Here is a 144179-nt window from a genome sequence, read left to right on the forward strand (position 1 = left end):
ATGGAAATAATGGAAGACAGAGGGAGAGAAAAAGAGAGAGGACAGAGACAGAGAGAGAGAGAGAGAGATGTATAGGAACACCTGCCCTCTGGGCTTAGTATATGCTTGCATAGGTCACAGTTTGACTTCAGGAATGTGATGGGAATAACAGCCATAACTTCTTTGGCATAAGATTAGGGTAGCTGCTTAATAAAGCATCAGGCAATTGACGGGTAGCTAGCAGCCTCTCCAGGGCCCTGTGGTGAGCAGTATATACAGTTTGTGCATAATGGTGCACATATCTTGCAGTAGATAACCAATGGCAATAAAAGGGTGGCACTGTGTCAGTGAATGCAAGAAGATCTCGGGGCAGTGTAGGCAAGGAAAGGAGAAAACTTGGATAGCACAGCCCTGAACATGGATGGCCCATTTCTGCATTGAAGGTAAAGCGATTGTTGAAGAAAAACTCATGCCAATCACAACGATATTTTTTGAGGAAAAAAAATACATGCATGACGTGTGAAATCCCAAGGAACAAACAAGGGTCCTGAATTAACATTTTCCAAAAGGGTACAAAATTTACATGACGTAATCAGGATAATGAAATACAATTTCCAGCCCTCAGCCATTCACAGTAACAAACTCAGACATCACTGTGTGATTTTTCATTTTAAAGAAGAATCGACACAGGATATCAATGAAAGGAATATTTTGCTTATGATAAAAATCTTTCTAAATAAATAGCCTTTATGTACAACAAGTAGAAAAACCATAAAAAACTGTTGTTAATTTGTAACTTGGATTGGCAGGCATTCTTTTTTTAATAGCATCTGTCTCTAAACTGAGCTTTCTAATTTCAGATAATCCTCATTAGCACCCTCCCCAGAGGAAACTCTTTGAATAGAGTCATTATTTTTTCCATATGTTTTCACCTTACAAATCTTCATAAAACCAACAAATCACGCTCTTTCCTATTCTCCACCCTTAGCTTCTGTCTCCCTCTACGCACCATGCTGACCTCTGTGCTGATCTGATTTTATTAAACTACAGACTCTTTCATGAGATGAAGAAAAATGCATAAGGAGAAGATGTACATTTTTCCTACCTCTAAACTCACCTCGTCATATGGGAGCATCAACAGATTAGAATGGCTATCATCAAAAAAATGAAATGTAACCAGTGTTAGCAAGGATGTGGAGAAAAGGGAACCCTTGCATACTGCACTACTGGTGGGAATGTAAATTCATGCAGCCATTATGGGAAAAATAGAGTTATCATATGATCCAGCAATTCTACCTCTAGGTATGTGTCCAACAGAACTGAAATCAGTATGTTGAAGAGATATCTGCATGCTCATGTACATTGCAGCATCATTCACAATAGCTGAGATATAGAAACAAAGTATCCATCGATGGATGAGTAGATAAAGAAAATGTGGTGTATGTACACCATGGAATATTATTCAACCTCAAAAAGGGGGGAAATCCTGTCCTTTGCAACAGCATGGATGAACCTGGGGGACATTATGCGAAGTAAAATAAGTCAAGCACAAAAAGACAAATAGTCCTAGATCTCACTTATAAATGGAATCTTAAAAAGTCAAACTCGTGAAGTAGAGCTTAGAATAGTGGTTACTGGGGCTGGAGTGACGGGGCTGGGGATGGGGAGGGTGGATGGAGAAAGGAAAGGCATTGGTTAAAGGATACAACGTTTCAATTAGATAAGAGGAATAAATTTTCATAATGGAGTGATATGGTGACTATCACATTGTACCCCATAAGTATGTAGGATTACTATTTGATAATTAAAAGTAAATAAATGTGAAAGGACTATGGAGAAGATGAGAACACTGTTTCGGTGAGAACACACAATGACTAGCAAGTGCCTTTATTAGGATCTACAGAAAAAGAAAATCACTCGCAAAACATCTCATCAGATTTTTATAGATACCCTAGTTTCTACTTACTTTTGCTTTAAAGGAAACAAATCTCTCCAAGTATTTGAGAGTTTAAATAAATTTGGTCTTCTTTTGGAGATGTTTTTTCCCTCTGTAGTCATAGTTTCTATTATGGAAAGATTAATTAAGTAGTTCTTATTATAAGATTATTGGTGTCTTATATATATATTATATATATATATAAGTCTTATTATTGGTGATAATAAGACTCTTAATTTTGGAATGAAACATGGTTATGATGTCTTTGTAAAATCAGTTTTAACTGGAGACCATGATTGCTGTTGTCAGAGCTATTTAGTTGGCCTGTGTCATAGTATAATAGTTATGATCATTTTATATAATTCTTTCTTGTTCTTCCAAGGCTAATTTCAAGTTGCTTTGTATCTCTGACAGCATATCGATTAATTTTCTTTAGCATCATAGTTAATCAATAAATGTTTGTTAATTGACATTGGCTTATGAATGTATCTATTAGTAATATTTCATTACTTTCTTGACTGCTTATTATTGTACTTGGCATTGTACTAGGTGCTTAAGGCATTGTACTAGATGTTTAAGATTTACAATTTCATTAAGAATCTCATAACCTAGCTAAGAAGGAGAGGGAATTAAATAAAATAATTAAAAATTACTGCTTCAGCTCTATGAGCCAGCATTGTGATGTACTTAATAGATATTACATCATCCTGCCAATATCCACATGAGGGGAGGTGGGAGGTGTATTATTCAGAACCAAAAGGGAGGAAACCGAGGCTCAGGGAGTTCACGTAATAGGCCGAATGCCACACAGCGAGTAAGAAGAGTTTCTGGGAATTCAACTCGGGTCTGCATTCCCCACAGTCTCTAAAGTATGCTGCTGAAGGAAGTCCACCAGTAACCTACAAACTAGAGAGAAATGAAGGAGAAATGAACTTCTCCAGAGTTGGGATTATGGAAGAGACACCATTTGAGAGCAGTCTAGATTGAAGAGTTTAGTAGAGGTTTATCAAACATTCTTGGTCCCACAGCAGAGTGTGTTTGAGAAGCCACAACTCAGTTTCATACATGGACATGTGAACAGAAAGGCCTGCAGGATCTGGCGATAAAGATTCTTACCCGATGTGCTATGATGTTTGTACTTCATCCTCCGGGCTGTGTAGAGTCGCCAGTGAGCAATGTAATCAGACGGTGTTTTGAAAATGTGTTAAAAAATGAATCAGTGTGGACAGGCAGCTGGACAGGGGCCAGTGTAGTGGCTAAGATTCATTTTAAGAGGACATCAGGGTGTGATCAAGGTGTGAAACAAAGTGGAACCAATTGATAGGGAGAGTGGATGATAATACAAAAAAGATTTTAAAATAGAGTTATGGAACTGAATGGATGATCAGCCGAGTGGGAGTGTGAAAAGGTAGAGGTGTGCTCTTAGTTTCTGACTTGGGCATCTCAGCATGATGTAAAGTCATTACTCTAAAGATGGAAGAGAGAAGAAAATGCTAATTTATCACAGACACTATCACATCTTGAGCCTCATTAAGAGGCTCTGACAACTGATAGATCACCTTCTTTGTAGTGTGTTCAGCATGAAGCTTAGCTTGGTATGCACTTTAGAAAGTATTTGTGATTCTTCATTATATATATTAGGCTGAGGTTAGGAAGAAATTTAAACATGGTTATTGAATTCTGGTTCATAAATCCATTCACTTGCCTATAAGCAACTTGGATTGTAGGAAGCGCCATAGCAACCTGGGAATAGAATGATGTGATAGCGTATGCCAAGGGAGCCTAATCAGTCACCTTTCTGCCTACTTCCTTGTCTCTGTGTACCAAACATTGATAAATAGAAATGAAGATCCAATTGGAGCAAAATGTTAGTATCATTAATGATAAAACTCGATTAAGAATGCAAGGCAAAATCCTGTCTCTCTTCTTCTAAAGCCTTGGAACCAGCAGCATCTCAGATTGCCTTCTCCATTGCTGAGGGGGAAGCACGACTCTGACTTCAGCCAGCTTGTTGCCAGGCAACCCAGGGAGAGCTGCAGGAATCAGCCAGCAGGATGCCCTGCTTGGCTCTCTTCAGAACACAGTGTACATTGATTTAATATCAAGGACACGCTTCACTCTCAGCCAAAAATGCATTCTCTGATCTATTTCTCATCACAAATTGTCTAGTCATGGCATTCAATATAGCCCCAAAGAAAAAACTGTAAAACGAACATTCACAAGCGTTAAAATATGCCAAATAATATAATGCCAACAAAATTAAACTGCACACAAATATCAATTCTGAATATGAATTTTTCTTATTAAATTTTCAGAAAGAAATTAAAATACAAATATGAAATATCCTTTTGTTGTATATTAAAGTCCAAAGAATGACAAGTCTGACATTTCTCCCTCCACAATTTTATATTCATGTTACTCTAAGGCTGAGTGCCTTATCTGAGGCCAGAGGTCCTTCTTCTGTGGCTAACCTCTGGGCTTTCTCTTGATGAAATAGGGTGAGGCTCCTTTTAGTACTTCCAAATTTGAATGCTCCAACTAGGAGGCTGTTTGTTAGTTTCTGCTTTTCCAAGTGGAAATATATGAATTTCGCAATACCAACCCAGTACCTAAAATAGTAAAAACCAAAAAAAAAATCCTAGTAACATTTCAAGCTTCAAGCAAAATAACATTCCCAGGACCCGGTATATGGTATAATTTCAACCAACTGCTACTGCAAAAATTATATGAGAGAACTAGTGGTCTGGAAGTTAGGAGTGTAAACAGAGACAATGTGAGAGAAAGGAGAAAAATCCTGATGTCATCCTGTCAGGGTGTGCAGGTTGCCTGGAACCCATAAACAGTGAGTCTGGATTTAGAATTCAACTGCCAGTAATATCTTATTGAGAGATTCATGTGCTATTAGCCTGCCATATCCTGGGAAATAATTTGCCAATAGATACTTCTTTCTCTCTTTGGTAAAGAAATGTCAGGTATTCCTGTTTTCATGAAATATTTAGAAATTTACAGTGGTGACACCATAGTCTCCAAGTTTTACTTAAGGCTCTCTTCTTCCCTTAATGTAAGTTTCTTAAAGGTAGGGCCCATGTTAGTTTTATTCACCTCTGTACCTGAAGATCCTAACTATTGCACGGAGTATGCCAACAAATAAGTGCTGAATAACAACACGCAGTTCAGTATATGCTTAACCTATTAATTTCCATTCCTTTTGAGCCTTGTGTTTCTGACACACCAAGTATAAATGAAGGACAGTTATTCTAACTCATCTTATAATCAGGGGACCCTACATTTATAACTCTGCAAGCCATGTTTATGGTTTTGCATTCTCTCCAGACAAAATCTCCTTCATTCTACAGAGGTGATTTGCTCTACATTCGGTTGTATCACAGGCTCCTCAGTGCCCATCCCTTACAAATGTCCAAAAACCGTGTAGGGGTCTGCCATTTAACTCATTGCCCACGTAAGTGGGTTTTAGACAAAGTTATTTCATATCATGTGCTGAAGGTGATAATTTACAGAAAACCATAAAGGTTTATTAAGATTTCAATGGACAAAGAAATCACGTTTTTAAAGTGTTCTGGGCCGGGCGTGGTGGCTCATGCCTGTAATCCCAGCACTTTGGGAGACCGAAGTGGGCGGATCACAAGGTCAGGAGATCCAGACCATCCTGGCCAACATGGTGAAACCCTGTCTCGCGCCTGTAGTCACAGCTACTTGGGAAGCTGAGGCAGGAGAATAGCATGAACCGGGGAGGCAGAGCTTGCAGTGAGCTGAGATTGCGCCACTGCACTCCAGCCTGGGCGACAGAGTGAGACTCCATCAAAAAAAAAAAAAAAAGTGTTCTATTCCCAGTGCACTTGACTTAGGCCTTTTGATTAGTATAGAGTGCAAGACAATTATATTTTGTAGAAACTGTGAAATTTTTAAACAACTTTGGATGATGTAAAAGTATAGATAGAAATAAAGTCCTGATTGAGATGGACGATGGAATTCTTGATGTGATTTCCCAAGAACTCTGGGAAACAGGTTCATTTTCTAATTCTGCAGTACCTAACTCAGAAATGTTTTCATAGCAAGTGCTATAGACCACAGAGACTGAAAGCAGTGGTTTAGGACTTTGTCACGATCTGAGTTTACTGTGCACCCTATTCTATAATCATATTGTGTACTTGTATAATGCTGAGATTAATGAGGTATAACTGCTCCTGGCTGAGGTAGTTGGCAACACATACATAAAGGAATAGTCAAGCCTTATATTCTAATGTACACTCTGAAGGGAGTGAATGGTGTTTCCAGAGGCTCTAATGTAAACTTATTCATTCCTTTATTCTCATGAACAGCCCTGTGTTCAATGGTGAGATTTGGGTCCAGGGAACTTGCATCTCCTGTCTTCAAAAATGTTGGTGATCTGTCTATAATATATTATGATCATGTCTCTTCTTAAAACAAATAGATCCTGTTATTTGTTTGAATGCCGTTATTGCCTAGTATTTAATATTTAATGTTTACAACTGGTGAGTGCCAAGCAAGTGAAAGAGGAATTTTTTTATTTGTTGGCTGGTTTACAAAGGCTTCCTAACACCCCTCCCTCCCAGGCTTCCCATATGCCATTTCTTCCTCTGTCTATATTTCCATTTTTCCAACGACGTAAGTGATTTTACAGTTATGAGACAGCCATATGGAATCACAGAATTAGTATTTCAGAGTTGGAAGGTAACTTAAAAGTCATCTAGTTTAGTGGAAGGATCTCCCTTTAATATTTTTTTACATCTTCTCTCTTAAAAGGGGATGTTTCTCCTCCAATGAGAGATAATGTCCTAGTGTAATCACCTTTTCCCATGATTCCAGCTGACAGAGCAAAAAGATTGGTATCGCATGCTTTATTCAGTTAGTTACAGTGGCATTTTGATACAAATAGAGGGAGCGATAAAGATCTTCTTTATAGTAGAAAACCAATTACCTAATGTGGTAAGAATAATTAATTTGGAAAGTTATTATTTGGCAATTATAACAAGAATCAATTCAGACAAGAATCATCTATGGATGCTAAAACTAGCAGGTAAAATTGAGAAGTAATAGGATATGTACATAATTGCAAAGTTTCTATCCCTCCAAAAAATCACTATTAATTAGGAAGGTAAAATAATAATTTTATGGTTGAGTAGTTTGACAGACACTACCTTAACCAAATGATCAAAATTAACCTCACTACTAATGGAACAAATTCACAGCAAGTACCTCCTGATATAATATACTAGAAAGAACACAGTATCATTTCGGAGTTGGTTCTGTCAAAAATGCATTACATATGTAACAAACCTGCATGTTGTGTACATGTACCCTAGAACAGGAAGTATAATAATAATAATAATAATAATAATAATAATAATAAAATAGAATAAAGGAAGAACTGGCAAAAAAAAAAAAAAAAAAAAAAAAAAAAAGCACATTACCCGAATCTAATCAGGAGAAAACATTAGACAAACTTAAACTGATATATGTTCTACAAAGTACGCATCCTAAAATATTCAAAAACAATGATGTCCTGGAATACAAAGGACTCAGGAACTCTTCCAGATTAAAAAAAAAAGATAAATAACATTATGCAATATATAATCCTGGACATTTTGTGCTATAAAGAACATTATTAGAATAATTGGGAAAAGCTAAAGAATACCTGTAGATTGGATGATAGTATTGTATCCATATTCATTTCCTGGTTTTGATAACTATATTATAGTTATATAAGGGGACACCCTTTGTTTTAGGAAATACACTTTAATTAAGATACGGGGAAAAGGACCACATGATTGCAACTCGTTCAGAATAAAATGTACACACACACACACACACACACACACAATATTGGAGGGGCAGAGAGAGAAGGAGAAAGAGAAGAAATAAAACAAATACAATATGCTGATAACATTGGGAATCTGAGTAACAAATATATGTGGACTTTATATTACTTTTTCAACTTTTCTGTAAGTCTGAAATTGTTTAAATCTTTAAAAGTCAATTTGATGAAACTTCCAGGAATGCTTTTTTCAGAACAGAAGAACTAGAAATTATTTCTTTTGTGTCAAAATTAAAAAAAAAAAACTTTCAATGTTTTATATTAGAAGAAATAAACATTCTGATTCAATAAAGTTACCTTCTTACAATAAAATATTTATTTTTATTTAGTATATTTATTGCTGTTATAACTTGTGCAAAGATTAATTAAACTTATGTTGCATCAAGGTTATCCATAAATTTCTCACTTGGCATTATAAGTTTGTGAAGTAAAATGAGAACTGAACTGAAAATCAGAAGACCCGGATTCTACTTGTGGTTCTTTGATTAACTAAAGAAATTTCTGAATCCAGGTGCTTAGCCTGTAAACCAGACCCTGGGATGAAAAGTGAAGTAACTGGAGAGAAGAGCTGGATGACATTTTGATGTTCATTAGAGGAAACTGTCAGGGAAAAATTCAAAGAGATTTTCTAAACCATTGTAACTTTACAAGTGATTATTATTTTTTAGTATTGCCATCTGTTTCTTTGTAGTGACAAGTGCTGACATGCTTAAAACAGAAGTGTGCGTGCGTGCACATGTGCATGTTAAAAGACAGAAGAGTGGAGGTTGTGAAGCATATGGCTGTTTCAGCACTTCCCTGCCAAAAAGAGAAGGCCAGGAAAGAAAACATGGACATTGAAGATAGGAGTGACTCTTATGTGTCTCGGTTAACAGAACATTTAAAATTACAACAGCCTTGCTGTAATGGATAGTTATCACCTGTTTCGATGTTTATATTAGAGAGATAAAGGGAAATAAAGCCATTATTTACATTTTATCTTTTAATGTGTGACATGTTTAATATTACAATCCAATTATTACTTATCTGGAAGGAACATCAGTGTTACAAAGACTTCTTGAAATTGAATTAGTGTCTATTTTATTTCTAGATAGAGTCACTGACTACCTGATTGCTTGTGAGGTACACTTATGGTTAACTCATCTTAGAGACTGTTATATAGCACATCACAAGTCACCGGCCACCAATGTGCCTTCACTGGAGCTCATTTAATATCTTTTAATAACTCACTGCATGCTCAGTGTGATGGCTTATAGTTTCCACTTGGAGAGCTGATGTTCAATCGCCTGCGTTGATAGGAATTGAAGGTAAGAGAAGGAAGATAATCATTCCATCATGAAGTACTATTTGAGCTCTAAATAAGCTTGCTTTCTATCTCCCTTATTCTTTCTTTCTTTCTTTCTTCCCTCTACCCTGCGTCCCCCTCCTTCCCTCCTTCCTTCCTTTCTTCCTTCCCTCCTCCCTTTCTTCCCTCCTTCCCTCCTTCCTTCCTTCCTTCCTTCCTTCCTTTCTTTCTTTCTTTCTTTCTTTCTTTCTTTCTTTCTTTCTTTCTTTCTTTCTCTCTCTCTCTTTCTTTCTTTTCTTTCTTTCCTCCCTCCACACTGCGTCCCCCTCCTTCCTTCCTTTCTTCCCTCCTTTCTTCCTTCCTTTCTTCCCTCCTTTTTTCCTTCCTTCTTCCTTCCTTTCTTCCCTCCTTCCTTCCTTTCTTCTTTCTTTCTTTCTTTCTTTCTTTCTTTCTTTCTTTCTTTCTTTCTTTCTTTCTTTCCTTCCTCTTTCTCTCTCTCTGTCTCTCTCTCTCTCCCCCTCCCTTCCTTCCTTCCTCCCTCCCTCCTTCCATCTTTCTTTTTGTCTGCTTCTTTACAAAAAGGACTTAATATAGCTTAAAAGAAAAGGCAGACAACTTGGAAGTAAAATATAAAAGGAAACAGAAAACAAAATCAGGAAAAGAGAAACAAGAATACATTCATTATAAAATGTAACATTATTTCCATAAGCAAAATTTACCTACTTTTTCCCAGCATTATGGAACACAGAGATTAGAAGAAGAAAAATAAACTATATAGGCTGTATTACGAGAAAAAAAGAAATGTGCTTTTTCTCAGGTGTACAAATTTATTATTGTTACCTGGATTTCAATGGAAATTCTAACATGGGCTTTCTATGACAGACATAGAAATACATCTACATTCCTTTTTAAATTAAATTAAATTAAAATAAATTTTTTTTTAGGAAAAAATGTACACATAGCTCTCCAGGGATTTAATAATACAAGGAAAATATATAGATTCCAAAGGAATCTGTATGCTAGAAAAATCCTGAAGTCGCACAAGACTGAATACTAGAAGGATTACCTTAAACAGTACTTAAGTTACTTTGAGTTTTAATATTGATTGGCAGAAAACTAAAGATTATAATCTGTAGTAAAGTAGGATTTTCTGATTTCTTTTCTTTCATTCTCCCCTTCTTTTATATATATATATATATATATATTTATTTATATATATGCACTTTTAACTGGGACTATGATAGGAGAAAGCAAATGTGTTCTCTTAACTCTTTCAAAGGTTTAAAGAACAAAGAAATGTTTGAGGTGAAGGTGTGTGTCCATGGTGTTAACAGAATCCTTACCACAAAAGAATTGAGCCCATGTGGGTTGCAGTGAGCTACTGTTGCACCACTGTGATCCAGACTGGGTTACAGAGCAAGACCCTGACAAAAAAGAAAGGAAGGAAGGAAGGAAGGAAGGAAGGAAGGAAGGAAGGAAGGAAGGAAGAAGGAAGGAAGGAAGGAAGGAAGGAAGAAGGAAGGAAGGAAGGAAGGAAGGAAGGAAGGAAGGAAGGAAGGAAGGAAGGAAGGGAGAAAGAAAGGAAGGAAGGAAGGAAGGAAGGAAGGAAGGAAGGAAGGAAGGAAGGAAGGGAGAAAGAAAGGAAGGAAGGAAGGAAGCCAAGGAAGGAAGGAAGGAAGGAGGGAAGGAAGGAAAAGAAAGAAAGCGAAAGAAGAAAGAAAGAGAGAGAGAGAGAAAGAAAGAAAGAAAGAGAAAGAAAGAAAGAAAGAAAGAAAGAAAGAAAGAAAGAAAGAAAGAAAGAAAGAAAAAGAAAGAGAGAGAGAGAGAAAGAAAGAAAGATGTGCAATGTCTGCTAAATTACTCTATTAAATATATTTAATTCTAGGCTGGGCTTAGTGGCTCATGCCTGTAATCCCAGTACTTTGGAAGGCCGAGGCGGGCAGATCATTTGAAGCCAGGAGTTTGAGACGGTGAAACCCCGGCCCTACTAAAAATACAAAAATTAGCCGGGTGTGGTCCCCCGCTACTCAGGAAGATGAGGCAGGAGAATCGCTTGAGCCCAGGAGGCGGAGGTTGCAGTGAGCCAAGATCACACAACTGCACTCCAGCCTGGAGTGCGGTAGTTACACATTATTTCTTATTCCTATCTTTAAGCCCTCCAAAAGTAAAAAATAATAATAATAATAATTCTAAAGTATAGGGAAATATACCAACAGGCATATATTTTAAAACAACGAGGTTGAGTAGTAGATTGATTCAGAGTACATTTCATTTCAACATGCCTTGGCGGCAGTAGATGGGAAATATCCTTAGGGAATGGAGAATCAAACTTTAAAATGTAATCAAAATCTTAAATCCGGCAAAGCTTTAAATTGTCTCATTTATTTCCCAGAGCAAAGCTTTTCTTGGGAAATACATTCCTCAGGGCTGATTTTACATCCTTATTCCTAAGGCTATAGATTAGTGGATTCAACATTGGGGTTACCAGATTATTCAATATCTGAATTATGGCACCAAGCAAGGCACTGGGATTGGGTTGTAGATAGTTAACGATGACTGGCCCATAAGCACAAAGGATTGCAGTGAGGTGGGCGCTGCAGGTGGAGAAGGCTCGCTGCCTGCCCCCTGCTGAGCGGATTTTTGATATGGAAATCCCAATGCAAGTATAGGAAACAAGGATGAGAAAAAAGCAAATGAGAGCCAAAAGACCAACATTTGTAAAACCTACCCTCTGGGCTAAGGATGTGTCCTTACAGGCTAGCGGTAACACTGCAGGAATATCACAGAAGTAATAGCCCACCTTGTCAGAACCACAGTAAGGTAACTGGAAGGTGAGGGAGGTTAGGATGGTGGCATGGACACAGCCACTCATCCAGGTCCCTGTGGCCAATGTAAAGCACACCCTGTGGTTCATAATGACCATGTATCTCAAAGGAAAACATATGGCAACAAAGCGGTCACAGGCCATCACTGTGTAGAGGAAACACTCTGTACAGCCTAGGAAATGGTAGAAGAAAAGCTGGGACACGCAGCCCGCATATGAGATAGCACGGCTGTTCCCCGAAAGGCCGAGCAGCATCTTGGGAATAGTTGTCGAAGAGAAACCCAGGTCAAAGATGGAGAGGTTTCCCAAGAAAAAATACATAGGAGTGTGAAGCCGAGTGGAGGAGACGATAGCTGTAAGGATAAGCACATTTCCCAAGAGGGTGCAGAAATAAAAGGAGGAGAACAGGAATAAAAGGGCTGTCTCTAGGCCCTCTGTCTCGGGGATTCCCAGAAGGATGAATTCAGTCACCATTGTGTGATTTCTCATTCCTAGGGAGGAATCAACTCTTGGGTGTCTGTGAAAAGAAATATGTGGTTAAATTTAAAATGCATGTAAATTACCTGTGTTTAGATCAATGAAATGGAAAAGAAGTAAGAGGTCTAGATAGTCACAGAGGAATGCTTCCTGGTAGAATCATCTTGATCTGCCTGCTTTGCTCAGTACTGGATATCATTCTGCAGTGGTTTCTTTTCCTGTTTGTAACTTTTTATTTTCACAGATTTAAGAGGTACAAGCGCATTTTTGTTACATGGATATATTTTGTTACATGGATATATTGCCAAGTACTGAAGTCTGGGTTTATAGCACACCCTTCACCCAAATGGTGTACATCGCACCCGATAGGTAATTTTTCTTCCCTCACCACCCCCTCCCACCCAAATCAACTTTTAGAGTTATTCCACTCTGTACGTCCACATGTGCCCATTGTTTAGCTCCCACTTATAAGTGAGAAGACTGCAGTGCAGTTTCTAATTGCAGATGCCTCTCATTTAATAATTTCACCAAGAAGCCTTGCACGACTAGTCTCGTAGCTGCCATTCTTCATATTTACCATTAAATAGCATAAATTATACATGCTCTAAAAGGACAAATGTAAATACTTAATGTCTTTATAACAAACAAGGTCTCATCCAAATTTCGTATATTCATCTAAAACAATTTGCTTACAGTAACTCTCCAAAAGTTATTTATAATTCCGTAAGACGTACACAAAATGTAGAGTAACTTTCCCTCATTGTCTCCCTGGCCATGAGGGTCAACAGTGAGAAATTATTCAAAAGAAGGATCTCAGATAGCTCTTAATGAACAGCAAATTACAATCACAAGTTCCTTATCCTCTGCAGTCACCTGAATTCAGTGCACATGAGTAACCGATAGACTTCATTTCTGTCTCCAAAGTCTGTAACTGTCTAACCAGACCCAAGTTAAGCCACATGCTAAATTTGTGGCAGCAGAAGGTACAGGGGTAGCAGTAGTAAAGACTCCTTTCCTTTCCCAGTTTCCTACTTTAAAAAAAGCGAATATATTTTTCTACTTGTTTTAATTTTTTTCGGCAGTGAGATCTACAGATTATAGATCAACTCATATATTCTGTTACCTAGGATGATTCCCTTTCTCTCTCTCTCTCTCTTTTTTTCCTGGAGATTGTGAAGGGAGAAAGAGAGTGAAAGCCAAGATAAAAAGTGAAGGACAAAACGTGTGCACTTACGTGGGAAACAGGGAACATAATTGTCTGCTGCTTGTGAGTGTTGTCCTTCCTTTCCTTCCCCAGCAGAAGGAAGAAGTTTGTGCCGAAATCCCAATCAGCCTAGAGTCTACAAGTAGGTGATTTGAATTGCTTTACTTTTCAACCACTTTCAAATAGAATGCCACAAATCTAAATATGCATCAGCTGCCTTACAGTAATTTCCTGTCTAACTCTAGGAACTGCAATCATTCCTCAATACAGCACATTTTAAATAACCTTGGTCTTCCCTGGGGTATTAATCCCTCAACTCAGGGAACTTTTTGAGCAAGGGAGCAATTAACTACTTGGTATAATTACACCTTAGAAATGAATGAGAGAAGAGAAGAGAGAAAGGGAGAGAGAAAGAGAGAGAGCCTGATTAGTATCATTTCCTTTGTAAAATATACTTCTGTGGAAGAATATTTTTAAACATTCCTTTGACACATATATCACACATATTTATTGTGTGTTTTTATATTTACTGTGTTTCATGTGTGCATACTTTTTTAATAAATAAATTATACCTTATTTTCCTACCTAGTATTGACAGAATTGACTATTGTGAGCAACAGTAACTGGGGTAGCTTAGAGAACTAAAGAAACTAATGGAAAACTAGGCCCAGGAAGGGTGGGAAGTAGGGCAGATGGAGGGACCTTAGCTGTTAGAATTCATGGAGCAGCCTCAGGGCATCGCCATCAGCTGGTTCCGCCTCAGCTACCTTTGCTTCTGTGTGCCTCACCCCAAGATTGGACTCTGACTTCCTTGGCTGAGTCACATGCCGATCTCTGTGAGCAGGGTACAGGCTAAACAGTGAGATGGAGATGGGCAGTTCTCCAGCAGGGAGTGAAAGGGGTTATTGCTAGAAGAAATGCAGCTGGAAATCATCATTCTCTGCAAACTATTGCAAGAACAGAAAACCAAACACCGTATGTTCTCACTCATAGGTGGGAATTGAACAATGAGATCACTTGGACACAGGAAGGGGAAAATCACACACCGGGGCCTATTGTGGGGAGGGGGGAGGGGGGAGGGATAGCATTAAGAGATATACCTAATGTAAATGACAAGTTAATGGGTACAGCACACCAACATGGCACATGTACACATATGTAACAAACCTGTACGTTGTACACATGTACCCTAGAACTTAAAGTATAATTAAAAAAAAACACCCTAAAAAAAAAGAAAGACAGAAGAAATATGCTGGGAGTTCAAAAATAATGTTAAGCTAGCACTTGAAGTATCTGTCCTTATACTTCCTGACATCTATTAAAGCTTCCGAGTTAAATACCTTCAATACGCATCTGAGAGATTGAATGGCAAAAAAAAAGTTAGGGTAAGTTTTCTAGGGGGGTGTGGAAAGCCAAATGTTTATTCTAAAGTTTCGACAAATTTGCTGTATTATGCATAGCTGCATGAAGATCTGAGACAGATGCCCATTTACATCCACAAACTAATTGTGTGGCTTGAAGAAAATTACCTAACATCCCTAAATCTCATTTCATCTTCTGTAAAATGATCTCACAGAACTCATATGTAGATTACAGTAGATAATACATAAAAAGCAATTACACAGTGCCTGGTAAGGAGTAAGGACTCAATTAATGGTAACTTATGATTATTACTCTAGGCAGATCTTCTGAAAAGCTACCTTTGACTACATTTCTCAAACTCTCTCCCCACACCAAGTGGAGGTATAAAATATAAAGAAACAGTGATTTGGGAGGGTTCAACTAAAGTAGATGTAGTTATAGGAAAAAGGAGATAACTAATAAATCACAGAATGTGCGAAAACTGCATAAGCAACCTTTAAAAAAAAATGTGGGCCAAGTGTGGTGGCTCATGCCTGTAAGCCCAGTACTTTGAAAGACCAATACGGGAGGATCCCTTTAGCCCAGGAGTTTGAGACCAGCCTGGGGGCAACATAATGAGATCTCATTTCTAAAAGAAATTTCAAAAATTGGCTGGGTGTTGGGTGTATACCTGTAGTCCCAGCTACTCTGGAGGCTGAGTGGGGAGGATCTCTTGAGCACGGAAGTCCAGGCTATAGTGAACCATGATTGCACCACTGCACTCCAGCCTGGGTAACAGAGCAAGATTCTGTCTCAGAAAAAGAAAATTATGGTAAAATACACAAAGCATAAAATTTAACGTCTTAACCATTTTGAAATATATGGTACAGTAATGCTAAGTATATTTCCATTGATGATCAACTGTTTACATCGTTGCCCAACTAATCTCCTGGACTTTTTCATCTTGCAGAACTGAAACTCTATAACCATTAAACAACTTCTCCATTTCCTTCCAACATCAGTGGCTCCTGGGAACCAACATTCTATTTTCTTTTTCCATGAATGTGACTATTCTGGATACCTCATATTACTGGATTTATACAGTCTTTTTGTGACTCGCTTATTTCACTTAGCATAATGTCATAACGTCAACATTGAGGCTCATCCATGTTGTGGCATGTGTCAGAACTTCCTTTCTTTCTAAGTCTGAATAATATTTTGTTGTCTGTATATACCACATTTAGTGTATCCATTCATTGAGTGAATACCGGGTTGCTTTCAGCCCTTGCCTATTGTGATTAACGCTGCTAGGAATGTGGGTATTCAAATGTGTCTTCAAGATCCTGCTTTTATTTCTTTTGTATATATACCAAGAGCTGGAATTGCTGGATCATATGGTAATTCTATTTTTACTAGTTTAAAAAAATACAATACTGTTTTTCATACCAGCTGCACCATTTTACGTTCTCATCATTAGTGTACAAGGGTTCCAGTTTCTGACATCATAGCCAAAGCTTATTACTATGGCAATTTAAAAAATAGTAGCCATCCTTATTGAAGTGATATGTCATTGTGGTTTTATTTTGCATTTCCTTCGTGCTTAGTGGTATTGAACATCTTTCCATATGCTTATTTGCCGTTTGTGTATCTTCTTTGGATAAATGTCTATTTAAGTCCCTTACCCATTTTTCAATCAGGAGATTTGGTTTTGCTGCTGTAGTTGTTAATGAGGTAAGATTTTAAAAAGTGATTGTGTGTGTGTGTCTGTGTGTGTTTATATATGTGTGCACTTCTGTTTCAAATAAAATCTCATGTTGCGTGCTTTTAGATCCAGGAAAGATTTAAATGGTTAGTGTTTGTTTTCAGTGCCAGTCATTGCAACATTAATTTAGAAAAAGCCAAAAAGTTGGTCATTCAGATTTTGTTTTTTATATATAATCAATTTTACCTAAACATGAATGTATATTTAAATTCAGACATAATATTATTCCGTATCTTAATTATTTCACACATATTCCTCTACATCAATAAATATATAATTGCATCATAATTTGAATGGGTAAAGAGGTATCCATTCATTCATTCAACAAACCTACACTGGAAGCTTACTATGTCACTGGGCTATGTCTTATGGATACAGTGATGAGCAAGACACACATAATCTCTACTTTTATGGAACTTTACATTGTCTAGAAAACAAATCTATTATGGAAGTATCAGTGTGTTGAATATCTGTCCCTAAACACTAGTCAGGCTTTACCAGATATCATGACATGTAGATTCTTCTACAAATATCCTGCATTAGTAGAACAGCAAACTAACACTAAGGTTATTTGAATCCAGCATATTGTCTCTGACAGGCATCCCCAATGTGTGGGAGTAAGATGCTGTGGCATCTTGGATTTTTGCCAATCAAGTTAGGAGGAGCCCTAGAATCCTCCTAGTGCACAAAACCATTTAACTATGCTTGAAGGAGCTTCACTTTATCATTTTATCCTTTTAGCTTCATGCTATTTGTAAAGTAAGCATTTTTATTAGAGATTTTTACTTGTTTTTGTTTACTGATTTCAAATAGGAAGGGAACTTTGGAGACTACAAATGGAATAGAAGAACTACAAATAACTAAAATGTCATGGAAACTAGGAGCTGGCGTGTCTGTGGGATCCCCAGTTAATAGTACCCGTTCTTTCACTTTAGATTCTGAGGAAATTGAGAAACAGTTATCAACTCCTGTCTTGTTGGAAGTTAAGTTACAAAATGTAACTTGCTGGGAGAATCAAATGAGCATGCTAATTAAGCCCCATAATTAGAACATCTTCTCTTCAACAACACTGGATGGAAAGACTTTCCCCTTGCTTTTACACTAAAGAGTATTTTGATATATTGGCAGTGCGGTGCAATAGGAAAACGATGACACAGCAGGACTTAAGAGGACTTGTGTCTAGGGCTGGCTTTAGCATAACTAGATGTAGTACACAAGGAAGACACTTATTGCTGTATCTCAGTGCCACCATCTACAGGTGGGAACAATTGGTAATAGAATAGAGTAAGTGGAGATAATAATCAAGTCAAATCAGTCATCCTTCAGTATCCTCAGGAGATTGGTTTTAGGACCCCCATAAATACCACAATCCAAATATGCTCATGTCCCTTATTTAAAATGGTGTAGTATTTGCATATAACCTATGCACATCCTCCTGTATACCTTAAATCATCTCTAGATTACTTGTAATACTTAGAACAATGCCTACCACCATTTCATGCACATGAATTCAATGTAGTACTCACATGAGGCAAATTCAAGTTTTGCTTTTTGGAACTTTGTAAAATTTATTTTCTGAATATTTTTGAATCGCAGTGGTTGAATTCACAAAGGCAGAACCCATGAATATTGAGGGCTGACTGTATATAGACGTAACCTCTGTCAGTACTTATTTTACCAGTTATTTATCGAACAACTTATTTGTATCATGAGAGAAGTAATTAGGATGAGTAAATTGCCATGCAGGTCACTTAGGGTAGCTATGTGGTACAGGAATCTATAGCAGGGATGTGATTTGGAGTTAACTGGAGCTGAGTTTGAGGTCTGATTTGATGCTTAATGTGTAACATTGGGTTCACTATTTGAAGACTTTAATCCTCAAAACTCTTTTCTACGTTACGTAAAATCTACATTTTAGGGGTGAAGATTTAATAAGATGATGTATGTGAAATGCTCATCACAATGCCCAGAAGACAGACCATGCTCTATGAATGTTAGCTAACCTCCTTCTTCGCAAGATGGAAGAACTGAAATGCTTATACACAGAAAAAAAGGAACAATTACATTTTAATTGGAGCAAAAAAATAAGGTAAAATTGAATGTTGATTTATACAGAGAGGAACTATTGAAGGGTACTTCTTGGACTGCTACAGATCCTCTCTGTCCTCAACCAGGAAGAGTTGGCTACCCATTATAGAGACAAGAAATCTGTCTCCAAGTGCTTGCTATGCCCTTTGGATTCCTTATCCAGAATTAAGAGACAAAGAATAATGTTAATTATAACATTTATTCCCAATAATATCTCATAATTTATTCACAGACAGTAAGTAAAACATTTCGGAATACTCTTTTCAGGGACCTTTTCACTTCCTTGTTCCTTAAGGAATAGATTAACGAGTTCAGCATGGGTGAGACAATATTATTTAATATTTGCACCATGGCACCAAGCAAGGGGTTGGGTGTGGACTTCAGATAGATGATGATTACAGGTCCATAGGCACAGAGGATTGCAATGAGGTGAGCACTGCAGGTGGAGAAGGCTTTCTGCCTGCCCTCTGCTGAACGGATTCTCAATATGGCAATCCCGATGCGAGTATAGCAGACACAGACACTGATCAAAAGTGTTAAAGCCAGAAAGCCAACATTTATGGAACCCACCCTCTGGGCCAGGGCACTGTCAGTGCAAGCCAGGGGTAAAACAGCAGGAATGTCACAGAAGAAGTAGTCCACCTGATTGGGGCCACAGTAGGACAACTGAAAGGTAAAGGAGGTCAGAATGGTGGCGTGAAGACAACCCACCAACCCGGCTACCACGACCAGGCTGACACAGACTCCAGGCTTCATGATGAGCATATATCTCAGTGGGTGACATATGGCAACAAAGCGATCATAGGACATTACAGAATAGAGGCAGCCTTCAGCAGAACCCAATAAGTGATAGAAGTAGAGCTGTGAAGCACATCCCTTGTAAGAAATGACTGGGCTCTGGCCAGAGAGATACAATAGCATCTTGGGACATGTTACAGATGGGAACAATATGTCAAAAATAGACAAGAGTCCCAAGAAGAAATACATAGGCGTGTGAAGGGTAGAGGAAGAAACAATGGCTACAAGGATGAGTAAGTTTCCAAGTAGGTTGAAGAGGTAGATGAATGAGAAGACAGCACAGAGTACAGCCTCCAGTCCCTCTGTCTGAGGTATTCCCCGTAGAATGAACTCATTCAGCAATGTGTGATTCCTCATGTTCATGGAAGGGTAGTCTGGGTTTTCACAAAATATGTGAAAATATGAATGTGGAGGCAGATTGGGATAAATACAATACCAATACATTCATTGGTACCAATTTTTGTTTAAACATTAAGTTGATGTTGAAATTAAGAATTAGAGATTCTTCCGCAGACATTTAGGGATTAGTAAAGCATGCGTATGTTTCATATGTTGAGATATATTTGTTTGTGATTATAGACAGCAAACAAAATGAAACATTAATATGGTGAAATGTTGGGTGGGCTAAGAGAACAGAGAACATAATTAATATCCGAACTAATGATACAATAATGAATGCCCTAAAAAGACCAACTCGTAAGTCAGATCCTCCTGATTCCTCTTCACAATATTTCTGCAGTTACTCGAAGATGTGATCAGATGCCCTAATTATTCACCAAAAGTCAATTTTGTCATTGACATATCTAATAAGAATGATGGACTGAGATACAATGCAATGAGCATTAAGATTTGGATTGTGTTAATATCATTCTAATTATAGATAAACTTTTTAGTTTTTTAGTTTTGGCACGTTCTTATTTGGAAATATTCATTTGTCTGAAAAGACACTAACAGTGACTAATTTTGTTGTTACTCTGGGGTTTTAAATTGCTTAGAGATTAGCAGCTGAGATGTATTATCATATCCTAGTTTTAGGTTTGAATGAAGTCACATCATGTATAAAGATGCAGATATGTAATATTTCATCTTTGCTAACAAATGGAATTTTTGAATCCTTAGAATAATGAAACTAAAATATTTCAATTCTGAAGCTTTTTGTGTGTTTTTGTCTTTTAAAATTTTTTTATTATTTTGTTGTGTAAGAGCACTTAACATGAGAAGTACTCTCTTATCAGATTTTCAGTATAGAATACAATACAATATTATTATTAACAATACAGGGACAATATTGTACAACAGATCTCTAGACTCATCTTGCATTACTAAAACTTTAGAGCCATTGATTAGTAGCTCTCCATTTCCCTCTCTTCCCTGCCCACGACAACCATCATTTTGCTCACTGCTTCTATGAATTTGACTGTTTTATTTTAAGGGAAAGAGGTAACTGTATATGCTGAGAACATGTAACTGCCGCTGGGGTATGACAATGCTTGAATATAAAGGCTCTTGTGCATCATCCAAGAAGGATGTTTTCGTTTTCAGTTTTTACTTCTTTGATATATTTATTTTTGATATTCCCAAATATGAAAACTAATAATTGCCCTTATCTCTCCTTACAATTCCTGGTCAATTTCTCTGATCCTCTTTATAAGTATTGATTGATTATTATTATTGATTGATAATTTTAGCCTCTAAAATATGGAAGTGGTAAGATAGATGAATATAATCCATATATACACAAGAAATACTGAAGGAATTGGGTTCAGGTTCTGTCAGACTGCCAGATCCCTGAGAGTAGTGGCTATAATTTGTCATTGAATCTGCAGCATGTATCACAGTGCTTCTGAATAGGTGGAATTTAAATATTTGTTAGAGGAATGAATGAATGAAAAGTCGGAAATGAATTTATGGATATTATCTGACTGTGAGTTCTGTGAAGAGACCATGTTTATTCTTGCTCATCATTGTATCACTAGGATTTAAGAAATAGCAGCACCCAACAAGTGTGTTTATTTCGATCAAATTTTTGAATTCTCTAGAATTATTCCTTTGGTCCTTCGACTATTTCAAGTCTTTTTTCTTAACCCCAGCCAACAATGGTTGTAGTCAGCCTACTTTAGGCTTCAGATACCATGCCTAGTAAAAGGAATTTAGATATTCATTGAAATATAGAGTACCTAATTGCTGAGCTAGGAGAGAGAGGATGAGCTTTGAATATCTTCAAAATTGCTGTAACTCATAATTACCTCTTGCTGGAGGAGAGTTAAGGAAGGCAAATGGACCTTTCTGAAGAGAAGGAAAAGAACAAAATTATGATTAGTGGAAAGTTCTGTCACAGCAACAACTAAAGAATGTGAAAAGGAATTATTGTAAAAAATATCTTAAATAGGACAAAATTATTCACACAACCTTAGGTACCAGATTTAGATCATATGTCTTAGATCATGTGATAATCAAATCTGGAAAAGTGTTATCACAAGATCTTAATGAAACTGATGTACTCTATTATTGTCTTAAGGCATCAAGTCTATAGAGATTCTGTTTATTGTATTGAGTTCTTTGAATTTTGGGGTCCTTTGGGGTTTCTTGTTGGGGGAAAGCTACTATTCTTCATTCTCCCCAGTATCCCACCTCCCCACCCCAGGATCCTTTCGTCTGCTTCCTCTGGGGGATCATCTGGACCTGAAATGAGTTTGTATGTTTGCCTTAGTTGTTGAAGAACAAGTTCATGGCCATTGGGTGGCCTCCAAGATCTGGATTAGTCATCTCTTCACATAGGTATCTTGGGAGGTTTCTGAACAATTTCAGTTAGGCTCAATGAACAGAGGGCAAATAGAGTTAACTGCTGTGTAGTTATTTTAACATATGCCTAGAAAAAGAGGTTTAATAACTTAGTACAGAAAAGTGGAGTGTACTATGTGACTTTTAAACTAAGAAAATGTAGGGGATAAATGGCAAAAGTAGTTAGATGTTGGAAATCAAGATCAAGTGAATGGGAAAATATTGCCAAAATGTGGGATGTTATTATATTGTGCTTGGTACATAGTGAGTATCCACTAATGTTTGTTTTTGATGAACTGAGATAATACTTACCTCACACAATTGTGTAAGGATTACATATGATGATATTCCTGACATAACCTTGAAAAAGATAGAGAATTCCATTGTTCTCTGCTTGGATGGGAAGAGCCAATAAGGCAATGTGGATAAGGAAACACAAGATTTTAAGCCAGGCAGATTTTATTTAACATCTAGGCTCTTACTTACTAATTCTGTGACTCTGCTGTGCCTTCAATTTGCTTATCTTTAAAATAAGGATAGTATTACATTCTAAGGGTTGTTTGGTAGACTAAATGGGATGATGTAATATAAGGCACCTAATAGGGTGTCTGATATATTTCAGACGCCCAGCCACTTATATTCAGTCCTTTACTCTGACAAGCGTAAAAACACTCTTGTAATGTATTGACTTAATATCAGCGTGACTATAGCTAATGCTAACTAGCTCACACTTCGGGGAAGTGTTTAGAAAATACCCCTGAGCACTGATGGAGGTTCTCCTCTGAGTTGTATTGAGGTGCAAAAATAATATATGTGATAGAGGAGACTGGAAACCCTGACTTAAGTGCCTCCTTCATCCTCCACACCCCACAAGCAAGAATCCCTCCCAATCGTTCAAAAATGAATTATGCTGATACGTGGTATCAGTGATAGACAAAGTGAAATGTGAGTTATTCAGCTGTTGACTCGAAAGCAGTATAATATAAACATGATTTTCTGTAAGATAAAAATTTAAAGAAAAGGAGATCTATGACAAATAGCTGATGAAAACAATACCATTTCAGGTTGAGATTTTATTAACCATGACTTTTTAAAAATTCTGTCCTCATAAATTCAAATATTATTTTAAAAAATTTTAAACATTTAAGTTCCTCACCATTTCTAGACCCACAACCTGACAGGTTCACAGGCATCAAAGAAATGAGGAACTGAGAATGATAACTTTAATAGTAATTTAGGGTTGCAACCATAGTAGAAATAGATACAGCTTTCCTAGAAGATTCTATTCAAATCTAAACATGTGTCTAGAAAAGAGACGTCATAGAATATTGAAAAGAACTTAAATCAGAGATTTAAAGATTCAAGTTCAAGTTCTGCTATTTGGTGGTGTGACTATGATGGACCAGTAATTTATTTTCTCTGAGCCTCGGTTTTCCATCTTTACAGAAGCAGAAAGTATTCCTTGCACCAGTAGCCTAAACCTTAACTAGGCAGCTAAAAATTGCCATTCAAACTAGGACACTTTAAGAGCAAAAGGGAGCATGATTAATAACTAAGGCACGGCAGTAAGGGTAAAATAGGACAGTTCTTTGTGTTTCACCAATCTATATTTTGACATCTACACTATACTTGTGCTTCTTGAATATGTGGAATGTTCTTATCATTGTGCTTGGTGTATAGTAAGTATCCACTACATGTTTTTATTAACTGAGATATTTATCTTACAGAATCGCTGTAAAGATTAAACATGGTGACGTTCATGAAAGAGTTTCATACCTAATAAGATGTTATATAATAGTTCATTATTATTATATTTCCTGTGGGGAGTCCACATAATATATATAAATAATGAATATGTAATATTCATTATTATTATGTTTACTATGGAGAGTCCCATGCTAAAAAAGATTGGAAAACTCTTTAGGACGGGACTCCCCATAGTAAATATAATAATAATGAAGATGATAGTCAGTGTCTTAAGCCTGAATTAGATCACTAGGAGAGATTGGTGTAGTCAAGACAAAATAGTACTGGAGGCCAAACTTTGAGAAATACTACATTTTAGGAAAAGGAGAAGAAAAGGGAGTCACTTAAGAAGAAATGTACATATTCTTCAGAGAATTCGGAAGAGAACCAGGAGAATGACTATTTTATACATATATATTTGTCTGCTGAAGGTTATTTATTTTCTCCATGTCAAGGAATATATCCAACAAAATTTTAATTCTGAGCAACTGTGTGGTGCTTGGAATGTGATAGATGCTGAATTCATTAGTAACAACAAAAAGAAACGAATCAAGAAATGCATTCCTAAATGCTGTATGAGAAGGTGCATGGAGGAAAAGACCCTGGCTGCCATATAGAATAAGAAAGAAGCCCTTCACGGTGATTTCTTCCAACAGTTCTTGCTACTCAGGTCTCTGGAGTGAGGAAAACAAGTAACAATTAAGGAAGTTGAGGAGAAACTCTGAATACTTACATAGTCGCAAGGATCACGACCAGCTCAATTACGGAACACAAATGTTTTTAACCCTTCTTTTATCTTCAGTTTCTTCTATAGATTATGGGGCTCTTCATCCCGAACATCTCTTTTCTCAGTGTGCCAAGGAGTTGGATTTGAGTTCTCTAGTTGCAGATCCCAAATGGCTTTTTATTTTTCGTTCAGAAGATATTATACATCTGATGGCAACCTTATTGCCTATGATGACTTCCTCAGAGTTAGTGAAAGTGAAAATATCTCCTACCTTTCTGGAATTTTAAAAAGTCTCATAGTCCCTTGGAGCCTCATCTATGATCTATCCTGAGACAGGAAGCAGGAGCCCTCTGAGCACAGGGATCAATTAAATGTCAGATATTGGAAGAGTTTAGAGTTAGAATGTAGGATGCAGTAATCACGATACCCTTTAAAGGAATTGGGAATCAAAGAGCTGAGGATCTCTCCTGACCACCCTATTTTTCTGGTTTGGGTAGATATTTCATCAGTCTCTTTTGTTCTGTGTAGACCTCAGGGATTTGGCCTGCCAAATCTGTCATTTTCCCAGTTTCTACCCATCCCTATACCTCTTATGGCTGTGGAAGAAATAATAACATAATGAATAGAATACCCACTTTGGAGCTAGAAGGTTCTGAGTGCGAAGAACAAGTTTGTTTCTCATTAGCTATATGTCCTTAAGCAGGTACACAGTGCTCTTTGAGCCTTAACATTGTGTTGTGTAAAATAGAGTTATGATGATATTTCACAGGGCGATTGTGAGTGTTTAGGTAATGCTTGTAAACTTCCTGACACACTGTGCACCCATGACATTTATTATTTCTTGAAATTGGATAAACAAAGATTTCTCACCTCTTTAATTTCATTGTTAGAATCCTTCCTTTTGTTTTTCCCCCGCTTGCTCTTTTCCTCTTTTTCTTCCCAATTTTAAGATGAGGGATTTTTAAAAACAACGTTTGGTGGTTTTGTTCTGTTTGTTTTAACGATGAGTAATTAAAACCAAAGTTGGTGAGGAGAAAAAACTACCAAACCAAAACTAAGCTAATATTGCCAGATTTAGAAAAAGTGTAAGAAATTTCAGAATCCTTTTCATGACAATAGCCTCTTCTATGTGGAAATCTAAATGGCATATAGTTTTCTAGTTTCTCAAAATTCAGCTGGCCAACCCAACAAAAGGAAAGTGGAACTAACATTTAGAGAATGCCTACTTGTGGCAAATGCCTTAAAACTCTTCTTGCATTTCATGATTACAACAGACATATACACTAGGCATTATCAGTTCATTTTACAAATGATGACTTGAACTCACAGTAGTTAAATTGCTTTCTCATGATTATACAACTATTAAGTACTAGAGGTAGGAATTAAGCCCCAGACTGAATCTGAAGCTCACAGACTCAATTCTGTGACAGAACCAAGTTGATCCTGATAAATTAGAACCTGGTTTCTTGTTTTCTCTACAATTTTCCGAACCTCTGGTCATCCAAGCCCTCATAGATTTTTTTTTTTTTTTTTTTTTTTTTTTGAGACGGGCCCTCATAGATTTTTACAAGCCATCATAGATTTTTAGACCCTTGAGCTGCATCCTGCCTATCCCCTTTGGCATTTATTTATGCTTTGGGTTTGTCAGGAGCATATTTGCTTGTGATCAATGAAAATTGCTTCTCTTAAGCAATGGTCACCATTATCCAAGAAATTTCTGACAAACAACTAAGTGATTTGTGATGACCCGGCTTTATTCCTGTCTGTAATTAATGTAATTTGACATACTATGTAAAATAATTAGCACTGGTTTCAAGTAGGAACTCAATATATAGTACTATACATATTTCTAAAGCCACCCTACCTATCCATTCATTTATAAGTTTCTGCTGAGCCCAGGTTGTATGTGATATCTTCAAACACGAAATTTCCAAGTTATCCATGATCTTATGAAAATTATACCTATTATTATAATTGTTATCACCAATATGTAATAAATGCTTATAAGATTTGTGCACATGTCTGAGCATTTGTTATTTGACCTTTTGAAATCTATTGTCCAATATCAATAGTAGATTGCAATTACAAGGCCTAAGCGTATATTCAACCACTGGAATTTATATGTATTTATTAATTAATCAAATAACTTCATGCATTTTAAAAACTTATTTTCTTAAAGGTTTACAATTTTAAGAGCACATAAATGGCTCAGGTTTGATAAGAACAGCAGGAAGTTTTAGATGAATTGCTATGGAAACATCAGAGGAGAGACAACAAGCAGAACCGTACACTTAAAACTCTCCGTGATGATAAAGATATAGAACATCGAAGAAAGAGAATAACAGAAATGAGACAATGAGCAAAACAGTTTATTGAAAGCCTGTTCTGAACCAGAACAGAGTGTCATAGAGTGCCAAGAACTCTATGACAGCCTTTTTATTTCAGGAAGGGAAATGGCTCTTAGAAGAAGTAAAGAAAAATAAATAGCAAACTATGATAAACATAATCAACACACACCAGCATAATTCAGGACACATGTGTTACAGTGGTGGGTGCTAAAGTAAATTGAATATTGTTCTCATAATATACAGATTTCTATTTCCATTATAAGCAAATGTGCTTTTCATATTCCGGAGAAGACAGTTTCCTTAAAAGCCTACTTTTTAATTAATCATAATCAAATGTATTAGGGTAGGATAAGGACCCAAAGAGCTGTAATAAACCATGGAGAAATTCATTACTTTATCCTGTAAAATTCTGTGATGATACGGTGACTTGCTCTATGAGAGTGTCAGGGACTCAGGATCTTTCTATCTTGTTGCTTCTCCAGTTTTAGGGGAAATACTCTAGGCTTTATGGTCTAGTCTTTATGGTTCAAGCTGGCTCAGGATATACCTGCATTCACACCAGTGAGCAGGAAGAGGGTAAAGTGAATGGGAGGCCATCCTCTTTTCTTTGAAAGGGCATGACATGGTGTTGCAATTATTTCTTGTACCCTATTGGCCAGAGCTTAGTTACAAGGCCATACCAGCTTTAAGGGAGGCTGGGCAATGTTTTCATTCTGAATGGTCAAAGACATTGTGAAACTTGGGGTTCCTATTAGTATGAAAAAGAAGGTGAGACTCAATCTTGAGGGATGCCTGGCAACACTAAGGCACAAGGACAGACTTTTAAGTGAAGATACCTCATCTATGTCGGTTTAATTGTGTATATTGTGCTCGGTTACGGGAATTTTCACATAGTTGTCTTTTCAACAACCAGCATCTTCTGTGTGTTTCCTGATTCAGTGCCCCCTAACCATGTTGCTTGCCTGGTCTGTGGCAGACTTTTAGTGCTAAGCTCTAAGCCCAGCAGGATCAGATGATGAACTCTGCCCACGTTTCCAGCTCCTCCCTTTTGTTGCTCAGATGTTTCAGTCAATGGAAGGAAGGCACAGTCACAAGGAACAATACCAGACATTATTTCTCTCCAGAGAAAAGGATAATTTCCTCTCATAATTAGTTCAGTACATCTAAAAAACATAGTTGTAGGGCCCAGTACTGATAAAATAGAATTTGTGCTTATGTTATGCTTTACTATATATGCATATATTACATGCATGTAACTGTATATACATGTGTGGTGTACATACATACACATATATACATCTATGCATGCACATGCATGTATATAAATGCGGGTGTGTGTATATATATATATATATATAAAACTTTTATGGCCACTAAGATTCATTAGATCTCAAAAAAACAATCAGTGGAGGTATGTCATTATCCCCATGTTTCAGACGAGAGAACAAATAACTTGGGGAAAGTAACATATCCACAAAAAATACACCACAGAGACCAAAATCAAGCTGTGTTTTCCATATGTATCATGTATTCTTTCCCTATAGATTCTCTTGTTATGCCCAGACCGTTTATTCCCCGAAGAAGACCACCAGAGTCCAGAGTCAAAGCTAAGCAGCAAGGATCTTTATTACAGGTTCGAACCCGGAACTCCCACTCACTCTCGGCATGAGAGGGTCCAGAGAGAGAGAGAGTTCCCTCCCAGAGTTTTACACAGTATTATATAGTCTAAGAAAAGTGGTCATTGAATCACTATACAGATCAGATGTATGATTGGCTGGTATTTAAACAAGGCGATTTGGCTAGTTATGATTGGTTCCCGCCATTTTGGGTATTTTAGTTCAACATTTGAGACAGAAGAGCAGTTTCTACACAAAGGCAGTTAATCATATTGCATCAGGTTGCACAACCAGTTTATGGCAGCAGGGGTTTATCTTACTTAAACATGTCTTGTGACTTAATCCCCAGGAAGAAAACAGGTACTTATAGAACTTTCAAAAGCTCTGGTACGTGCAGAGATAAGAAAGCAGAAGCAGAACAAAGGGTGTAACCATAAGGAGCAAGGGGGTAGGTAAGTCTTTGTGTTTTTGTGTCCTTTCATTTCCCCCTCTCATAAGTAACTGGATGTCCAATCTTGGATTTTCAGAGTTTTATAACGTAGTCTCACCTTCTGGGTGCAGGAGAGGCTGGTGATGGCTACAGAGGACCATTAGTTGGATGGTAAATTGGAGTATTGCACCTGGAGTGGGGGCAGTCTGCACTAGCTAGCAGTTTGCCCGCCTGGGGGGTTTCCCCGGGGTGAGTTTTGTTCTCATAGAGCCAGAACCTCCAGACATAGGGATTAGACGGCGCAGTAGTGAGGAGAGTCAGGTGCATAAGGCATAAAAGCATAGGTAAGCTAGACATGGTTACGGCTATGGGGATGACGGTGCAGGGTTAGCTTTAAGGAATTAAACTTTCTTAGCTTTGTCTACAGTCCATGTAACCAGTGCTCCAGATGGCCCGAGAAGGTCGGATGTTGGGTCTACTGGTTTGACGTGTGTGTAGTGGATCCACGAAGCGATGCCTTCTACCTTGAGAGCAGTGGGAGTAGTCAGGAGTACTTGCAGTGGTCCTTTCCACCTGGGTTGAAGAGTTTCTTGCCGGTGGCGCTTGACTAGGACCCAGTCTCCCGGCTGGTACGGATGTGGCGTCGGCGGAGGTCCTGCTTCGTACAGTTCTCGTAGTCTGGGCCAAATTTCCTGGTGAATTTTCTGTGAGGCTTGTAAGAAGAACAAGAGCTCAGAGACATTTTCAGTTTCAGGTTTGAGTAAGTCATCTTTTAGACTGGGGACCAGGGGTGAGGGTCTGCCATACATGATTTCATATGGTGTGAGGCCCAGTCTGTAAGGGGTAGTTCGGGCCCGAAACAGAGCGTAGGGGAGAAGTACTACCCAATTAGCGCCAGTCTCCATGGTCAACTTAGTTAAGGTCTCCTTTAGAGTCCGATTCATCCTTTCTACCTGTCCTGAGCTTTGGGGCCTATAAGCACAATGTAATTTCCAATTTGCCCCAAGAATGGAAGCCAAATCCTGACTTACCTTAGCAACGAAGGCTGGTCCATTGTCTGACCCTATCTGGACGGGAAAGCCATACCTGGGGAGGATTTCTTCCAAAATTTTCTTTGCTACAACCTGAGCAGTTTCTCTCTTAGTTGGGAACGCTTCTGTCCATCCTGAAAAAGTATCTACAAAGACAGGTAAGTACTGATACCCACATTTTCCAGGCTTTATTTCAGTAAAGTCTATTTCCCAATAGATGCCAGGCCTAGTTCCTCTACACCTAATTCCTGCAGCGGTCTGGGTTTGGGGACAAGCATTGTTCAGTTGGCAGGCTCTGCAATTTGTTGTGACATCGCTGGCCAGTTCAGCTATGCGCCTGATTCTGAACTTGGCGTGCCTGATTAAGTCTATCATTCGCCGGGCACCCAGGTGAGTTGTGCGGTGGATGTGTTCCAACACCTGCCGTCCTAATTTCTCTGGCAGAATGGTTTGGTCATTTATATCAGTCCACCACCCATTTTTAACCTGTTTTAGGGGAAGCGTGTCCATCCATTCGCGATCCTGTTCGGTATAGTCGGGAAAACATGGCAAATTTCGCGAGCCAGGATCGGGGAGCTGGAGTGCGAGGAGCTGACTGGGAGCTTTTGCTACACTCCTTGCGGTTTGGTCGGCTAAGAAGTTGCCTCGAGCAATTGGCGTAGTTGGTTTCTGATGCCCAGGGCAATGTACGATAGCCAATTTCTTTTGTTTCCACAAAGCAGTTAATAGAGCTAGGATCTCTTGCTTGTTTTTTATTTCTTTGCCTTCGGCTGTTAATAGTCCCCTCTCTCTGTAGATGGCCCCATGTATGTGCGCAGTAGCAAAAGCATAGCGGCTATCCGTGTATACTGTTAGTTTTTTCTCTGCCCCTAGGGTGAGGGCCTGTGTGAGTGCTATCAGTTCGGCTCTTTGGGCCGATGTCCCTGGAGGCAAGGGTTCCGCCCAGATTACCTCAGTCTCTGACGTTACAGCCGCTCCTGCATACCGCTGGCCTTGGTGGACGTAGCTGCTGCCATCAGTGAACCAGATGAGTTCTGTGTCGGGGAGCGGACGATCTTGCAGGTCCTCTCGCACCTATGCACCTGAGCCAGTATCTCAGTGCACTCATGGGACGGGGCGTCCAAGTCTGGATTTGGCAGCAGTGAAGCAGGGTTTAAAGAGGTTGGGGGCAGAAAAGTTATTCTGAGGGGGTTTAACAGCAGTCCTTGATAGTGGGTGAGCCGGGCGTTACTCATCCATCGGTCTGGTGGCTGCCGGAGGACGCCTTCAATGGCATGCGGGGTTATAACGCACAACTCTTGCCCCATGATAAGTTTATCAGTGTCTCGGACCATTAGGGCGGTCGCCGCGATTATCCGCAGGCAGGGTGGCCAGCCAGCAGCCACTGAATCTAATTTTTTTGACAAATAGGCAACTGGCCTCTGCCAGGGGCCTAGGTATTGTGTTAACATGGCTTTTGCAACACCCTTACTTTCATCCACGTATAAGTGGAAGGGCTTGGAGACATCAGGGAGCCCCAGCGTGGGGGCTGATAACAAGGCAGTTTTGATTTGTTGAAAGGCCAGCTCAGCCTCCTCCGTCCAATTGAAGGGCTGCCGTTCCTTTGTTGCCTGGTATAGGGGCTTGGCTAACTCAGCAAATCCGGGTATCCATAACCTACAGAACCCTGCCGACCCCAGGAATTCTCTCACTTGCCGTGTCGACTGGGGTCTAGGGATGCATAGGACTGTTTCCTTTCGGGCTTTGGTTAGCCAGCGTTGCCCCCCTTTTAATAGGTACCCCAGATAAGTTACCTCCGACTTGCAGATCTGAGCCTTTGTTGCTGAGGCTAGGTAGCCTAGCTCCCCCAGAGTCTTTAAGAGGTCCTCAGTCCCTTGAACACAAGTTTCGGGGACCTGGCCGCTATTAAGAGATCATCAACATACTGCAAAAGAGTTATTTCAGGGTGTTGCCACCGGTACTCACCCAGATCTTCATGAAGGGCTTCATCGAACAGGGTTGGCGAGTTTTTGAACCCTTGTGGCAGCCTGGTCCATGTTAGCTGACCGTTGATGCCCCTCTCAGGATCTGGCCATTGAAATGCAAAGAGTTCTTGACTTTTGGGAGCCAGAGGAAGGCTGAAGAAAGCATCTTTTAGATCAAGAATGGTATACCACTGTTTTTCAGGATGTAAGGCACTCAGAAGGGTGTATGGATTGGGCACAGTGGGATGTATGTCTATGACCCTTTTATTAACTTCTCTTAAATCTTGTACTGGCCTGTAGTCCGTACTGTTGGGTTTACGGACAGGTAACAGTGGAATATTCCAGGATGAGTGACAAGCCCGTAGGACTCCCTGGTCTAGGAGTCGGCGGATATGGGGTGTAATTCCTTTTCTTGCCTCCAGGGACATAGGATATTGCCGAACCCGAACCGGGTCCGTCCCTGGCTTAACTTCCACAAATATGGCAGGTCGATGTTTAGCTAGCCCCAAGCCCCCAGTTTCTGCCCACGCTTCAGGGAAACGCTGGAGCCAAGAGTCAATTTCCTGATCAGGAGGCTTTTGCTCTTGATGGAGTCTGTATTCATCTTCTAAGGTGACAGTCAGGATAGATATTGGCCTGTTTTGGGAATCAGTTATCTTGGGCCCTTCTGGCTCAAAGTGGATTTGGGCCCCCATCTTTGTCAGCAAGTCCCTCCCTAGTAGAGGGCAGGGGCTCTCTGGGATGACTAGGAAGGAATGGGAGACTTTTCCCCTTCCTAAGTCTACAGTCCTCTGGGTAGTCCAGGGGTATTTTTTGATGCCTGTGGCCCCGTGCACCCAGGATGTTTTCTTAGACATTTTTCCAATTGGTTTGGTTAGGACTGAGCGTTCCGCCCCAGTATCGACCAAGAAGCGAACTGGGGACCCCTCCACTTGCAAAGTTACCGTGGGTTCGGGGAGGGGGTCCGAACCCCGTCCTCCCTAGTCAGAGTCCTGGGTAACGAGTACGGAGGTAGGGTTAGCTGGTCCCTGTTTCTTTGGGCAGTCTTTAATCCAGTGACCACGTTCCTTGCAATAAGCACACTGATCCTTTTCTAATCCTTGCCTAGAGCCTTGCTTTTTCTGCTTCCTGCTTTGGCCATTCCCTGCCTGGGGGAAAGCTGCTACTAAGACTTTAGTCATTTCTTTGGTTGCCTTGAACTGTTTTTCTTCTGGAGTATCCCTATTATTATAAACTCGCTGGGCTATCTGAAGGAGGTCCTGAATCTGCTTTCCCTCTAAACCCTCTAATTTCTGGAGTTTTCTTTTAATATCTGGTGCTGCCTGGTTTACAAAGGACATTACTACCGCTGCCTGATTTTCCGGTGCTTCCGGGTCCATAGGGGTAAACTGTCTGAAGGCTTCCATTAACCTCTCTAAACATACAGTGGGGCTTTCTGTCTTACCTTGTAACACAGAATATACTTTAGCCAAATTGGTGGGCTTGCGAGCTGCAGCCCGGAGACCCGCCATTAGAGTCTGGCGATAAATGAGCAGTCGTCCCCTACCTTCTGCCGTGTTGTAGTCCCATCTGGGCCGGGTCAAAGGAAAAGCCGCGTTAATGAGGTCAGGATTTGCAGTTGGCTGGCCGTCATCTCCTGGAACCAACTTTCTGGCCTCAACTTGGATTCTTTCCCGCTCCTCTGTTGTGAACAGGATTCGGAGGAGCTGTTGACAGTCATCCCAGGTCGGCTTAGTAATAATAGAGAGACAGAAAGTTCCTTCGGAGGGCCACCCTACGCCGAAAGAGGGCCACTCCGAACGGCAGAAAGTAACTAGCTTTCCCTTCTTTAGTTCTACGCTTAAGTTACGTCCCCGAGCCTTCACATCTTTGAAATTAGTAACAAGGAGTGAGAGCGGCGTGCTCTGGTTGTTGCCCATCTTTGGACTGCTCCTACAAAGAGAAGGAGGGACGAAAATGAGTGTGAAGCAGAGGGGAGAGGGGAGTATCCGACAGGTCCGGTCCTGGAAGGGAAAGAAAAGGTTTTATATTTCGTTTTGGACTTACACTTAACACTAAACAATAATGGACAGACAGTGATAAACGATGAGCTTTCGCGAGCGCGTGTCGGACTTCCGACCTGAGTCAGACAGGGCAACCAAGGATGGAGGCCCCCAGATGGGCACTGGGGGACGTCTCCCACCAGTCCCGAGTGGCTGTCTTTTAGCACGTCCGCCAAGACCGTGCCACTTACAGAACAGACCAATACAGATTACAGATTACGGATTTCACGAAATTTCAGGGAGACAGACAGAGACAAAGACAGAGACAGTGACAAAGCCGGCTTACCTACAGATTAAGATCCATTGACTTGGGGGCCTGGTGGGCTTGGAGGAAATCCCGGATGAGCCCCCATTTGTTATGCCCAGACCATTTATTCCCCGAAGAAGACCACCAGAGTCCAGAGTCAAAGCTAAGCAGCAAGGATCTTTATTACAGGTTCGAACCCGGAACTCCCACTCACTCTCGGCATGAGAGGGTCCAGAGAGAGAGAGAGTTCCCTCCCAGAGTTTTACACAGTATTATATAGTCTAAGAAAAGTGGTCATTGAATCACTATACAGATCAGATGTATGATTGGCTGGTATTTAAACAAGGCGATTTGGCTAGTTATGATTGGTTCCCGCCATTTTGGGTATTTTAGTTCAACATTTGAGACAGAAGAGCAGTTTCTACACAAAGGCAGTTAATCATATTGCGTCAGGTTGCACAACCAGTTTATGGCAGCAGGGGTTTATCCTACTTAAACATGTCTTGTGACTTAACCCCCGGGAAGAAAACAGGTACTTACAGAACTTTCAAAAGCTCTGGTACGTGCAGAGATAAGAAAGCAGAAGCAGAACAAAGGGTGTAACCATAGGGAGCAAGGGGGTAGGTAAGTCTTTGTGTTTTTGTGTCCTTTCACTCTACAGCAATATGACACTGTAAGTCCCAGATTTAATAGGTTGTTTTGAAATAGAGAAGCCATGGGGACCTTGATAACTTGTAATGTCCTTTCGCCAGGTAAATGAGCACAGACATTCTCAGTTACTTACATTGTTAACCCAAACATTTGGTTTCAGGATCCCATAAGTGACCCATGACAGGAAGACTAGGGATTCCCTGGCTAGAGCTTCTCTCATTAGAGCAGATGTGTGTGCCTTGCACTATCTCCTTATCTTTCCCTGTGCTGTAGGAAAGGTGCAACTTGGGGAAAAATGACTCACATTAGAGATAAGGTGTCAATGATATAATGTCCATAAAGTTTTGATTAACAGGGCCCAGGACACAGTAAGTAAGCCCTTGGCAATTAAGCTTTTACAGAAATATGCAGTTTTTCATGTCATTGTTGATGTTGTTCCTGTTGCAGCATTTCCCTTTCTCTCTTTGCCCGTTCTCTGATTGTTCCTTAGCAAAGAGCAAATAAAAAAAGCAAACGTTCCAAAGTCGAAGACTTTTCCTTTGATACAAACAAGCAAAAGTTCTATTATTTGTTTAATAATTTTCCGTTGATCCCTTAGTCTTGAAGTCCCTACTTTATAAACGGTCCCTAGAAAGGGGCGGTTCTTTCCGGAAATTGTGACCGCAGCTGTTTTCACTCCGCTGTGACTCAGAGCACTCCGGATTGCAGGAGAAAAAGGTAGGGGACCAAGCTGTCGGTGCAGGGCCTGGCTCCATCCCCTGCGCTGGAAGACTGAGAGCCGCGCATTCTAGCTCCCTTTCCCCAGTGCCCAAATTTGTAGGGGCTCCTTGAGCTGCACGCCCCACGGGTGGAGGATTTCATCCTGATGTATGAACCCCAGGAAGGTTTCCTGCAAGTTTGGTAGTTTAGGGAAATCTTTTGGAGGCTGAAGGAGGGATTTAGGCATCTCCTAATCTGAAGGCCCTTCTTCCTACTTTCCTTCTCTTTTACTTTACTTTTTCACCCCCTTTCTTTCTTTGATATACACAGTTGATGTTTTCTGAATTTCAAGGTAGTGTAAGCTGAGGAAATGAGGCTGTAAGCCTCCATCTACTCCACTCAACTGCAGCCTCTAAGCCCTTCTATACAGAAATGTAAGAGACTGACGCAGTCCCTTCTGTAAATACGTGGACATTGGAAATCTGGGACTGGAATGGAAAGGTTAAATCAATCTCTGATTTTATCCAAGCCCCACTTCTTACCCCAAATCTCCTTCTTGTCTGGTTCCGGGTTCCCCACTTCAACCCCTGCCACAGGTCGCAGGGGTGTGTGTGGCCGGTGGTGCCACCCAGCTGGGCTCCCTCCCTTCTAGCTGCCGAGCAGCCCCTGCTGGGACTGCATTCCCGAAGCAGCTACCTGGCTAGGCCGGAAGACTTGTATTCTCCCAGCTGCCTCAGATTCATGGCTTTCAGCTTGGTGACCGGTCTCTACCTAGGCCTTGCAAGTTGCCTTTCTGAAGTGCCACCCTGAAAGACAGAACTAATTCTGACCCAAACTAATTTTGTTTGTACTCGGAAGAGTGGGGGCAAGGGTGCAGAATAGCAAGTTTTCCTCAACGGAGGATTTTTTTCTGAGCTTAGAATCAGGAAGTGAAGGCTATTTCCTTGTAGGGGACACCCTCTGCGTCTCTCTCTTTTACTCAAGCCACCGTTGGTGAGTATTGCCCAGCCTGAGAGCTTCTCTTTCAGCTGTTTCACTCCTGTGTGAGTCTCCTGCTTTAGGCTGTCTGCTTAATGAGTTATTAGAAATTCTTCCCTCCCCCAGCCCAGCCTGTTCTACCAGAGAACTTGCCCAGGTCAGAGGTCTGCGGAGAAGCCCTTTTCCGAGCATCCTCTCCTCTCCTCACACCTGCCGGTGTCCTCTGCATTGCTGTCAAATTGTGAGTCATTTTGCCACACTCAGTTTTTATCCAATTTCTCAAAATAACAGATATGGAATGAAAAGCCTGATTTACTGGTGCTGTTTAGTTGGGGTGCCAATGTAGGCTATGTGCATATATAATATTTATATATATTAGAATATCTTGGATGGATACAAACAAATATACTCGTATCTTTTAATTTTGAATCCCAAAGAAAAGCCACAAGGTAAATGGCCTGTGGCAGGAGTCCATCTTGGATCCCACAGCTTCTCGCATGTCGCACACCCCTGAATGCCATGATCCAAAGTGAAGAGCGGCAGAGGTTTATTGATTAACAGTTACAACAATAATAGGGACAATAGTGATGTCTGTCATCATTGAATAAATGCCTCCTATGGGCCATGTGCTATTCTAGGGACTTCACATGTATTAATTTATATATGATGTGTGGATATGATGCTACTCATTTTAGAAAGAAAATACTGAGACTCAGAGGGGTTAGTGACACCTATTCCATATGCCTAAGGAGTGGTGAATTAAACACACTTTTGAGAAAGTGGAATTGGTATTTGAAACAGCCTCAGGGTGTTTCAGAGATTTCCTGTTTAGTAGATACCAGTGAATCTTATACCTTCCCCACCTAGAACTGCCATTTAAAAGGAGCCTTTTGATGGAAATTCTTTGTCTCCTTTTTTTAAAGGTTCCAACTTCCTAACTCCAACATTAACCCTTTGACTGTATTCTTATGCCAGAGAAAAGCACATAAAGTACTGGTGTTTGAACAGATAACTTCCAACATGCCTCCCTGTTTGCGATATGTCTTTTCTGCAGAAATCTTGCATCACCATGGTGCACTTCTATGGCCTACTCACCCTCCAACGGGAGCCAGGTAAGCTTACTTTGTGACTCTTACTTGCCATTGAATCTTCGGCACGTAGCACAAGGCTTGATCTACAAGGAGGCATCCTACTGAAGCTTGATGAACTTGAATTCTGGTCTATCTCCAGTGCCACTGAAGAGTATCTCTGTGAGCGTGTCCATTTATGAGTTTGTGGCTGATGTGTCTGCAACTTTGAAATATGAGAACGCAGAGAAAGTTCCTTTGGAGGCCGTCTTTCTGTTCCCCATGGATGAAGACTCTGCTGTTTACAGCTTTGAGGCCTTGGTGGATGGGAAGAAAATTGTAGCAGAATTACAAGACAAGATGAAGGTAGTAGAGATTACCTCCTCCCTTCTTATTACATTACCTCCTCCCTTCTTATTTCCTTAATGCATACTCTTTATGATCTCTACTAAATATACTTTCACAAAACATGCTGATGTTGAAAGCTCTTTCTTCCACTCTTTTCTAACCGCCATTTTTCTAAAATCATTTGGGGAGAAAAATCAATCAGAGGCATTCAAAGTATAGCTGTAATTAGACAAGACCAATCACAGTCACTCTGCACTACTCGTCTCTTTTTCAGCCATGTCACCTTGGATGTTCCCTTTCTTTCCCATCCCTTGCCCTGTTCTTCTCAGGCCCGCACCAACTACGAGAAAGCCATCTCCCAGGGCCACCAGGCCTTCTTATTGGAGGAGGACAGCAGCTCCAGGGATGTCTTCTCTTGCAATGTGGGTAACCTCCAACCTGGGTCAAAGGCAGCAGTCACCCTGAAGTATGTGCAGGAGCTGCCTCTGGAAACAGATGGGGCTCTGCGCTTTGTCCTCCCAGCTGTCCTGAATCCTAGATACCAGTTCTCTGGTGAGTATCTCTCCCCTTTGAATACTAGTGGTGGGTGACATAAATGGGGAAATTTTCTTAAGGAGTGTCGTAAAAAGTGTTGGCAAGGAAAACAGAGCTAGGTCACTTTTTATAGGGTCGTCGAAGGACAGTTGCCTTAATGTGAAGACTCCTATAGTCCCTGTGGAGGACCTGCCCTACACACTCAGCATGGTCGCCACCATAGATTCCAAGCATGGCATTGAGAAGGTCCAATCCAACTGCGCCTTGAGTCCCACTGAGTACCTAGGAGAGGACAAGACTTCCGCTCAGGTAGTTAATGAGAGAATACTGCTATTGTCAGTTCCTCTGTTGCTTAAGTCTTGACTTGGTCCCCACCCAGTTCTTCCCAAATGGTAACCCAGAGGGGGTCCCACATGCTCCTTCCATATCCTCATTTAATCTGCAGAGCCTTCTCTCCAGCCTCACCTCTGTTCCTGGTCATGTCTCTCATGGAGGAGGACTGTAGCCCTGACCTCAGCCCCAAGTAGCAAGCAGTGATGATTCTAATGTGGCTCCTTTACCTGTCCGCGACTCAGGTTTCCCTGGCTGCTGGACACAAGTGTGATCGGGACGTGGAACTCCTGATTTACTACAGTGAGGTGCATACCCCCAGCGTGGTTTTGGAGATGGGGATGCCTAAAATGAAGCCAGGTATTTTCTTTCTTCCTTTGTAGTAATCCTCTAACGGGCACCTCCCTGTCTTGGAATTACTGTCAAATTACTCTCTTTTCTTTCCCTCCCTCCAGTGGTGGTTAATACGTGTGAAAACTGAAATAGTTTACACTATGTCATGCCAAAATGGTTAGGTTTAAAGCCTGTCATGTGATATGTCTTGTAGGCAAATTTAAGTAGATCAGTAGATAATTGGGCAAAAGCCAGGAACAGATAATTTACAAGAGAAAACACGGCCAGTTTATAAACATGTGGCAATGATCAGTATTGACAGAAATCCAAATAATCATGTGACATTTTCACCTTTCAAATTATCAACGATTTCCAAATCTGATGCCTCATGCTTTAAAAGGTGGGATGAATTAACCTTTTGAGGATAAATTTGGCCATCTGTGTTAAATAAATGTCAACTTTCATAATTTTGCTTTTAGAAATCTTGCCTAAGGAAATAAATCTAGATATAAGTAAAAATAGGCACTGAGATGTCCCCCACCATTTTAATAATATCAAGTATTAGTAAGCAATCAAAATGTCTCTTAGTGGCTAAATTTACTATGCTAGGTGTACTTCATGAGTTATTATGCAGCTCCTAAAATAATGTACACTGACAGGTTGAAGTAATTGGAAAAATGACCTCCAAAGAATGTTAAGTAAAAGAAAAGTAAGTTATAGACAGATTACCACTATAAAATAATCTGTGCTTTAGGAAAAACATTTTAAAACACAGGAAGAACGCAAGCAGTAATTGTGATTCGATTGACTAAGTTTAGTTCTTAATTTCTTTTTTATCTAATAAATAATTTTTATTGATTAATTCATCACAGCTACATGCAATCTCAACTGAAGTTTTTTTTCTCTTTTTTTTTTGAGATAAAATATACATAACAAAATTGACCATTTTAACTATTTTTAAGTGTACAATTCTGTGGTCTTCAGGACATTCACTTTGTACAACCATCACCACCCTTCATCTCCAAAACTTTTTGTTTTGCCCCAGCTTTTTAATTCCTAAGACTAAGTTTAGCTTCTTAATAACTTTAGTTTCTTGTTTTCTTTTAATGTTTCTTGCTTTTGAAATTTTCCTTTATGTATACACACTCTTTCTTGGAATTTAAATTGGTATAACCCATGTCAGTTTGCTGTGTTCTTGGGGGCTTCCTGGGCTGCCATGCTCCTAGGTTTCAATGACGCAGGATTGGAGTGCTATTGCGACTTCTGAAGCATTTACACATGGTGAAATGGACATGTGCTTGGTGACAATCATATTCAAAGTGGGACGACTTGAGTTAGGCTCTTGCTTTTATAATTATAACTGTTATCAAGAAAATACCCTGTAGTTGTTTTTCTGCAGAGTACCCTACTCTCTCATTGTTAATGTTTGCTTCCAAAGTAGCTTCATACTTGAGCTCACAAATTGAACTTTTTAGTTTTCCCTCACTTGTTCAACCACTCTTCCTCAGGGCCAGCTCTCCATGCTAAGGTCATTCAAGGGGCTCCCAGTTTCCACCAGATTTGCTGTAACCAGCTCCTCTTCCATGAAGCTCCATGCTCTGTCTTTGTACATTAGTGTTCTGCTTTTTCCTTTCCTTACGGTGACTGTTTCCTTGGGTGTCCATGAAATACTCCCACAACAGTGACCTACTTGTCAGTTAAGATTATTTTAAAGGACTGTCTTCACCAGAGAAAGTTCCATGACGTTGGATCTCAAAAGGTAAGCATTGAGATCTCAGTCTCTGTTTTTCTAAGAAGTTCCCTTGGTCCCTATGCAGATTTTCTCATCTAGTCCCCATGACCAGTTCTGAAGGCCAAGGGGGGACATCAGGGACAGTCTTTACAGTCTTGTGAATCCCTTCCAGGAGGACTGCTCAAGTTTTGCTTTCCAGGTCATATATTTAGTCAAAACGACTTGCTGTTCTCATCCACACAAGGAAGCAAATGACAACTTTAAGCGGCAGCTTGGCTCACTAAAACCATTTAGAGTTCTGCCAAATGAAACCTACAGCTATATGACAAAAACACAGTATGTTATTTTTTTACAAACTTAGAACAGATGTACTTACGATATTAAGAACATAATGTCTTTCTAAAATTAAATTTATAATTTAATTTAAAAAGTGTGTAAAAATACAATTTAGAAATAATTTAATAATAGTTATTATGGGTTTAATCTGAGTTGAGCCCTAAACTGAGTTCCTTAAGTATATTATATTACTTAACTCTTAAAATCAAGCTTGTTCAACTCAGAGTCTGGGGGCCGCATGGGGCCCAGGACAGCTTCGAATGCAGTCCAACACAGATCTGTAAACTTCCTTAAAACATTATGAAATTATTTTGTGATTTTTTTTTTTAAGCTCATCAGCTATTGTTAGTGTTAGTGTATTTTATGTGCGGCCCAAGACAATTCTTCTTCTTCTTATATGGCCCAGGGAAGCCAAAAGATTGGATACCCCCTGCTTAAAATAATCTTGACGTAGGTGGTACTACCTTGGTTTTTCAGAGGAAGACATGAGGCTAGAGGAAGACATGAGGCTAGCAAGCAGAGGAGCTGAAGTTTGAAATGCCTCATTTGAAAACAAAGAAGCTGAGACTCATGGAGGTGAAAATAATTTGAGCCAGGCTAAAACTATAGTAGATAATCCACATACAACGCTTACAATTCATCTGGCATTGTTGTAAACAGGTTAAATATGTTACCCCATATCATACTCATGCCACCCTTTCTGACTCCTCAGTATAGCACCAGCTCCATTTAAACCAGCTGTCTCTGAGAATGGAAATGAACCTTGCTCACCAAAAAAGCGCCTCCTCTGTCATATATCCAGACATCTGGATTGCATAAATGTTATTTTTGAACCAGTGTCCTATCATATATTTGATGGGCAGCACCCATCTTATTCAGAAGCCAGTTTGGTGATTGACATATCCTATGGGAAAGAAATTAAACTGAGCCACATTCTCTTGTCATACCAATTCCCGGGTCTACTGGAGAATATAAACCTATGATCCTGGAACCACTTTGTAAAAACGGGATAATGGAATTTAATTATATAGCCTCTTATATTTTCTGTAAAGTTGGAGTTAACCCAGCCATTCTCATTGCATCACTATCTCAACACTAGCATTTCAGTTCCTGTATCAGCCCTCACTTGCTTCTAAAAATAGTCACAGCTATGGCTTTGACAATGTGGCCAGATAGACTGGGCTCCTGTGGTCACCCCCACACCATTGTTTGGATGATGCTCATAGAATCCAACACGTATCTCAGTGTTTCCCTTTCTTCTGGGGACTATCAGCGAGTTATTCATAGCCAAAGCAGACAGACTCACCTCAGTGGGTATAATACTTATACTCTCAACTCTTGTAAATTGTCAACCGAAAAATTGTCCATGTGAGTATCACTTTTTTCAAAGCTGTAATTAAAGACTTAAGGCCCATGTGATACATTTCCTGTTTATTTGATTTGGAGAAAAGGTTTGATTCTGTAGATAAACTTGTCTGATTCTTTTGGCAAATGCTGGAACTTTTTAACCTAATGTGTTTCATTCATTTGCCTAGCTGCCAGGAAACTAGTAATCAGTGATAATGTTTTAACTATTGCTTGTATCTACTAACTTTTATCCTCTTTCTTCTTGTTCGTATCTGTTCTGCTTTTGTCTGTCTTATATATTTATAACTCACCTCGACCCCATTGCAAGCAGTTATGGTATACGAATCATCACAGTGTTTTAGATTTCAGTTTTCTTAGCTCTTAATTGAATTCACTACCATTGATTCTTAGGTACTAGGATTCTTGAGTTCCTTTTTGTCTTACAATGGCTTTATCCTTTCTGAACAGGTCGTTTGATGGGAGATCCATCCGCAATGGTGAGTTTCTATCCAAATATCCCGGAAGATCAACCATCAAATACCTGTGGAGAGTTTGTCTTCCTCATGGACCGCTCGGGAAGTATGCAGAGCCCCATGAGTAGCCAGGATATATTTCAGCTGCGCATCCAGGCAGCCAAGGTAAAGCTTCTTTCCTCTTCTGGGTCACATGCTCAAGTGAGGATGAATCTGAGGGGTTAAATTAGGGTCTATCTGGAGCCTGAGACAGCAGCATGACGACCCTGAGGTTAGCTTTGGAATGTAAGAAGGCACAAGGTGGGTGATGGCCTACCTCCTCCAGAGTCGATTGGCAGGGCCCGTGTGTTTTGACGAGCCTCTCTCGCTCTGTCTCCTCATGCTCTCTTACCTTCAGGAAACACTGATTTTGCTGCTGAAGAGTTTACCTATGGGCTGTTATTTCAACATCTATGGATTTGGCTCCTCCTATGAGGCATACTTTCCGTAAGTTTCTGGAAAGACAATAGGGAGTACAAAATGAGACTTTAAAGAAAGCGACTAAATTATTAAAGGGGTCACTGCGGAGTTGACTTTGGCATTGGGGGTTTCAGATAAGACTGTCTTTTCATGCGGGTTTCTCAATTCAATTCAGGGACTCTATATTGGGCAAAGTTAAGTAGCCCTCATGTAACTGGGTGTGTTTGTTTTTCTCAGGAAGAGTGTGAAGTACACTCAGCAAACAATGGAGGAGGCTCTGGGGAGAGTTAAGCTTATGCAGGCCGACCTAGGGGGCACTGAAATCTTGGCACCACTCCAGAACATTTACAGGGGACCCTCCATCCCAGGCCACCCCCTACAGGTAAGAAGTGGAACAGAGCTCACAGAAGAGACTGCAAGTGTGAAATCCCTAAGAATCTATGCCCCTGAGCTTCATGCAGTATGTTGAAATATGGTTTGTAATTCACAGTCTTCTATCATATAGTAAATAGAAAAAAAAAGATGATGCATTTTTCCTCTTCCTTAACTCCATGCGATGGACACTGGAAGGCCTTTTATGGAGTGCCACAATAACTTAGATGCAGCTAGGAGGGGAGATGCTAAAAATTCCCTGGGTTCTGAACAGAACATGTGTGAATGTGGTGCTAGCGACTGAAACATTAGGGATTTCATGCCTCTTTGAAGAGGTACCAGAGCCTCTGCAATGAAATAGGTGGATTTTTCAAGGGCAAATTCTGGTTTCTTAAAATGAACTTGACAAAGACCTGATGAACATTTTCTTTCTTTGTACAGCTTTTTGTCTTTACAGATGGAGAAGTTACAGACACATTTAGTGTAATTAAAGAAGTTAGGATCAACAGACAGAAACACAGGTATGAAGAAAATGTGATTTCTGGGTAATTGGAGCTAAGTAGTGGCATACAGACTGTAGTGCCACATGATGCCACTGTTGACATTCCTTAAGGAGGACCAAATGATTTCAGAATTTCGTTTTAGCATCTGAACATTTATTTCTCCCTATAAAAAGTAAACACAGTTTTCCAAATAACATCAACAACACAGCAAAACCATTGTTTCTTATTCTTTCTAAACTACAATGGACACGAGAATTGAATAGTAAGATGTTAATTTTTTTTTTACTATAAACATTTTTAGGGAAGTAAAACATGCAGAAAACTACAAAAATTATAAGTATACAACTGGATAAATTATCACAGTGAACGCACTGTGTCATCGCCACATAGGTAAAACCTGGAATGGTAGTAGGCCTCTCCATCTGTACCCTTTTCCATCATGTCCTATTCCCTGTCACTACACACTAAAACTTTCCTGACTTACAACATCATGGGTTATTTGTGCTTGTTTTTGAGTGAAAATAAATGAGTTATACAATATGTTTTTGTTTCTGTGTATATTGTTTCTTTTCTTTCAGCAATATGTTGAGAAATTCATATATACTTTAAGTATAGCCATAGTTAATTTTCACTGATGTATAGTATTCCATAAACTGACTATACCATAATTTATCTATTGATTTTAATGCTGTAGGACTTTGATTTGGCTGTTAAAAATGATGCTGCTATGAACAGTTTTGTATTCTTGTACATTATTGTTTTGCACACGTGTGTATATGCATACATACATATTTATATACGTAGATTTTTCTCTGAGTAGACAAGAGTTGTGGAGTTTCTAGGGAACGCCAAACATTTTTCCAAATGGTTGTACTGATTTAATTCTTTATTGTAGGAGTGTTCCAATCGCCTCATTTCCTATCCAAAACATGATATTGTCTTTAAATTTTAGTTTTGTGTGTGTGTCGTGGTGTCTTATTATGGTTTTAATTTACATTTTCCTGCCGATGAATGAAGTTTAGCACTACTTCATATTTGTTCACCAGTTGTATCTCTTCTTTCGTGATGTGTTTTCAAGTCTTTTTCCTGTTACTTATTTATTCCTATTAGGTTGATTTTCTTATTGATCTATAGTTCATTCTGTAGTCTGGATACAAGCTCTCTGTTGATTGTATGTTCTAGAAATACTCTGTAGTTTGCGCTTAGCTTCAAAATGTATTCAAGTAATAGTTGTTAATTTTAATGTAGTTCGATACTTTCTAGTCTTTTCCCTTATGGTTAGTGTTTTCTGTGTCCTGCTAAAAAGTCTCCCTATCCAAGGTTTTGTATTTTTGTAATGTGGATATCAAATTGACCCTATTCCATTTGTGGAAATGTTGGTCCTTTCCTCACTAATGCACAGTGTCATCTCTGTCATCAATAAGCATGTATGCACGTGTACATTGTTTCTGGATCCTCTGTTCCATTGCATTGGTCTATTCATCTAGATGTGTGCTAGAACTACACCATATAAATTAGTACAGGTTCATGATAAATCTTGATTTCTAATAGTGATAAGCCCTCAGTTTTGTTCATTTCATAACCAAGACCGTCTTGGTTACACTTGACTGTTAGTATTTGTATTTTAGCATTAGCTTGTCAGTTTTTACCAGAAAAGGAAACCTATTGGTATATGGGCCAGAATTGCATTGACTAGATCTATTTAAGCAGTATTGACTATTTACTATATTGAGCATTCCAATCTATTTACATAGTATATCCTTTCATTTACTTTGGTCTCTGATTTCTCGAAGTGTTTGTTTCCAACATTTTATTAAGAAACCTTAAACATATAGAGGTGTTGCAAAAATAGAACAATGGAGAACAATGGCATGGGCTGGCCGCAGTGATTCGTGCCTGTAATCCCAGCACTTTGGGAGGCCAAGGCGGGCAGACCACGAGGTCAGGAGTTTGAGACCAGCCTGGCCAACATGGTGAAACCCTATCTCTACTAAAAATACAAAAATTAGCCAGGGCATGGTAGTGTGTGCCTGTAATCCCAGCTACTCAGGAGGCTGAAGCGGGAGAATTGCTTGAACCCAGGAGATGGCAGTTGCAGTGAGCTGAGATCACACCACTGCACTCCAGCCTGGGTGACAGAGCGAGACTCCATCTTGGAAAAAAAAAAAAGGTACAATGGACACCATATACCCTTCACCCCGGTCTACCAGTTGTCAACCTTTTACCACATTTGTTTCAGCTATGTTTTTTGTCTATACATACATACCTATGATAAAATATGACTTATAAATTATGCACAGGAGGAGATTAACAATAACTAATAATAAAATGAACAGTTAAGTAAAATAAAGGTCACTTGAGCATAAGTACTGCGATACCACATGTATCTGTCTGTTACCTGAGACTGCTACTAAGTGACTAACGGTCATATAGACAGCATGGAGACACCGCACATAGAGGATTCATGTCCAGGGTGGCATTGGGCAGCATGGCACAAGATTTCATCATGTGACTCAGAATAGGATGCAATTTAAAATGTATGAATTGTCTGTTTTTGGAATGTTTTATTTAATATGCTTGGACTGCAGTGGACCGCAGGTAACTAAAACTATAGAATATAAAACTGCAGATAAGGGAAGCCTTCTGTACACACAGAATCTCTCTGTAATATTTTATAATTCTCTGTGTAGAGGGCTTCATGCATTTTTTTATTAAATTGTTTCCCTAGGTGTTTGATGCTATTTTAAATAGTATTTTTTAATAATTTTATTTCCTGGTTGTTTATTTCTATTTAGAAATGAATTTCTATAGCTTGTTTTACCTTGACTTGTATTTAATGATGTTAATTAATTTAGATATTAATTAAATTATATTTTAACTTAAGAGTCTGCAAATATAATATATTTGCAGGCTCTTTTAGATATTCCATGAAGAATCACATTTGCAAAAAATATCAGTTTTATTTTTCTTATTTTTAAAAATTTTCTCTTTTTCTTATTTTTAAAAAATTTTTTCTTCCCTTCTGGATTAGCCTGGAGAGAACCTCTAGTAGAAATCTGAATCAAAATGATCATATCCTTATTTCATTTTGGACTTCAACGGGAACATTTCAACTTTGCACAATTAAGTATGGTGTTTGCCGTAAGGGTTTTTTTTTTTTTTTTTTTTGTAGTTATCCTTTCTACAATTAAGGAAATTCCCTTTTATTTCTGTTTTGAGGGTTCTTTTCTCTCTTTTCTTTCTTTTGTTTTGAATAATGAATGATCGTTGGATTTCATCAAATGTATTTTATGCATCTGTTTAGATGAATGTATGATTTTATCCTTTCTTCTTTTAAAGTCTGAATTCTAATGATAATTCTTAAATGTTAGACCAACCTTGAATTTCTGGAATAAACCCAAAATAGTTGTGATATATTAATCTCTTTCATATATTTTTTGATTCCTTTGGATAATACATTTTTTAGGATTTTGAATCTATTTTCATGGGAAATATTGACATATATTGTCTTATCTTGTCAGGTTTTGATATCAATTTTATGTTAGTATCATAAAATGAGCTGTGAAGGTTGCCTTTTTTCCTTGCTCCAAAAGATTTTCTTTCATAACTATTTATTATGATTTGCCAGCAAAGCTCTCTTGGCCTGGATATTTGTTTGAGAAAGTATTTGTTTTGAACTATTCATGTTTTATGTGTTATTTTTTATAAAAGTTTGTATATTTTACTGAACTTATTTGCATTAAATTGTCTATTATATTGCCTAATAATATTATTAAATTTTGTAGAATATGTAGTGATATTACCTTTTCTTTTCTAATGTTGGTTATTTGTGCCTTTTCTATTAATATTTCTTTCCTTGCACTAGATATTTATCAGTTTTAATAATAATTTCAAAACACCAGCACCTTTATGTTTGTTAGTACTTTCTATCATTTAAGTGTTTTCTATTTCATTAATATCTACTCCTATCTATCTTTATTATTTTCTTTCTTATACATTCCTTGGGTTTATTGGCCATCCTTTTTTAACATCTTGAGAAAGACATTTGATAGTTGAGTTTTAGACTTTCTTTTCTAATTGCATATTCAGAGCCATAGATCTAAGCACATCTGTAGCTGAATTTTAAATGTGGATATGCCATTTGCCATTTTCATCCACTTAAGAATATTTTCCAATTATCATTATGATTTTTAAGCTTGTATAATTCACAAGTACAGTGCCTAATTTCCCAATATTTTAGGATTTTCTATTTTTGTTAGTTGTCAAATAAAAAATTGTAGAAATTAGATGATCCTCTAGATGACATCTTCCCTCTGAGAGGATCCATTCTTTTCATTCTTTGCTTCTGAATGGTCACTGCATAGACTGGGAACAGATCATCTTAATCCAGTGAGGGTCTGATGAACTTCAGTCATGGTGATGGCTGGTCTATTTCAGATTCACCTCTACCTCTGGGATGTAGTCCTTTAGGGTTGTATCCTCAATTCTTAGGTGTTTATAAGAACACCTTTGCTATGAAAAGCGCAAATTGCTATTTTGTTCCTTTCGCCTGCGTGTAACCGCTTGGGTTTTAAGTCATCTGTCTTTGTACTTGGCACTTGCTTAGAAGGGTCAAGGAACATCAGATGCTGGGCTCATTTCTCTTGGCTTTTCTCCTCTCCCAGGTCTTGGCCCATAGATTTTTATCTTGGTAGACCTTTGATGTTTTCAAACAAATTGTTGTAAATATTGTATAGAGCTTTCCTAGTTCTCTGCTGGCCTGAAACAATTTACAGTGGCATTACTGTGAGCAGAACTTTCCTAGGGTGTTATATTTTAAGTCAGAAGTCATTGATTTAAGTTACAGTTCTTCTACTTGCCTGCAGAAGATAAATCAACTAATCTCTCTATGCCTTAGTTTCCTCACATGAAAATTAGGATCCTAATAGTACTCACTTTACAGATTTATTGTTATGGTTAAAAGAGTATATTTAGGGAAAGTATTAGAAACTGGGCTAGACAAAAAGAAAGTGCTATATAAACTTTTGCTATTATTGTAATATTTTGATTTTTATTATCATCCACATGTAGCACTGTCGTGAGTTCTAGTCAGTCATCAATTTTTTGTTTGATTGTTTAGAGATAGGGTCTGTCACTTTGTTGCCTAGGCTGCTCTTGAACTCTTGGCACTGGCCTCCCAAATTGTGAGCCACCACACCCAGCCAAAATTGTTTAGTTTTGATTTTATACAAAAGACCTTAAAAAAATAACAGCACTTTATAACATAGGCTACAATTCAAAGATCATGTTAGAAATGTACAGGTTGTGATATGAAGATGCTGTCAGGTCGTAGTATTTAGGAAGTCTCGTTACAGGTAGGTCCAGTTAGAAGTCTGTTCCTGAGTCTTACAAGTGTAGAGCATTGATCCTAATGCTGATGCCACTAGACTTGGAGATGATGACTCACACTAATCTAAGAGAGACTGATACATAAACCAAAATTGCAGGGCATTAATTTGCAATGAAAACTCTGTCTGACATGCCTTCCAAAAGCACCTGTGCTAGTACTACCAATATATTCTTTGTTTATATATAATTCTATTTGGGAAATCACATTATGTTTAAGAAGTTACTTGGTGCACATGGACTAAGGCAGGGCAAGAACTCTCCAGTTAGAAGAGCAGGAGGCACACTTCCTTTCCCTAAGAATGATCTTGCTAGGGGAGATACGGTACCAGCACATCATTAGGTAGGAACTGGTATTAGTTTCTATCTTTCTGTTAGTTTGCCAGGGGGATCTTGCAGTAAGGTAGGTCAGTGCTCCAGTGACGTTGCTATCATTTAGTAGTTACATGATCTTGGAAAGATTTCTTAAACTTTCTGGGCCTCAGTTTCTTATCTGCAAAGTGAAGCAGAAGCCTGCTTTTTAGGGGTTTTGTGATGATTAAATTGAATCATTGATTTAAGGCATTTTTATACCTCCTAAAATATAGAATATACTCAGTACACGGTAGCTATTATACTTTTGGTCAAGAAAGTAGACTATTTCCTTATGTATTTTTGGCCATATGTATTAATTTTATATGTTTACTCTTTAATGGTTGTGTCTAACCTCTGTCCTTTTACAATTGCAGGTGTTTCTCATTTGGTATCGGAGAAGGTGCCTCCACCAGCCTAATAAAAGGTATTGCCCGGGCATCAGGCGGCACCTCAGAATTTATCACAGGCAAAGACAGGATGCAGTCCAAGGTGAGGGACAGACTGGCTGTGTCTGTCCGGAGGTGGCAATCCAGACCAAAGTGGAATGGGGTGGGGGACACTGTGCAAGGGCAGGGGTAGCAACTTTCCTCCAGGATACCTGTTCCTATATCCCCAAGGCCTTAGGCTGTATACTTCGTCGGGCTACTTTTGGCCTCATGTAATAGAAGCCCACTGTAGTATCTGGAAATATGACATCCGGTCCCAATAGCTGCAAGCTCAGAGACAAGATGCTGAAAGGGATCGGGGCCTTTGCATTTAAGACCAGACATGGACAAACTAAGAGCTTTGACTGTCATTCATGACCAAGATTCTAAGTCTGCGCTTTAGAACTTCCTTTTGTACTACACGCATCCTGCATGCAAACTATACAAAGAAAAGGAGAAGGAATAATCGTGATATATCTAATGGATTGGAAGAGGGAGTAAATTGCTATTCCATTTCATCTTTCTGCACAAGGAGAAGACCCCTCTGGTGGTATTTCTAAGCTCCTCTTTCCCAGTTGGTGCCACCTGTTATCTAATCTCCTTCTCCAAGGGTCTCATTACTCAAACGTTTTCTTTATTTACATTTATGGTACTAAATATTTCAGCTTTGGCTTATTCGTATGTAAAGCTTCTTCATATATAAAGCCCATCTCCTGGAATAGTATTGAGGAGTAGGCATGACATGTATTATATTGTATCATATCTGATACATAAATAAATGTTCAGTTAATGGTAGCTGCCATTGTCCATATCATTTGTGTTTATTCTGTTCTCTTCCCTCCATTAGGCTCTCAGGACTCTGAAACGCTCTCTGCAGCCTGTGGTAGAGGATGTCTCTCTGAGCTGGCATTTGCCTCCTGGTCTGTCTGCTAAAATGCTTTCCCCAGAACAGACCGTCATCTTTAGGGGTCAGAGATTAATCATCTATGCCCAACTGACCGGGAGGATGCCAGTGAGTTCCCATACTTGTTTGTTCCTCTAGTCACAGAGCTACCACACTGACCATTTCACTAAAGCTGGTAGGTGGATTTCAATCTCAGCCAGAGATGGCAGTTGCCAAGTAGAGCTAGCCTACTTCCCTCCCATCGTTTCAGGTCTCTAGTTTCCTAGGCTACCTGATTCTTCATCAGATATTTTAATACATTGTTTTGGGTACCTGCCCCTGTTCTGATCCTTCCATGGATGATCTCTTTCTTCCATCATTTCTACTCATCTCTAATTTGCAGGCAGCAGAGACAACAGGAAAAGTATGCCTCAAATACACACTCCAGGGCAAGACTTTTGAGGATAAAGCGACATTTCCTCTACAACCCAAGCCTGATGTCAAGTGAGAATTCAGTTTTCCCTCCCTCCCTTCCTTCCTTCCTTCCTTCCTTCCTTCCTTCCTTCCTTCCTTCCTTCCTTCCTTCCTTCCTTCCTTCCTTCCTTTCCTCCCTCTCTCCCTCCCTCCTTCCTTCCTTCTTTCCTCTGCCATCTTTGGGGATTAGATTTCTTCTCTTAATTTTGGGCTTCATTGTAATTGTTTTCCTACAATCATTTTTTATTTCTAAACCACCCAAGTCTTATCTCTCCCCTTAACTGACTTTATCTTAACTCTTCTATTCCTAACTTTTAGGAGTCCTGAGAAACTGGTATATGGGTGTCTTTCCCTACATTTCAGTACTTTTTAATTTTTTCCTTTTAGCTTCACCATTCACCGCCTTGCTGCCAAGTCCTTGCTCCAGACCAAGGACATGGGCCTCAGGGAGACTCCAGCAAGTGATAAAAAAGATGCATTGAACCTCAGCCTTGAGTCTGGTATCATAAGCTCCTTCACAGCTTTCATTGCTATCAATAAGGAGCTCAACAAGCCAGTTCAGGGGCCTCTGGCTCATAGGGACATCCCAAGGCCAATGCTGCTGCGTGCTTCTACCCCACTGACGATAGGATGCCAATCAGGTAATGAGTTTTATTCTATTCAGACTCGTATAGAATAAAAGGTTCTGACTATCTGAGCACATTATTTAAAGGAAAAGGCTGTGAAATGTTCTTAAGTTGCTTTGTTTTCCTTCTACCTCCACATTTAGGATTTCTGGTTAGTGTTAAACTTTTCTGTCCCAGGGAATTAGAATGCATCACATTGGCAAGGAGATTTAAAATAATCCAAGAGAAAACAAAAAAACAAACATTAAAATGTAGAAAGTGCAGGTAAACACTGAGTAACCAAACTGCCTAATCTGTGTGTCTTCTTTTGAGAAATGTCTATTCAAGTCTTTTGTCCATTTTTAAATAAGATTATTTGCTTTCTTGGTTTTGAGTTTTATATATGTAGATATCTTTTTTATTGAGATATAATTCAAATATCATACAATTCACCCATTTAAAATGTAGAATACAATGTGTTTTAGTATGTTCACAGAGTTGTGTAACTGTTGATTGCCACAATCAATTTTAGAGCATTTTGATCACCAACAAATAAACTTCATAACTATTAACAGACATTTCCCATTTCTCTCCCTGACCCCACCTATCTTCTCCTCCACTCCCCTCCCCACCAGTCCCAGTAATCACTTACCTACTTTCTATCTCTATATATTTGCCTATCCTGTCTTTATATATTTGTTCTGGACTTATTTTCTTTCTTTGTTTTTGAGACAGGGTCTTGCTCTGTTGCCCAGGCTGGAGTGCAGTGGCACAATCATGGCTTACTGGCTTACTGTTGCTATGGCTTACTGTAGCCTCAACCTCCCAGGCTCAAGCAATCCTCCCACCTCAGCCTCCTGAGTGGCTGGGACTACCATGCCACCATGCCCAGCTAATTTTTTGTATTTTTTGTAGAGATGGGGTTTTGCCATTTTACCCAGGCTATGGCTGGCTTATTTCACTGAATATAATGTTCTCCAAGTTCATCTATGTTGTTGCAAATAACAGAATTTTGTTCTTTGTTATGGCTGAATAATGTGACGTTGTGTATATATAGTACATGTTCATCATTCATTCATCCACTGATGGATACCTAGGTTGATTCCATGACTTGACTGTTGTGAATAGTGCTGATATCTCTTTGATATTACTGATTTCCTTTCTTTTGGCTGTATATCCAGCCGTGGGATTGCTGGATCATATAGTAGCTCCATTTTTAACGTTTTAAGGAGCCACAGTTTTCCACAATGGCTATACTAATTTACATTCTCACCAGCGGTGTACAAGCATTCCCTTTTCCCCATGTCCTCACCAGTACTTGTTATTTTTTGTCTTTTTGGTGGTAGTCATTCTGACAGGTGTGAGGTGATAGCTCATTGTGGTTTTGATTTGCAATTTCCTGATGATTGGTAATGCTGAACATTTTTTCATATACCTATTGGCCATTTGTGTGTCTTCTTTTGAGAAATGGTCTATTCAAATCTTTTGTCCATTTGTAAATAGGGTTATTTGCTTTCTTGGTTTTGAGTTAAATTCCTTGTGTATTTTGCATACATTAAACTCTTATCAGATGTTTGGTTTGCAAATATTTTCTCCCATTCCGTAGGTTGTCTCTTCACCCCGTTGATTGTTTTCTTTGCTATACACAAGCGGTAACCTCATTTATCTATTTTTGCTTTTGTCACCCATGCTTTTGAGCTCATATCCAAAAATAATTGCCCAGACCAATGTCAAAGATATTTTCCTTTATGTTTTCTTCTAGTTGTTTCATAGTTTCACCTCTTACATTTAAGCCTTTAGTTCATTTGAGTTGGTTTTTCTGTGTGATGAGAGATAAGGGTCTAATGTTAGTCTTTCATATGTGCATATCCTGTTTTCTCAATGTCATTTATTGAAGAGACTGTCTTTCACCTATTGTGTTCTTAGCACTTTTGTCAAAAATTAGTTGGCTGTACATATGTGGATTTATTTCTGGCTCTCCATTTCTGTTCCATTGGTCTGTGTCTGTTTTTATGCAAGTACTATGCTGTTTTGATTACTATAGCTTTGTAGTATGTTTTAAAGTCAGATAGTGCGATGCGTCCAGCATTTTATTTGTGTGTGTGTGTGTGTGTGTGTGTGTGTGTTTTCTCAAGGTTCCTTTGACTTTTTTTTATAATTCCATACAAATTTATGATTTTTTAATTCTGTGAAGAATGTCTTTGATATTTTCATAGGGATTGCATTGAATCTGTAAATAGATTTGGGTATTATGGCCATTTTAGCAATATTTATTCTGCCAATCCATGAATGTGAGATATCTTTACATTTATTTGTGTCTTCTTCAATTTCCTTCATCAATATCTTACGATTTTCAGTATAGAGGTGTTTTACCTCCTCAGTTAAATTTATTCCTAAATGTTTTAATTATTTTGTAGCCATTGCAAATGAGATTGTTTTCTTGATTTCTGTTCCAGAGAGCTTGCTATTTATGTATAGAAACACTAATGACTTTTGTATGTTGATTTTATATCCTTCAACTTTGCTGAGTTTGTTTATTATATTTAACAGTTTTTTTTTATAGAGTCTTCAGGGTTTTCTATGTATAAGATCGTGTCATCTGCAAACAGGGGTAGTTTAACTTCCTCTTTTCCAATCTAGATTCTTTTTATTTATTTCTCTTGCCTCATTGTGCTGGCTAGCACTTCCAGTACTATATTGAATAGAAGTGGTGAAAGTGGGCATCCTTGTCTTGTTTCTGATTTTAGAGGAAATGCTTTCAACCTTTCCCCCTTCAATATATTAGTTGTGAGTTTGCCATAATTGTATTTATTATGTTGAGGTACATTTCATCTGTACCTAATTTGCTGAGAGTTTTTACCATGAAGGGATGTTGAATTTGTTTAATACTTTTTCTGCATCTATTGAAATGATCATATGTTTTTGTCCTTTTTTCTGTTAGTGCAATCCATGTTTATCAATTTATGTTTATTGAACCAACTTTTCATCTCTTGATAATGATGCATGATCATTTTAATGTACTGCTGAATGTGGTTTGCTAGTATTTTTTTGAGGATTGTGCATCTGTGTTAATCAAGGATATTGGCCTATAATTTTACTTTTGTTGTTTTATCTGGTTTTGGTATCAGGGTAATGCTAGGAAGCTTGTTTTTAGGGTAACACTAGAGAGCTTGATGGAAGCAAGCTGACATATAGGAAAAAAAGTAGAGAAGTCAAGAACTTAGTAGTCCAGATGAGGTCAAAGATTAGGTAAAACAGAAATCTCTAAGTTAGAAAACTAGAAAAATCAGATATTGTATTTTAAGACTAGGAATTTAAAAAAAAATTTTTTTTTTTTTTTGAGTCGGGATCTCACTCTGCTGCTCAGGTTGGAGTGCAGTGGTGTGATTGTAGTTCACTGCAGCCACGATCTCTTGGGCTAAAGTGATTCTCCCACATCAGCCTCCCGTGTAGGTAGGACTCTAGACATGCACCACCATGCCTAGCTAATTTTTAATTTTTATATTATTTAGAGATGAGGTCTCACTACATTGCCTAGACTAGTCTCAAACTTTTGACCTTGCATGATCCTTCTGCCTGGGACTGTAGGCATATGTCACCATGCCCAGATAATTCTTAAAACTGTTTACAAATATGGGACCTTGCTACTTTGTCCAGGCTGGTATCAAGCTTGTAGGCACAAGTGATCCTGCCACCTCAGCCTCCCAAAGGGTCAGAATTACAAGCGTGAACCACTGTACCCAGCTTCAATTTTTCAGTTTATTTTTTATGAGTGGGACAATTCTAATAACAAGGTCTTCATGGCTCGGGAGGAAGTGGCAGCAGTAGAATGAAGTGGAAGTCATTGGATTTGATGAAGTCAAAGAAGCTTTGCATTAGGGTGTCGGATAGGCTATCTACATGGGTGATGAAATCTCTCAAGATGATGGTAGGCCTTTCAATGGAGTGGAAGTCTATGGTCTAGTTTTCAGATACTTTAGTGAATGATTGGAAGTAACAAAGGGATTAGAAGTAGACAATAGTGACGACATGTGGAAGGTAAGCCACATTTAATGATCTGGATACAGCATGAGGGACTGAAGAGGTTGCCAACCCTACCACCCTACTTGAAGTGTGGTACATTGAGCAACAACCGTTTGAGAGTGATGGAGGGAGAATAGTCTTTTGGGAGGACAAATTCAGTTTTAAGTTGAGACTTAGCTGGCAGAAGCCTCCTGTAGTAAAACTAAAGATGCAGGAAAAATTGTTTAGCATGTGTCAGGAGTTCCAGAGGACACAGTAGAAGGAGGGCGAGGGTTTGTACAGGAGGTGGGCATATGAGAGAAAAATAGCACAGTAAGGGTGGTGACTGAAGCCCATGTGGACGGGAGGGTATCTCGAATTGTCAGGGTCCTTCGTCCACTGCAGAGAGCAGGGAGCACCACCGTCTTAATGTTTGTGTGGATTTTTTCAGGTTTTCGAAAGGCCTTACCCTCCGACCGTCCTCCTTCTGCATCTCAACCCATAAGGAGAGTTATGTGTTGTGAGGCCGTCTCATTCCAGGTGGACAATTACAGTCTCTGTGGGTTGATAAATCACAAGGACCGGCACAGTCCAGGTGAGTACCTTAATAGGAACATTTTCTCAACAGTGTTTTTCTGTCACACATATAGGACTAGGCAAGCTACAAGCTTGTAGTTACAGCTATGGCAAGACATGGATGTCTCTCGAAAAGTTGCCCTGTCTGTTGGAAAAGACTCATTCCTCCACCCACAGAACCAACTTGGAAACTTACCATGCAGGTGAGGCAGGCCTTGGTTCACCCCTCCAATCTATCGGGACTGACAAACTAGCCTTCAATGTTCTGCTGCCTCTGGCTTTCTTTACCCAGGAGGTCATCTGTTTGAAAAGCACCGGGCAGATGGTCAGATTTGTTCCACCCCTATGTTTCCCAGAGTCAGCCCAGGTAGCTTCATTAGTGTATCATATAGGACCCTGAAACCTGCTATCTCAGTGGAGTCTAGGGTGACCCCTAGTTGAACAAACTCCCCTGACGATCTCAGCTCACACAGCTTGCCTGTGGGCTGCCCCCGCCCCCCGGCAGAGCCCTGCTGCCACCCTCTGTAAGCCCCTGTTCCACTGGTCATCCTTTCGCAAGTAGGGTTTGAAGACCGATCTTCTGGATGTTGTCTGATGACTTTCTTTCTATTGCATTCTTGCTATGGCCTGTCTCTGAATTTAGCAGCCCTAAATTCAAGTAGGCTGAGGGGCCAATAGCTCCATAATTTCTCATCCTCCCTTTTTCCTTCTCCTCAAAGGCTTTGGAGAGAATCATCTTGTGCAGCTGATTTACCACCAAAATGCAAATGGTTCCTGGGATCTGAATGAAGATCTGGCCAAGGTCCTAGGTATGAGTTTGGAAGAAATAACGGCTGCACACCCTGCTGAGGTAAGATTCAATGGAAAAAGGAGTATGTATGTTTTTGAGAGAGAGAGGTCATCATTGAGAATGGAGGTGATTCAGGACCTATCTGAGGAAGGAAAATATAGGGAGCCATAGAGTAAATTAATTTGTAATAAATAGAGGCTGAAGGTTTTTCTGGTCATGTTAGAGCAGAAAGAGCAAGGGATTAATGGGGAAGCTAGTAGGAATTGATGGTTTTTTTGTTGGTGGATGACAAAGGAAAAGCAACATTCTCCTCCACTTTAATCATATTCCCTGCCAATGGTCTTGGTTATATAACTAATATTTAGTGAGCAATTACTCTGTGCCAAGCATTGTACTAAACAATTAATATTTGTGAGCTTATTTATTGCACACATTAATTTAATAAGGTAGATCCCATTTGTGTTACTGTTTATAGGTGAAGAAACTGAAATCTAGGGAGGTCTGAAAAGGTGTCTGAGTTTACCTAGCCCATCAGTGGCAGAGCCAGATTCAGTTCTAACACTATCTGTCTTGAGAATTCCCAATAATAACCTCGTTATTGCTTCTCTTCATACTGATGAACGTAGTCCAGACATTGGCAAAGTTAACCGAAGTCAGGATACATGAAGTGTTGTTAATAGGAACCACCTAGTTGTTTCAGATGTATTTAAATATGCTGATGAGGATGAATTGCATTCCAGAATTTCAAGGTAACTTGCAAAATCTTCTCACACTCATTGAGAAGTTGTTAGGCATGAGACAGGTGCAAAAAGCCTGAAGGACAAATATCATTCTAAACTTTCAAAATGTGGAAAGAGATCAAATAAATTTAAGATATTCTGCAATTCCACTGTCCAATGCAGTGTCCACTAGTCACATGTGGCTATTGTGCCTTTGAAATGTGGCTAATACAAATGAGGAACTAAATTTTTAATTGAATAGAGGGGTGCTATGGTGGGAAATCCATACTAATTGCAAATCCATAGTAATTTCCATACTAATTGCAAAGACTTTATATAAAAAGGAATAAAACATTTCATCAATAATTATTTGTATATTGATTGCATGTTAAAATGATGACTTTTTAATAGATTGGGTTAAATAAAATGTATCAGTAAAGTAATTATACCTCTTTATTTTTACTTTTTAAAATTTGGCTACTAGAAAATTTGAAATTACATATGTGTCTAGCATTATATTTTTATTGGAAAATGCTAGAAAAAGTAAATTTTATTTAGCATTTTATTGGAAAATGCTAGAAAAAGTTCTAGAAAAAGTAATTAAGATGATAATTCATACACACTTGGAAGAGGATACAGGGATTATTTAGATGTACTGGGAACAAAAAACATCAGACTGACGTTTCCTTCTTTGGAATGGTAACCAGGCCAATGGAATCAAGTGAACCAACAGACCTGGTATGTCTGAATTTCAGTAAGGAATTTGATATATTTTGTTTTTAATGATGAGAACATGGACCAAGTACAAACTAGTTGAAAACCCATAGCACTGAATGATGAATTGATTTCAAACTTGAAACAGATTTTTAGACCCACCAGGCTCTGAATTCTCTGGAGATCCACAGTTTCAATGAAGATTTAGATGAAGATAAAGACCAAGGCTTTCCTATTTGTAGATGACAAAACTGGGAGATAAACTATCAGTCAAAAGAATCAGGATCCCAAAAAACCTCTGAATAATGAGTTGCGATTTTTCATTAAAAAAAAAAAAAAGAAAAACAATATAGTAGGAATAAAAGCTAAGTACTGTTTTGAGTTGCAAATTCCCAACTCTACAGGTAGAGAAGGGAGCATTTGCACATGAAAATCAGAGGTTTTAGATGACTACAACTATATGAGTCAGAATATTTAACTAAGTAATGGAGGACAACAGGGTTACCTGAAATGCTACCGTATTCTCGGGCTGTGATTGTAGAATTCTGTAAGTGCATTTACCTCCAGATAGACCATTTAAGGAGATATATTTTTGAAATCATTATGCTGTTTGTTTTTAGGCTGGGAGAACAAGCATGGGCATGTTGACTGCTTTGACTTAAGCAGTCCTCTTAAGGAAGAAATGGAGGAATTGAGAATTCTAATGTGAAATAAGACCACTCAGAGAGGACGTGATAACCATTTCCAAGTTTATTTATTTATTTATTTATTTATTTATTTATTTATTTATTTTCGAGATAGAGTCTCGCTCTGTCACCCAGGCTGGAGTGCAGTGGCGCGATCTCCACTCACTGCAAGCTCCACCTCCCGGGTTCTCACCATTCTCCTGCCTCAGCCTCCCAAGTAGCTGGGACTACAGGCGCCTGCCACCAAGCCCGGCTAATTTTTCGTATTTGTGTTTTAGTAGAGGCAGGGTTTCACCGTGTTAGCCAGGATGATCTCCATCTCCTGACCTAGTGATCCGCCCGCTTCAGCCTCCCAGAGTGCTAGGATTACAGGTGTGAGCCACCGCGCCCAGCCCCATTTCCAAGTTTTAAAGGTCATGATATAAAATAGGAATTTCCCTTGATCTCCTGACTCTAAAAACTGAAGCTGGGAGCAGTGGGTGTAAACTCATGGGAGACAATTTTCTGCTGTATGGCTGAGATTTTCTATTGAGAAATAAGAGCAATACAACTAGAATCAGAATATTTGGCCTTTAGTCTCACTTCTGTCATTTGCTAGATGGCTAAGTTTGGGCAAATCATTTTGTTAATACTTCTATATGAAATCAGTTTTCTTTCTTAAAGATGTTTATTGATATTTTTTCATGTTTTTTTTGGGGGGGGTATAAGGGTTACAATTAAAAAGACTCATGAAGGTACTTTATAAACTATAAAGTAATTTTGCCTATGTTTCTCTTACTAGAGCTGGGTAAGCCTTGTCTTAGGGGTTTCCAGAACTGTCCTGGTGGTTACGCTGGATTTAAAACTTAGGATTTTCTATTTTGAGACTCAGTGGATTGCTGCCCTGAGGTTTAAGGCCTGGCATTATGCCTTGCAAGTAGTATCTGGAGGTAAAGAGAGACCAGGTAACTCCATCTAGTAGCATTTAGAAGGATGCTAAGTGAGGAAGGAGCGAATCTTTTTGCATCCTTCTGAGGGACTTCCTGCACCAACTGGAGCTCTCTATCTATCGTGCAGCTTGTGGATTCCTCAGGCTGGGCCACCATCCTGGCCGTGATCTGGCTGCATGGCAATGGTAAGGACTTGAAGTGTGAATGGGAGCTTCTGGAAAGGAAGGCCATGGCCTGGATGCGTGTCCATGCAGGTAGGAGCACAATCCTAAGGCCTGTCTCCTTCCCCTTCCCTGGCCTGGCAGAAGGTTACCACAAGAGAGTCCCATTGTCACCTGTCTCCACCATCCTGCTTCAGATCTTTACTAATCTTCCTGCTAGTTCTTTTCTTGGGAGGACAAGGGTGAAATCTTAAATTGGGGACAAGGTAGGCGGGTGAGTAGGGAGGGAGAGGGACACGAATGGGGAGTGTGAACTGTGAGAAGGACAAGTGGCATTGATTCTCCTTACTGTCTCAGTACCAAGCTGAGTAGAAGACTAGACTTGGAGTGTATTCTCCCGGCTGTTTGTTATCTCACTGCAGCTGAGTGTATCTGGGGCCAGAGAAGATTCAAGGAGAATCTGGGCAGTAAGAGGAGAAAAAGCAGGGATATTGAGGACAGAGAAAAGCACAACTCAGCGTAGATGATCTGGGAGGTTTGGAGGAGCCTCTCATTGCGATCCTTCATCCCTGATTCTTGTTTTTCCTCACTACAGGCTCCACCATGCCTTTGGTTGTGAAAGCTGCTATTACTTTCCTGAAGTCATCTGTGGATCCTGCTATCTTTGCCTTTTGAAGATACCATCCAGAAAAAGAAGTGCCTTTAATTTGCTACTGTAATTTCCTCTATTATCACTTCTTCTGTGATAATGTGTTCTTGTGTTTTATAACTCTTTATTTTTTGCCATAAAAGTAAAGGATGCTTACTCCACTTTGCTTCTCTGCTCCAGGTTCACTTTGGATATGATCTTTCTTTTCCCAACATATCCCCTCAGAAAAGTGACAGTGGTCTCAGAACCTATTCCCTTTCTTGAAGGAGTTCAAACCATGCATTGGCTTGTAATGTTCCTCCCAGGGTTTCCAGGGAAACAACATGAAAACCAGGTGACATGAACTACAGACTAAAGATGGCAGCCTTGATGTTAGGGAATGCCTGAACTAGAGAATTTTCTGCATTATCTTTGTCTGTTCACTTTCTATCTTATATACTTGTCAGGACTATACTGGTAAGCTTTGAAGTTTTCCGTGTGTAGGAGGAGTTAGAGGGAAGTTGAAAGCCAACATCTGGATCAATGTAATGTCAAGATCACAAAGAGAGAGACTCCAGGGGTCCTCTGTGAGAGGTGGCACTTTTGGGGACCTTCCTGATTCATTCTGCCTGGGCTTTGCTAGCCTGCACAACCTACCTGCCTTTTCTTCCACTGTCTGAAAGACTTGGGTTGAACTATAATTGTTGGAGAGAGATGTTCCTCCTTAATCATGAAACACCTTAGGAAGAAGTCTATAATGCAATCCTTAGTCCTACCCTGAACCTATGAGTCCTCTAAGTCAGGCCCTGATCTAGTGCAGTAAAGGGAAGGGTGGGCTTAATGGGAGCTTTGCCTGGGACCTGAACCTGGAGCACTTACCACATTAGGAAGAAAGGAACTCCCCATCATCGCTCCTGACCCTTGTGTCTCATATACCCTATCCTAGTGGAAATGATCCTATTTGATATGCTATCCCTTAAAATAACTCATATCAATGCTGTCCCTTAAAATAACTTGTATCAATATTAAAACGACTATTTCTACCCTTTGATGAGTAAATGCAGTGGTTCTTAAAGTGGTCTCGTCTCCCTACCCCACAAATCTTTTGCTACTGCCATTTTGGGAAGCTAAGCTAGGATAGTAAATTGACCAGAACACAGTCGTGGAAATTTCACCTGAAGTTAGTGAAATACAACTTTAAAGAGTCGGGAAAAAAAGCTTAGTAAGAGGTCTACTCTTCCATAGATTCATTTATTGAACTTACATTGGTTTTATTATCCCTTGTTTTCTGTCCCAGCTTTTCTGATGCCTCCACTGTTCCCATGGTATCCTGTCCCTCTATTCTTCTGTTGTAGGCTGACTTCTCTTACATGAAGCAAGTAAAGGATACTAATGAGAAAACCACTGTAGAATCCTGACCATACCCTTAAATAGTTATGTGATGATGGGCAAATGATTTCACCCTCAGGCACTTAATATCCTCATCTGTAAAACCAAGGGATTAAACTTGAACTTTATTAACACTTTTGAATTCCACTCAGAATTCCTAGAGGAACATCAGTGCCGTTTCACTCAGAAAATGGGCAGACTAGGCCTGAGTTTCTTTAAGTTGTTGAGTTACCTGGTATTAGGAAGACTTGTGTGACTTGCACAGTGGAATCTAATCTCTCAGTCTTTCTTCAGGTTTGTTTATGCTGAATGTGATCTGTGGAACAGGGTTGTAGCACCACCTAGAAGCTTGTTAGAAATGCAGAATTTTAGTCAATACCAGGAACTACTTTATTTAACAAGGCTCCCAGGTAGCATGCGTGCACATTGAGGTTTGAGAAGTAAAGGCTTAGTATTTTCATGAAATAGGCTTGTATCCAAGTCTGCCATCTAGATAGACCCTACCTATGTAATCTCAGAAAATAGTTTTCTAAGGACCATGAAACTTGTATAGTTAACCTCTGTGCACATAGTGCTGCAAGTTTACATTTATTATGCAGAGCATTTATTGTTTGTCTCCTTTTTTCTCACCCTTCAGCTTCCAGACTGGGGCTTGAGGACTTAGTGCAGGGCCTTCTAAAACAAAAAACAAAATGAACCAAAAGAAACAAACAAAAAAAATTATCAACCTGTCTTTTGTCCTCTTTAAAATAAGACAACTACAATTTTAAAGTGGCATGGTTTTATTTTTCCACTTGGGCTCCTGCACAATGAAATGTTGTGCCAACTGTAAATTCCTCGAATCTAAACAACTGTCAGTCTTCATAATCAGCAAATGGCATTTTGGCACATTTGTTGAAACCCCATTTCAAGCCTGATGCTTTATGTTTTGGGAAAGTATGAAGAGCCATCTGTAATTTCAGAAACTGGTGGTCCAGGCAAGGAGCCCAGGAGAGAAGCTGTTCTCATCTCCCATTGGTTGCCTTTATCTAGTACTTGTTTCCCCACAGCAGCAGACTTGGCCACAGGAAAAGTGGCAGATACCATTCCCTCAAGATTCTTCCACTCAAACAGCCCAGGAGCTCCCCTGGAGGGTTCTCTGTTCTACATAGACTTATTAATGAAATTCATCCCCTGTCTTCTCCAACTCTAACACAGTCCTACTCAGGGTCACTAAGCATCTGCTCTTCCTCTCCCAACTCACATCAGTTGCTTCCTTAAAAACAGTCCATCTGCTTTCTGGAGTATCGATTGACCAGGAGAAAACCAAGGAAAAAAAAAACCAAACAAACCATGCAGTGAACTATGTATTTTATCAGTTTTTGCCTCATATATTTTAATATTCTCCTAAGTGCATACACATTTAAAATTATTATACATCCTTGGAAAGTTGACTTTTTTATCATTATTTAATGCTCAACTTTATCCCTGATTATTGTTGTTGTTGTTCTGAAGTTGACTTTGTCTGAAATTTATGTAACTACAGCAGATTTCTGCTGATTGATTTTGGCAGGGTATATCTTTCTCCATCCCTTCACTTTTAGCCTATATGAGTCTTTTTATTTAAAGTGGATTTTTGGAAACATGATATGGTTGGGTCTTATTTATTTGTTTTTGTTTGTTTTTAATCCACTTTGGCAATCACTACTTTTAAATTATCTACCCATATCATTCATATTTAGAGTAATTATTGATAAAATTAGGTTAATATCTACCATGTTTGTCAATTGTTTACTATTTATTGCATTTTTCTCTTTGACTTTTATTTTTGTCTTTTCTCACTTTCACCAGGCATTTTATGTGATTTCATTTTATCTCCATTCAATATATCCATCATGTTTCTTACAAATACTTTTAGTTGTGCCTCTGGAGTTTGCAATATGCATTTATCACTAATTTAAGCCCACCTTCAAATTACACTATATCACTTTACATGTAGTGCAGTTACCTTATAACAGAGCATTCCTAAGTCCTTCTTCCCATCCACTATGACATCACTGCCATTAATTTCACTTATATCTATATTTTAACTACCCAATTGTTACTATTATAACTTTAAACAGTTATCTTTCAGATCGATTAATAAGAATATGCATTTCACTTTTATTTATTTCTTCCCTGACATTTCCTTTCTTTACATAGATCTGAGTTTCTTACCTGTATCCTTTTTCTTTTTCCTGAAGAATTTGTCTTAATACTTCTTGTAGAACAGATCTGTGGGCAATGGATTCCCTTCGTTTTTCTTTTTGTCTGGGAAAGTCCTTATTTCTTCTTCACTTTTGAAGCTTAATTGTGCTGAACATATAGCTCCGTGTGTGTGTGTGTGTGTGTGTGTGTGTGTCAATTGTTTTTTTTTTTTGAGACAGAGTCTTGGTCTGTCACCCAGGCTGGGGTGCAATGGCACGATCTTGGCTCACTGCAACTTCCACCTCCTGGGTTCAAGTGATTCTCCTGCTTCAGCCTCCCAAGTAACTGGGACTACAGCCACATACCACCACACCTGGCTAATTTTTTGTATTTTTAGTAGAGACAGGGTTTCACCACGTTAGCCAGAATGATCTCGATCTCCTGACCTTGTGATCCACCTGCCTTGACCTCCCAAAGTGCTATGATTACAGGCGTGAGCCACCGCATCCAGCTGTCTTGTCTTTTAACACTTTAAATATTTTACTTCAATCTCTTTTAGCATGAATAGTTTTTGGCAAGAAATATGCTGCTATTCTTTTTCCTCTATAGGTAAAGTGTTCTCCCCCTTCCATCCCGCAGACTTCTTTCGGGATTTTCTCTTTGCCTTTTGTTTTCTGCAGTTTGAATATTATAGTTGTAAATGTAAGCATTTTTACCCTAAAAATCTACTGAATATTACAATACCTCAAAAAACGATTAAAGTGAATGAATGGATTTTACAGTACATAAACTACACTTCATTAAGCTTTTTTTTTAAAAAAAAAAAAAAGGTAAAATAAAGGCTTAAAAAAGCATGGATTCCAAACTCCATACAGAGTTTGATATCTGACAAAGGTTTTAAATATATATATATAAAATCTCATGTAAGCCTGACTGTGTTCCTATACAATTCCACTTTCAGCTTTATGACTATGCTCACTATTATTTAAGAAGAATTGCCTAACATTATACCCTCATCCCTCCCTGAGACTCTGTCTATTTACGGACCCTCACTGCATTACTGAGTTCTTCCCCACACCTCACCTCATTTTCACATCTCACCATTAAGGATGTCTGTTTGTTACATCACTTAGTAATAAAAACTGGTTTATGTGCAAAACAAACAAACACAAACTTTTAGCTTTAGATAGACAATAGAAAAAAAAAAATGTTTTCTACCTCGTAAGTTCCAAAAAGTACAATTCTGTAAATGAAGGGTCAGTGAAGTGTGGAGATTTGGTAGATCAGACTACATGGAGGCCAGTTTCAACTATAACATGCAAAGAGTTTGGAAATCACCATTCTCATCATTACCACAAGAAAAAGCTGAACGAACATGATATGGTTTGGATTTGTGTCCCCGCCCAAATCTCAGGTGGAACTGTAATCCCCAGTGTAGGAGGTAGGCCTGGTGGGAAGTGACTGGATGACGGGGGTGGATTTTCCCATTTGGTGCTAATGCATGTTTTCTGCTTTACTGAGGTATGATAGACAAATAAAAATGATCAGTCTGTGTCTTTTGATTGGAGAATTTATTTCATTTACATTTAAAATAACTATTGATAAGTGAAGACTTATCACTGCCATTTTAATTATTTATGTTTGTTTTGCAGTGAGCTTGTTCTTCTCTTGCTTTCTTCCTTTATTTGATTTTTTATTTTTTGGTTTGATTATTTTCTCTTTATCTTTTGAGACTTTTCTTTGTGGTTATCTTAAGACTTTCATAAAAATATCTTGTGGTTAAAACCATCTGTTTTAAGTTAATAGCAATTACAACTGCATACAAAGACTCTATGATTGAAAGTATTACTATTTTTTACTTTTAAAAATAAAAATATGAATAGCTACTTGTTTTGAATATTAAAAACAAAGATTATAATACTTTATTAATAAATTAGCTGAATTATCTGGTTTTGGGAGAATCTGTAATCACTATTACATAAAACCATTAAAGTGAATGTTACAGATATAATTAATACACAGCTATATATTTTCCATTTTGTACCAAATCTTTAAACAATAATCATCTTATCATAATGTTCAGGTGTAAATAAATATATGAATGACACTACCACCCTGGTACAAGATACATAGAGTTGCACACATTCAAAACAACCCTATCAGTTATGATAGACTAAAAATTAGCACATCTGCTGTTGTGATTTCTTAATGTCCATGGCTAAATCGGCACACATTAAACAAAGAAGATATTGTAAAATGAAGCTGTAGTTCAGGCGGATCAGATTTATCTGAGGAATAAATCAAAATATTCTCTTATAACTATATCCATTAGAATGCATGATCAAAGGACATGGTGTGACATTTAAAGGCATAGATTCTGAATTTTGGTTCTATAATTTCTGAAGCTCCAGTAACTGATAGTTGGTTCCAAATGGCCTTAATATTGATTGAGACACCAAATACTTTCAGGCTTACATTTCCATGGAGAGATGTAAACTAGTGATTCATTTTAGACATTGAACTGCTCCATCTGATTCCAAGGACTGGTCCAGTATTCTAACCTGTTATGGTTACCTGACTTACATCCCAACAGGTTACAGGCTTTGAAAGTGGGAGTGGGATCAGATAGAAGCATGAAATTTGTTTAGGAATTAGTGATGACTGAGGATTCCAAATCATTCAAGAGAGTTTCCAAGGATTCAAGTCCCTGATACTGCTTTTATTCCCATCTCTCCCCAGTAAAAATGCAGAACATTTTCAGTTCTATATTCCTCCACTAGATAGATCACACCTCTTCCATAGAAACCATCAAATTTTCAGGATGCCAAGAACTTTTCCACCAGGAAAAAAAAAATGATAGGAAGGGAGGAAGAACAAAAGGAAGAAAAGGAAATAGCAGCTTCAGATATGTGTCACCCAATAAATAGCCATCATTATACTCCTTTCCATTTTGGGGCTTGCAGCCTACTTCTTCTCCACTGGGTTATCGCAGATAAAGGAAGAAACATGATTGACAATTCACCGCAGACTCTTATCCTGCCAAGAAACAACAAAGCACCTGTCATTGGATCAAGAACGCCTAGACTTAAGCTTGCTATTTATAAACAGAAAATTTTGCTGAAGGATTAGTTGAGGAATCAGTTGTTGCTAGACTATGTCTTGACTTACTTGAATACCTGGAGTAGGAAAAAAAGTAATTAAATTAAGCAGACTTAAACAAAGACGATGGAAATATAATGCAAATTTTGCCACAAGTCATACCACGGCAAGAGACCTCGTTTGAGAAATATGTAGTAAACTTTCTAGTGGGACTTTTTCCGTAGGAAACAGAACATGAGCTAAATAAGTTTCTGTCACTCTCTCTGTTTCTCTGACACTTTATCTTATTCTTATTGTTATTATTGAGACAGACTCTCGCTCTGTCACCAGGCTGGAGTGCAGTGGTATGATCTCGGCTCACTGCAACCTCTACCCACCTAGTTTAAGCAATTTTGTCACCTCAGCCTCCAAGTAGCTGGCATTACAGGCACGTGCCACCATGCCCGGCTAATTTTTGCATTTTTAGTAGAGGTGGGGTTTCACCATGTTGGCCAGGCTAGTCTTGAACTCCTGACCTCAAGTGACCCACCTGCCTCATCCTCCCAAAGTGCTGGGCATGAGCCACCATGCCCAGCCTATCTCATTATATTTTGATGCCATAATCTTGTCAGGGAATCCACGATAAAAACAGTAACGACCATAAGGTTATACAGAAGGCTTAACCAAATATCCAAATGAATCTATTAATAATTTGTCTCTCATCCAGAGACAGCTGCTTTCTGTATAGAGTCACTTTGGGAAGCAGTGATGATGTAGTGGAAAGATAGCTAAACCTGGGAATGCCTGGGCTCTTCTACTGTCTAACTTTAGAAAAGCCAGAATTGCTCTGAGGTTTAATGTCCTTATTTGTAAAGTGGAGTTAAGAAAATCCACCTTACACAGCTCTTAAGAATTAATTAGAACTACATAAAAGTGTATTGGAAAACTAGAAAAACTGCAAATGTTAGGTGCTATTAATTATTAATGAGTATTTGAAAATCAAAATTAGTAATAAACTTATTTGTCTTTATAACACAAAGGGAGAAGCTATATTATTCTAGATTTGAGATACAACTCTATCATTAACCCACTCTGTTACCTTGGTTATGTTAATTAAAGTCTTTGAGATTAAGCTTTCTACTATTAAAAAATAGATAGAAATAAATTTTTGGTAAATATTGAAAGATATTAAATACAGAGCCCTCATCACAATTCCAGTATACAACAAATCCACAGAAAATGTTAGCTATTATTTAAAATGTGATGTACTTACTAAGACATACCAACAAACCGCGTTCATCCTCTGAGCCTCTATCTGAGCAGTGTCCGTACACCCTCCACAACCTACTTTTCTTCTCTTTTAAAAATGCTTCAGCAACAGCTTTGGTATTACAACGGTAATAGTTTTGTAACCTTTGTAACTACTTTTGTAACTGCTATGGGCATATTCATAATTGCTTTTGCTTTAGGGGTTAGTTGAATTATCATCATTAATTTAAAGCTCCACTTGTATGGTGTTAGGTCAGAATCATTGAAAAGTTTTATGGTGGAAATAAAATCAAATAATTTCATACTAAGAAAAAACGTTAAGGTTTTTGAATTCATGTTATTTATTCAAATTGAGAATATCCTTAATGGTATACCTGAAAGATGGTTCTCTTTACCTCTTCTTGAATACTTCCAGTGATGAGATCATTGCATCAAAAGGTTGCTTATTTCATTGATGTAAAATTTCTAATAATTAAACAATTCTTTTTTACATTGAAAACAAATCTATTTTTCTGCTACATCTGCCCATGGTTCTTGAGTCTGTGTAAAACAACTCCTACCTAGTCTACCTACCAGCTTTGCAAGGATTTGAAGACCACATTAAATCTCTTTCTCCTCTTTTGGTGCAAGACTCAAATCTCTGTAATTCAGCATAGCCTAGTGCTTAAAAGAATTGGCTTTGAAATTACAATGTCAGCTCATTTACTTTCTAGTTGTGTAATCTCGAGATTATTTAATCTGTTGTCCAGTTTCTTTGTCAAATAATACTGTCTACTTCCTAAAATTTCATTTGGAGATTAAATGTAACAATGAATTAAATACATTAGCATGACAGTTTATGGTAAGTACTTACAGTGGATTGTTAATTAAATAATAACAGTTTAGTTGATTGTTTTTTGGTTTATAGCTCCTCTATTTATACTGGTCATCTTCCCAGCAATGTGTCCAGTATGTGAGACTGTTTTTCTGTAGAAGTAATGACTTGAAGATACATCATGATAGTAGATGCATAATAAATAACTACTGATTAGGCTTCTGTCTTGAATAGTGATGTTTATTAGAGCTAGCCATATAGTCACATGCATGTATACATAATTTGAAAAGTGATGAGGCAAGTGGTAACACAAACTATCATGAGATCGTGAACTTATGATATTGATCTGAATTGGAGCAAAGACTTGAAGGTGTAACAGACAACCAAACAAAGGGATAGCAATGCAAGTGACCTAATGTTAAAACTAGTGTTTTTCTACTATGTAAACAGCCTTGGGGGAACATATTTCCCACTTTAGAGCATCACTTTCCAATGATATTATTACTGTTATCTCATGATTGGGTGATGAATGCTACTGACAAACTAATTGCTCCCTCAGAGCTATCACTGAGTCCCAAGTAGGGCTTAAGGGGTTCTGAAAAGAAATTTCAAGAAAGCAATCCAGAGAGAGTGAGTGTGTACGGGTCTTGACTGTACAAATCCTATGAGATTTGATTCGTTATAAATAGGAGAATTAAGGCTCCTCTGGCTGGACCACACTGTACCCTGCTGAGAAAAAGTAAATGTGAGATCTTGTTACAACAGTTGGAAAACTTGACTGTGTTCTCAGGTGGACTGTGTGAGTATTCAAACTTCTACCTATGTCTCACTGTTAGCCTCTTCCCCTCACACACTAATGGGTTCACACATGGAGATCTTCTTTGTCTTTGGTGACTTCTTTCTGAAATGGACTTAAAAATCAAATTATGGAATCACAGGATATCATTGTGTCTGATCATAGGCAAGAACCAGATGCTCTCCCTCTTGCCTTTGCTAACCAAAGAGATGAAACTCACAGGAATCTGTGTTGCTCAGAGAGACGATTCAGGTGTGGCTAGAATTAATAACAAGGGGCAGACTGCAGAAGCATTTCTTCCCCAGAATGTCACTGTTTCTATACTGTCTTTACTTTTGCCGAGTTCTTGGGTAATATGTGGGTGACTCATTCTGGCTTGGTCATTCTCTTTAGAGGTACTTTTCCATGACACTTGCGACAGCTTATGATTCGGATCCCTATGTTGAATGTGGCTCCGCAACTTGAAAGCTCCTGAATTGGAGCTGATACTAAGGTCTAGTGTTAAAGGGGTAGAAAACACCTGTTATGTGATCTCTAAAACTAAATGAGGTATTTATCAATTGGGCTCTAAAGTCAAGACTGAAAATGACCAGGAGGAAATAGGACATGAAGACTTTTCCTACCTTAATATAAAGCAATTATATGAATGCATCTGGAAAGAGTGTCATTGCCAAGCAATGGGTACCTTTCCAAGCAAGGCTGTCTTAGAAAGCAGAGGCAAACAGAGGGCACAATTTCCTAATGATTGAGGACACAGGAAATGGAATTAAACAAATCTGTCACATACTAGCTTTTTAAGCATGAGAAATGTGCTTGATTTTTCTAAGCTTCACTTTCCTATCTATAGATAAGAACAGTAATAATAATAGTACTTTCTTTTTATAGGTATACTTTAAAAATAAATAATAAATTTTAAAACGCTGAGCCTGTCCTTGGAACACAGTAAGTATTCATTAAATGGTGTGTGTGTGTGTGTGTCTGTGTGTGTGTGTGTATGTGTGTATTACCATTATTATTACTAACTGAGTAATGAGAGATCCCTGAATCTTTCAGGTGCTATACTCTGCTCTTAACTTATGTAACCTACCTCATTAGTGCTGTTCTTTGCCTTTCTTTACATGGATCACTGTATTTCTTACTTCATTACGGGAACATGAATTGGATGCTTTCCTTGCTGATACTGCTTCTCAATATTTCAGTCATCTTAAGTCGGCTTAGAAACAGAAGAACCAGAACAGCATCTCTTATTAGAGTTGGAGATCTTTGACCTTTCAAGTCTAGAAAGATGTAATCTGAAGAGTATGTAATCTTAAATCTATTCAATGATGTTATTTAATAAAATATTTTTTGCAAATAATTACAGGATACAAACATTAAAGGAAGGTACTTAAGAATTAAGTTTAAGATACATAAAATAAAGGGAACTAAGCTATGAAGATGCAAAGGCATAAGAATGATACAATGGACTTTGTGGACTTGGGGGGAAGGGTGGGAGGGGGGTGAGGGGTAAAATACTACAAATATGGTGCAGTGTATACTGCTCAGGTCATGGGTGCACCAAAATCTCACAAATCACCACTAAATCATGTACTTATGTAACTAAAAACTACCTGTACCCCAATAACTTACGGAAGAAAGGAAAAAACTTTTCATTAGGGTTCATAGTTTTGCCAGACATTTTAGCAGATACTTCATAAACTTTAATACTAGGATATTTGTGTTACCAATGTTATAATAAGTATGATTTCCATTTGGCAGATGATGAAACTAAGTCTATGAAAGATGCATGTAAATTGTTTTAACAAGTATAGCTAATAAATGGAAAGGCCAGGATTCATAGTGAGTTTTCCGGTTTCTAACATAATTATTTTTCTGTTACGTTGCAGAGGACAATGGATAGTGGAAGTTTCTTATGTAAAGACATCACAAGAGTTCAAATAGTAAATATGCTCAAAAAGAATAAATCCATGGTACATAGGCTTCTAACTTGTTTTAAATATGCCTCTAAACTTCTCATCCTGTAGAAGACAAGCATCTGCCTTTACAAAGCATTCCTTCCATGAGTTGAATAGACTGACTCTAAAATAGGCATTTCCTTATTATCTGATTTTTTTTTTTTAACATGAATCTCTCTCTTGCCTTTCATAAGATGGCAGGTTGTTCCTTGTTAAAAACATAGCCAAAGCACTCATCAGCAAAAAGCTTGAGAACTTGACATTGGTATTTAGACTTCGGTGTCTTGGGTACCTTTTCAAGGTTAGATGTTTTCACAGTCATGAAGAATCTCTCGGTGGTGTCCGAATTCATCCTGCTGGGCATCCCGCACACAGAGGGTCTGGAGACTATGCTCTTGGTCCTGTTTTTGTCCTTCTACATCTTCACCCTTATGGGGAACCTGCTCATCTTGCTGGCTATTGTCTCCTCCGCTCGGCTTCACACACCCATGTACTTCTTCCTGTGCAAACTGTCTATTTTTGACATATTTTTCCCTTCTGTGAGTTCCCCTAAGATGCTGTGCTATCTTTCAGGGAACAGCCGAGCCATCTCCTATGCAGGCTGTGCATCCCAGCTCTTCTTCTACCATTTCCTGGGCTGCACTGAGTGTTTCCTGTACACGGTAATGGCCTACGACCGCTTTGTTGCCATTTGTCACCCTCTACACTACACCGTAATCATGAGCCACAGAGCGTGCGTCATCCTAGCCATGGGGACCTCATTCTTTGGCTGCATTCAGGCCACCTTTCTGACCACTCTCACTTTCCAATTGCCTTACTGTGGCCCCAATGAGGTGGACTATTATTTCTGTGATATCCCAGTCATGCTGAAGCTGGCTTGCGCAGATACCTCAGCCCTGGAGATGGTGGGGTTCATCAGCGTGGGCCTGATGCCCCTCAGCTGTTTCCTTCTCGTCCTCACCTCTTACAGTCGCATCGTCTTCTCCATCCTGCAGATCCACTCTGCCGAGGGCCGACACCATGCCTTCTCCACCTGCAGTGCCCACCTCACTGCCATCCTGCTTTTTTACATGCCAGTGGTCCTCATTTACCTGAGGCCAACCCCCAGCCCCTGGTTGGATGCAACTGTTCAGATTCTGAATAATCTGGTCACCCCCATGCTGAACCCCTTAATCTACAGTCTCAGGAATAAGGAGGTGAAATCATCACTAAGGAGGGTCCTACATCAGCTGGGCTTCCTCCCTGAGCAGTTGTAGAGAGAAATAAGTAACTACCACTTCAACCACACTTCACAGCTTATAACAATTTTTATTTGGTGCTCACAAATATTTTTGAAATTGAGGGCACAGGTGTTATTATTTCCATTTTACAATGTGGAGACTAACACTCAAAGTCACTTTTCCAGGGACATGTAAGGAGTGAATGGCAGAATGAGGACTCCAGAGCTGGTTTTGTGACTCTGGGGCCTGTGCTCTCTTGAGGAAATCATACTGAGAGAGAGAGAGAAAAACTCTTCTCAGCAGGCAGAACAGCTTGGAGCTTCTGCTTCTCAATCTGTATTTTCTTCATCCTCCCACATCCCCTCCTCCTCTTCATTTCCCTCCCACTGTGACATTTATTCATCTTGACTGCAGTGACTATATCCTCAAATGCCTGCATTGGATAAGTCCTTATTTTTATTCATCTACAAGTTGTTAAAAATGTTATTCAGTCCTAAAGGAATGAGGAATGCCTCCTACAATATGGATAAACTTGAAAAGCTAATGCTCAGTGGAAAAAAAAAGCCAGACACAATAGGTCACATATTGTATGATTCCATTCCTATTAAATATCCAGAGCAGGTAAATCCATTAAAACAGAGGAAATTGATTTTTTTTTTTAGTTTGATTGTGGGGTGATGAAAATGTTTTGGAACTAGGTAGAGGTGATGATTGTACAACTCTGTGAATGTGCTATGTACAATAGGAATGTGAATGTACACAACTGCACTGATTTGTTCACTTTAAAATAGTTCATTTTTTGTTATGTAAATTGTACCTCAATTTAAAAAGAATCACTCTCTCAAAAAAAAGAGAAAAAAGAAAGAAAAGAAAAAGTGGGTTTTTTGTTGGTGGTGGTTGTGGTGGTGGCGCCTCCCAATAGATTTAAATAGAATCCTGTTACTTCTGAACCATAAGGAAGTTGTATAAAGAGAAAGGCTTCTGGCTGGGACCTGAGGCAGTCTCCTATGGGTAAAGCAGAGATACTAGCGGGCTGTGTCACTTCCAAACCCTGCCTGCCGTGTTTAGACCTGGAAACAGGCCCTGGCTGTGAAGATGCAGCATGTGAGTGAGATGCGAAGGTAGGTAGGGGAATCCAAACAAGGGCAACTGTGCTGTGATCCTGAAGGGGTGACCTGCCCCTCCACAGCTGTGGGCGTTTCTCCTTAGGTGGAAGGAGAGACTTGAGAAAAGAAATGAGACACAGAGACAAAGTATAGAGAAAGAAAAAGTGGGCCCAGGGAACCGGCGCTCAGCATACAGAGGACCCGCACCGGCACGGGTCTCTGAGTTCCCTCAGTATTTATTGATCATTATCTGTACCATCTTAGAAAACGGGAAGTGGCAGAATAATAGGATCATTGTAGGGAAAAGGTCAGCAGTAAGACATATGAATAAAGATCTCTGTGACATGAATAAGTTTAAGGAAAAGCGCTGTGCCTTGATATGCATATGAAAACATCTCCATAAACCTTTTTAGTGCATAAAGAGCAGCATTGCCACTAGCACGTCCCACCTTCAGCCCTAAGGCTGTTTTCTCTTTTCTCAGTAAATAGAACATACTATCAGGTTTTACACCCAGATGTTCCATTGTCCAGGGATGGGCAGGAGACAGAGGCTTTTCTCTATCTCAACCGCCAAGAGGCCTTCTTTCCTCTTATACTAGTCCTCCTCAGTACAGACCCTTCACGGGTGTCAGGCTGGGAGAGGATTAGGTCTTTTCCTTCCCACAAGGCCATATTTCAGACTATCTCATGAGAAACCTTGGACAATATCTAGCTTTCCTAGGCAGAGGTCCCTGTGATCTTCTGCAGTGTATGTGTCCCTGGGTACCTGAGATTAAGAGAATGGTGATGACTTTTCACAAGCATACTGCCTTCAGGTACTTGTTTAACAAAGCACACCCGGCACAGCCCAAAATCCTTTAAACCTTGAGTCACCACAGCACATGTCTCTTGCAAGGACAGGGTTGGGGGTAGGATTACAGATTAACAGCATCTCAAATACAGAACAAAATGGAGTCTCTTATGTCTACTTCTTTCTGTATAGACACAGTAACAGTCTGATCTCTCTTTCTTTTCCCCACATTTCCCCCTTTTCTTTTCAACAAAACCGCCATCGTCATCATGGATCCTTCTTGATGGTCGCTGTCTCTTTGGAACTGTTGGGTATACCTGCGGACTAACAGCCTGGCTGGAACCCAAGGCAGTCTCCTATGGGTAAAGCAGAGATACTAGCGGGCTGTATCACTTCCAAACCCTGCCTGCCGGGCTTAAACCTGGAAACAGGCCCTGGCTGTGAAGATGCAGCATGTGAGTGAGATGCGAAGGTAGGTAGGGGAATCCAAACAAGGACAACTGTGCTGTGATCCCACGTTAGAAAGTCTGGCTTTGAGTAGGGCGTGGTGTCTCACATCTGTAATCCTAGCACTTTGGGAGGCCGAGGTGGGTGGATCACCTTAGGTCATGAGTTCAAGACCAGCCTGGCCAACATGGTGAAACCCCATCTCCACTTAAATACAAAAATTAGCCGGTCATGATGGCGGGTGCCTGTAGTCCCAGCTGCTCAAGAGGCTGAGACAGGAGAATTCCTTGAACTCAGGAGACAGTGGTTGCCGTGAGCCAAGATTGCGCCACTGCACTCCAGCCTGGGTGACTGAGTGAGACCCCATCTCAAAAAAAAAAAAAAAAAAAGAAAGAAAGTCTTGCTCAGTACAACGAAGAGGCAATGCTGGGTACAAGATGTTATCGTTTGGTGTCTTTGGCTTCTCTGTTGACTAAAAGGGTTCGATTTTGGTCCCCCTTCTTTTTTTTTTTTTTTGAGATGGAGTCTTGCTCTGTCACCCAGGCTGGAGTGCAGTGGCCGGATCTCAGCTCACTGCAAGCTCCTCCTCCCGGGTTTACGCCATTCTCCTGCCTCAGCCTCCCCAGTAGCTGGGACTACAGGCGCCCGCCACCTCGCCCGGCTAGTTTTTTTGTGTGTTTTTTAGTAGAGACGGGGTTTCACCATGTTAGCCAGGATGGTCTCGATCTCCTGACCTTGTGGTCCGCCCGTCTCGGCCTCCCAAAGTGCTGGGATTACAGGCTTGAGCCACCGCGCCCAACCTTGGTCCCCCTTCTTACATTTCTTTATTTTTTGGCTGAAATATGCTAAGAATAAGAAGTGAGCTATTGTTTTCATAACTGAATTCATTGAGAATCCTATCATACTGGGGAAATATGTTGCTGCGAACTTTGCTCCAACAGGGCTGTAAAGAGGATGATGGAAGAGGAGAGGGCAGAAGCAGAGACCAGTGCTTTTTCCCCACCTGCACTTCTTAGAATTAGAGAGTAGTCAAGAAAGGACCAGAACAAATGAGCAACACTGTGTCAGTGCCTCCAGCCAGTGGTTAAGCCTGCACAGCTCCTGGAAGGGAGACAAACGTTTGCCTGGTCACTACTCAAACTCCTAAAAACCTCCTTCAGTGCTGTTTCCCCCTCGTGTTCCAGTAAACAAGAGCCTAAAAGGGAAGCTAGAAATACATCTCAAATTATTTCAAATTTATTCCAAATCGCACGCCCTTCTCAAGCCTCTTTGGGTCCAATCTGAAGACCCCTTCCCATGCCTCAGTTTTCTGGTTGTAGCAGCATAGTCAGTAAAAACAGATGAATTTGTAAAGATAAAAGATGCAATCTGATTCCTCTTCAGATTTTCACCCATTCAGATGTTGTTTGATGAATAACTCTGTGCAAGGGTGAGGAATACAAAGTGAAAAAGATATGACCCCAGCCGCACCGAAATGAGAGTCTGCTGGAGAAACAAACAGACATACAACTAACTAGAACATCCCATCATTAAACTATGATCAAGATGTACAATACAGCAGAAAATCTGGAGTGCGTTTTCCTCATTTGAAGAAAGGACCTTACAGCAAAGGTGTTGAAGATTGAAAATGTTATGTTGTTTGTTTTTTCAATATTAAGAATGGCTGAGGAGTCTTTTCCAGGGAGAGGCAACATACTTCTCAGTCTTTATATGTGAGGGGAGAGCGGTGAGAGATGATTATTTGGGCAGGTATCACTTAACTGTTTGCCATTTTTGACCAAACGCCTTTGCAGGAAAAATAAAATTTAGTGTGCCTTCTGTTTTCAGGGTTCTTCTCCAGCTCAGTTCTTTGTTCATTGGATTTGATGTCTTGAACAAAAAAAACTATATCCCTTTCTCCTTAAATAAGATGACTTTTCTGCTCATCCCAGTGGTTCTGAGAGATGCTGTTCTTAAGTCTCCAGGTAGTGTCTGAGTTCTCTTTCCACCTAAGCAGGAGCCCAGAATGCCAGCCCCAACCTGCAGGTGTGCAGGCCCAAGTTGGGTGTGAGGGTGAGCTGATATTTTTCTGTGTTCTATAATCTAAGGGGTAGTGTAAGAAGAACTTGAGAAAAACTGTCAAAGGGAAAACCTCAAACCAGGTAGACAATCTAGAAGAATATTTAACCCACATGGGCAAAGCAAGACAAAAAAATCAAGTGTCAAGACCAGGGAGACCAGAGAAGAACAAGAATATTGAAGCGGAGGATCAGAGGATGTTTTGAGCAGAACAGGCTCCAGCACAGCCTTTCCTGAGACAATGGGTTGAAGCATGGTCTAAGAGGTGCATCCAAGACCTGATGCCAAGTGGATTCCAGTTTCTTTAAAGGCTTCTTTGTTCTCCCCCCATTTTGTTTTCTTTTTGCAAGACACTCCTGTATTTTCCAGTCACTGTTCCTTTTTGCTCTATTCTAATTTTTTTACGAAACTGATGCCTGTTCTGAGTTTCACTTAGGTTGTTTTGTTTTACCTTTTTTTGTCCCAAGAGCGCAAAACTATGATGGGGGCATCCAAAATGAAAACCTATGATGCGGACACTAAAAGTGAAGCTAAGGTGATGGCCACTGACATGGGAGGGGAGGATTGTGAAGAGGGGTTTCCAAAGGAGCATTCACAGGGTCTGGGACCTGCTCTGTTTATTTCCTGCCCTCTCCCGGCCCTTGCTGGTTTGTTCTAAATCAAATTGATTGAAATGAATGAATAACGAGTCAGAAATAATGTTTTCAGTCACTCAATTGGCAATTACTTTTGGTCAAGGATATTGACTCCACCTTTGCAAAAATAATTAGTCAAGCTAAGAGAATAGCATTATTACATTATATGTTGTATTAGTTCACTTAGGGTAAGAGGGGCAATAATACCTGTTATTGCTGGAGTGCTACACTGGTGAGAAACAATCGAGCCTACTCTATATCATTCCTTTATTTTACATTCTGTTTAAAAATATTATTTTAATTATTGTTTTGCTGATAAGCTATAATAATGATACCATTAAAAAGCCATTCTTTATTGTCCTGTTGGATGTCTGTTTTTAAAAAAGTTTTTATTAAATATTAAACATTTAGAAAATAATACTCATGAAAAATATGTAAAATATAAGGAACTGTGATACAATGATACAATGAACACGTGTATCCCATTACCTAGTATAAAAAAAAAAGTAATGCTAGTGCCTTGGAAATTCTCCGTAGACCTTGGCCTGATCACACATTCTTCTTTCTCTCTAGAAGTTATCATTCTCTCTAGTTTTGTGTTTATTATTCCCTTGATGTTATTTGCATTTCACTTGCTATGTTTGTGTCCCTACACACCTGTGTTGGTAACCCTTCTTTGCAAAGCTTTGAACTTTTATTAATATAATTCTACTGAAATTGGCTTTTTTCACTTGACTATTACATATATATTTCAATTTCCTCCCCTTTTATTTTTAGTTGACACATAATAATTTTACATTTATGAGATACAGAGTGATTTTCAATATGTGTACACAACGTGTAATGATCCAATCAGGGTGATTAGCATATCCATCACCTCAAACATTTATCATTTCTTTGTGTTGTGAATTTTCAAAATCCTCTCTTCTAGCTTTTTGAAACTATATAGTAAATTATATCCGGCCACTGCACCCCAGCCTGGGCGACAGAGCGAGACTCCGTCTCAAAAAATAAATAAATAAATAAAAATAAAAATTAAAAAAAACCATATTTACCCTATAGTGCTATAGAACACTAGAACTTCTTCCTCCATCTAGCTGTAACTTTGTATCGATCAACCAACCTTTTCTTATCCTCCATTTTCCCTTCCCCTTCCAAGCTTCTGATAACCACAATTTTACTCTCTGCTTCTATGAACTTAATTACTTTAGCTCCCATATATGAGTGAGACTATGTGGTATTTATCTTTCTGTGCCTGACTTATTTCACTTAACATAATTATGTATTGCATATGTCTGAAATTAACTCATTATTTCCAAAGCGTAGTGTCTCATTGTATGAATATATAAACATATATTTGCTACTGTTTTTATCCGTAAGTAAATAAGTATACATTTCCAAAATAGAAGAACTATTTTTTGTTTCTGTTTCTATCTTGAGACTGGGTCTCCCTCTGTGTCCCAGGCTGGAGTGAAGTGGTGCAGTCACAGCTCACTGCAGCCTCTACCTCCTGGGCTCAAGTGATCCTCAGCCTGCTGTGTAGCTGGGACCTCCAGCATAGGCCGCCACCCCCAGCCAATTTTTGTAGTTTTTGTAGAGACAGAATTTCGCCATGTTGGCGAGGCTGGTCTCAAACCCTTGGGCTCAAATGATCCTCTCACCTTACCCTCCCAAAGTGCTGGGATTATAGGTGTCAGACACCACACCCAGCCCAGAACTCCTTTATTTTAAATTAACACGTTTTGATGAGTTTTTTGTACTTATTAATGTGTATACATATGGCACAAAGATACCATTACCAAACTCTCCTCAAAATTTCCTTCTACGAGGGCATACAGGAAACAGAACATTTTATTTAGTTTAGATATGTCCAACAGCAGACATTGAGGCAAAAGTTTGGGCCTAAGCAATTCGTTTGGAAGATGATCTCAGAGAGCATGATAAGGGAGTGAGAAAGAGAAAGGAAAGAACAGCCAACTAAGTGCATGCCTATGGTTTACTGTGGTGAACTGGGGCTTAATCCCACGGGGACCTCTGAAATACAGTGTATAACAACTTCCAAGCTGTCCCACTGGGGTGCAAAGGAAGCTGGGGTATTTTTAGTTGGTGGATGTTTTTGAGAGCGTTAATTAAGTGCTCTGGCCTGCTTCTTATATGTAAGCTGAAAAGAATTCTGTGGCGAGAGACTTTCCTCAGGTAGAGGAAATAAATGAGGATCCCTTAGCACACAAAGAAACTCTCTGAAGGTGACTTCTGGAGTGGGCTGAGGAGATGTAGACAGAGGTCCTAAGAAATGTTATGGTCATAATTTATTCACATTCTAAAGTAGTTTCTTTCCAGAATGGAAACCACATAATACTACTCTGTTTCTTTTGGATTCTCAATAATTGTTTGTTGCTTATAGGTTGAATTAAAATAATTCAGTACTGTAGCTGCAGAATTAACGATCAAAACCAACGTATCTCTTTAGTCTCCTCAAAGTCATAAGCTCACCCAGCAACACCCCATTGCTCTCTTTCTTGTCATTGTTTAAATATACCACTTCATATTTTTATTCATACATTGATTTGTTATTTCAATAAACCATTATCTATTTAATACGTATCATGTTAAACACTGGAATTACAAAGATCTGTATGTCTTATTCTTATGAAGCTCATAGCTAAGGATGGGAGATAGCTACAGAAATAATTAAAATAATATGTGAAAAATATTTAATCAAAGTATATACAATTTAGAAAAGCAAAATGAAGGCAGAAATGATTAATTCTGTGCAGATTTTAAGAAGACCTACAACATTTAAAATAGATTCATTCACAATTCTGTGACTTAATACATTTTAATGTCCCCTCTTGGTGTGCCCTTCCCTGATTCCTCTGCTGGACAAACACCTACTCATCCCTCAACACCCAAGCTAGCAAGTCATTTTCTTTAAAATTTTCCCATCTTAGACATAATTTCTTTTTTCTGTGTTTCAGTTTTATATCATGGCATAAAACGTTATCTCGCTATGTCAAAATAAGATTGGCAAAATGACTTTTAACAGTTAACTAGGGGCAGAGAGGTAAAGAAAATAAGACAGATGAGTAGTCACAGTTCAGAACTGTCCAAACCTTCATTTGTTGAATAAATAAATGAAAGAATGGTTTGTGGAAACATTTCATTGATGATCAGCACCTCAGTCTATACATTTGTTAGATGTCATTGAACATCTGCTAGGGACAGACTCATGCTGTACTTTGAGAAGAATACTAATATTTATGCTGACAGAGGTAACATAATCCGACACACATGATTTGAATTTCATCTTAACAAGTATAAACTTATGATTTTAACATGTTACTCAACTAATTTAAGTTGTTGTATTGTAATTTGGTAAAATAGTAGTATTTAAACCTACTTTGCTTAATTATAAAGATTAAGTGAGTTTTTTAAAACATCAAAAAATGTATCTTGAATATAATAAAGATCTGATAAGTATGTTACCTTCCCCTCTTCTCTGTTTTTTTTTTTTTTTTTTTAAGAAAACTTGTTATGTATAAAAATAAAAAGTAATAGAAAATCAGTGTTCATGGTAAATGATTTATATTCTTTTGGGCATCTACCCAGTAATGATGGTACTTCTGTTTTTAGCTCTTTGAGGAATCACCACACTGCTGTCCACAATGGTCAGACTAATTTATACTCCCACCAACAGTGTATAACCGTTTCCTTTTCTCAGCAAACTTGCCAGCATCTATTATTTTTTCACATTTTAATGACAGACTTTCTGGTGTGAAATGGCATTTCATGGTGGTTTTGATTTGCATTTCTCTAATGATCTTTCATATTGAGTTTTTCTTCACATGCTTATTGCTCACATGTATATCTTCTTTTGAAAACTGTTCATGTCCTTTGCCCAATTTTTAATGGGGTTGTTTGTTTTTTCTTGTACATCTGTTTAAGTTCCTTATAGATGTTGGATATTAGACCTTTGTCAGATGCATAGTTTGCAAAAAATTTCTCCCATTCTGTAGGTTGTCTGTTTCCTCTGTGTGTGTATATATATATATTTTTTTTTTTTTTTTTTTGCTGTGCAGAAGCTCTTTAGCTTAATTAGATCCCATTTGTCAGTTTTTGCTTTTGTTGTGATTGCTTTTGACAGCTTCATCATGAAATCTTTGCTCATGTAGATGAGCAAAGAATGGTATTGTCTATGTCCAGAATGGTATTGTCTAGGTTGTCTTTCAGAGTTTTTAAAATTTTGGGTTTTACATGTAAGTTTTTAATTCATCTTGAGTTGATTTTTGTATATGGTGCAAGGAAGAGATTCAATTTCAATCTTCTGCATATGGGTAGCCAGTTATCCCAGCATCATTTATTGAAAAAGGAGTCCTTTCCCCATCGCTTGTTTTTGTCAGCTTTATCAAAGATCAGACGGTTGTAAGTGTGTGGCTTTATTTCTGGGCTCTCTATTCTGTTCTATTGGTTTATGTGGCTTTTTTTGTAGCAGTACCATGTTGTTTTGGTTACTGTACCCTTGTAGTATAGTTTGACATCTGGTAACATGATGCCTCCAGTTGTGTTCTTTTTGCTAAGGATTGCCTTAGCTATTCAGGCTCTTTTTTGGTTCCATATGCATTTTAAAATACTTTTCCTCTAATTCTGTGAAGATGTCATTGGTAGTTTAATAGGAATAACTTTGAATCTGTAAATTGCTTTCAGCAGTATGGTTATTTTAATGTTATTAATTCTTCCTATATATGAGCATGGAGTGTTTTTCCTTTCTTTTGTGTCATCTCTGACTTCTTTGAACAGTGTTTTGTAATTCATGGCTTAGATCTCTTTCCCCTCCCTGGTTAGCTATATTCCTAGGTATTTTATTCTTTTTGCAGCAGTTGTAAATGGAGTTGTGTTCCTGATTTGGCTCTCAGCTTGGGCATTGTTGATGTATAGGAATGCTAATGATTTTTGTACATTGATTGTTTTATCCTAAAACTTTGCTGAAGTTGTTTATCAGCTGAAGGAGATTTTGGGCTGAGATTATGAGGTTTTCTAGATATAGAATCAAGTTTTCGCAAACAGGGATAGTTGGACTTCTCTTTCTAGTTGGATGCCCTTTATTTCTTTCTCTTGCCTGATTGCTCAAGCCAGAACTTCCAATACTATGTTAAATAGGAATGTTGAGAGAGGACATCCTTGCCTTGAGGTGATTTTCAAAGAGAAATCTCCTAGATTTTGCCCACTCAGTATGATGTTGGCAATGGGTTTGTCATAGATGGCTCTTATTATTTTGAGGTATGCTCCTTCTACCATAAAGGCATAAGCTTGTAAATGTTCATTGCAGCACTATTCATAATAACAAAGACATGGAATCAACCTAAATGGCTATCAATGACAGATTGGATAAAGAAAATGTGGCACATAAACACCATGTAATGTGATGCAGCCATAAAAAAAGAATGAGATCATGTCTTTTGCAGAAACATGAATGGAACTGGAGGCCATTATTCTTAGCAAATTTACACAAGAACAAAAAAACAAGTATCATCACTTATAAGTGGGAGCTAAATGATGAGAACTCATGGACACAAAGAGGAGAACAACAGACACTGGGGCCCATTTGAGGATGGAGGCTGACCAGAGGAGGGAGAAGATCAGAAAAAGTAACCATCTGGTGTAGCAGCAATGCTCATATGGGGGTACCAGCTGTTGGGTGGGGCCTGTCCCTTGCAGACCCCTGACCCAGCAATAGATGAAGTACACTGACTCACAGATACTCTGCTTTGTCAGTACAACTGAGTGTGTCCAAGCTGCTTACAGACTCCCTGCTGAGTCCTGTAAACAGTTGCAACTCAGCCTGATCAGCTAGTGAGACTCGCATTTATTCAGTAAGATTAATTATCAAACGCTTGAGTCAACACCTTTAGAGGGTATTGACATTGTGGACTTCCCTAGTGGAAAGCACGTAAGCACCCAGGATACATCAAAGGTTAGTCTTAGATCACATGAGTAAAGAAGCTAGCTAGGTAAACTACTCTGCCTTCCTTTGTTACTACTTTAATCTGTTTAGCTAAAGGTAAAGGGACCAGGTCACCTTCAGTCAGATCTATTACCAAAGTTATGCAAAATTCTTGGCCTTCCAAGAAGATTTGTGTCTATCGCTATAACTATCTCTAACATTTTTCCCACCAGCTTGATTGAACCCCAACAATCAGGTACTAGACTTCGTACCTGGGTGGCAAAATAACCTGTATTTTGCCATTTTCCCCATGGCAAAAGTACCTATATAACAAACCTACACATGTACCCCGAACCTAAAATAGATAAAATAAAATTAAAAAATAAAGAAAATTAACATTCAACTTAGAAGCTTTTTCTTTGGAAACAACTCTTCAAGAATACTAGTGACAGTGTTTAAGAATGTGCTCGGCTTTGTGGTCAGACAGATCTGATTTTAAGTTTCCACAAAGTCTCTGATCATTTGTGTGGCCTTAGACGGGTCCTTGGAGTAGAGTCTTGTCAAATGTATTACAAGGAGGATCAAAGTACTTAACTCATATGGTTATTGTGAAGATAAAATTATGTTATCCATGCAAAATGCTCAGTGCAGAGCTTAGCATATAGTACAAAATTAACGTGTAAGCCAGTCAGGCTTCATAAAAGAAACAGAACCAATAGAAAAATTATATATAAAACAAGATGATAAGGAATAGATTCACATGACTATGAAGGCTGAAAAGTCCCAAGACCTGCAGTTGGCAAGTGGAGGCCCAATAGAGCTGATTGTGTGAGTTCAGTCTGAATTCAAAGGCCTGAGCACCAGGAGAGACAATGGTGTAAGTTTTAGCCTTAGCCTGAGGGCAGAAGTCCCATGTTTCAGGTCAATCAGTCGAAGTACCAAAGTTGTGTCTTTCTTAGTGTTTTTGTTCTATTCAGGCCTTCAACTGATTGGATGAGGGTCACCCATGTTAGGGAGGGCAATCTGCTTACTCATTCAAATGTCAATCTCATAAAAAAAGTCTTCACAAACACACTCAGAATAATGTTTGACCAAATATTTGGGCACTCAATGTCCAGTCAAGTTGACCACCATAACCGATATTGAATATTGTATATAATAAAGCTTTCATTTTAATTTCAAATATTCACTTTAAAGGTTATTTTGTACTTATGCAATGTGTTGGGTTGAAACAAAATTGGATGAGGCTGTTTCCCATTATAGTTCTCAGAATTACTTTTCCTTCAAATGAAATTACTGAAATACTGAACCCTTGAACATGTGACTCCATAAAAGTAATAGTTATTGGAATTACACAGTCTGTGTCAACCCATTGTATATTTGGCCTTTAGCTATGCTAACAAACTATAGGTAGACAAAAAAATTATAGGTAAACAAAGACTTAGTAAGAAAAAACAAAGCAGCAAAAAAGACCCTGTTCTCATTTTGTCTCAAATCTTCAGGAAACATGAGAAATGGCAACTGTTACTGGTAAATACTGCCAGAAATTAAGAATTTATCAAAATAATTTAACACAATCAACAATACAAGATTAAAGGTTACATTCGATTAAATAGGACTGAGATTAGATGAGCAAACTGATAGGTTTATTAAAATTGTAAGTGTAAATGGAACAAGATAAAGAGATAAAGCTACCATCAGGAATGTTTGAAATACCAAAAAAACTGTAAAATTTTGTTGTGGTAACTAAGATTTATAGAGCATTTACCCTGCTGTGAACACCATGCTTAGTCCCTTACAACCTTATCTCATGTGGGTCTTATTATAACCCTGTGAGGTAAGTCCTTATTGTTACTATCTGCTTTTTACAGTTTAGAAAAATGAGACTGAGAGCTTGAGCAACTTGCTCAAAAATCACACACATGCCCTGTAATCTTCAGCCCTCATTTTGTCTGACTTTGAAGCCCAGCTGTGCTCCAATGCCTCTCATGTACAATGTATGATGTGTATTATTGGCCAAAGCAAGTGCTTTCCATAGTTACTCCTATTAACATTGTTTGTTAAAACTCAGAAAATGGTCACTGTTTTTTAAGTTATGTAATGGAAAGCGCCTGGCAGGAAACACATTTACAAAAACTTCTGTTATCGCTGACATCAAGCTATAGAATCTCTCGAAGGGAATCATTGAGAATAATTTTTTTAAGTTAATTAACGTCAAAGGTATTCATTTCTATGAGATGCTTTTTATGTTAATTATGATTTTGGCTATTTTGCCCTTAATTGTTGGTTTCCATTTGTGAGCTGTGTCATGGGGTAAAGAGGATTAGTCAATGCAAGAAGGCTTGTTACAGTGTTTATATCTTGGATTCACTCTGCAATTATTATTCCAAGGAAAAACTAATTATGAGTATAACGCATACATGTTATTATACAACCTCCTTTCCAGACACCTGTTCATGGATAATTTCATTCACATCAGTTTTTTCAGCATTTCCAAGGTGAGGCTGATTTTTTCTAAATCGCTGCATTAAAAAGCAAACAAGCAACTTCCCCACTCCTCAAAAAAAAAAAAAAAAAAAAAAAAACTCAGAAAACTAGCTTCCCTACAATATTACCTCTCCTGTGGGAGTTAGTGTTAAAAATGTCACTTGTCAATTGCAATACAATTAAATAACCTTGGTTGAAATTGACAAGAAAGAACAGTGAAAATATGGAGTTTTAAATGTCAAGGCTCTAAGTGGCTGCATATTCTGAGTGTGGACTTTTCTCACTTCAAAGATGCATCAGTGGAACCTGTCAATCATATTTCATTCCTCAGAGCTGGCTTTGATCAGCACATGGTGAAAAGCTCAATTAAAACCCCACAGTTAAATTGAGCAGCAGGGCCAGGGTAAGTAATTTGAGACTTAGTGTGAATTTCAAGAGGGACTGTTAACCACGACAGTCCTCATAGATTAAATTAGGTACTTGCTAATTTTTTCCGTCAGTACTTGCTATGAAGATGTATTACACCGCATGACAAACCGCCTCCCCACCATTCTGAAGCCCCAAAGTTAGAGGCACTTTAGGTTCTTAGTCAGTTTCATGACATTAGGGAGTATTTAATTACCTTAAATACCTACAAAGAAACACACACTACATACACACACACATACATGCACACATAATATAATTAATCAAGGTAACAATTTTGATAATACACCAATAGAATGAAATTTGTTGCTTTTAATTAAATATTAGAAAAATCCTTTGGGGTCCACAATAACAAACCATCTCTATCAAAATAGAAGATAAATGCTTATGTCCTTATAAGTGGATGGAAGTGGATGGGACCTTGAGTGTCATGTAAAGCTTTAAAAAAAAGTATGATAAAACAACTGGATACAGGAAGACCCAACAGCCTACACAAAATAACACAGAAAAAGTGAGAACAAAGTGAGGTTCTCTGCTATCCGAGGTTACTTTAAGAAAAGGATTGAAATCTAATTCAGGATTTAAGTCTTCTATTGATCTTGTCTGATTTTGAATAAGGTTTTATAATTATCTTTGTATTTGTCTTATCTATTGCACACATTGTAAATTCCCCAAGAATAGGCACTGTGTGCCCCGTATGTCTTCTACCACTAATCCTGTCTTTATTTCTACTGCAGTGGTTCAGCACAAGAGCCTGAGCAGAGCTGAAAGTCTATTAACTATTTTTAATATTGAGTTGGCTATCTCCTTGTAAATGATATCCTTATGTAGCCAGCCCTCAGGCCTCTGCCAGTCTCATTCCTTACAGAGCTGACCCTAGCCACTCAGAAGTCAACGGTGAATAGAATTAAAGAGAAACATTTAGACTAGACTTCACAACAAAAGCTTACCTACATGCACCATAATCTTATCTTATTTTTATATATGATTATTAAACAGAACTTTTGAACTAAAAGGGACCTCAGAGATCACCAATAAAAACACAGCTCTTTTAAATGAGGAAAAAAATCTACATAGCTAGATGAGTGTGCACATAAACAAGTACACTAAATTGGGAATTCTGATTCTCATCAAAATATCTGAGGGATAAGTAGGTTTTCTCTTATTTTAACTAGCTGATATATTAATGTAGCAAACATTCATTGAGGAGCTACAAAGATATTTAGCTAGGCGCGATAAAAATGTGAATCAGACAGAGGTCTTTATAAAATTAACTATGCAGCAAATTATATATTACCAGTCATAAGAAAAATATATTTAAAATTTGAAGTGGGTTCAAATGAGAAAGGTTAGTTTGATCTGGGTATATCAAGGTTGGCCTGAGGGAAAACTTGACATTCAAATTTAGCTTTACTGGCCTCTAGAATTTGAAAATTTGGGAATAGCAGTTGGTTTTAGAGAAAAAATCCAGGAGAGACTAAGGCATAGAAATAAGAAGAAAATGAAAAAAAAAATTAGTTCTTATTTATTTTTTCTTTAATTAAAGAAATCAATAACATAGAATACTTAATATTATCTATTTATACTATTGTACTATTATACAGTATACATTATTTTTATTTTATATTGTTATTATAGAATAGTACTTTATAGTGTTTATACTTATAGTATTATATATTTATATTTATTTGGTATAAATAATATTCACTTAGCCATGCTAAGACATTAGCTCTATAGTCAGGACCCAAGGAAAACAAAACAGCAAGCTCGAAATTAATTGTTAGGCTACCTTCCTGTGCTTTCCTTTCCTCTCTGCTTTTGGTTTCCATGGAGACCTTTCGAGAGAGGACCCAGTGAGTCAGCAACAGACAAAGCTAGTTCACTGAGCCCTGTGAAATTAGCAGTAAGCTTTAAGGTCAGTGAAAATGTTGCAAGTGAAATACACTGCTCAAATAATTGTCAATGTTCATTAAATTTAACTAGGCCTATTATCTTCTGCTCGAAATTCTGCTCCAGCGATTATATTTTCAGGCCCTTGATTCACACCCAGATATATGTGATAATAGAATTGATGTCACTGTCATACCTCTTGGGGAGCCACAGCAGATTTCAAACATACTGAGAGGATACAAAATGGATAAACTATTGTTCATATGCTACAAATTCAGATATAGAAAAATGTAATTTCCTTTGATTTCTTTTTAAACTGAGCTCATTTTTATTCCAAGATTTCATTTCTGTCAAGTGATAAGAAAAAATAATCTAGTTCTCTTTAAGTAAACCCAGTCAATTTTGAGTTTTCTGTCCTCATCTTCATCTTCACAGAGTTTATTCTAAGCTCTGGGACTTACACAACACCGCAACATTGGTGGGGAGGAGGGTCTACTTTTCTCCTTTGATACGCCTGCCTTTGCCCTCCGATGATATGTACAACGTCTTGTGATGGCATTTGATCATCTAGAGCCATCGCCACATGTTCTGGGATTAACCTATTCCTGTTATGGTTGTTATACTGAAGTTCAATACCACTCTTCCTTGGAGAATTCTTTTACAATAATTTAAAGACCATTTTGGATTGATAGTTTTCCTTCAAAATTTAATTTTATTTTCTTTAAAATTTCATTATTTAGCTAGTAAAAATATTATCCTGATAAATCAAAAAAGTCATTTTTAAAAGAACTAAGATTACAACAAGGGTAAGAAAGATGCCTCCAACGATGGTCAAATATACTTTGAATTATAGAATCAAGTTGACATGTAAAACACAAGACTCACAAATATAAATATTTTATTATAAAACTCAGTATAAATCATTTGGTTTTAGAAATACAACATAATATGTTAGATCAGATTAATGTTCTTTATTAGAATTTTATTGGTTCTATAGTTGTTTTTGAGCATTAGTTTGTTTTTGTTTCATTACCGTAGAAATGTTGTAAACAAGAGTTTATATCTAACTTTGTGTTTGAAACAGCATACATGTAAGGAAATGAATAAGTCAGTATGAATTTTTTTTCCTTCTGTGTGTAACTGAAATCTAAATGCCAATAGTCTACATCCAGCATTTTACCTCTGGATGTATACCCAAGAGAACTGAAGACATACGGTCACAAAAAAACTTGTACACAAATTTTCTCAATAATATTATTAATAGCCAAAAGTGGAACAAACTCATATGTCCATAAATGAATGATAAATATGTGGTATACTCATACAGTGAAATATTAGTGAATCACAAAAGGGAATGCAGAACTGATAAATGTCACAATGTGAACAAATCTTGATAACATTATGCTAATTTAAAGAAATTAGATACAAAAGGCCTTATATTGTATGATTCTATTTATAGGAACTGTCCAGAAAAGACAGATCAATAGAGACAGAGTGTAGATTAGTGTGTGCCTAGGGCTAAGGGTAGGAACAGGGAGCAACTTCAGATGGGCATGGAGAATCCTTTCAAAGTAACAGAAATATTCTAAAACTGGCTTAAGGTATTGCTGCAAGATTGTAAATTTACAAAATATAATTGAATTCTACACTTTAAAAGGATGTGTTTCTGGTATGTGGAGTATATTTCAATAATCTTGTTAAAAATTCTGATAGTTTAGTTCTCTTAAAGACATGATGTCAACCATTTTTAATAGTGCTTATTAAATAAAAATAATTAAACTAGTGTCAATTCACATTTGCAGAGAATTTATATTTCAAGAAAATGTTTGCACACACAATATTTCAGTTGAAATTCATAAAATATATGTGAGAGTTAGTATCATAATCTCAATTTTGTAGGTAAAGAAATTCAGTGACCTTGAGACAGTTTAAGTAACTTGTACATTCTTATACATCAATAATTGCATGATCAAGATCTGAACCCAGAACTTATGATTCAAAATCATATGCTGTGGTTGTCATGTAGCAATCATTGGTTTGGGGAGCTATCAATCACTGAGAGTTTTAAAAATATCAGGAAGGAAAAATTTTGAAGGAAGACTATCTCTGCTTTTCAGGTAAAATTTACCAGTTGAGTTAAAGTGAATGCTCTCTGAGGTGCCTCATAGATCTTCCAGAGTGGTCCTGAGTAAAAGTTTTACCATCTGGTGTACATGAACCAATTGGTTATGTCCTGGTTAAAAGAAAATCATTAGTTTCTCCAAACTAATTAGTAAGACAATGATGCAATCTCTAAGCCTTAGGGACTCAAGACAGACCTCATTGGATCAGGCCCTGTAGTGATGCCAGTTCTGTTTAAACCTCTGATACCCACTCTTGGGAGATGCATGAAAGCCTGCAGAAAGGACCAGAGGATCAATGGGTTTAGCGGTTTATTGGCACACACCTTGACTAGCTCAAGCATAAAGGCATAGAAAAACCACAATTCTAGGTGCCAAGATCAAGTCAATCTGTAGAACGCTTTCTTTGTAAGGTGACCCATAAAATCATCCGTAAGTGGTACCAGAAGAATAAAAGAGAATAAGCCTCTATTTGACTTGGACCAGAGCATGATATACATGAAAAATGTAAGCCTATACTTTTATTATATACTTAGCTTCTCTCTCTATCTCTCTCTTACTCTTTTCTTTTATGTTTTCCCGTCCCTCTATTTCTTCTTCTCTGCCCTTTCTGCATCTCTTTTTTATTCTCCTTTTTTCACCATATGTTCTAAGTGGGCTAGTTTCAAGTGTTTCACTATTTTTTGTTTGTTTGTTTGTTTTTTGTTTGTTTGTTTTTAAGGGAGGAGAATCACTTGAACCTGGGAGGCAGAGGTTGCAGGGAGTCAATATAACACCACTGCACTCCAGCCTGGGCAACAGAGCGAGATTCCCTCTCAAAAAAAAAAAAAAAAGGCGTGCTCTAAATGATCTCTTATGGTCTATTCTATCATAAAAAGTTAAAAAGTATTATTACTCACCGATGGAAAGAAGAGGAAATCGCATCGCGTGAGGGTGTATGTGTGATGGATTAACTGAAAGCTAATAATCTGATTTCCTGATTTGTTACATATATTACCCCTGTTTTCACTTGAGGATTGTTTACCCTTTCTATGTAAGTAAAACTGTTTGGAGCATTAAGTCCAACTGAGTTCATGTGGTAGATTAATAAGCAGTGAATGTTTTACTCTAGGTAGGTCATGAAATTTGTCCTTTCTTAATCCCGTTTGTAACCCAAAAACTCTCTAGAACCTTATGAAATATTCCATGTTTTAAGTGACTTACTTTGTACATAGATCTGAAAAAAAATTGTGCGTACATCTGTACATTGATAAATAAAATCCTACTCCAAAATTAGGTTGAATTGACATGATCATTAAAGATTGTCTAGTTCTCTTCCCGACACAGATCAGGCAAAGTACGTACAATATCCCTAACTCTTTTAGTAAAGGAGAATTTGTCCCCGTTTAAAACAGAGTTTTACCAGTTTCTTTGAAATAAAAACATTAATGCTTCTGTGTAGCCAAAGATTTACAAGTAGTTATTAAAAGACCTCATAAAGAATATCATGCTAAAAATGATGGTCTACATTAGATGATAGAGTGAAAATCTATAAAGATGCTTTGGTAGGCTTGAGTGATGGAAGAATACCAAAAAGATGACACTATTTAATGGCCAGTCATAAATGGTATATGTAATCACCTGTTTTTTGTAGACTTTTTTTTTTTAAAAAAAGAGACAGAGTTTTCCACAATGCATAGTAGAAACCAATATGAAAGCCTTCTTATAGTTTTACAAATAAAAAAAGTTCAATCTCATATTATAGTGTTACCAATGTTTCTTTGAAATGTAATAGTAACATTCCTGGCTGAATAGCTGTCCAGAGTGCTGAACAACAACAGTGAAAAAGACAGGGTTGATACAAGAATTATCAGAGAGTAATTCAAAGCCAATTGGGCAAAAATATGTATAAGGAAACCCAAATTTAAAAAATAAATGATTGAACTAAGTTATCTTTGAGGCATTTTCAGTTCGGAAAATATATTAATTTTCCCCACATCTACATTTCCATAGCTCTTTTCTCTGCTTTCCCAATTATAGTATAATGAATTTGAAGTCCTTGGTTTCCAATCTGGGATCTGCCATGAACTGTATATGGGAAGTTGGACAAGTTATTTAGTTTCCATGAATCATGGCTTCTTCATCAACTATGAAATAAAAACATCAACACCAATCTTACAGGATTCCGTCAAGGTTTAACTAGAAAATGGTCATGAAAATTATATGTAAACTGTAAATGTGTCCCATCTTTTTCTTCGTGTTTTCTCTATTTCCTTTTTCTTTATTTTTTTGTCTTTCTATGCCTTTCCCAGTCCTCAACACTTCTACTCTCTGTCATTTCCTCTTCTCTACCTGATGATAGTAAACGAAAATCTACTCCTACCAGTCAAATTGCCAGGATCCAGTTCTCACTCCGAGACCACACCTGTTTCTGGGGATATCTGTTGATCCTACAGTTGCAATAAACATCATCCTTTCTTTAATGGGAGCTATGATTGCTGTTTCCTCATGAATCTACTGATAGCAAGAAGTAAAATTTGGACCCTTGAAGCATCATCTTGTCGTTTTCCCTCTTCCCAGGATAACATCGAACTTCTACGGAGACAAAGAATTACAGTTTGGTTACAGAGTTCATCCTGTTGGGCATCCCCCACACAGAGGGGCAGGAAACTGTGCTCTTTGTCATGTTCGTGATCTTCTACCTCTGTACACTGCTGGGAAATCTGCTCATCCTCTTAGCTGTGATGTCTGATTCCCACCTCCACACACCTACGTATTTCTTTCTTTGTAATCTCTCTGTGTTGGACATTGGTTTCTCTTCTGTGAGCACTCCAAAGATGATGACCAACTTGCTGTTGAGGAGCCGAGTCATCTCCCTGGGAGATTGTATGTGCCAGGTCTTTTTTTTTTTTTTGTCTTTTTTTTTTTTTTTTTACCACTTCCTAGGCAGCACTGAGTACCTGCTCTACATGGTGATGGCCTACAATCATTTTGCCACCATCTGCTACCCACTGTGCTACACCATCATCATGAACCACCGGGTGTGTGCTCTGCTTGTAACCGGCACCTGATTTACTAGCTCCTTTCATGTGATAATTCTCACTACATTGACCTTCCAACTGCCATATTGGCGGTTCTAATGAAATGGACTATTTCTTCTGTGACATCTTCCCTCTCATCAGACTAGCCTGTGGTGACAGCGTTATCGAGACAGTGAGCTTCACCAACATTGGCCTTGTGCCCACAACTTGTTTCCTTCTCATCTTTGCTTCCTGCATCTGCAATGTCATTGCAATCCTAAAGATGCACTCTGCTGAAGGGAGGCACAAGGTGGCATCCACCTGTGTTTCCCACCTCTCAGTGGTCACACAGTTCTTTAGACCCTGTGCCCTCATCTATACCCAGCCATCTTTGAGTGAAGTGCTGATAACCCCAGTACAGATCTTTGGCAATGTAGTCACCCCCATGCTGAACCCCACAATCTATACCCTGAGAAACAAAGATGTCAAAGGAGCTCTGAAAAAGCTGGCTGGGGGCCAGATTGTTTCAGAAGGAGGTCACTAGTCCATTTGTGGGTAAAGCTGTATTTCCTCCTCATTTGTGTATTAAACTAATTTTTAAAAACATCTGTCCATGCCAGTTGTAAAGGTCTTTCTGCCACAAAAACAGCTGGAAAACAATTCTCCCAGATACAAACCTGTGACATCTTCTCCATCTCATGCACAAAGATCAGGAAATATGTTAGACATTGTGGGCCATATAATCTGTTACAAATACTCAACTCTGCTGTTGTAGCATGAAAATAGCCATCGAAAATACATAAGCAAACGGGTGAGGCCATGTTCGGAGGAAATTTTATTTACAAAAACAGGTGGGGGGCAGGATTTGCCCCACAGGCCATACATGGCTGACCCCTGTCATAGAGGCAGGTTGAATTTAAAAACCTCTTTTCAAGGGCTTGTGGATAATGGCTTAAGAGTGAACTTTAATGTGGGCTGGTTCCCACCAGGGCACATATTGAATTAACAGTCAGGAATAGTAGGTGAAGGGGTGGATATTGAAGGGCATGGAGAGCATTCCCTAAGGAGAACTCTGCAGTACTCCCAGGAGACAGTGAGAACTGCTTCTCGCAGCAGCTCCAGCTGCCTGGGACCCACACTTATGCCTGCAAATGTAATCATTCCTTGGGTCCTTACACAGAAGTGGCTTGTTTTTCTTAGGTTTGAAAGTAAATGCTCACCACTCTTGCTCATAAATATAAACCTTTTTCACCTCAGAAGTTACAGTTCTCAACATCACCCACCTTAGAAGTCACTCAGCTTCCCTCTCCTAGTATCAATCACGCCATGAGCATCCTGTTCATAAAACAACACAGGGCTGGCACACGGTCCTTGGAATATTCTTTTGCCAGGATTACCAAACTCTGTCACAAGATATAATTATTTAATCTCAGCTGGAAGGGTTCCTATTAAGAGTTAATCTCCTCCTGCTGTTTTTGTCTGGCTGCTCTGTGATAAAAGACATAATGTGTGACGTGTTATATGTGCACATGCGTTCTCGTGGCTCATTTGGTCATGGGGCCAGGCCCTATGAGAGGGTTGAGAGGGCAAAAGAATGATGCCAGAATACTCCATGCCCTCTTATCTTCACAGAGAAACAAGCTCTGTTGGCAGTGATAGTTCTCTAATAGGGACTGTACACTCAGCATCACCTGCGCTGGAAGCCTGCCTAGTACTTATATAATTAAAAGGACTAACTGTGTTACTAGGGTGGAACTGTCAACTAGAGTTGGCCTTGGTCTGACATGATAGATAGATAGATATAAATAGTTAGATATAGATATAGATATATAGTCTTTTTTTTTCTAGCCGTATTGGGCTAACTTCTCCTCTTTTACTTCCCCATGTCCCAACAAAGCCCAATGATGCCAAGCCCTGCTGAGAACTAACTTACTGAGTCCTCCTGACTCAGTAGATTAGAAGAGCTCACTAGATTCGAGCTCCCTGTTTTGCCATTCCTAAATCTCTGAAATTATGTATAATATATATTATTCCAAAGGAAAGAAGCCAAATGTTACAGAACATACAGCATAATCTCACTAACTACTGATTTTGACCTTTTCTGAAAATACTGTTATTCATCATGAGTGTTCTGGCTTCGGTAGAGGTTTGCACACCTGTTACTCTTAAATCAACATTATTTTTTCTTATTGGCCTGTTTGTATATTCGTTGCTTTCTACTCTTGCAGTTATCTGATAGAGGTTTAGAAAAGAATTACATGTCTGAATGTTAAGATCCAGTCTGGGGAAGTGACAGAAAAGAAAGAATAAAAGAGTGACTCAAGAAAAATATTCTGTATAGGGGAAAAGTACAGAGAGGAACATGGGGCAATACCAGTGGTCACGCTGTCTTCCTACATTTGCTAATCAGCCCATTACAGGTTTTTATTGTTAGAGTCCTTTCTTTCTGTTACTTTCATCTCCAGCGGTGATGATACCATTGCCTTACATCTCTCCTCGAACACACTGTCTTGGATGAGCTTAATAGTGGAAAAATCTAAACCACCAGTGTCCAATTCTTCCTAGCTCCATACTTTTATGTGAATACCATCTTATTTCTCTTGTATATGTAATTACGAAAACTCAGTACCGTTTCATTTTTCCCCACTAACACTCTGCCCTGTCATCTTCCCTGCAGGAGGGAACGTTGTTTAACTCTAGGCCACATGCCATATGTATTATTTGGGCTGGCATCCAACAAGTCCCAGAATTATGGAACTGGAAGAGATCAATGTGTCTTATTAAAATGAGACTCAGAGTATCCATGGGTAAACACTGAAAGGAAAATCTCTACTTAGGAAGTGCTTATTTTTTTTTTCAAAATGACCTCAAATCTGTTCCCATGTGTCTCATTTTCCCCATGCATCTCCATCACACTTTGATTAATGTTTCTTCCATTCCACAGGTACATGCATAGGTTACTACCTTCAGGTAACAATCTGACCTGGTTTAGGCAAAACGTTTTTCTCTTCAATGTCTTTTAGCATATTTGTGAAAGGCTGGCATTTTAAAAAATGATGTTAATAAATCAATACTAAGAGAAACAAAAAGAAAACAGAGAGACTATATAAACACAAAATCAGGTTGTCTTGTGAAGTCAGACATCATCCTCTCAGCAATGACTGCCTTCTCATGAAAGTGGCTTCTCCAGGGAGAAAAAAAAATAACACCAGTTGAAGATGTAAAAGTGTGTTAAGAAACTTTGGCCTAATAAGATAAGTATTCACGAATGTACTGGGAGTAAGACCAGCTGTCATTTTCTTTTTTTTACCTAGAAGTGGCAACATGGGATAGGAGGAATTAGTTTCCAAGCATGAAGAGCAAATTGACTTCAATACAAAGAAATGCAGAAGATAGGAAAAGGAGAAGTCATTCATTCATTCAACAGGAATTTGTTGAGTCCACCTATGTCCCAGGCACAATCTAAATGTCATCATACCTGATGCATTGCCTTCAAGTTTGAGATGGCACCTCAAGGAAGACATCAACAAACTAGAATAGTGACATGCAAAAATAAAAAAAGAACGTGATGTATGAGAGAGAGATGGTTGTGGGAAATTAGAATATTTAGATAAAGAGACGGCAGATATGACTGATTATCTCAAATCTGTAAAGGGATGCTGGATGAAAAGGGGCCCACATTCATTTGGCAGATTACAAGAGCAGAACAAGGAACGTTTTCTAGAAAACTCAAGGAGGAATGATTGAATGGAAGAAAACGATTAGCCAGGCAATAGTCTGCCTTGAAAAAGTGTCATTCCTGTTCATGAAAATGCAGGAATGGATCCTGAGTGCTGCAGAGGATATTCTGAATTCTGCAGGGCAGCATTTCCAAATCAGGGGTTTGAAAACCTTCAGAAATTCAAAAAAATAATCCCAACCTTTCACATAGGTAGGGATAGCAATAGTGCACTTTTTTCCAATAGGATTCTTAAAAACAAACACACATTAAGAAAAAGATTTTAATACCTTTTCGTCAGTATAAAAATTTTTGAGAGCCTCTGTACATGAGGTCTGAGTGAACATGTGCAGTTAAGGATATGGGGAATTTGCTCATGGTTCAGTCACTGATTTGTGATGATTCGCAAAAATAGCAACTGCTTATGTTAACCATTACAATTTTAAACTACTTGTCTTCTTAACCATTTATATATAATTTATACCCATTTTGGACCAATGATTAACTAGAGGAAATATTAGGAAAAATAATGTTGAGCTTAAAATGAATAAACAGGACAAACAGACTGGCATTAATTAATCATACATGCTTGGATCATGTTGCACTTAAGAAATTGTATTCATTTCATCATATTCTGGTATTTCAAAAATGTTAAAATATACAGTGACAATTTTACCTGAAATTTTATTTCATTTCTGAGGATAGATACCATATATCTGGTTATAAAACATTGAGAAGTGCTTACAAATAGAAGCCTGAGTCTTTCACTTTCTAACATTATTTAAATTCTTTTAACTATGAAGTGCTAACATTCTAAAGAATGTGTTTTGAAAACCGGTTTTGTTCATTTGCATACCCTAACATGTCCTAAAATTTTACTCTGTATTTTAATATATATTTAGTGAACAAACCAAACATGGCATAATTCAGCATTTAAAAAATTATGTGTTCAATAAATTATGGTTTTCATAATTAATTTAAATAAATTAAATGGTATGTGTTCTTTATTGGTTGGGAATAAATATGTATCTGTTTTATATGCTATTTATATTAGTTTGTATTTTTATAATATTTAAAATAAATTTAATAATATATGTTTTAATTTATTTCAGCCAGTTTTAAAAATTATTTTCATGTAAAATGTTTTCTAACATATTCTGCAAATTTTAAATATATTACAAAATTTAAACACTATTAACGAACACATGTATTCCTTATAGCCAGTACAGGAAATAGAATATAATCTAGACATTCTTTCTGTGTATTTATGTTAGTCCTATCCTCCCAGAAGTTAATAGCAATCTGAATTTTTGCTAAGGAAATTTCTTTCTTTTATTTATTTACCACCTATGTATGCATTCCCAAACAATATATTATTTAGTTTTTTTCGGGTTTTGAAATTTGTTTAAATATGCTCAAACATGATGCTTTTTTTCTTTTCAGACTTGCTTTTGAGATTCATTCACTTTGATGTATATAGCTATAATTTTACATCTTTATATATTTATTTGGTCTGTGGTTGACAGACATGTAGGTGATTTGTAATTACTGTTTTAAACATTCTTCTGCACAACACTGGGGCACCACTTCAAAAGTTTCTCTAAAAAGCTGTTTTTAGGAGTGGACTGCCAAAGAGATTTCCAGAATGAAATGATTATGGCAAATACACTCACTCCCAAAGTGGATAATATTTCATAGCACATTCTATTCTTCAACACTTTATATTGACATTCTTCTTAACATCTGTCAATCTGATGGTATGTAAATGCATATATTGCATTGTAAAATTTTGGTCCCTGATTACTGGTAAAGTTAAGCATCTTCTAATATGTTTAATGACAATTCAGGTTTCCTTCTTTGGAAAATTTATGTTATTTTTTAGTTCATTTTCTTTTGAGTACTTGGACTTTTATAAAATTGATTCATAGTAATTCTACATGTATTCTGGATACTAATCTTTTCTTGGTAAGGTGTCCTGCAAATATCTTCTCCTAGTTCACAGTTTCTCTTTTCATTAGTTTTAAGCCATTTTTTAATAAAATCAATGACTTCCTTTAATGTGACTTACCAAAACTTTCTTTTATGACTAAAGATTATTGTGTCTTACTTAGAAATAACATATTACCTTTAATTTTTCTTTATTTTTTCACTTTTTTTTCTCTTTTAAGTCTTTAATCCTCCTGGAATTGGTTCTTGCTCATGACTGAGGTAAGAATTCAATTCCCTTCTACTTTTAAAAAACACAAGTAGCCAATTGTCCCAGGATCACTTATTTAACAGTTTATCATTCCCCCACTGTCCTACAATGCCTTTCATATGGCCCCTGGTGACTCCCACCTTCTAGGATTCATGCTTTGTGTAATCACCTGCCCTGATTTAGTGACTTGGTTCCAGTGAATAGAATGTGGTTCTAGTGAGTAGAGGTGATGAAGTATCATTTCAGAGATTAGATCACAAAAGGTGGTGCTTTCCATCTTGGGTTCACTGGCTCTATCTTACTGTCTCTTGACTTGGTTGCCTCGGGAGAAGCCAGCTCCCATGTTGTGACACAGCTCTGTGGACAGGGCCAGGTCTGCCAGTAGCCATGTGAGTAAGCTTAGAAACAGATCCTTCTCCAGTCAAACCTTCGGTGGAGACTGCAGCCCCAGCTCATGAGACTAACCTCATGAGAGACCCTGATCCAGAGGAACTGAGTTAAGGTGTGCCTGGATTTCTGAGTCACAGAAAGTGTGAGATAATAAATGTCTCTAAGCCACGAAAGTTTGGAGTAATTGGTTGTGCAGTAAGCAATAGAAACTTATGCATACCACTCTTCATATTTTCTATTTTTAGTCAGTTTTCACAGATTAATAAGCATTTGATAAATTATTTTGACAAATCATTTGAATACCTTGGCAAATGTTGTGATATCTGTTTTCACCTGCTTAATCCATGTGCTCTGTCATCCTTTCATTCCTCATGTTCTTTATACATGCCTTCTCACTTTTTTCAAAATTCATTTGTAAAGAAGTACCCCTATTTTATTAGTCTTTTCAAAGAGCCTAATTTAGCATTGCTGATCTCTTTTCCTTTCGTTTTCTCTATTTTTTTAGGTTTTTACACATTTTTCATTTTTTTGACAACTCTGTAACTGTTGTGTTACATGAAAGAGGAATAATTTCCAGATTACAAATGTCTGGAATGTCAAAGGGCAAGGTTCTTCACTCCTTTCACAGAACAGAAGGTCAAGATTAAGGAAATTTGTCTTGTTCATGGTTGTATAGGTTATTAATTAATGTTTGTTGAGTAATACTTTGATATAATTCTGGAAAATCATCAGGAGAACTATTCCTGGCTCGGGAAAGTCAACTGTGCCAATTGACAAATGTTTGTTGGAGTCCAGGAACAGAAATTTTATTTACATATCAAAATATTAGGAACCATAGTCTGAAAAGTAGAAGAACTGTTAGTTCACTAGGCTGCCATAACAAAACAGAATATACTAGATGATATAAACAACAGGAATTTTTTTCTCGCAGTTCTGTAGATTGTAAAATTCAAGATCAAGGTTGCAGAGCTTTTGCAGCAGGGTTTGGTTTCTGGAGCTTAGAGATGGGGCTGTCTTCTTGCTGTGTTCTCACATGGAGGGATAAAGGGAGAGAAAAAGACAGACAGAGAGAGAAAAGAGAGAGAGAAAGAGATCTGATGTCTCTCCTTTTACAAAGATACCAGTTCTATTGCATCAGGGCTTCACCCTTGTCTCATTTAATTTTAATCACCTTCTTAAAGGTCCTAGTTCCAATACAGTTACATGGAATGGGTGTGTTAAGAGTTTCAACATGAATTTTTGAAGGAACACAATTCAGTTCTTGGCAAGAACTATGAAGAAACTGAGATTAAAATATTTAAAATTGGATATTTTAAAAAGTCTTAGATATATGGTTGTTAGGTTGTTATTTCTCATTCTGATAATATATCCTGAAACTGGGTAACTGGTTTCTCCATATGTCCTAAGATTGGGCTATACCATTCACCTTTTTTCTTCCTTCCCTACGTCAATCTTAGAGACAGAAAATAGAGATTTGGCTCCCTCTTGTTCCTATCCAGCACTGTCACAGGGGAAACATCACCATATTCTATTTCAACTAGACAATTTACTCACTTTTAATTACTCCCTTTGCTCAACAACCTCCTTGAATAGGACTCATTCAGGAATGGGGTCCCAAAGGCTCCAAGGATATTTACATTTCCACATAGGAGAAAACAATGCAGCTGTCAGTGGCTTGGAAGATGTCTTTGCAGAAGACAGAGACATACACTGCTGCATGTCGTTTAGTCAGAGTTTATTTGGCTAAGAAGAAAACTTTCCAGATCATGGGTGGAGATCTCCAACCTCTAATATGCCAAAGGAAAATTTGGGCTAAAAATCCTATACAAACAGATGATTAAATGATCATATTTTCTCTCTGTAAGTTACATAAGGGCCATCTTTGCCTCTTTCTCTCCTTCCTTCCTTTCTTCCTTCCTTCTTTCCTTCCTTCCTTCCTTCCTTTATTCCTTTCTCTCTCTCTCTCTCTCTCTTTCTTTCTTTCTTTCTTTCTTTTGACTGAGTCTCACTCTGTTGGCCAGGCTGAAGTGCAGTGGCACGATCTCGGCTCACTGCAACCTCTACCTCCCAGGTTCAAGCAATTCTCCTGCCTCAGCCTCTGGAGTAGCTGAAATTACAGGGGCCCTCACCTCTTTTTTCACTCCTCTTTTATGCTTTGTGTATCCATTGGAGAGGAAAATTTGGAGTCCTCAGTTTACAAAGTGTTCTCAGAGTTCAGGATGAACAGAGCGTGGAGCTACTGGCCAGACGAATAGATGTTATTTGCTTGGTTTATCTTTGAGCCCATTGTCCTGGCCCATCAGCTCACAAACCCCATTCTTATTATTTCACTTTATAATCAGGAATTTGGACTTGATTTTATATTACTAGAGTAACAGAAACTCTAAATAAGCCTACATTTGGATACCTTCATTTGATTCTTTCTTTGATATATGACAACCAGGACATTTTTGGAAGCAGTATAGATTATATGTAGCATTTGCCTTGAGTCTGATTGCCTTTTGGAACGTAGTGCAGAGCTTCTTCTGGAGTGCAGGTGACATGATTGTAAACAGAGAAATTCTAAATATACAGGAAACGGGCAAAAGAGAAACAGGTAAATGATCAAGTTGCTTTAGAAGACTGTGAGGAGAAATTACTATCCGATAGTACCACACAAATCCTTGCACAGGAGGAACGATATCCAATTCTTGCCAGGCATTGAGTGAGTTTTCTTATTTCCTTCATCAAACATTTATTGAAAAATTACTCTGCCAGGCATTGTTCTTTGCACTGAGAATATAATTGTAAACACAAAAAAAATTTACTCTCCTAGATGTTATATTTGCGTGTTTGTGGGGAGGTAACTGGAAACATATTGGTTTTCTATTGCTTACTAAGGAGGATGAGGAAGAACATTTTGAGAGCCTGGTGATGTACAGAGGAAAAACATGGCTAATACTGGGAAAAGATTTGACAAAGCCAGTAATGCCATGATCTATCACAGATGGATCCATCCAGATCTGGGGGAAAGACTGATGTTTAAAAAGAAAAAAAAAGAACGTGGATGCCTAGTTCCAGGGTGAACTAGCTGCCTCAATTTGGGAAAGTCACCTAGCCATCCTACTGCTCAAAAGTAATCTTTTCTGTAGACCTCCTCAAAGAGTGACTGCCAGGATTAAATGAATGGAGATTATGTTGTATAAGTGTTTTGAATGCAAAGCAGTGATCAACCTTTATGATTCTCTTAAAAAACATAGACATAAAATCTAATGTCGTTAATAATGTCTCACAACTATGATGATTCTTGAATTGTGGTTCATATCTCCAGTGATACAAAAGAAGTCCTCAAATAATCCTGACATTTCATATCCTTCTACCCTGGGAGGAGGAGTGGGTGTTTGAATGTATCCTGCCCTCCCTTTAAAAATATTTGCTCTTACATTGTAAGAATATTGCTTTAATAATGAGCGTTTGTATTTCAAGTAAGTATAACAAAAATATTTGCTACAGAAACTTAGTCGGCTATGGCAGTTACATTCCAAGGATAACGCCTTGTAACTTGAATCATAAGCCTTTCCATAACTTAGAAGCAAATCAAGTCACTTAATTGACTAGTTTTATTTCTCCAGTATGTTCACTTGATTGACAGCAAGCCAAGATATTCTTCCATGTTCTCAGCCTCCTCTTTCTTCCCTAGGACTGGCTTCCATGGAGGTGAAGAACTGCTCCATGGTGACAGAGTTCATCCTTTTGGGAATCCCACACACAGAGGGGCTGGAGATGGTACTTTTTGTCTTATTCCTGCCCTTCTATGCCTGCACTCTACTGGGAAATGTGTCCATCCTTGTTGCTGTTATGTTTTCTGCTCGCCTTCACACACCTATGTATTTCTTCCTGGGAAACTTGTCTGTGTTTGACATGGGTTTCTCCTCAGTGACTTGTCCCAAAATGCTGCTCTACCTTATGGGGCTGAGCCGACTCATCTCCTACAAAGACTGTGTCTGCCAGCTCTTCTTCTTCCACTTCCTGGGGAGCATTGAGTGCTTCTTGTATACGGTGATGGCCTATGACCGCTTCACTGCCATCTGTTATCCTCTGCGATACACAGTCATCATGAACCCCAGAATCTGTGTGGCCCTGGCTGTGGGCACGTGGCTGTTAGGGTGCATTCATTCTAGTATCTTGACCTCCCTCACCTTTGCCTTACCATACTGTGGTTCCAATGAAGTGGATCACTTCTTCTGTGACATTCCAGCACTCTTCCCCTTGGCCTGTGCTGACACATCCTTTGCCCAGAGGGTGAGCTTCACCAACGTTGGCCTCATATCTCTTGCCTGCTTTCTCCTAATTCTTCTATCCTACACTAGAATCATGATTTCTATCTTAAGTATTCGTACAACTGAGGGCCGTCGCCGTGCCTTCTCCACCTGCAGCGCTCACCTCATTGCCATCCTCTGTGCCTATGGGCCCATCATCACTGTCTACCTGCAGCCCACACCCAATCCCATGCTGGGAACCATGGTGCAAATTCTGATGAATCTGGTAGGACCAATGCTGAACCCTTTGATTTATACCTTGAGGAATGAGGAAGTAAAAACAGCCCTGAAAACAATATTGCACAAGATAGGCCATGTTCCTGAGAGTTAGTAAAAGCAGATAAAAGGGTGAATGGCTCTGGAATTCCTTCTGCTTTGACATAGACATTTCATTCTGGAATCTTCATATGTGACAATGACTTGGAATTTTCAGCACTGTGCTGAATGATATGGACCACTATGCTATAATACATTATCTTTTACATATTTTATTTTATCATCTAGGTTCTGTCTCTTCACCTATCTTCAAAGTCATATAGTCTTGGTTATTGTTACCTTGCCTTTCTTCTATAGAGAATTGCCTGTCCCTGAAAGGAAGGTATTTTCCACTGTGCCTTTTTTTTTTTTTTTTTTTTTGCACCACTTTTCTCAATTTACTCCCCTCATACTATTTGTGAGACAAACCTATAGGGAAAGGCAATAAAAAGAAGAAAAGAGATTTTAAACAACTGATTGAGAGAATAATATAATTTAAAAAACATATTAACAGACTACGGACTAGAGTCAAGATGCAGTGTTTTTTTGGTTTTTGTTTTTTGTTTTTTTTTCCTCCTCAAATGTCTGGAAAGGGAATAACTTAGAATTTGTCAGCAAGGATGTTCATCCCACGTCTGACCCCATGCCTGATTAGTCTGCCTAAAGATTTTTAGGCAGATTGGGTTAGCCCCACTGCCTAAGGAAAGTAAAAAACACTGTGTCTAGTATACTAGACTTGGGTCTGTTTCCATCTTGCTACCAGCTATTAGTGTGGTAACAATTTAGTAGCTTTATCCGGTCAGGCTGACGGCTTGGGCCAAATGGCTTTCCAAGCCTGATTCAAGGAGATCCGAGACTCCAGTGAATTTATCCTGAGGTTTCCTTGTTAAATATAGTTAGTGAGAACTTCCTGTTTACTTATCATATGTATTAGATTTCTCGGTAAGATTCCACTGGAAAAAGTTTACAAGTTTCTGGACTTGTTGATCTCTGCGGTACGTTGTAAGATTAAAAAGCATGATGTATATCTTTTTTCTACCCATAACTTTAAAGGTGTTTCTACCTTTTCTTTAACACCTGAACCTCACCCTGACCTCTTGGGTATTCATTTGGGCTTGCTAGACTTGGTAAAGCTCTAAGCATCATTTCGTTTCCTGCCAAATAATTCTGCTCTTCCAAAAAAAATTGTAAAGAAAATATGTATACTTGCATTTGGCCTCATGCAACCTCCTCATTTTTTGATGTGCATCAAAGTTATCTACCTTGGCTCAAAAACAGCTACACAGACGCTTTGTGGAGCCACTGATTAGATGTGAAATCCCATAGAAGACAGAGACACTCAGCATTTTCCTGGATTCATAGTACTAATCACTTAGGGTTCACATAATTTTACCTCTTTACCCCTCTAACCAAAATACAAGCACCGTGTCATTAAAATTCCAACTAGAAAGCTTCCCAATCCACTGTGATGTAATTAAAATAAGTTCAGCTTCATATTCTCCTTTTACCCATTTTCAAAAACTCCTAAACATAACACTCGAATTGTAAAGTCTCTTTTCAGAATTCTCTGTATCCTTGGAACTGTCAAGTTTATAATTGTCTTAGTAGCCTCTTCACTCATTTGTGCCTCAAATTTCTGTCTTCGGTTCAGTAGTATGAAGATTGTCATTTATAGAGCCCTAATTATTTGTCATATATTATTATAAATGCTCTATAAAACTATCTCATTTAATCTTCAAAACAATCTTTGATATTTGTGCTATTCTTCCCATTTTACTGTGAGAGGCCCAGGATATGAATGCAAGGCTTTTACACTTAAACACTAAGAAACTCCTTCCAAAATGCTTAGAAATCTTTCCAACCAAGAAGAGAGAAGAAACCAAGAGGGAGCACTTGACTTCATCCATGCCAGCCCAAGAAGCACATCACATCCAAGATGAAGATATTTTCTCCCACTCTTATGAAGAAAACAGTAACCAAGGGAGTCAATGGTGGGCTTAACTCCAGAACGTAGATGGTGGAGACCTCAAGTGGGCAAGGCATCTCACTGTGGCAAAGGCCAGGGTGAGAAACGATTGGGCATACCAAGAGGCACACAGCAACGGAGACTCAAAAAAGGACCACGCAGAAATCAGAAGCGCCATATCTTCATGTCTTCTTCCAGTAAAAAACAGACACGAGTCATAGATGAAGGCACTGGAATCTTTGTATCACTGCGGATTGCCGGAAGGAGGAGAGACGACTGAGGATACAAAAATTGGCAAGAACTTGGAAGAAAGCTCTATCCCCAAACACCCACCATATGCCTTCTTCTGTCACCTGTGCTCCACCCCTCTTGTTAGGAAGTTTCCTGACCAATGTAAGGAGATGGCTGTTGATTTTCAGTTATTGATTTCTCACCCGATCTGGGCAATGATCCTTGATCCAGCAGCTCACAATCCTCCCTCTGAGCCCCAATATTGATTTGCATTTAGCTTGTTGAATCCGCTTTCTTTGGATTCATAGAACATCTCAAAAGCCCTGTTATTGACCAAGGGAAAATCTGACAGAAGATCTCAGAGCCCCTCCCTGGCCCCAAAATGGTTTCAGATGTAACTCAACATTCCAGAGGAATGGTAGTAATGGAACTACCTTTTCCCTTTTCTCTGGTATATACGTTTCTTATTAACATTATAAGACAAAGTGAACAGATAAAGACAAAATATCACATCCATTTTTAAAGGAATGCTGACCCACCATTAGAAAATCTATTTCCTATTACTGATTTAACTAAATCTGATTTTAATCACAATTTACGTAACTGTTTTGATTCCATTCTCAAATGTATAATCCTTTGAGATTTTAGTTATTCTTAAAGCTTCTTAGTAATGAATCATTAATTAGTAGCTTGCTATTACCAGAGTTAAAACACCTATTTACTATAGTTCTTCCAATATACTCTAAAGCTGTACTTCCTGTACAAACCTGTTTGGGGTCATTCACAGTCACAGCAGAAAAGCTCTTGTATGTTCTCTGCTGTTCTAACTTGCTTAACAGAGACTATGGGGTAGCATTCTATGCTTTAATTTCTCTCTCCTCCTCCTTTCTTAATTAGAAGCAACATTTTCCATGGCAGTGGACATTTTTTTCTTTTCAGTTGAGCTGTTCACTTTAGAAAATAAATAATTAGTTTGACAAAGAAAAGCCAAGTCTAGCATCTCCAAGGGTTTCTCCCATCCTTTCTGCTCCCAAACAGTCTGAAAGTAAAAACAACTTTTATTTCAGGTATATTTACATCTTTAACAAAACAAACCATTTACAAGATGTGTTTATTCACTTTATTCAAGAATTCCTTCTCTGAACCCTCAGTTTGGGAGGCCCCGGGAGACCTGAGGCACAACAGTCTATGATGGGAGCAACACAGCGCCCAACATTCCCTAAAGAGGATCCAGACCCGGGAGCTTGCTAACATTCTCACTATGGAGAGGAGCTCAACATGCACACAGCAAGTCAACCTGAACATTTCTATGAAGGAGGCCACTCTGTCATGGTGGTTAGAGCACTGGTTTCAAAATATATTTTTATCCCTGAAATTCTGCCATTAAAGAACAAATTTCCTCTTAAATCCCACCTTCTCCTTTCAAAAGCAAATTTCCTGGGAAGTAATAGAAATGAGATAATATCTAGCTCAAGAAAGATATTTATGATTGGTAGGAGAAGTAAGAAGGCAGACAAGCAAGTACATATAAATGTTTTTCTCTACATCGATTTGGCCAAAGATCAGCACTGATATCCTCAAATCTCTTTCCCATAGGCGTGCAGGAGAAGTAATTCAGTCGGTATTTATTAAATTCCTGTTTTGCAGCAGATACTATTGTTATGCTAAATTGATAAAGATGGACAAGACCTCTGCCCTGAAGGAGTCCACCATCTGTTTTTAGAATCATACAGAATAGATGGTCCATAATAAAATGTGATAATAACAGCAGGATATGCTTTCCTAGGGCTTACCATGTGTTAGGTATTCTCAAGCACTTTACCTACATTAACTCATGGGGTCCTCACCATAATCCTATTATCTCATTTTATACAAGAGAAAACTAAGAGACAGAGAAATTAAGAAATGTTTCCAGCTAGTAAGTAACAAAGCTAGGATGTTTTGCAGGCTGTCTCTGACAAAGCAGGGACACCATTGTCCTGTTTGTCATCTTGGACAAACACCACCATTTTAAGTTCCAGCTCCCTTTCTAACCTCATGCATTTCAAAGAAATCACTTCTCTTCTAACAACAAGTAGCCAGAAAGAGTCGACAGTAAAACACAGATAAGATAGCTTGAGCACAGAGGGAGGGGGGAAAGTCTCTTGGGTAACCACCAAACTTACACTCATACAATGGGCCCTAGTAAAACAGTGGGCCCTAATAAGCACATTCCTTTCTCTTTAGGTGCACTAAGATAGGGAAACTAAAAACAGACTCTGGGGGTACGTCTGCAGCTGCAGGAAGATGTACAGGAACAGACACAAAAACTCTCCCTCCCAGATAAGCAAGACAAAGAGACATAGAAACATTCTGAGCCTGTGATAAGCTCTCCCACCCCAAACCCTTAAATACTCTTAGTCCATAAGAGAGAGTGCTCCTGACTTAACTTGGCCAGAAGCCCCTCTCAAGTTTATTCTCCAAAATAAACCTGTCTTTGACTGTTGAGCTGCTTTTAGTGTTTCCTTCCCCCTTCTTCAACTCTTACAGTCTCCAGTGATCTTCCTTTTAATAATTTCATTACAACATCAGCATCATAAATTCAGAGAAGCAATGAGAGCATGGAAAAGTGACCAATTATTTCTACCAAGGCTGTTTGGGAAGGCTTTGCAGGAAAGGTGGGATGTGAGCCGGGCTATGAGGGATGCATGGAGGGGAGAGTGAATAAACATCAGACAGAGGGTGAGAAAGTGCAGAATCAGAAGGAAGGGAACATCTTGTGGAAGCATGGGCATGTACCAAGCACACTATTTCCAGGGAGAACTATATTACTATAATAAAAGAAGATTGGAGGTGGAAGTGAAAGACAGAAGAAAGAAAATAGGGAGAGAGAAGGAGATGGTAGAAAGTAGCCTAATCATGAATGGGTTTCTTATCATGAAGTGCCCTTTGTAGAAAAGGCCATGTATTCAGATTTGCCAGGAGAGTTTATACATGATTTTTAATAGTGTTCACACTCCTAAAAGTGTTCTGATGTGTAAAATAAATTATGTGGACATGCTACTTCTCTATGAAGCTAAGGAGAACTTGGCAATGAAGATTCAATAAAAGTGTGGAGGCTGATTATGACTTAGCTCAGCTGAGAGCATTTGCAAATCCAGTTAGTGCCAAGAATAGAGTGGGCAGAGCACTCCACCAACAGAATGGGGAGGAATCTGCTATCTTCTACTCCTGTGGGAAGTACCTAACACTTAACACCCACTGACCTCTGCACCATCAGATGTAGGTTGTACTAGCTCAGCCACTTACCACCAAGGACTCTTTCTCCTGCATTATTGGAGCTCATGCAGCAACCTCATGGCAGGACTAAGACGGGATCAGAACTCTAGTTTCTCTGCCCTGCATTCTGTGAATTATACCATTTAAACTTTTTACAAATGTGAGTGAATCATGTTATATTTTGTTACATACTATTTGTTATAGGTGTAAGATCATACATAACATGGCCTCTTAATTTTCCAAACTTAAATGAATCATGCTAAGCCACTGTGCATGCTAACCTATGTATGTATTAGTGAGAGTAGACACTGAAGGATAAGCCACAGGAAAATCGAGCATCTCCTTTAAAACACATTCCCAACTCATGATAATCCCCACGGAGGATCACACAAAGAGATGGTCAGTTTTATCGAGTGGAAAGTCTCATAGTTAACAAGATGTGGTTGACACTTAAATGCTCATAAGACACATGACACTGAAAATCTCAAAGTCATCTGCTCACAGATCCAATGATCATTATCATAGAGCTTCTTTAAACTAACAAACCTCTCCCATTAGTGGTCTGAATCCTCAGATCTACTGGTTTATTTCCCAGTCCACTCTGTCAAAATTGTTCTTTCTAGCATCCTCCAAATAAATAAACACGAAGGCCCTTTCTTCCTAGACTCCATGACACCGCCCAGTGATGGCTGCTCTCCACCTCTTTCATCAGATCTGTTCTGTAGCTTTGCTTACTTCTATGGGAAGTTTGCTCAGTGCTTCAGGACTTGATCCTTCCCCCAAAACTTCATCTAATGAAATTATTCACGTCATGATTCTTAGTTGTGACCCATACACTGTTCATTTCTCCTTGAGCTCATGGGCAGAATCTCTGGAAAAATCTTAGATATTATAAAGAAAAATACCTGGATCTAAGTTTGCTTTGTTATGGGGAAAATTATGAGAGTAATTCTACTTACCTCACGGAACGGTTGTGAAAATTACATAAGAAAATATATCATCATCAACAAGTGAATAAAGAAAAGGTTATACATATGTGTACATATATACACACACACCATGGAATGATGTATATATAATGTACACCATTGTTTATACACAATGGAATATTTTATATATATAATGAAATATGACTCAGCCCCATAAAAAGAAATGAAATAATGGCATTTGTAGTAACCTGGATGGAACTGGAGACTATTATTCTAAGTGAAGTGACTCAGGAATGGAAAACCAAACATCACATGTTCTCACTCATATGTGGGAGCTAAGCTATCAGGATGCAAAGGCATAAGAACAATAAATTGGACTTTGGGGACTCAGGGTAGGGGGTGGTGATGGATAAAAGACTACACACTGGATACAGTGTACACTGCTCGGGTAATGGGTGCACCAAAATCTCAGAAATCACCACTAAAGAACTTACTCATGTAACCAAACACCACCTGTTCTCCAAAAACCTATCGAAATAAAAAAGTTAACAATTTTAAAAAAAAAGCAAACAAACGTAAGATTGTGAAATGTCTTATCATTTTAAAAAATAATAAAGTAAAAGGCAATACAACTATTCAAACAATTATGTAAATAAATTATGTTTTGCATTTAAAGAGAGACGGAGAGAAACAGGGAAATAGAGTTTCTCAAAGGAGGAAGTCTTTATACATAACAGATTCACTGAGATTAAGCTCTCTTTTGAGTATAGCTCAAGAGTGGTAGGGCCTGACTAGTTAGGTTTTGTTCTGGTCCCGCCACCTTAAATAATTAATCCAGGTTGAGAGTAGTCAACCATGTTCCTCAGTAGGGCATTTAAATGCATTTTTCTTTTAAATTTTAAACCACAGTTATCTAGTTACAAATATTTCTGAAAAGAACTAACCTAATTGTTTATATTTTTCAATCATGATTTCATTTCTATAGTTTCACTTTGTTTTTTTTACCTGCTGCCAGTTTTGCTATATAAGACATTGACAAAATCATTTTGCTGTCTTGCTAAAAATGTCTTTGGTACGTTTCCATTTCCTATTGATGTCAAGGTTGATTATATTGAGTTTAACATTCGAAGCTTTTTAACGTCTGGTTCCGATCTCTGTCACCAATTTTCTTCCTATTTCTCTTTTGTTCTTGACTTCTCCACAGGCCAACTCAAACTCCTTTGTAATTTTTCAAACCAATGCCAACAACATGGTCTGGATTCTCCAGTACAGTCCTAAACTATTCTATTGCCGTGTTAGGCCATGTTTCTCACATTGCACTCGATTGTGGATCCTGAATTTTGGTGCATTTCTCACATATTCCCTGCTTTCAGTGATCCTGAGTCCTAGTCTTCATGTGTCCTCTGCTTGGGATGTCAGTTTCATTGTTCTCCACAGGACCAAAGTATTCTCATTTTTCAGGACACCATCCAACATTGTTTTCCTGCCAAACCTTTCCTTAATGCTCCAAGCTAAAAGAAACGTTTCACCTTTGAAATGTCATCTTCTTTGGGAGTACATGTATTCTTGACAAACACCACTCATCTGAGAAAAACAGCGTGAGTGAAGTGAAATAGGATGACCAAGTTTTTAACTAAACAGAATACAAAGATCTAGAAATTTCTATGAAATAATAAGACCAGAATCAACCTTACAGCAGTAGATCTGATGTTCAGTTTCAGCAAGTTTGTCATGAGGATTTGAAGAACACTCACAAACATGTATGATGCCATGAAAACTCAAGATATTTATTGCTAACTGATCCATAGTGGTTGTGACAACTGGGGAACAAAAGGTCACCACTAAGACAATATATACTCAATATGCCTCAACTGTGCGCTTCCTTTCAGAGAACAGTAATCTTTGATAATTTTTCTTATAGTTCTAGTTATAGCTGTGTATTTAGATAAAAGGGAATTAATTAACATATAGGACATGCTAGATTTTAGAACTGTACATTGTAAATTGGTAATGAATCTGAGAATATGAATTTGCCACTCCTGGTCATAAGAATGTTTCCCTGTTTTGATTCTTAGTAACCTAGGAGCTGGAAAACTTGGAATTTCCCTTTGACGGATATGCCAGTAATAGGATTTAATCCCCTCCCTCTTTGGAGTCTCGGGTTCCTGTAATGTGAGAAAAGGGTGGCCTCACTGGGCTCCGTGCCTCTGGGCAAGCTCTCTATCACAACTTGGGAATGTTAAGCGCATAACCTACCAAACTGAAAGCAAGTCACTGGGCACAGTCTCCATTGCAAGTCCTGGAGGGTGGAAGGGAGGTCTCATCAAGAATGAGGAACTTGCTTTTGTCCTCTCCTTGCCTTTTTGGCTATGATCCAAAAGAAAGACATGCAGGCTCTCCTAGGATCTTCAGATCATCCCTGGTTCTTCTGATCTTTTCCCCGGTATCTGTCCCTGCACTAATATGACAGCCATGGTCCATATCTCCTATTTAGTCTATATTAATTTTACAGATAGGATTCTGGTGGCATGTTAGATATGTGATGCAGTCTAAGAAGTCAGTAGTAACTGGACAATAAATTGTGCCAGCCTGGACGCCACATGATAATCTGTATTCTGCAAACTGTGCTCTATCGCCCCCTGATGGACATAGGATCATCTCCAACCTTAGCACAGAATGACCAATTCTCCTTGGCTTTAGGGGTAATCATGATGTGTGCTTTTGGAAGGGCAGGGACAGAGGAGGAAATTTGTTTTACAAGTTCATCGGTAATTTGAAAGAAATGACAACCTCTGCATAGATATTTATACACAGAGTAGATCTGATCATGTTAATTTCCATGCTTTAAAGTCTTTCATGTCTCCCCACTAACTTTAGAGTAAAATCTACTCTAATATATACAATGATTTTTATCATCTGTCTGTATCTCAGTACCCAGCCTCATAGCCTTGTCTGTTTTCCCCATCAGGCCTTATACTCTACACTCACTAAATTATTTGTCATTTTTCCAAAACTAACTATATCAAACTTTGATACATTTGGATAGGCTGTTTCCACTCTCTGCGATGCAACTGATTGTTTTTTAAAATCTATTGAAATTCTCCTGCAAAAAGTCTGACCTGATACAGGTGAGAAGACATAGGCTATGCTTCCTCTGTATTCTAATTTTAGATGATAAATACCGTAATATTTTACCTTACATTACATGGCACTGTCTAGGCTGTGTGTCTGATTTCTACATGTTATACTTCATATATGCTGAAGGGACTCGATTAAAAGAAGATAAACTATACATACATTATCAAATAATGGAGAAGAGCTCATTTATACTTCAAAATATAAAACATATTCCAAAATATAAAATTTTTTAAACAATAGTGTACAAAATTACATGTAGGTTTAAAATTGAATCGAACATGTAGAAAGATATCAACATTATCATTTCAAACATATAATAAAATAAATTACAATTAATGCAAAAGAAAACTGAGCTAATAAATACAGATCCTTAATGTGACTATTCATTTTGAAAAATATAGTATACAATGTGATGTGATGATACCATTTTATATCTACTGAATAAGCAAACTAATATTAAATAGTAAATAATCAAACTATGTATTAACAAAGCTACAGAAACCCCACAACATTTTGACACTACTGGTAGCATTTACTGATTTATGTGTTAATTCCAGGAGTTTTTTTTTGTTTGTTTTTTGTTTTTTTTTTTTTGAGATGGAGTCTCGCTCTGTCACCCAGGCTGGAGTGCAGTGGCCGGATCTCAGCTCACTGCAAGCTCCGCCTCCCGGGTTTACGCCATTCTCCTGCCTCAGCCTCCCAAGTAGCTGGGACTACAGGCGCTACCACCTCGCCCGGCTAGTTTTTTGTATTTTTGTAGAGACAGGGTTTCACTGTGTTAGCCAGGATGGTCTCGATCTCCTGACCTCGTGATCCGCCCGTCTCGGCCTCCCAAAGTGCTGGGATTACAGGCTTGAGCCACCGCGCCCGGCAATTCCAGGAGTATTTCTTTTCTATTCTATGTTTTGTATAGTGACAGGAGTTGAATTTACAAGTCCAACAAAGCATTTACCCTACCCTGAAGGTGATGATTGCAACAATATATGAACACGCAGGATTTTGACAGCACTTAAGAGGAATATCTGTCTCAAAATGGGGAAAGATGTAAGGAAAAAAAAAACATGCAGTGAGTGAAGAAACATTAAATTAAATTTTATAACAGATAATAAAAGTCAGCTCTGCAAAAAAAAAAAAAATCATAGAAGAAGAAAAAGAGCAGGATTTGTGAAAGTACAAAGGAATAAAGCAGCATGATTCATTTAGAAGTTTAAAACACGTTGGTGACATCTTTTAGAAAAGAAACTTTTAAATACAAGTAAGATAAATTTATATGTTTATATACTTTGGCCCTATGAGTCTAAAATCGAGAAATTATTCTAAAGGAAAAATATAAGTAGCACCTATTCATTTCAAGTGGCAAGAACAATGACATTTAAATATTCAGATATGGATAACATTATGTAAAATATAATATGTTGACTTATTAAATTTTATATGGTCCCTATTATTATTGACTATCAAAATTATGTAGTAACATGGAAAAAGGGTTATAGAATAATGTAAGTTAAAATAACAAAACAGTACATTTCTTTTCTGATCTCATGCAGCAATCATGTAATGAAGCTATGGAAAAATCACAAGATTTCTGGTTTCTTTGTTATTTTTTTTTTTTGTAGAGGTGGCAGGGGGATGAAGTTTCACTCTGTCTCCCAGGCCGGAGTGCAGTGGCACAATCTTGAGTTCACTGCAAACTCTGCCTCCCAGGTTCAAGTGATTCTCCTGCCTCAGCCTCCCAGGTAGCTGGGATTACAGGCATGTGCCACCACCCCAGGCTAATTTTGCATTTTTAGCAGAGACAGGGTTTCGCCATGTTGGCCAGGCTGGTCTTGAACTCCTGACCTCAGGTGATTCTCCTGCCTTGGCCTCCCAAAGTGCTAGGATTATAGGCTTGAGCCACTGTGCCTGGCCTGTTCCTTTGTTATCTTTCCGATATATCACTATGTTTTTCCTCAGTTAGAATTATCTTCTATTTTGTTATATATTACGATGTGGACTGATGAACCTCTAGAGTTGTTGAATTTTCTAAGGTTAAACTGTTGCACAAGTCCTTGCGCGTGTTAATCTGTGTGAAAGTCGGAAAGAGAAAAAGGTAAACAGGCAAGCTTCAGGAGAAGCAGAGAACCTCCTTTAGAAAAGGAGTTCCAGTCGGAGTGAATGGTAGGCCCCAAACAACTCTAACCTGTAAGAACAGATCAAGTGATATTTTATCTTAATGAATGGGAAACGTCATGGTTAGCAGGACGTGAGTAACGCTCATGCACATAAACCACAGGACCACTGGACTCATGATAAGTAGAACACTGAGGACCTCAATGTCATCTGTTCATAGACCCAAGTGATCATTATCACGGACCTCCTTTCAACCATCAACTTTTTCTAGCTAGTGGTTTACCATCTGTACAGACATTTATTTCCTGGTTTATGATAATGTTAGTAACATATTCTCCTAGGGACCTCCAAAATCCAAATATAAATGTGTAAGCAGTCTCTTTTCCTGCCTAGACTTCATAACACCATCTTATGCAATTTGCCATTTACTTTTCTGCTCGAATATTCTCCATCTGCCAGGCTGTCTCCTCCTCCTCTTCCTCCAAACCACCTCTCAGTTGAATCTTTAATCATTCTTTCAAGTATATCATTTTTTTCTGGAACTTTTAAAAAAACGATTAAAATATGAAATCGAAATGAGATATGTGGAGTGTCAATTAAGAGGGTAAAATTGTGTCATCAGAGAATATTACAACCCACACTTTGTGCTCATGTCCCCTATTTTGTTTTCCTAAGTGGCACTTTTTTAAATGAATGAAAATGACATATACAGTGGCAGGATGGCAGACTAGATGCAGCCAAGAAGTTTGGCTCACATAGAGAGAACATGATTTCAACTACTCCAACAGAACTTGACCACATATTGGGAGAGAAAACGCTGAATGTGAATGGAGAAAAGACGCAGTCACCAAGGCTGAAGAGAGGGGAAACTGGGAACCCTGACTGGGGTGCCTGAATGCTAGGGCTGTTTCCTGGCCGTGAATGGTGCCTGGGAAAGGAGCGAGTGAAAGGACTGGGGGACTTCTTGCTCTCGCTGTGGACCTCTGGGGTCTTATCTGCAAGGGATCCCACACCCCTAGGGACATATGATCTGGCAGAGGGTCTCCCTGAAGATTACATAGAGACAGAGACAGAGCTGCAACAGGCACACAGCTGGGAACCTTTGAGTGTGGGTCAGCTCCGACAGAGCCCAGCCATAAGCACCTACCTTCTAGGGCTGCCCATCTCTCTCTGAGAGGCTCTGGCCCCAGAGAGAAGGCAAGGCCTGCTTCCCTATGGGACTGGAGTACATCTGTTCTGCAGGCCCACCTGCCCATCAGCTCCTTCCAGTGTTCCTGCCTGGCTGCCCGCTAGGAGTGTGTATACAGTGCAGTCTCTGCTGCCCAGCTTGGGTGCTTTGCTCTACCTACGTGCATTCTGGCAACCTAGCAATCCTTTGAGTCCCCCAGCACACCGGGAATCCAACCCCAAGGGTCCAGAAGAGGGAGCCACAAGAAGGTCCTGGCCCCCCAACCCAGGGCGTGGCCCATGGCTCAGGAGTACAGAGCTGGGATCTGGGCTAATGAGGGAGTAGCCCAGAATCTCAGAACACAGAGGAAGTAAGTCGCACAGTTTGATGGGCTGGTATGGGACCTAGGTGGGCCTCCCCCAACAGGGCTGATTCGTTAAAAGTATGTTCTGTCTCTGTACCAGACCTCCCCTCAAAGGTGCCCCACAGCCTGAAAGAACTAACAACAACAACAAAATCACAGGCATATCATGGAATATGCAACTCCTGTCCCCCAGTCCAGTGTGTTCTGGCAGCAGGGACATCTGGGCCAAGAGGCCATCTGGACTAAAGGTGGGGTGTGGGGCCCTGGTTGGCAGCTCTGGCCCAGACATGAATACCTCGGTGTTCCTTCTCCCCCTATTACTGTTTCACCAGAGCTGTCTTAGCTTCGAATCTTTGTGTTTCTGAGTCTAGGGTCTGTACCCTTGTTTATAATAAATGCAATCATTTGGAAAAAAAAAAAAATCACAGGCGTAGTGCCAGTGATCGGAGGTGGCTCCCCAAGGACCAGGAGCGGACCTGGGCCCAGAATCGGACCAAAAGAAGGATGGGGTCACCTCTCTCTCCTTGACACTATAGAATACAGCTGCAAATGCAAGGATACACAAAGGAGCCCAGCCTCCAATAAGAGCTCACCTACCCTCTGTTGCTCTCTGGCGCTGTCTACTGGATCACAGCCCAAAGTACAACACTAAAAAACAACTAATTCTCGGGGCTGTGAAACCAAGGACAAAAATTCAACTACAAAGACCCTGTCCAGAGCCTTGCCCTCTGAAAACTTCCAGAAATGAAGCCAACTGACTACACTCAACTTAAACCACAGTTAAAGGAACATCCGCCTTTCCAGATGAGAAAGAATTAGCACAAGAACTCTGGCAATTCAAAAAGCCAGAGTGTCCCCTCACCTCCAAATGAGCCCATTGGCTACCCAGCAATGGTTCTTAACCAGTCTGGATTGTCTGAAATGACAGTCATGGAATTCAGAATCTGGATGGTCAGGAAGCTTATTAGTTCCAGGAGAAAGTTGAAACTCAATCCAAGAAAGCCAAACACCCAGTAAAACAATCCATTGTAAGATTGTAAGTAAAATATCCATGTAAGAATGACCCAAACTGAACCTCCTGAGTTGAAACATTCACTACAAGAATTTCATAATACAATCAGAAGTAATAACAACAGAAAAGACCAAACCAAGGAAAAATTATCAGTGCCTGAAGACCAGTCCTTTGAATCAAGTCAGTCAGATAAAAATAAAGAAAAAAAAGAATTAAGAAAAATAAACAAAACCTATGAGAAATATGGGTAAAGAGACCAAATCTATGGCTCGCCAGCATTCCTGAGAGAGAAGGAGAGAGAATAAGGAACTTGGAAAATGTATTTGAGTATATAGTCCATGAAATTTTCCCTAATATCACTAGAGGTTTACATGTAAATCCAAGAAATACAGAGAACTCCAGCCAGATACTGTACAAGACAACCATCCCCAAAGCTCATAGTCATCAGATTCACCAAGGTCAATACAAAACTAAAAAAAGAAAAAAAAAGTTGATTTTTTTGAGACAGAGTTTCACTCTTGTTGCCCAGGCTGGAGTGCAATGGCATGATGTCAGTTCACTCCTGGGTTCAAGTGATTCTCCTGCCTCAACCTCCTAAGTACATGGAATTACAGGTGACCACCACCATGTCTGACTAATTTTGAATTTGTAGTATAAACGGGGTTTCACCATGTTTGTCAGGCTGGTCTCGAACTCCTGACCTCCAGTAATCCACCCACCTTGGCCTCCCAAAGTGCTGGGATTACAGGCATGAGCCACTGCGCCCAGCCAAAGGAAAAAAAATATAAAGACAACTAGAGAAAAAGGGCAAGTCACCTACAGAGGGACTCTCATCAGTCAGTCTAGTAGCAGACCTCACAGCACAAACCTTACCCGGAAGAGACTGGAGGCCTATTTTCTGCAACCTTAAAGAAAATAAATTCTCACCAAGAATGGCACATTCTGCCAAAATAAGCTTCATAGGTAAAGGAGTAAAAAAATCCTTCACTAACAAGTAGATGCTGAGGGAATAGGTTTCAATTAGACCAGCCTTACAAGAGGTCCTTAAGGGAAAGATACACATGGATTCAAAAGAACGATACCTTCTACTGCAAAAGTACATTTAAGCAATAGCCCACGGGCACTATAAAGTAACAATCCAGTCAAGTCTACTTAACAGCCAGCTAACAACATAGTGACAGGATCAAAATCACACATATCAGTACTAACTACATCAATGTAAACAGGCTAAATGTTCCACTTAAAAGACACAAAATGGCAAGCTGCATAAAAAGACAAAACCCTACCATCTGTTGCCTTCAAGAAGCCCATCCCATATATAACAACACCCACAGGTTCAAAGTAAAAGGGTGGAGTGAGATCTACCATGCAAATGGAAAACGGAAAGAACAGGCGTGGCTTTTTTTTTTTTTTTTTTTTTTTTTTGAGATGGAGTCTCGCTCTGTCACCCAGGCTGGAGTGTAGTGGCGCGATCTTGGCTCACTGCAAGCTCTGCCTCCCAGGTTCACGCCATTCTCTTGCCTCAGCCTCCCGAGTAACTGGGACTACAGGTGCCCACCACCACACCCGGCCAATGTTTTGTATTTTTGGTAGAGACGGGGTTTCACCGTGTTAACCAGGATGGTCTCAATCTCCTGGCCTCGTGATCTGCCCACCTTGGCCTCCCAAGAGTGGCTATTTTTATATCAGGATAAAACAGACTTGAAACCATTCTTTACAGAATTAGAAAAAAACAATTCTAAAATTCATATTGAACCAAAAAAGAGCCCACATAGTCAAAGTAAGACTAAGCAAAAGGAACAAATCTGGAGACATCACACTACCTGATTTCAAACTATACTATAAGGCCATAGTCACCAAAACAGCATGGCACTGGTATAAAAATAGGAATCTACAAGGAACTTAAAAAATTTACAAGAAAAAAATGAACAAGGCTGGGCATGGTGGTGCACTCCTGTAATCCCAGCAATTTGGGAGACCGAGGAGGGTGGATCACCTGAGGTCAGGAGTTCAAGACCATCCTGGACAACATGGTGAAACCCCATCTCTACTAAAAATACAAAAATTAACTGGGCATGGTGGTGTGTGTGTAATCCCAGCTACTTGGGAGGCTAAGGCAGGAGAATCTCTTGAGCCTGGGAGGCAGAGGTTGCAGTGAGCTGAGATTGCACCATTGCACTCCAGTCTGGGTGATAGAGCGATACTCCATCTCAAAAAAAAAAACCAAAAAACACACATCAAAAAGTGGGCAAAGCTTATGAACAGACACTTCTCAAAAGAAGACACTTATGTGGCCAACAAACATATGAAAAAATGTTCATCATCACTGGTCATTAGAGAAATGCAAATCAAAACTCAAAACCACAATGAGATACCATCTCACACCAGGTAGAATGGCTATCATTAAAAAGTCAGGAAAAAACAGATGCTGGAGAGGATGTGGAGAAATAGGAACACTTCTACACTGTTGGTGGGAGTCTAAATTAGTTCAACCATTGTGGAAGACAGTGTGGCAACTCCTCAAGGATCTAGAACCAGAAATACCATTTGACCCAGCAATCCCATTAATGGGTATATACCCAAAGGATTATAAATCATTCTACTATAAAAGCACATGCACATGTATGTTTATTGTAGCACTGTTCACAACAGCAAAGACTTGAAACCAACCCAAACACCCATCAATGATAGACTGGATGAAGAAAATGTGGCACATAGACATCATGGAATACTATGCAGCTGTAAAAAAGGATGAGTTCATGTCTTTTGCAGGGACATGGATGAAGGTGGAAACCATCATTTTCAGCAAACTATCACAGGAACAGAAAACCAAACACTGCATGTTCTCACTCATAATTGAGAGTTTAACAATGAGAACACATGGACACAGGGAGAGGAACATCACACACTAAGGCCTGTCCGGAGTGAGGGGTTAGGAGGGATAGCATTAGGAGAAATACCTACTGTAGATGATGGGTGTAGCAAACAACCATGGCATGCATATACCTATGTAACAAACCTGCACTTTCTGCACATGTATCCCAGAACTAAAAGTATAATACTAATAATAAATCAATTAAGCCAAGAGTTGGTTTTTCAAAAAAAAATTAAGATTAATAGACTGCCAGCTAGATTAAGAAAGATAAATAGAAGATCCAAATAAGCATAATCAGAAATGATAAAGGCACTATTACAACTGATCTCACAAAAATAAAAAGATCCTCAGAGACAACTATGAACAGTTATATGCAAAAAAAGAAAAGAAAAGAAAAGAAAATCTAGAGGAAATGGATAAATTCCTGGAAGTACACAATTTTCCAAGACTGAATCAAAAAAAGATTGACATCATGAATAGACAAAATCAAATTCTGAAATTAAATGAATAATCAAGAACCTACCAACTAATAAAAAAACAAAACAAAACAAAACAAAACAAAACCTGGACCAGATAGATTCACAGCCAAATTCTACCAAATGTACAAAGAGGAACTGAAACGAATCCTACTGAAAATATTCCAAAATATCAAGGAAATGAGACTACTGCCTAACTCATTCTATGAAGCCAGCATCAGCCTGATACCAAAATCTGGCACAGATACAATGAAAAAAGTAAACTTCAGGCCAATATTCCTCAGGAACACAGATGCAAAAATCCTTTACAAAATATTAGCAACAGAATCTTGCAGCACATCAGAAAGTTAATATACCATGATCAAGTAGGCTTTATTCCTAGGATGCAAGCCTCGTTCCTATGCAAATCAAAATGTAAATCAATAAATGGTTTTCATCACATAACAGAATTAAAAACAAAAACCACATGATCCTCTCAATAGACACAGGAAAAGCTTTCAATAAAATGCAACATCTCTTCATAAAAAAAACCCTCAACATATTCAGCATTGAAAGAACATACCTAAATAATAAGAGCCTTCTGTGACAAACCTACAGCCAACATCAAACTGAATGGACAAAAGCTGAACCCATTCCCCATGAACACTAGAATAAGACAAAGATGGCTACTGTCACCACTCCTATTCAACATAGTGCTGAAAGTCTGAGCCAAAGCAATCAGGCAAGAGAAAGAAATAAAAGGCATCAAAATAGCAAATGAAGAAGTCAAAAAAAAGTCTTTGCTGATGATATGATTCTATACCCAGAAAATACTAAAGAATCTCCCAAAAGGCTCCTAGAACTGATAAACAAGTTCAGTAAAGTTATGGAATACAAAAATCAATCTATTTTTTTTAAATTTTTGGTGTTTTGTTTTTTTGATTTTTTTGTTTTGTTTTGTTTTGTTTTGTTTTTATTTTGAGATGGAGTCTCGCTCTGTTACCCAGGCTGGAGTGCAGTGGTGTGATCTTGGCTCACTGCAACCTCCACCTCCCGGGTTCAAGTGATTCTCCTGCCTCAGCCTCCTGAGTAGCTGGGATTACAGGTGCGTGCCACCACTCCCGGCTAATTTTTGTATTTTTTTAGTAGAGATGGGATTTCACCATATTGGTCAGGCTGATCTCGATCTCCTGACCTCAGGTGATCCACCCATCGATGGCTCCCAAAGTGCTGGGATTACAGGCGTGAGCCACCGCACCTGGCCATCAATAGCGTTTTTATACACTAACAATATCCAGGCTGACAGTGAAATCAGGAACAGAATCTCATTTACAATAGACACAAAGACAATGAAATACCTAGAAATACAGATAACCAAGGAGGTGAAAGACCTCTACAAGGAGAACTACTAGACACTGCTGAAAGAAATCAAAGATGATACAAATAAATGGAAAAATATCCTATGCTCATGTATTTGAAAAATCAATATGATAAAAATGGCCATAATGTCCAAAATGATTTACATATTCAATATTATTCCTACCTAATTACCAATGATATTCTTCATAGAAATAAAGAAAACATTCTAAAATTCATGTGGAACCAAAAAAGATCCCAATTAGCCAAAGCAACCCTAAGCAAAAAGAATAAAGCCGAAGGCATAACACTACCCAACTTCAAACTATGCTATAAAGCCACAGTAACCAAAGGAACTTGGTACTGGCATAAAAACAGACACATAGACCAATGGAACAGAATAGAAAACTCAGAAATAATGTTACAAACCTACAACTCTCCGATATTCAACAAAGCCAACAAAAACAAGCAATGGAGAAAGGACCACCTATTTAATAAATGGTGCTGGGATAGCTGGCTTGCCATATGCAGAAGATTAAAACTGGACCTCTACCTGTCACTATATACAAAATCAACTCAAAATAGATCAAAGATTTAAAGGTAGGACCTCAAAGTATAAAAATCTTGGAAGACAGCCTAGAAAACACTCTTCTCAACATCAGCCATGGCAAAGAGTGTTTGGCTAAGTCCCCAAAAGCAATTGCAACAAGAACAAAAACAGACAAGAGGGACACTGAGTCGGACATTCACAGGCTCAGAGAAAAAGGATGGAGGAAGATGATTTGCAAACTAATCATCCAACAAAGGCTGAATATCCAGAATCTATAGGTAATTTAAATAAATTGGCAAGCAAAAAACAACCCCATTAAAAATAGGCCAAGGACATGAACAAACACCTCTCAAAAGAAAACATTTAAGGCACCAACAAACATGAAAAATTTTTCAGCATCGCTAATCATGAAAGAAATGCAAATCAAAACCACAATGAGATACTATTTCATACCAGTCAGCATGACTATTAATAAGAGTTGGAAAATAACAGATGCTGGCAAGACTGGAGAAAAGGAAATGTTTATACCCTGTTGGTGGGAATGCAAGTTAGTTATGACCATTAGACCTAGCACTGGATATATGCCCAAAGGAATATAAATTGCTGTACCGTAAGGACACACACACTCACAATTTATTTATCCAATCATTCGCTGAAGAACATCTTGATTGCTTCCAAGTTTTGGCAATTATGGAAAAGCCTCTATAAACATACATTAGCAGGTTTTGGTGTGGACATAAGTTTTCAGCTCCTTTCGGTAAACACCAAGGAATATTTTTCCTATATCATATGATGAATATGTTTAGTTTTGTCAGCAGCTGCCAAACTGTCTTCCAAACTGGCTGTACTATTTTGCATTCCCACGAGCAATGAATGAGCATTCATTTGCCTCATATCCTCCCCAGCATTTGGTGTTGTCAGCGTTCTGGATTTTTGCCATTCTAGTAGATGTATAGTGTATTTCATTGTTATTTTTATTTGCATTTCTCTGATGACATACGATGTGGAACATTTTTCAAATGCCTATTTATTGTCTGTATATTTTCTTTGGTGCCGTATCTGCTAAGGTATTTGGGCCATTTTAAAATCAGAGTTTTTAAAAATATAGAGTTTTAAGTCTTCTTTGTATATTTTGAATAATAACAGTCCTTTATTACATGTGTCTTTAACCAATATTTGCTTTCAATCTGTGGCTTGTATTTTTATTCTCTTGACAATGTCTTTTGCAGACCTGAAATTTTTAGTTTTAAGGAAGTGCAGATTAGCAATTCCTTTTTTTAAGAATCATGAATTTCATGTTTTATCTAGAAAGCCATCACTAAATCCAAGGTTATCTAGATTTTCTCCTGTGTTTTTATAGGTATTTCATAGTTTTGCATTTAATATACTTAGGCCTGGAATCCCCTGGGGTTAATTTTTGTAAAGAGTGTGAATTTTGTCTAGATTTTGGTTTCGTTACATGTGAATATCCAGCTATAGCTGGATTTGTTGTAGCACAATTTGTTTAAAAGGCTTTCTTTTTGCCATTTTATGTTGTCTTTGTTCTTCTTGCAGATACCAGTTGGCTGTATTTTTGTGGGTCTATTTCTGGACTCTATATTCCATTGTGTTAATCTATATGTCTGTTATTTTTATGAATTACAAACTGTCTTGATGACTGTAGCTTTAAAGTAAGTCTTGAAGTTAGGTAGTGTCAGTCCTTCAACTTCATTCTTTTTCTTAATGTTGTATTGGCTATTGTAGATCTTTCACCTCTCAACATAAATTTTAATAATGAGTTTGTAGTCAGGCATGGTGGTGCACAACTGTAGTCCCAGCTACTAGGGAGGCCGAGGTGGGAGGATCACTTGAGCCCAGAAGTTCAAGGCTGCAATGAGCCAAGATTGTGCCACTGTCCTCCAGCTTGGGCAACAGAGTGAGATCCCTTCTCGATGAAAAAAAAAAAAATCAAATTATCGATATTCACAAAATAGCATGTTGGGATTTTTACTGGGGTTGCATTGAATTTATAGATCAAATTGGGAAGAACTGACATTTTGACAATACTGTTTCTTTTCCACAAACATGGACTATCTCGCCACTTACTTATTTACTGGATTTCTTCCACCAAAGATTGGAGTTTTCCTCATATAGGTCTTTGTTAGATTGATACCTAAGTATTTTTTTTTCTTTGATGAGGTGTTCATGTAAATGTTATTATGCTTTTAATTTCAAATTCCATTTTTCATTACAGGCAAAGAGTTTTATCAGTATAGGGAAACAGTTTTATCAGTATAGGGAAACAATTGGCTTTGGTATGTTAACCTTTTGTCCTGCAACTTTTCTATAATTGCTAATTAGTTCAAGAATTTTTTATTGTTGTTGCTGATTTTCTTTTTCTGTCAATTCTTATAGATTTTCCACATAGACAACCATATTATCTGTGAACAAAGACAGTCACACTTCTTCCTTCCCAATGAATATATCTTTTATATCCTTTTCTTGTCTTATTGTATTAGCCAAGAAAATCTTAGATCTTAGCTAATTCAGTAAGATAAGAAACATTGTATTTCCAGTAGAATGTTAAAAATGAGTGGTGAGAGGGGACATATTGCCTTGTTCCTGATCTTACTGGGAAAGCTGCTTGTTTCTCCTTATTAAGCATGATGTTAACTGTAAGGTTGGGTTTTTCCTTTTTCATATATATGTATTATCAAGTTGAGGAAGCTGCTCTTTATTCCTACTTTGCTGAGAGTTTTTTGCATGAATGGACATTGGACTGTGTCAAATGCTTTTTCTATATACATTGTATGATCACGTGAATTTTCTTTTTTAGCTTGCTGATGTAATAAATTATATGAATTGATTTGTGAGTGCTTAACCAGCCTGGTATACCTGGAATAAATTCTACTTGATCATGGTGTATATTTTTATACATTATTGGATTCAGTTTACTAATATTTTGTTGAGGATTCTTTTACCTATACACTTGAGACATATTGGTCTGTAGTTTTATTTTCTGGTAACATCTTTGTCTAGTTTTGGTATTAGTTTAAGGCTGGCCTCATAAAATGAGTTTGAAAGTATTCTGTGTCTATCTCCTAGAAGAAATTGTGCAGAATTGATATAATTTCTTTCTGAAATGTTGGATAGAATTTATCACTGAACCCATTTGGGCCTGGTACTTTCTAGTTTGAGAAGATATTAATTATTTACTTAATTTCTTTGATAGATACAGGCCTATTAAGATTGCTCATTTCTTCTTGAACGAATTTTGGCAGAAGTATTGTTCAAGGAACTGACTGGTCCATTTCACCTAGGTTATGAAATTTGTGGGCATATAATTTTTCATATAATTTATTATCCTGTTAAATGTGCATGGGCTCTGTAGTGATGTTCCCACATTAATTTCTAATATAAGTAGTTTGTATCTTCTCTCTTTTTTATTAGCCTGCTAGGCACAGACATCTATTTTATTGATATTTTTAAAGAATAAGCTTTTGGTTTTGTTGATGCCCTATTTTCAGTTTCAGGAACTTCTGCTCTAATTTTTACTGTTTCTTTTCTTCTTTTCTTTTCTTTCTTTTTTCCTTTCCTCTCCTCTCCTCTCCTCTCTTTGCTTTTCTTTCTTTTTGTGAAGGGATCTCACTCTGTTTCCTAGGCTGGCGTGCAGTGGAGTGATCATGGCTCACTGTGGTCTTGACCTTCCAGGCTCAAGTGATCCTTCCACCTTAGCATTCTGAGTAGCTGGGACCATGGGCACACACCAGCCTGCCCAGCAATCTCTCTCTTTTTTTAAAATTTGTAGAAACGAGATCACACTATGTTCCCCAGGATGGTCTCAAACTGGGCTCAAGCAATCCTTCTGCCTCAGCCTTCCAAAGTGCTGGGATTACAGGTGTGAACCACTATATCTGGCCTTATTATCTGTTTTATTCTTCATAATTTGGATTTAATTTGCTCTTTCTTTTCTAGTGTCCTAAGATTGATGCTTAAATGAATGATATCAGATTTTTCTTCTTTGCTAATATGTGTATTTAATGCTACAAAATTTCCTGTAAGCACTGCTTTTGCTGTTTCCCAAAAATTTTGATAAGTTAATCTTTAATTTCCATTTAGTTTGCTTATTTTAAAATTTTTCTTGTGTTTCCTTCTTTGACCCTTTCTTGTATTGTTTAGAAACATGTTGTTTAATCACCAATATTTTAGACTTTTCCAGCTCCCTTTCTTTTTTGTTGTTGTTGAAACTATTTATTATAGCAATATGTTATTTCAGGGAGTATTTATAATTAAATTTATTTGCGTATTAATATTTTTAGGTACTTGTTATAGTTACTTCTTTTTTTTAGCTTTTATTTTAGGTTCAGAGTGCATGTGCACATTTGCTATATGTGTAAATTGTGTGCTGTAGGGTTTGGTGTACAAATTGTTTCATCATCCAGGTAATAAGCATAATATCTGATAGGTAGTTTTTCAGTTATCTACTACCCTGTAATAGGCCCCAGTGTCTGTTGTTCCCTTCTTTGTGTCCATATGTACTCAGTGTTTAGCTCCCACTTACAAGTGAGAACCTGTGGTATTTTTTTTTTTCTGTTCCTGTGCTGGTTTGCTAAGGATAATGACCTCCAGCTCTATCTATGTTGCTACAAAGGACATGATCTCATTATTTTTATGGCTGCATAGTATTCCATGATGTGTATATATACTACATTTTCTTTACCCAATCTACTGTTGATGGATATTTAGGTTGATACCATGTCTTTCCCATTGTGAATAGCACTATGATAAACATACGCATGTATGTGTCTTTATGGTTGAACAATTTATATCCCATTAGATATATACCCAATAATGGGTTTATGGTAAATGGTAATTCTGTTGTAAGTTTTTTGAGAAATTGACACACTGCTTTCCACAATGGCTGAACTAATTTTTATTCCCACCAGCAGTGTATAAACATCCCCTTTTCTCTACAACTTCACCAGGATCTGTTACTTTTTGACTTTCTAGTGGTAGTCATTATGACTGGTGTGAAATGGTATCTCATTGTGGTTTTAATTTGCATTTCTCTAGTGATTAGTGATGTTGAGCATTTTGTCATATGTTTGTGGGCCACTTGTATGTCTTCTTTTGAAAACTGTCTGTTTATGTCCTTTACCCACTTTTTAATGGGTTTGTTTTTTGCTTGTAAATTAAATTTGTTTAAATTCCCTATAGATTCTGGATATTATACCTTTGTTGAATGCATAATTTGCAAATATATTCTCCGATTTTGTAATTTGTCTGTTTACTCTGTTTGTTGTTTTGTTGTTGTTGTTTGTTTTCTGTGCAGAAGCTCTATTGTTTAATTAGGCCCCATTTGTTGATTTTTGTTTTTGCTGCATTTGCTTTTGGCATCTTCATCATGAAATCTTTTCCAGGTCTTATGTCCAGAACAGTATTTCCTAGGTTATCTTCCAGGATTTTTAGAGTTTTGGTTTAACATTGTATTTAATCCATCTTGAGTTTATTTTTGTGTATGGTGTAAGGAAGGGGTTCAGTTATCCCAGCACCATTTATTGAATAGGGAGTCATTTCCCCCATTGTTTGCTTTTGTCAATTTTTGTTGAAGATCAGATGGTTTTAGATGTGTGGAATTATTTTTGGACTCTGTATTCTGTTCCTGTGGTCTATTTGTCTGTTTTTGTACTAGTACCATGCTGTTTTGGTTACTGCAGCTTTGTAGTGTAGTTTGAAGTTGGGTAATGTGATGCCTTTAGCTTTGTTTTTTTTTGTTTAGGATTATCTTGGCTATTCAGGCTGTTATTGGTTCCATATGAATTTTGAAATAGCTTTTTATAATTCTGTGAGGAATGTCATTGGTAGTTTGATAGCAATGGCACTGAATCTCTAAACTGCTTTGGACATTATGTCCATCTTAACAATATTGATTCTCCCTATCCATGAGCATGGAATGTTTTTCCATTCATTTGTGTCTTTGAGTAGTGTTTTGTAATTCTCATTGTACAGATCTTTTTCCTCTCTGGTTAGCTGTATTCCTAGTTATTTTATTCTTTTTGTGGCTATTGTGAATGGGATTGCATTCTTGACTTGGCCCTCAGCTTGGACATTGTTGCAGTATAGAAATGCTACTACTGATTTTTGTGCATTGATTTTGTATTTTGAAACTTTGCTGAAGTTGTTTATCATATCTAGGATCTTTTGGACACAGACTATGGGGTTTTCTAGATACAGAATCATATAATCTGTAAACATGGGTAAGTTGAGTAGTTCTCTTCATTTTCTTTCTTTCTTCTTCCTGATTGCTCTGGCTAGGAATTACAGTACTGTGTTGAATAGGACTGGCAAGAGAGGGCATCCTTGTCTTGTTCCAGTCTTTAACAGGAATGCTTCTAGCTTTTGCCCTTCAGCATGATGTTGGCAGTGGGTTTTTCATAAATGGCTCTTATTATTTTGTAGTATGTTCCTTCAATGCCTAGTTTGTTGAGAGTTTTAACATTAAGTGACATTGAATTTTATCAGAAGTCTTTTCTGCATTTATTGAGGTGATCATGTGGTTCTTGTCTTTAGTTCTATTTGTGTGGTGAACCTCATTTATTGATTTCTGTATGTCGAATCAATTTTAGAATATGTGTCATGTACAGATGAAAAGAATGTATATTCTGTTGGTTTGGGATGGAGAATTTTGTAGATGTCTATTAAGTTTATTTCATCAAGTGTTGAGTTCAGGTCCCAAATATCTTTGTTAATTTTCTGTCACAATGATCTGTCTAATATTTAGTGGGATGTTGGAGTCTCCCACTATTATTGTGTGGTTATCGAATCCCTTTGTAGGTCTTTAAGAATTGCTGTATGAATCTGGTTGCTCTGTTGTTGAGTATGTATATATTCAGAATAGTTAGGTCTTCTTGTGAATTGGGCACTTCACCATTATGTAATATTCTTCTTTGTCTTATCTTTGTTTGTTTAAATTCTATTCTGTCCAAACTACTAATAAGTCCATCAAAGGCATTCTTCATTTTTGTTACAGTATTTTTGTTCTCTGGCTTTTACTGAGGGAAGAGTTCTTTCTTCAAATGTCACTCTCTTTGCTATCATTACTCATCTGTTATTGCATGCTGTCTACTTTATCCACTTAGAGCCCCTAGCATAAAAGCACATTTTAAATTCTCAGTCTAATTATCTAGGATTTCTGCCATATTTGAATGTGGTTCATATGCTTACTCTGTCTCTTCATCTGTGCTTTTTGCCTTTTGGTATGTCTGGCAGTTTTTTTCTTGATAGTTGGACATGAGGTACTGAGAAAAAGAAACTATTAGAAATAGGACATTAGTAATGTGGTGGTAATGTGTGCGGTAGGGAAAAGCTTTCTACATTTCTACGGTTGGGTCTCAGTCTTTAGTGAGATTCTGCCTTTAGACTGTGAAGTTCACAAGTGCTTCTCAGTTCCTCCCCTGTCCTTAGTTGGGACAGAATGGCTAGAGTGTGTTAGAGGTGAGATTGTTTTTCTGCCACATAGAAGATCAGAGCTGGCTGGAGTTGGCTGTTTTCTTTCCCCTAGGTCATTTAGGCCCTGATAAAACTCCAGCAGGTTAGGTGCTGATTTAGTAGTTTCTCCTGAGGTCAGACTAAGAAAAACAGAATTCTTTGGAATACTTTAAAATGGTTCCTTTTCCGCTCCCCCTGCCAGAAGCACTAAGGAACTTTTCTCCGATATTCACTATGAAAACCTGGCCAAGCTTCTGGAAGCAAACCTCACAAAAGTGTGGAGACTCTCCTATAACTGGATGCCCCTAAGTTTTTGAATCTCATACTTGTCCACACTGAGCCTGCAACCATTCGTCAATTACAGTTTAGGTTTTTCTACCCCAGCACTGGTTCTGATGGAAGTTTCCATTCACGGTTTTCCGTTCCAGTAAGATGTGATTCTCTGTGTTCACCTCTTTCTCCAATTTTGGGGACAGTGGTTTTACCTGTGGCCTCACTCCTCTGATAGATCAAAGAAGAGTTGTTGATCTTTTAGTTTAGTCAGCTTCAGCTTTTTACTTGTTGGTAGGATAAAGGATTACCCTGAAGCTCTTACATTCTGGACCAGAAACCAGAAGTTGCCAATCGCTTTTCACGGTCAGTTATTTATATTAATAAGAAATAACTGCAACAGAATTTTGAAGGTTGTTTTGATATATGAACAGATTTAACCAGTATAAATTATTTGTGAAAGTTTATCTCTTGATGCTTGGTCTGAGGTGTTTATTTCCTGTTCTTATGATGCTTAAATCATCATGGGTTCCATTAAGTCAAGAATTTGAAAGCTAACACATGAATAACTCAAGGATATCCAAAACCACTGAAGGGGCTCCAGAGAGTTAATATGACCCAGACCAAGACTTAATATTCTGATACAGTTGGACTGAAATGTGTTGGGGAGCATAAGTCTTTGAACATTTCTTCCAGCTTTCTCATAGTCTAGGAAGAAGTTTATATGTTAGGTCAATCATATTCCTTCTCAAATCTTTATTACATGATGTAATCTCTGTGATGGTCAAAGTTGTTTAGAATACATATTAATAGCCTCTTGAAAAAAATCTGATTGCGGCCGGGCACAGTGGCTCATGCCTGTAATCCCCGCACTTTGGGAGGCTGAGGCCACCTCAGGTGGATCACCTGAGGTCAGGAGTTTGAGACCATCCCGGCCAACATGGTGAAACCCCGTCTCTACTAAAAATACAAAAATTAACCAGGCGTGGTGGCGGGCACCTATAATCCTAGCTACTTGGGAGACTAAGGCACGAGAATCGCTTGAACCTGGGAGGCAGAGCTTGTAGTGAGCCAGGATTGTGTCACTGCACTCCAGCCTGGGTGACAGAGTGTGACTTTATCTAAACAAACAAACAAACAAAACAACAATAACAGAACACAACTAATTGCTCTCTAATTGATGTATAAAACCAATATAATTTATATTTGTTTAAAAAAAAAGGTTGTACTATTAGATCAGCACCTTAAGACAAATTATTTTGGAACTCTGGTAAGTCTGAAATTATTGCAGGTGTTGGTAAATTTGAGGTACTCTCGAAGATGGTTTTCAAGTGGTAAACACCAGCAATTTTCTCTGAACTCCTTTTTATCAACAAAATTAGATTATTATTAGATACATATTTGGTGTCATAATGGGAGGCATTTAGCCACTTATGCCTAGTGTTCCATTATTGGAACACTAAGCATGTGGGAGTTATTTATATCCTACTGTTAAGATCATCGCCAAGGTCTGATTGCAAAAATTTTAAAAATTGCAACTTCAGGTGTAAATGGGTTAAGAAAGATGGGTATTGTAATAAGTTTAATAGAGTTTTATACTTAAAGTTTTGTTAAATTTTTTTCTGAGTTATGCAGTAAACACTACACTTAACTGCTTTATGATGCTGGTTTGAATCATAATAAAATAATATCTCTTAAGAGGATCAAGCCAGATCAGTGTCAGCTTTCTTTTTGTTACTTAGGAATGCTTCATATCCATAAACCCAGGTAGAGGAGAACTATGGTATAAGTGACCATTATGCTCTTTCAGAGGTTGAGGACTTACCTTTTTGCAGGATGACTTAGAAATCTATATCACTAGCCATGATATCTAGAGTAAACCTTAAATCTTCCTTTCCAAACTCTTGTTGGACATTTTTCCATATGCATATTCTGAATCGCATAAAGATTATTTTCTCTCCTGACTTAAATTCAATGAATCAATCTTTGGGGCATTAGGGTCCAAGTAACCATGCTTGATTATTGCCTCTTTGGCTTCTTTGAGAGAGTCTCCCACTGCCGCCAACAAATGGACAGATAATATGTGAATAGTTATTTTTATTAGAATAATTGGGGCTTACTATAAATACATGAACATGAAACAGTAAAACCATTCATTTAAAGGGTGGGATCTACCTCTATGGGTGAGGTCTTTTCAGTTATGTCTAGGACAAACTCTGCAGGCTTACTGAATATTTGAATTCATAAGTAGAAGTAAAACAAGGAGATACGCTGTTATTTCTGAATGAAATGAATATGATGCAAATTTATCTTTTTTACACCATAATCTGAAGTATTTTCTTGGGGATTATCATTAGGCACTAAAATTTCTCTGTAGCTGTACAACCTGTTAATTTAGTATAATATAATCTTGAGAGACTCGTGTCTGTCTCCTGAGCTATAACCTGGTGCCATAAACTCATGTTGTGCACACGTACCCTAGAACTTAAAGTATAATGAAAAGATAAATAAAAGAAAGGATAATATGTAAAGACAGTTAATGGCTGCAAGGATGCCAGGAAAACTTCTCCAAATTTGGAAGTATGAATCTGTGAGTGATTTTTTTCCCTTACTCAGGGGCAATTTCTCTCTGCACCAAGTAATTTTTGGAGACAGTGAAGGTGTAGTAGAAATAAGACTGAACATGGAGTCAGACGATTTGGGTATAACTTACTCTTCACTTTTTAGTTTCAGAAAAGTTTTTAAGACACTGAATTTCAATGTCCTTGTCTGGAAATTACAACAGTCTTGCAAGGCTTTTCTGAGAATGAATTAAGAGAAAATAAAATTACATTATAAAAGTAAAGCAATACAAAATAAGATTATTTAGAATTACTGTCTTTGAATGAGTATTAGGAAGTCAGAATTAGTAACTACTCAGCAAAGCATTCCTACTGTTCTGTGTATGAGACCCAAATCTGCCCACTAATAGATGTAGATACTTGTTCAATTCACTTACATTCTTTGTGCCTTGGCTTTCTGATGTAAAATGGGAATGAACACTACCTGTTTTACAGAGTTGTGGTAAAGACTAAGAGAGTTAATACGCATAAAATATTCAGTACGATGCTTGTACGTATTTGTTTTTAACATAATTGAGGATTTTTGTTTTTAAAAGCTACATACCGTACACAAAAGCATCCCAATGAGCATCTACCATCCCAAGGGACTCTTCTTCAGTGGCATTCTGGCTTTCCCCATGGCATGTGCTTCTCTTCTTCTAAGATGCATTAAAAAGGGTATTAATTTGTTACTATGGTAACTACTACACATATATTCATAGTTCTTATTGGTTTTTCTGTTTGTTGTTTTGGGGGGGTTTTAAACTTTTATTTTGGGTTCAGGAGTACATGTGAAGGTTTGTTACATAGGTAAACTCATGTAATGGGGGTTTGTTGTGTGGATTATTTAATCACTCAGGTACTTAAGCCCAGTATCCAGTAGGTATCTTTTCTGCTCCTCTTCCTCCTCCCACCTTCAATCCTCAAGTAGACCCCCATGACCATTTCCTTCTTTGTGTTCATAAGTTCTTATCATTTAGCTCCCACTTATAAGACAGAACATGCAGTATTTTGTTTCCTGTTCCTGCATTAGTTTGCTAAGGGTAATGTTTTAAAGGTGAATAGATCTATCATGTTTGAAGTACAGGTGTTGAAATGTCACCACAGGCAAAGACATAAGCATGTAAGAGACAGGCACAAAAAGAACCATGAAGCCTTGAGGTCAGGGTTAGAGTCCATTCTTCAGACAAGCACACTGGGAAAAGGTGTATATATTTTCTCTTTCAAAGCATCTCACTTTTGCTATTTTATTTTGGGTGGCAAATGTGGTTAACTTTAATTGCTCCCTCATAGCTACCAATGACTACATCATGAGAAATGCCCAACGGTATCTGAAGAAAGTAATCCAGGGAGAATAAGTGTGTTCAAGTCTTGATAGTATACCCCCTTGGGACCCCTTCTATAAACACCAAATTTCAGTTCCTGAGGCTGAGATACCACACTCTTCTGGAAACCAGAGAATGTGACTTGGATTCTCTTTTACAATACTGCAGAAATTCCACAATGGTCTATGTGGACTGTATGAGTGTTCAGAGGTATTAAAGTTTCAGATTTTGTGTTTAAATGTATGATTCATTTAAGTGTATTTTTATATGAGGTGTTAGGCATGGGTCTGTGATCATTAGTTTTGTTTTTGTTTTGTTTTGTTTTACTGTATGAATGGCTGTTTCAGAATTATTCGGTATTTGTTGAAAAGATCATTTTTCTCTATTCACTTGCCATTGCACAATTTGTCAAGAATTAATTGACCACATATGTGTGGTTCTGTTCTCAGAATCTCTGTTCGGTTCTATTGAGCTATGAGTCTCTTCATCAATACCATCAAGACCACATGGTCTTGATTTAACATAGCACTATAGTAAGTTTTAAAATCTGGTAGTATAAGCCCTCAAACTTTGTTGTTTTTCAAAAGCATTTGTTTATTACAATTATTATTTTTTACATGTAAACTTTAGAATCATCTTCTTAATATCTAAAAAAAAAAAAAAACCTGTTGGAATTCAGATGGAGATTGCATTGATGATACACGTTAGGGAGAACTGATTTCTTAACAATGTTGAGTCTTTCAATCCATAAACAGAGTTCATTTCTCCATTTTTATATGTCTTATTTGATTGCTTTCTTTTTTTTTTTTTTTTTTTTTTTTTTTTGAGACGGAGTCTCGCTCTGAGGCCCAGGCTGGAGTGCAGTGGCCAGATCTCAGCTCACTGCAAGCTCCGCCAACCGGGTTCACGCCATTCTCCTGCCTCAGCCTCCCGAGTAGCTGGGACTACAGGCGCCCGCCACCTCGCCCGGCTAGTTTTTTGTATTTTTTTAGTAGAGACGGGGTTTCACCGTGTCAGCCAGGATGGTCTCGATCTCCTGACCTCGTGATCCACCCGTCTCGGCCTCCCAAAGTGCTGGGATTACAGGCTTGAGCCACTGCACCCGGCCTGATTGCTTTCAATAATGTTTTATTTTCAATATACTGATCCTGCACACATTTTACTAGACTCAAAACTGTGTATTTTGGTGCTGTTATAAATGATAGTATTCATTTTACTTTTGATTTACAATTTTTGATTGCTAATCTATGGAAATATAACACATTTTTGTATATTGACTTTGCATCCAGTGACTTTGCTAAATTCCCTTATTAGTTCTAGAAGCTTTTATTGTAGATTCCTTGGGCTTTATTATGGAGATAAACATATTGTATGTAAATAGAAAAAGTTTCATTTTTTACTTTGTATCCTCTTGAGTTATTTCTGCCTTTGTCGCACTGGTTAGAACTCCCAGTATGATGTTAAATATTTCCAATCTCTTAAGCATCAATTCTACATTTCAGTTCTGAAAGTTTTCTCTGTTTCATTTTTTATAGTTTATATTTGTCTACTGAGAACTTCTAATCTTCAATTTATTTTAAATTTATTTATTTATACCTCATGGAGCACAGTCATAACAGACACTTTAATATTTTTGATAATTCTAAAGTCTGGGTAATCTCAGGGTTGGTATTTGTTGATCATCTCTTCTGTTGAGAATTGGTTACATTTTCTTGATTTTTTTGTATGCTAAATAATTTCAGATTTCCTTCTGAATGCTTTTCATGTTATGCTATTTAGACTCTAGATCCTGTTAAAATTCTCTGGAGAATATTGATTCTTGTTTGTTTCTTTGTTCATCTTAACACATTGTCAATCCATAGCATCAGACAAGTAGTTCCTCTTGCCTTCCATGGGCAATGTTTCCAATGTCAGTTCAATTTTCAAAGCCTTTAATATGCCGCTTGTGTTTGTCCTTCTAATGTACTGCTCAGAAGTTAGTATGAGATTTTGTCACTCAGGGGTCAAAGCTTTTGTGATACTTCCTTGGGTCTGTTCCACACATGCACAGCTTAGGAGTGAGCTCTGGCTTTGTTTCCTTCTCCAGCTCTCTTATCTAAAGAAATATACACCAATCTCCCCTGTCAACCCCTTTACACACACACACAAACACACACCCACACACACACACACACACTCCTCCATGCTTGCATCCTCTGTTCAGAAAGTGGAGTTTATCTCTAAGTTTTTGTTTCTCATGCTATTGCCTCATAGTTTTAAAATTGCGAAGACTGTTGTGACACAGCTGGAATTAAAACTAGTGAGAGAGACAATGCAGGAATTCCCTCACATGTTTTGACCACAGAGGCCTCTTTTATCAGGTTTCCTAGTGAAAAACATGGGTCATCTATTGGGGTTTCAGCATCCTGAGCAGCCTCCACTCTGTTCTGTAACTTTGGCCACCCTCCATTCAAAACCACAAGATTAGAGGAGAAATGTAGCAGAAATTCGTATTTGTAGGGGTTTCTCCTCTAGGTTTGTCTCCTCTTGCCCATCTGCCTCTTCTGTTTGCTTTTCAGAGTTCTTAGGCAAATAAGTTTTGTGATTTTATATAGAGTTTTAATTGTATTCTGTGAGAAAGAGGCTGTGGTGACCTTAATCCAACTTGGCCAAAACCAAAAGTTAAAGACTGCGGTCAAGAATTTTTATCATCCTTACATTTTTATGTAGATCTGACCCTACATAAGAAGGTTGATTATGGAATGTTAAAACATGAAGCCAGCACATCTGTCACACAGCTTCCTGATTTGATGTCAGTATTCATACTTTGCAGACCTGTGTTCTTTTTTGAGGTCCAACACTCTGGCAAAGATGAGGAATTTCTCCGTGGTGACTGAATTCATCCTGCTGGGCATCCCGCACACAGAGGGTCTGGAGACTATGCTGTTGGTCCTGTTTTTGTCCTTCTACATCTTCACTCTTATGGGGAACCTGCTCATCTTGCTGGCTATTGTCTCCTCCGCTCGGCTTCACACGCCCATGTACTTCTTCCTGTGCAAGCTGTCTATTTTTGACATATTTTTCCCTTCTGTGAGTTCCCCTAAGATGCTGTGCTATCTTTCGGGGAACAGCCGAGCCATCTCCTATGCAGGCTGTGCATCCCAGCTCTTCTTCTACCATTTCCTGGGCTGCACTGAGTGTTTCCTGTACACGGTGATGGCCTACGACCGCTTTGTTGCCATTTGTCACCCTCTACACTACACCGTAATCATGAGCCACAGAGCGTGCGTCATCCTAGCCATGGGGACCTCATTCTTTGGCTGCATTCAGGCCACCTTTCTGACCACTCTCACCTTCCAACTGCCTTACTGTGGCCCCAATGAGGTGGACTATTATTTTTGTGATATCCCAGTCATGCTGAAGTTGGCTTGTGCAGACACCTCCGCCCTGGAGATGGTGGGGTTCATCAGTGTGGGCCTGATGCCCCTCAGTTGTTTCCTTCTCATCCTCACCTCTTACAGCTGCATCATTTGCTCCATCCTGCAGATCCACTCTGCCGAGGGCCGACGCCATGCCTTCTCCACCTGCAGCGCCCACCTCACTGCCATCCTCCTCTCCTTTATGCCAGTGGTTCTCATCTACCTGCAGCCCACCCCCAATCCCTGGCTTAATGCAACTGTTCAAATCCTGAATAACTTGGTCACCCCCATGCTGAATCCTTTGATCTATAGTCTGAGAAATAAGGAAGTTAAATATTCTCTGAGAAAGGTTCTGCAGCCAGTAGCTTTCCTTCCTGGGAGGTGATAGAAAAGGATCCATAGCTTAACACTAATAACACCATAGTACTTAAAAAGGTATTGCCTTTTGTGTAATAAGGAGTACAGATATTCTCATGGCCCCTTTTTACAGGTGACAAAGTGAAGACTTGAAGACATAAAGTGAATGACTTAAGGTGAGGTAACTAATAAATTATCCTGTCCGGGAAAAATTATCTCTTGCCACTTGGCAAGACATTCTGGACCTTCTCTTCAATTGTCTCTTCAATTTTTCTGCCCTTACATCTTCTCCATCTCTCCTATTTCTCCTTACTCTGGCACTTTTTCATCTCCGCTGGCATGCTTATCTAATTAACCCGTTAAGTGTCAGCACTGATTAAACAAACCTTCCTTTGATAGTGTAGAAGTTGCAGAAAAATGGAAGAGGTTCAGCTACATGGAGGTGGTATCCTGCAACTTCTTAAGCATAAAGAAGTTGTATAAAATAAAAAAACTTCTGGAAGGAATGTAAGGCAGGTCTCTTATGGATGAATCCGAGGAACTAGTGCACTCTGTCACCTAGAAAGCCTGTCTGTTAGTCTTAGATCTATAAACAGGCCTTGGTCTGGTGCTGAAGCAGTAGATGAAAGAGAATGTGGAGAGGGTAGATAAAAAGAGTCTGTGAGGGGTGACCGCTTCTGTTGTTTTTTCGTATTAGAAAATGTGAGTCTGGCTGTGTAATCCCCAGCACAGACGTGGGGCATTGCAAAGTCCAAGCTGCTGTTTTATGGTTTGGATACTCTGTTTACACAAAGCCTTTGACTTCAGTTTTCTCCCACCTATATGTCTTTGTTCTTCCTAGTGAGCTTAACATAAGAAATGTGCTATTTACAATTCAGACCACAATTTGATGGGAAGAAGAGCAGTGAGAAGATGGTGATGGGAAAGAAGGGGACTGTGGGAAGAAAAGGGGGTGCCAAGGAGGGAAAGGCAGAGGCAAGTCTCCCTTCCTTTTGACTCTCTTCAGGATCTGAGGTCAGCCAGGGAATCTGCTGAGTTCAGCCAGGGAATCTGCCAGATTGAATCAGACACAACATTGGTTTGGACCTCATATGAGGGTAGTGAGCAGATCCATGCTTTTGAAGGAAGCACACTTTTTCCTGCTCACTTTTCTCAAGCTCTGCGCCTTTTATTCTCTCCACCTGCAGTGCTCTTTCAAGTCTTCAGCTGGACAAACTCATTCCCATCATTCAACACCCAGTTCAAATGCCATTTACCATGCAAAAACTTTATCTCAAGCAGAGTCAGAGTCCCCACTTTTCTATGTTTTGAATCAGACTTGACAATGTCATCACTCCATTGTGTCGGAATATGTTTTGGCAAAGCATTTTCGAAAAGCAAAAGTCAGATAGGTTCATGGAGCGTGAGGACAAAAAAGGGCCCATTGGGGATGGACAATACAGAAGTGACAGCTCATTTGTTGACCTGATGTAGGTCTGAATCCCAGATGATTTTTTGTTGTGGTTGGTGAAACAGAATTTCAGTCTTCTCATATCTGTCAGTTTTTGTTAACCTATTAAGCATCTCCAGAGTAATGAGAGCATATTCTTCTTCTAGCCTTTGAGGAAAAACTTCAGTGATGGTCACAGTCCTTGTCTTTTAAAGAGCTTTTATCAAATGAGGAAACATTATAGCAGTCATTTTCATATTTGTTCAAAAAAACATTTATGAAGCTGTCATTTAGGCAAAGCGCAAAACAGAGAGGAAGGCAGGGAAATAGAGCACCAAAGACCAAAATGTAGTAAGTGAACTAATGCACACATTCCATAGATAACTGAGGATATCAAGGCCCTCCGTCTAATCCTTCCTTCTCCTACTTACTTAAAGTTTGGCCCAGAAGAAAATGAGTTGTTGGGGTGAGGAAATCTTCATTAAGAGAAATTTAAGTCATCATTGCTTACTAAGCAACCTTAATAAGCAGGGAGCTTAGTAAGTAGAAGAAGAAATTCTCATATATATGTGTGTGTGTGTGTATATGTATGTGTATGTTCTGTCTTGAGTTGTGAGCCTCGTTTTCTTCCCTCGAAACATGGAAATAGCAATGCCTTTCTTGCATTGCTGTTGTAAAGATTGAATGACACAAAAGCAAAATACTCATCTGACTTAATGTAGGGACTCCAAATACTTGGTAATTATAATATTTTTTGTATTTTTAAGAATTTTTTTAGCTTACTCCCTCACTTCATTCTGGTCTTTAATGCTCAAATGTTACAACCAGAAAGAATACTTCTACACTTATGCTATTAAAGTACTCTCCCCCCTTCACCACACTTTTCTTACATATCTTGCTAAATGTACATATTTTTAACTTTCATTTTAGGTTCAGTTTTCTCTGCTTTAGTTTTTGGAGTTTATATTTGTCTACTGAGAACTTCTACTCTTCCATTTACTTTAAATTTGTTTATTTATACCTTACGGAGCACAGTCATAACAGATGCTTTAATATTTTTGATAATTCGAATTTCTGGGTAATCTCAGGGTTGGTATTTGTTGATTGTCTCTTCTGTTGAGAATTGGTTACATTTTCTAGATTTTTTGTATGCTAAATAATTTCAGATTTCGTTCTAGACACTTTTCATGTTATGCTATTTAGACTCTAGATCCTGTTAAAATTATCTGGAGAATATTGATTTTTGTTTGCTTCTTTGTTTGTTTTAACACATTGTCAATCCATAGCATCAGACAAGTAGTTCCTTTTACCTTCCATGGGCAATGTTTCCAATGTCAGTTCAATTTTCAAAGCCTTTAATATGCTGCATTGTGTTTGTCCTTCAAATGTACCCCTCAGAAGTTAGTATAAGATTTTGCCACTCAGAGGTCAGTCTAAGACCTGGGTGGTGTTTCAAATTGTGATTCAGTTTTCAAAGACTTTGTGATACTTCCCCGGGTCTG

General features: G+C 38.4%; 6 protein-coding genes and 1 pseudogene across 9 annotated transcripts; 5 read left to right on the forward strand and 2 right to left on the reverse strand.

Annotated features, from left to right (window-relative positions):
* Nucleotides 1-11317: 11317 nt before the first annotated feature.
* LOC103248718 (putative olfactory receptor 10D4) lies at nucleotides 11318-12370 on the reverse strand. The gene has a single exon (XM_008021312.3). The coding sequence runs from the start codon at nucleotides 12368-12370 to the stop codon at nucleotides 11435-11437; it is 936 nt and encodes a 311-aa protein (XP_008019503.3). The 3' UTR covers nucleotides 11318-11434.
* Nucleotides 12371-18975: 6605 nt separating this feature from the next.
* On the reverse strand, nucleotides 18976-20038 carry LOC103248719 (olfactory receptor 10N1-like). The gene has a single exon (XM_008021313.3). The coding sequence runs from the start codon at nucleotides 19993-19995 to the stop codon at nucleotides 18976-18978; it is 1020 nt and encodes a 339-aa protein (XP_008019504.3). The 5' UTR covers nucleotides 19996-20038.
* Nucleotides 20039-35740: 15702 nt separating this feature from the next.
* On the forward strand, nucleotides 35741-63024 carry VWA5A (von Willebrand factor A domain containing 5A). 4 transcript variants are annotated; one of them, XM_038005050.2, is made up of 19 exons: nucleotides 35741-35851; nucleotides 36938-37052; nucleotides 37866-37923; nucleotides 38042-38244; nucleotides 38556-38778; nucleotides 38894-39069; nucleotides 39336-39450; nucleotides 43307-43476; nucleotides 43709-43797; nucleotides 44008-44152; nucleotides 44584-44663; nucleotides 50759-50873; nucleotides 51657-51821; nucleotides 52096-52196; nucleotides 52554-52807; nucleotides 57225-57368; nucleotides 58069-58199; nucleotides 61315-61441; nucleotides 61944-63024. In XM_038005050.2, the coding sequence occupies exons 3-19, from the start codon at nucleotides 37881-37883 to the stop codon at nucleotides 62021-62023; spliced, it is 2361 nt and encodes a 786-aa protein (XP_037860978.2). In that variant the 5' UTR covers nucleotides 35741-35851; nucleotides 36938-37052; nucleotides 37866-37880; the 3' UTR covers nucleotides 62024-63024. The 4 variants fall into 4 exon arrangements, with proteins under 4 accessions (XP_037860978.2, XP_072878020.1, XP_037860979.2 ...); XM_073021919.1 differs by lacking the exon at nucleotides 57225-57368 and adding an exon at nucleotides 57424-57552; XM_038005052.2 differs by lacking the exon at nucleotides 35741-35851 and adding an exon at nucleotides 36681-36826.
* A 10565-nt stretch (nucleotides 63025-73589) lies between these two features.
* LOC103248722 (olfactory receptor 10D1B-like) lies at nucleotides 73590-74834 on the forward strand. The gene has a single exon (XM_008021322.3). It carries the CDS (start codon nucleotides 73764-73766, stop codon nucleotides 74697-74699), a length of 936 nt encoding a protein of 311 aa, XP_008019513.3. The 5' UTR covers nucleotides 73590-73763; the 3' UTR covers nucleotides 74700-74834.
* A 20392-nt stretch (nucleotides 74835-95226) lies between these two features.
* LOC103248723 (olfactory receptor 10D3-like) lies at nucleotides 95227-96106 on the forward strand (annotated as a pseudogene).
* A 7508-nt stretch (nucleotides 96107-103614) lies between these two features.
* LOC103248945 (olfactory receptor 10D3) lies at nucleotides 103615-109073 on the forward strand. The gene is made up of 2 exons (XM_038004918.2): nucleotides 103615-103727; nucleotides 105547-109073. Exon 2 carries the CDS (start codon nucleotides 105558-105560, stop codon nucleotides 106494-106496), a length of 939 nt encoding a protein of 312 aa, XP_037860846.2. The 5' UTR covers nucleotides 103615-103727; nucleotides 105547-105557; the 3' UTR covers nucleotides 106497-109073.
* A 31270-nt stretch (nucleotides 109074-140343) lies between these two features.
* Nucleotides 140344-141276, forward strand: LOC140712739 (olfactory receptor 10D1B-like). The gene has a single exon (XM_073020506.1). The coding sequence runs from the start codon at nucleotides 140344-140346 to the stop codon at nucleotides 141274-141276; it is 933 nt and encodes a 310-aa protein (XP_072876607.1).
* The last annotated feature ends 2903 nt before the right edge of the window (nucleotides 141277-144179 follow it).

The sequence above is a fragment of the Chlorocebus sabaeus genome, chromosome 1 (genome assembly GCF_047675955.1).
Source record: "Chlorocebus sabaeus isolate Y175 chromosome 1, mChlSab1.0.hap1, whole genome shotgun sequence".
Classification (NCBI taxonomy): Eukaryota; Metazoa; Chordata; class Mammalia; order Primates; family Cercopithecidae; genus Chlorocebus; species Chlorocebus sabaeus.

What these genes read in the sequence shown, in the direction of transcription:
- LOC103248718 (XM_008021312.3), bottom strand. Translation starts at nt 12,370, where the DNA reads ATGAGAAATCACACAATGGTGACTGAATTCATCCTTCTGGGAATCCCC.
- LOC103248719 (XM_008021313.3), bottom strand. Translation starts at nt 19,995, where the DNA reads ATGTATTGGTATTGTATTTATCCCAATCTGCCTCCACATTCATATTTT.
- VWA5A (XM_038005050.2), top strand. Translation starts at nt 37,881, where the DNA reads ATGGTGCACTTCTATGGCCTACTCACCCTCCAACGGGAGCCAG. An exon ending in AGGACAAGACTTCCGCTCAG is followed by an intron (nt 39,070 to 39,335) that starts GTAGTTAATGAG and finishes TCCGCGACTCAG; the next exon opens with GTTTCCCTGGCTGCTGGACA. An exon ending in GACGATAGGATGCCAATCAG is followed by an intron (nt 52,808 to 57,224) that starts GTAATGAGTTTT and finishes GGATTTTTTCAG; the next exon opens with GTTTTCGAAAGGCCTTACCC.
- LOC103248722 (XM_008021322.3), top strand. Translation starts at nt 73,764, where the DNA reads ATGAAGAATCTCTCGGTGGTGTCCGAATTCATCCTGCTGGGCATCCCG.
- LOC103248945 (XM_038004918.2), top strand. Translation starts at nt 105,558, where the DNA reads ATGGAGGTGAAGAACTGCTCCATGGTGACAGAGTTCATCCTTTTGGGA.
- LOC140712739 (XM_073020506.1), top strand. Translation starts at nt 140,344, where the DNA reads ATGAGGAATTTCTCCGTGGTGACTGAATTCATCCTGCTGGGCATCCCG.